This window comes from Pristiophorus japonicus, chromosome 4 (assembly GCF_044704955.1).
Source record: "Pristiophorus japonicus isolate sPriJap1 chromosome 4, sPriJap1.hap1, whole genome shotgun sequence".
In the NCBI taxonomy this organism is placed as follows: domain Eukaryota; kingdom Metazoa; phylum Chordata; class Chondrichthyes; family Pristiophoridae; genus Pristiophorus; species Pristiophorus japonicus.
Genome location: NC_091980.1, coordinates 198586800 through 198730974, shown reverse-complemented (window position 1 = coordinate 198730974; position 144175 = coordinate 198586800). Strand labels below are relative to the sequence as shown.

Genomic DNA, 144175 nt, shown 5'->3' with positions numbered 1-144175 from the left:
ACTTTTTATGTGGCACCTTGCCAAGTGCTTTCTGCAAGTCCAAATACACCACATCCACTGGTTCCCCTTTATCCACCCTGTTTGTTACATCCTCAAAGAATTCCAGCAAATTTGTCAAACATAACTTTCATTTCATAAAACCATGCTGACTGCCTGACTGAATTATGTTTTTCCAAATGTCCTGCTACTGCTTCTTTAATAATGGGCTCCCAACATTTTCCCAACCACAGATGTTAGGCTAACTGGTCTATAGTTTCCTGCTTTTTGACTACCTCCTTTTTTTAAATAGGGGCGTTATATTTGCAGTTTTCCAATCTGCTAGGACCTCCCCAGAATCCAGGGAATTTTGGTAAATTACAACCAATGCATCCACTATCCCTGCTGCTACTTCTCGTAAGACCCTAGGATGCAAGCCATCAGCTCCAGGGGATTTATCCGTCTTTAGTTCCATTATCTTACTGAGTACCACCTCCTTAGTGATTGTATTAATAGCCCTTGACTATCCACTGTTGGGATATTGTTTGTGTCCTCTACTGTAAAGACTGATACAAAATATTTGTTCAGAGTTTCTGTCATCTCCATGTTTCCCATTACTAATTCCCTGGACTCATCCTCTAAGCAACCAACATTTCCTTTTTATATACCTATAGAAACTCTTGCTATCTGTTTCTTTATTTCGTGCTTGTTTACTTTCAAAATCTATCTTCCCTTTCTTTATCATTTTTTTTGTCATTCTTTCCACAAAAAATGAGCCCTCAGCTCACCTGTGTAATAATTGGGCTCCATGGCCACTACATGACTGGGCCATTAACTCCAGAGTGAATGCATGCTTCCACTTCAATAATTGCATCTGTCTCTGTCCATATTCTACGGTTCTATTTGAGCTGTCCCAGTGACAATTTAAATGCCTTTAAAAATCCATTGACGTCGCCCCCATGATAATATCTATGTCCTCGCATGTAGTTCTCTAATCTTCCAAAAGATGGACCGCTTAAACATTTTCTGGGATGCCAGCTGTAGAATTCCCATTGCCACTGAGATCAGCCAAATACTTGCAAAGACAAGGGATCAAAATGGATTCTTTTTAGTCTTTTAATGTTTCGATATGACACCATACAGTGCAATTACCCACTGAGCCATTGGAGGGAGCCCCGGCTACTGATTTTTGGCTTAGAATACAAGCTGTAACCAAAGAATAAACAACATTGTGCTGCACATTTTAACAAGTTATTTGTACTGGAAGAGATTTGATTTTTGGATTCAGTTTTTCTACTTCATACGGGATTTCATCTGTAACTTGATGTCAACGTTTCATAACCTGTCTTTGCCTTCTCACCGTAAATGGAAAATTTCTGGATATTGAGGACTGAAGGTGGTTTATGATGCCCTCAGTGGTTGGATAGCCTGATGATACAGTCTAAGCTTGTACTTGAAGAATGGCTGCTTTCACAAAATATTGGAAGACTGCTAGTGCCCAGCAGGAATTGACAGCTTTGTGAAGCAAGGGAAAAACACAGATGGGTGGCATATTTTGTTTAGGCAGGGTAAGTTACTTTGGGGTAAAAAGCTAATTTACGCTTATATCGTGAATTTTTATACATAGATTAAGGATAGAGGTAAGGATTATACTGAATTCTCTGTGAAATCTGATCAGTTGTACATTCCCTTTTTTGTGTGAGTTACTACATGTTGAGAGTTGTGCATTCTGTGTCAGCCTTGGCTTAGTGGTATCCCTCTCGCCTGAGTCAGAAAGTCATGGGTTCAAATTCAACTCCCAAGACTGAGCACAATATCCAGTCGGATACCCCAGTGCACTACTGAGGGAGTGCTACACTGTTGGAAGTGCTGTCTGCCCTCTCAGATGGACATAATGGTCTGAAATTTGTGGTCCCGATAACGGTGGACTGGCAGCATTCACCGTCATTTTGACTTTGAAACTGACACGATTTTGCGCATGCTCAGCCTAATGCGGAAATCCTGAAGTTGCGGTCTAATTCACTGCTCGTCCACAGGCTGCGCTGTGCCCACCCTCGCCCCCAAACATAGCAGGCAATCAGTGTAATCTGTCAAATCATGGAAACTAATGAAAACTTTGGTTCTTTTGTGGTAATGCCACTGTTAAATAACCCACTAAAGGTTAGACCCAAAGGGATTAGGTATAACTGGGGTTTTAATAGCATATTAACTGCTAACAAGGCTATGAAAACCTAATTTTAATTTAGTGCAGTGTCAAATGTATCCATGTTGATAAAAATGTAAGTGTTTAAGAAACTTAAAAAAAAAGGTTTTAAGTTTGTTCATTATTTCAGGTTTTCCTTTAACCCATATGGGGGCTCCAATCTTTGTTATGCTCTAACTTTTCAACCAAGTTAGAATTTTAGGAGCTTGCCCACTTCCTGGTTCGCTGTCTGAGAATTCTGCATTTTGATTGGTTGCTTAGACAGTTATTGACGTCACAGCAGTTCTTCGCTGGGAATCCCCATTAATTTCAGTTGATTTCAATTATGTGTCGGAAAACCCAAATTCTCGAGAGATTGTGCGATCTTTGTGCAAAACTTACTTTGGGGCCAGGAGTGAATGCCTTTGCTTCACCGCTGACTTCAAATTCCAGCCTATTCGATCCCATGGCACTGTTTGAAGAAGAGCAGGGGAGTTCTGGTGTCCTGGCCAATATTTATCCCATGATCAACATCATTAAAACATTATCTGGTCATATGTCTCATTACTGTTTGTGTGCAAATTGACTGCCGTGTTAACGTACATTAAAACAGTGACCTACACTTCAAAAGAGGCGGGAGAGAGAAAACTGGGAACTATAGGCCAGTTAGTCTGACATCAGTCGCCGGGAAAATGCTGCAATTGTTGTTAAGGAAGTCGTAACAGGCTACTTAAAAAATCATATTAGGCAGAGTCAACATAGTTTGATGTAAGCTAAATCATGTTTGACAAATTTGTTAGAGGTTTTTGAGGATGTAACTTGCAGGGTAGATAAAGGGGAACCAGTTGATGTAGTATATTTGGATTTCCAAAAGGTATTCAATAACGTGCCACAAAAGGTTGTTAAGCAAGAAAAGGGCACATAGGATTAGGGGTAAGGTATTAGCATAGGTAAAGGATTGGTTAACAGACAGAAAACAGAGTAGGGATAAATGGATCATTTTTAGATTGGGAGGCTCTAACTCGTGGGATGCCACATTAGTGCTTGGGCCACAGCTATTTATAATCTATATTAACAAGTGCAATGTATCCAAGTTTGCTGATGATACAAAGAAAGGTGGAAAATTAAGATGCAAAGAGCCTGCAAAGGGATATAGATGGCTTAAGTGAGTGGGCAATAAGGTGGCAGATGAAGTATAATGTGGGGAAATGTGAGGTTATTCATTTTGGTAGGAAGAATAGAAAAACAATATTTTTTAAATGGTGAGAAACTATTAAATGTTGGTGTTCACAGAGATTTAGGTATCCTAGTACAAGAAACACAGCATGCAGGTACAGCACACAATTAGGAAGGCAAATGGCACGTTGGCCTTTATTGCTAGAGGGTTGGAGTACAAGAGTAAGGAAGTCTTGCTACAATTGTACAAGGCTCTGGTGAGACCACATCTGGAGTACTGTGCACAATTCTGGTCTCCTTATTTAAGCAAGGTTATACTTGCCTTAGAGGTGGTACAACGAAGGTTCACTAGATTGATCCCTGGGATGAGAGGTTTGTCCTATGAGGAGAGATTGAGTAGATTGGGCCTATACTCTATGGAGTTTAGAAGAATGAGAGGTGATCTCATTGAAACATAAGATTCTGAGGAGGATTGACAGGGTAGATGCTGAGAGATTATTTCCCCTGGCTGTAGAGTCCAGAACTAAGGGGCATCGTCTTAGGATAAGGGGCTGGCTTTTTTTAAGATTATGAGGAAGAATTTCTTCACTCAGAGGGTTGTGAATCTTTGGAATTCTTTGCCTCAAAGTGCTGCAGGTGCTAAGTCATTGAGTATATTCAGGGCTGAGAGATGGACTTTTGGATTCCAGAGGAATCAAGGGATATGGAGATAGGGCAGGAAAGTGGAATTGTGGTCAAAGATCAGCCATAAGAACATAAAAATTAGCAACAGGAGTAGGCCATCTAGCCCCTCGAGCCTGCTCCGCCATTCAACAAGATCATGGCTGATCTAGCCGTGGACTCAGCTCCACTTACCCGCCCGCTCCCCATAACCCTTAATTCCCTTATTGGTTAAAAATCTATCTATCTGTGATTTGAATACATTCAATGAGCTAGCCTCAACTGCTTCCTTGGGCAGAGAATTCCACAGATTCACAACCCTCTGGGAGAAGAAATTCCTTCTCAACTCGGTTTTAAATTGGCTCCCCCGTATTTTGAGGCTGTGCCCCCTAGTTCTAGTCTCCCCGACCAGTAGAAACAACCTCTCTGCCTTGATCTTGGCTATCCCTTTCATTATTTTAAATGTTTCTATAAGATCACCCCTCATCCTTCTGAACTCCAACGAGTAAAGACCCAGTCTACTCAATCTATCATAAGGTAACCCCCTCATCTCCAGAATCAGCCGAGTGAATCGTCTCTGTGCCCCCTCCAAAGCTAGTATATCCTTCCTTAAGTAAGGTGACCAAAACTGCACGCAGTACTCCAGGTGCGGCCTCACCAATACCCTGTACAGTTGCAGCAGGACCTCCCTGCTTTTGTACTCCATCCCTCTCGCAATGAAGGCCAACATTCCATTCGCCTTCCTGATTACCTGCTGCACCTGCCAACTAACTTTTTGGGATTCATGCACAAGGACCCCCAGGTCCCTCTGCACCGCAGCATGTTGTAATTTCTCCCCATTCAAATAATATTCCCTTTTACTATTTTTTTTCCCAAAGTGGATGACCTCACATTTTCAGACATTGTATTCCATCTGCCAAACCTTAGCCCATTCGCTTAACCTATCTAAATCTCTTTGCAGCCTCTCTGTGTCCTCTACACAACCCGTTTTTTCACTAATCTTTGTGTCATCTGCAAATTTTGTTACACTACACTCCGTCCCCTCTTCCAGGTCATCTATGTATATTGTAAACAGTTGTGGTCCCAGCACCGACCCCTGTGGCACACCACTAACCACCGATTTCCAACCCGAAAAGGACCCATTTATCCCGACTCTCTGCTTTCTGTTAGCCAGCCAATTCTCGATCCATGCTAATACATTTCCTCTGACTCCGCGTACCTTTATCTTCTGCAGTAACCTTTTGTGTTGGCACCTTATCGAATGCCTTTTGAAAATCTAAATGCACCACATCCATCGGTACACCTCAATCCACCATGCTCGTTATATCCTCAAAGAATTCCAGTAAATTAGTTAAACATGATTTCCCGTTCATGAATCCATGTTGCGTCTGCTTGATTGCACTATTCCTATCTAGATGTCCTGCTATTTTTTCATTAATGATAGCTTCAAGCATTTTCCCCACTACAGATGTTAAACTAACCGGCCTATAGTTACCTGCCTTTTGTCTGCCCCCTTTTTTAAACAGAGGCATTACATTAGCTGCTTTCCAATCCGCTGGTACCTCCCCAGAGTCCAGAGAATTTTGGTAGATTATAACGAATGCATCTGCTATAACTTCCGCCATCTCTTTTAATACCCTGGGTTGCATTTCATCAGGACCAGGTGACTTGTCTACCTTGAGTCAAATTAGCCTGTCCAGCACTACCCCTCTCGTGATCGTGATTGTCTCAAGGTACTCCCTTCCCACATTCCCGTGACCAGCAATTTTTGGCATAGTTTTTGTGTCTTCCACTGTGAAGACCGAAGCAAAATGTTTAAGGTCTCAGCCATTTCCCATTATTAAATCCCCCTTCTCATCTTCTAAGGGACCAACATTTACTTGCTATTGAGGGAGTGCAGCGAAGGTTCACCAGACTGATTCCCGGGATGGCGGGACTGACCTATCAAGAAAGACTGGATCAACTGGGCTTGTATTCACTGGAGTTCAGAAGAATGAGAGGGGACCTCATAGAAACGTTTAAAATTCTGACGGGGTTAGACAGGTTAGATGCAGGAAGAATGTTCCCAATGTTGGGGAAGTCCAGAACCAGGGGTCACAGTCTAAGGATAAGGGGTAAGCCATTTAGGACCGAGATGCGGAGGAACTTCTTCACCCAGAGAGTGGTGAACCTGTGGAATTCTCTACCACAGAAAGTTGTTGAGGCCAATTCACTAAATATATTCAAAAAGGAGTTAGATGAGGTCCTTACTGCTAGGGGGATCAAGGGGTATGGCGAGAAAGCAGGAATGGGGTACTGAAGTTGAATGTTCAGCCATGAACTCATTGAATGGCGGTGCAGGCTAGAAGGGCCGAATGGCCTACTCCTGCACCTATTTTCTATGTTTCTATGTTTCTATGTTTAGTCACTCTCTTCCGTTTTATATATCGGTAAAAGCTTTTACGATCTGTTTTTATGTTTTGCGCAATTTTACTTTCGTAATCTATCTTTCCTTTCTTTATCGCTTTCTTAGTCATTCTTTCCTGTCGTTTAAAATTTTCCCAATCTCCTAGTTTCCCACTAACCTTGGCCACCTTATACGCACTGGTTTTTAATTTGATACTCTCCTTTATTTCCTTGGTTATCCACGGCTGGTTATCCCTTCTCTTGCCGCCCTCCTTTTTCACTGGAATATATTTTTGTTGAGCACTATGAAAGAGCTCCTTAAAAGTCCTCCATTGTTCCTCAATTGTGCCACCGTTTAGTCTGTGTTCCCAGTCTACTTTAGCCAATTCTGCCCTCATCCCACTGTAGTCCCCTTTGTTTAAGCATAGTACGCTCGTTTGAGACACTACTTCCTCACCCTCAATCTGTATTACAAATTCAACCATACTGTGATCACTCATTTCGAGAGGATCTTTAACTAGGAGATCGTTTATTATTCCTGTCTCATTACACAGGACCAGATCTAAGATAGCTTGCTCCCTTGTAGGTTCTGTAACACACACTTCGAAGAAACAATCCCGTATGCATTCTATGAATTCCTCCTCAAGGCTACCCCGTACGATTTGATTTGACCAATCGATATGTAGGTTAAAATCCTCCATGATTACTGCCGTTCCTTCTACACATGCCTCCATTATTCCCTTGATTATTGTCCGCCCCACCGTGAAGTTATTATTTGGGGGCCTATAAACTACGCCCACCAGTGACTTTTTCCCCTTACTTTCTCTAATCTCCACCCACAATAATTCAACATTTTGTTCATTAGAGCCAATATCGTCTCTCACAATTGCTCTGATATCATCATTTATTAACAGAGCTACCCCACCTCCTTTCCCTTCTTGTCTATCTTTCCGAATCGTCAGATACCCCTGTATGTTTAATTCCCAGTCTTGGCCACCCTGCAGCCATGTTTCTGTAATGGCCACCAAATCATACCCATTTGTAATGATTTGTGCCGTCAACTCATTCACTTTATTTCGAATGCTGCCTGCGTTTAGGTAGAGTGTTTTAATACTAGTTTTTAAACCATGATTTTTAGTTTTGACCCCTCCTGCAGCCCCTTTATATTCATACATATTGTCCCTTCCTATCACTTTGTGGTTTACACTTACCCCAGTGCTACTCTGCTCTGTTGCCTCCTGCCTTTTGCATTCTTTCTTGGGGTCCTGTTCATCTGAGCTCTCACCCACTCTAACTAGCTCAGAGCTCTCTCCTGGGTTCCGAATACTCCTCGCATTGAGGCACCGAGCTTTCAGGTTTGCCTTTTTATTACACTTTGCCCCTTTAGAATTTTGCTGTACAGAAGCCCTTTTTGTTTTTTGCCTTGGGTTTCTCTGCCCTCCACTTTTACTCATCTCCTTTCTGTCTTTTGCTTCTGTCTCCATTTTGTTTCCATGCATTGGTTCTCATCCCCCTGCCATATTATTTTAACTCCTCCCCAACAGCACTAGCAAACACTCCCCCTCGGACATTGGTTCCGGTCCTGCCCAGGTGCAGACCGTCCGGTTTGTACTGGTCCCACCTCCCCCAGAACCGGTTCCAATGCCCCAGGAATTTGAATCCCTCCCTGCTGCACCACTGCTCAAGCCACGTATTCATCTGATCTATCCTGCGATTCCAACTCTGACTAGCATGTGGCACTGGTAGCAATCCAGAGATTGCTACTTTTGACTTCACTGAATTGCAGAGCAGGCTCAAGGGGCTGTATGGCCTATTTCTGCTCCTAATTCCTATGTTCTTATGTTAAAATTATTTCCTTGGTAAAACACTTTGGAACATCCTGAGGTTGTGAAAAGTGCTATATCAATGCAAATCCTTTCCTTTATCACTGCTAAGTTTAAAATGGTAATTATTTCAAAACTAACGTACATTTATGTAAAATTTACAGCATTGTTGTACACGCCTTCATAATCGCAAGTTATTGGTGTTCTCAGAAGATAGAAAAATATTATTGATATGTCAATTAAAATTGTCAAATATAGTTAATACCTGTAACTCAAGAATTTATATTCTTAAAATATTTTTTGGATTCTTTGGACAATTCCATTGTTTCGCATCTTAAAATCTGACTATGGGGTTAATGAGTTACTGTAACACGGTTTTCCCTATGTACGTACTATACTGTTACATTGGCCAATGCAGTTTTGCTGCTATTGAATATTTTTAATAATGCAATTAATATGGTTCACTATATTTCGAGCTATATGGGCTATCTGGTCCAAACAGTTCAGTTAATCTACCTTACAATTAATTGGTTGTGAGCAGCTCTTTGAGAAGTTTTAACATGAGGCTCTATATAAATGCAAGTATCGTTACGATAATTTATATTAGAATAAGCCTCCGTCCTTTCAGTTGGACGACAAAACTAATAAAGTAGAGCTTTTTTGCTTATTTGTCGATAGTCAAGATGAAGAAATGTTCTATTTCGAGCAGAATTGTATGGTAGATTAGAAATCACTTCTGTTTTTAGTGATTGGCGACATCTTCTATTGCACCTTCTACTGTACATGTGCAGTTTATTTCCCACTATCTGCAGGATAATATAGGAAATATAGTCCAGAACTTAGCAGGAACAATTTTTTCCCCATTAACCAAGCACATGGAACTAGACTTTCCACTTAGCTGGCTATCATCCCAAAAATGGGTGATGTTCCAGCTTTAACAATGTTTCAGCTTTCAGGAATGCTGTTAGATCGGCCATTTTTCTGATCGCTACTTTTGGCTTTTTTGGGGGGGGGGCGGCGATAGCTTAGCGATGTGAAATGGACTTCAGCAATGTGGAAGGCAAGGCGTCCCTAGCAACAGTCTTTCTGCGCATGCGTTTTTTTTTTGCAAAGGTTTCCTGCGATTTGGGAGGTCAGGAGTCATCTGGGCATGCGCAGAGGGAGAGGGAGGGAGAGAGAGACAGACAGACAGACAGAGAGAGGAGAGATTAATAATTATTAATTATATAAATATTATATAATATATATCAATCATAAATCATAAATATATCCAACCTGGAGCAAGAGTCAGCGAAAAGTGGCCAGGATGTGGAGGGGTGGAGGAGGGCAAAACCCTTCTCCGACGAGGCCCTCATCTAGGAGGTGCGCTCGCCGAGAGCCCAATTAACCCAGGATGGGCGTGGGAAACCTCCACCCCGGGCCTACCAAAAGATTTGGGGCAAGATCACTGATGTGGCCTCGTCAGCGTCCCATGAGGCAAGGGGATCAGACCAGTGCCACAAGCGCTGGAATAGCCTGGTTGCTTCGGCAAGAGTAAGTATTAAATAGATTTTAAATTGTAATGATCCACATAATATGTAAATCTCCCAGAAATGAAATTAAGCTGGTTATTCTTGCATATATTCCTTGCTAAGATCTGGACAGGGCTCGGAACCTGCGCCCTTTTTAAATCTAATTTTGGCACAGTTTCCTTTTGGGTTATGTTGGTGGATGGGGCACGACTGAGCAATGAGTGGTCCGGTCACCTTTACCCAGACTGCGTCAGTTTCTCCGGCTGCTGTCACTCACACAGTGAGACAGCCTGAACTGGGGGAGAGCTGCCCTGGCTCACTGTCTGCCCTGGGACATTTTTGGACATTAACTCCTGTCATTGCCGAGCTCACCAGCGGTCCTGATCCCCTACCCCCATCGCCCTCCCTGGGGGCCCTCATGGAGATTGTAGTCGAGATGTTTTGTATCAAGCATTAGATACTAAACACAATCTTATGAAATATTTTATCTGAACGTGGATGTTATAACCATGCATCAATTGTGGATACAAACCACATTAGCATATAACGTTGGGACCTGTTGTCTTTCCATGATAGTACCTAGTCAATTAGCTTATGCCATGCTCTTGTCACGCTTGCAGAGGAAGGTATCTAAGAATCGAAGTGAGCAGAGGTGCACCGGAGGAGGCCCTACTCAGCTCGTCCAACTCGGTGACCTTGAGGAAGGTTCAGCAGTACTTTTGGGCACCCACAGTCGCTCGGCCACCACCTGGTGGTGGTGCAGATCCCTCCCTTGCGTCACGTGAGTAATGTGTAAAGCAGTGTTAATTCAAAGTAATGTAACGGCATTTCATTATAATATACGAATGATGTCATGTTATGCATGCAGCTTCTGTGCTGCTTTAACATAAGAACATGAGAAATAAGAGCAGGAGCAGGCCATCTGGCCCCTCGAGCCTACTCCGCCATTTAATAAGATCATGGCTGACCTGATGTAGGGCTCAGCTCCACTTCCCTGCCCGCTATTCATAACCCTTCACTCCCTTATCATTCAGACATCTGTCTATCTCCGCTAAAATATAGTCACTGATCCAGCCTCAACAGCTCTCTGGGGCAGTGAATTCCACATATATGATGCATAAATATGTAATGTCTCTCGGTCACATTTATTGTAGTAGTGCTGCGGCTCCTACATATGCCAGCGCAGCGCAAGAATTATGTGCACGCTTCTGTTCTAATAAGCTCAATTGTGTTTTGCAGGTCGCCCAACTCAACAGGCGCGAAAGGTGTCGAGGAGGAGACCACTGAGCCGGAGGAGGAGATGGAAATCACTGAGGAGGATGCCCCTTGCATCCCGGTATCTGTTGTATCTGCGGCCACATCGTCGGCTTCGACAGAAGAAGTAGCGGGCCCAAGAGGCTTGCAGCAGGTGACCCCAAGGCATCCAATAATTTCCACGCTGACTCCACGGAGGTTGAGTCAGGGAGGTCGGCATGCGTTGCGACGGGCAGGTCTGAACCAGGACATGGCTGCAGGGAGTGCATCGACCTCAGTCGAAAGTTCCTCCAGGCATTTGGCGGGTTGACTGGGAACATTGCCACAATGTTCGCTCGCATATCAGAGGGTATGGAGCGCATGATTGTGGCAATGGGCCAACAGACTGCCACCATCCATGCCTTGCGGTGTGCGATAGTGTCTGGAGACAGCACGGCACTCCAAAGTGCCGTCGCACCAACCGCTAGCACAGATGCGAATCAGGAGGAAGAACTTCCTTCTGACTCGGAAGACGTTTTACCGAAACATCTTCTCCTCCTTCACCCACTGAGAGGATGCTGCCACCGTCACCAACCCCCCCCCCCCCCCCCACCCACAGCACCTGGCCTGAGGTTGTCTACTGCAAGTAATTCTAGTCCCATTACCCGATTACAATGGGGGGCTAAGATACGGGGGAGTATATTAGGATCTGGGAAGCGTAGCCGCAGGTGGGGGGGAGAGGGGGCTGCTGTGTTATTGCTATTGTTGTTTTTGTTGTTGTATTTTAAATTTGTTGGGGGTGTTATTTTTACAGTAACAAAATTGTTAAATTATTAAAATATTAATATTTTATTGCATTTTACAATTGTTGTGCAGTGTCTTCTAATAACATAAGGTAAAACATGAATACAATTGTTGGAAAACAAGGATGAAACGTAATGCAACTGCACTGTTGTCTTTCCGTAACTGTCACCAGTATAAGTTCATGCAAAGCGTTCATTTATGAGCTACTGACGCAAGAGTTTTGCAGTTACGTAACTCCCAGGGGCTTTTCCAGTCTTGTGGGGGAGGGTGGGGTGGGGGGCTGCATGGATGCATCGCCAGGCTGATTGTCCTCCCCGAAGTCCTCATCATCTTCCTCCTCCTCATATTCCTCTTGGCCTCTGTCCTGAAGTAGACTGGCAGCCCCATCTGGCAATTGTTGTCCTTTCCTTATAGCTAGATTATGCAACATGCAGCACACCACAATAAACTCAGCGACCTGGTCAGGGTGGTATTGCAGGCTGCCTGCTGAGTGGTCTAGGCATCTGAAGCACTGCTTCAGCAGTCCAATTGTCTTTTCAACGATGTTGCGTGTAGCTATATGGCTTTCATTGTAATGCTTCTCGGCTTCCGTCTGCGGATTACGCAGAGGGGTCATGAGCCAGCTGGCAAGGCCATATCCTTTATCCCCCAGCATCCAACCATAATCCTGTGGTTGACTGTTAAACAGGTCAGAGACAGTGCTCTCATGCAAGATTTGCGCATCATGGATACTGCCTGGAAAATTGGCATTTACTGCCATGATTATTTGGTTGTGGTCGACAACGAGCTGCACATTCAGGGAGTGAAATCCCTTTTGGTTACGAAACACCTCCGCATCCTGTAAAGGTGCTTTCAGGGCGATTTGCATATAGTCTATTGTTCCTGTACCTTGGGGAAGTTTGATATTCGCGAGAAACCCAAAGCTCTCTCAGTCTGTGCCTCCCTGGTCATAGAGAAGTTTATAAAGTCTATCCTGCGAGCGTAAAGAGCTTCAATCACCTGTCGAATGCAGCAATGTGTGGCATGCGAGAGGTACCACAAATGTCGCCAGCTGAAGCTTGAAAGGAGCTCGATCCATAGAAGGAAAGTGCCACAGTAACCTTTACTTCAATGGGCAATGCGGTCCTGATGGTGCTGGTAGGCTGCAGATCTCCCTTGATGAGTTGGCATATCTCACTGATGACCTCCTTTCAGAAGCGCAGCCTCCTAAGGCACGTGTTATCAAACAAGTTCAGGTATGATCGCTTATCCCTGTAACTGCGTCGGGTGTAAGGTTTCCTCCTCCGCAGCAGTCTGCCATCTCTTTGGGCACATAATGCTCTTCAATATACCTTCTCCCATCTTCAGTCTGCAGCATATGATTATTGGCCAATACTAGTAGAGAAATTACAGACCCCATCACTATAAATCGCTCTAAATGCCCTTTGATTTGTCCTCAGTACTAAAATGTGATTAGAAAATTGCCAAGAATCAATAAGGCCCTTAAAATCGCTCACAAATTAAATCTCATAAGCTCCAAGTTGAAGCAGCCTCTTCCAGTTCATCCGACATTCAAAATGATGTCCGTAGTGCCGAGTTCTGCTGAGTAGTGCCGACTGGCACCAGCTTTTCTCCAGCAATCTCAGTGAGTGATCAGCCCAGCGATTTGTGGGCATTGTGGCAAAAGTTGCGGTGGGCGATCATCTTGCCGATAGCAGATTTGTGTGTGCCGAAAGTTGGGCCGGCGATCAGTGGGTGATGTTCCACTTTCCACTTTTAAGCTAAGATGGGCGATAGCCTGCCTATTTGGGCGATAGATGGGCGATAGCCCGACGATCATCAATGGAAAGCCCATGAAAGGAAAAATGGGCAACAATCAACGCTGTTGATCTCTGACCACTTTCCATCTGATCTGTATTTCCAGCAGCTATGCCCATGCACAACAGGTGTCCAGGAGTGGTAGTCAGCAGTTCAAGAAGACTTTTTAAAATATAAAGAGCTAAAACACCATGTTGGAAGCAATCACGAGTGCTCCCTCTGTTACTATTTAAATTGGTCAGTTGCCGGCTAGACTTTATACCACAAATTCCGCTATTACCATATTTTGCATCAATCCTGGAAAAGTAACCCCATATCCTTGCCATAACAAAGAATATCTACTTCCACCTCCATGGCATTGTCTGCCTCTACCCCTACTTCAGCTTACCTGCTGCTGAAACCTTCATCCATCCTTTTGTTAGCTCCAGATTCAATTATTCGAATGATCTCCTGACATGCTCCACCCTCCATAAACTTGAGCTCACCCAAAACTCTGCTGGCTGTATTCTAACTCCCACCAAGTCCCGCTCACTCATTACCTCTGTGCTCACTGACCTACATCGGCTTCTGGTCCACCAAAACCTCAATTAAAAAAATTCACATGTTCATGTTCAAATCCCTCCATAGACTCGGGACTCCCCTTCTCTGTAACCACCTCCCAGCTCTACAACCATTCTCCGAGATCTCTGTGCTCCTACAATTCTAGCCTCTTGTGCAATCTCCATGCCTTTCACCCAACATCGGCAGCCATAGCTTCAGTTGTCTAAGCTCTAAGCGCTGGAATTCCCTCCATCTCTTCTCCTTTAATCCCCTAGTTAAAACTTACCTCTTTGACTTACTTGGCTTGGTGTAAATGTTTTGTCTGATTACACTCCTGTGAACACTCTTGAGACATTTTCTTATGTGAAAGGCACTATATAATTGCAAATCTTCAAATAGAGGAATGCCGGGCAGCGAGCACTTCGGGTGGACTATGCCCACCTGCATTACCCTGGCACCCACTTAAACCTGAAGAGGTGCACTTACCTGGATTAGCACAAGGAACTCTGTATGGATGCGCTCCAATTCACTTAGGACCCGATGACAGAGGTTTCTGCTGCAATCTGACCTGCATTCAAACTACAGCACAGACACAGAAGCTACCAAGGGCTGTGAAGGTCACTTCAGCTCTTACTTTTTGTGCCTCAGCTTTATTGCAGGCAGGCAGCATTGTTGACTCCTAGGAAGGACAGGGACCCTGCAATCCCTTCTGATACCCACCTCAGGCAGCACTTTCCACTTTGCCAGCCATGAAGAATTAGATGCTTGGCCATTTCATCATTTGCCTTTTAATGGCATATGGTGTTTCTAATTGGATTTCCTTGTTGCCTCATTCACTTCCCGCCTCTCTTGTTCTTCACCCTTACCGAAGGCTGACATCAAGGTCAATTTATTTTTGAACCTTTCTAAAAGCTCTAAGAACTTTTGCTTCTCTATGCAACTGCTTCCCTTTAAATGGCAGCTGACTGATAATCTGGTTTTCTTTCTTCACCTCCTGCTCAATTAAGCTAGCTCTCTATCTCAAACCTAAGGTGCACTTGGAGTTGTGAGTAATTATGCAAATGAATAGACCCAAGAAAAATGCATGATTTATTGTTCTACACATCTGGTTAGATTTGCATTAGCTGTTAACGATTCTGACTGAATTTTTCCAGGAGACAAAAACCTATCCCAGCATGTCGGACATTCACCTCTGCAGCCACTTTCTGTAATTAAGCCTTTGTGTTGTAGTTCTGCACTGATATCACCGTAACTTAAATTACTATAAAGGGTTTGGTTTGCAGTTATTTTAAGTCACGTGTGTTTTCTAGTGATGATACAAGCTGCACATTGTGTTGCTGTGGAAACGGCCAAATTCATGCTGAAGTCTCTCATATAAAAATATGCTGGAAAGATGTGAAGCTCCAAAGTTGCAGACCTGGTGCTGTGACTCCAGAAGTGCGGAGGTTGGGATTTCCACCTGCCCATTCATCCTCGCCTTGACATCGCCCCAAATCCTTAGGGCAAAGTTATTTAACCAATAGTGGTAGATGTCTGCACCAATAGCAGCACTACTGGACTGACCACTCATGGACTTGGTGGGATTTTGGAACAGCACTTTGTCACTTCATTGATGGAGGGGGCGAGGCAGGTATGACCAAACTTTTAAAACTGAGAAATCCTCTTCCATGCTGCTTCCTCGTTGTCTTATCACTATCCAAACTACAATCATAGTCTTTTGCAATTGCCATTTTGACATGTCATCGTGAGGCCCACCTACAGGCATACTTACTGCTGACTCTACAGTGGGCGGAATTGATGGGAGGCTGATCCCGCCAGTCCCAGTACCCAAAGTTTTGTCATCATAAGAACATAAGAACATAAGAAATAGGAGCAGGAGTAGGCCATTTGGTTTCTCGAGCCTGCGCCAACATTCAATAAGATCATGGCTGATCTGATTTTGGCCTCAACTCCACTTCCCTGCCCGTTCCCCATAACTCTTCACTCCACTATCGTTCAAAAATCTGTCTATCTTCACCTTAAATATATTCAATGACCCAGCCTCCACAGCTCTCTGAGTAGAGAATTGCAAAGATTCACGACCCTTAGAGAAGAAATTCCTCCTCATCTCCATTTTAAATGGGCAACCCCTTATTCTGAAACTATGCCCCCTAGTTCTGGATTCCCGCACAAAGGGAAACATCCTCTCTGCATCTACCCAGTCAAGCCCCCTCAGAATCTTATATGTCTCAATAAGATCACCTTTCATTCTTCTAAACTCCAATGAGTATAGGCCTGACCTGCTCAATCTTTCTTCATAATATAACCCCTTCATGTCAGGAACCAATCACCCCCCTAGTGACCATTCTCTGAACTGCCTCCAATTGAAAGTATATCCCTCCTTAAATAAGAAGACCAAAACTGTACGCAGTACTCACCAATGCCTTGTACAGTTGTAGCAGGACTTCCCTACTTTTATACTCTATCCCCCTTGCAATAAAGGCCAACATTCCATTTGCCTTCCTAATTACTTGCTGTACCTACATGCTAACTTTTTGTGTTTCATGTACAAGGACCTCCAGATTTCTCTGTACAGCAGCATCTTGTAGTCGCTTCATTTAAATAATAATTTGCTTTTTTATTCTTCTTACCAAAGTGGATAACCTCACATCTTCCCATATTATACTCCATCTGCCAAATCTTTGCTCACTCACTTAACCTATCTATATACCTTTGCAGATTCTTTGTGTCCTCTTCACAACTTGCTTTCCCACCTATCTTTGTATCATCAGCAAATTTGGCTACATTACCGTCAGTCCCTTCATCCAAGTCATTAATATAAATTGTAAATAATTGAGTCCCCAGCACTGATCCCTGTGGCACCCCACTAGTTACAGTTTGCCAACCTGAAAATGATCCATTTATCCCAACTCTCCGTTTTCTGTTAGTTAGCCAATCTGCTATCCATACTAATATATTACCCCCAACTCTGTGAATTCTTATCTTATGCAGTAACCTTTCATGTGGCATCTTATCAAATGCTTTCTGAAAATCCAAATACACTGCATCTACTGGTTCCCCTTTATCCACCCTGCTCGTTATATCCTCAAAGAACTCTAGCAAATTTGTCAAACATGATTTCCTTTTCATAAAACCATGCTGACTCTGCTTGATTGTTATGATTTTCTAAATGTCCTGCTACTACTTCCTTAATAATGGACTCCAGCATTTTCCCAATGACAGGTGTTAGGCTAATTGATCTATAGTTTTCTGCTTTCTGTCTCCCTCTCTTCTTGAATAGGGGTGTTACATTTGCGGTTTTCCAATCCGCTAGGACCTCTCCAGAATCCAGGGAATTTTGGTAGATTACAACCAATGCATCCACTATCTCTGCAGCCACTTCTTTTAAGACCATAAGATGCAGGCCATGAGGTCCAGGAGACTTGTTCACCTTTAGTCCCATTAGTTTGCTTAGTACTTTTTCTCTAGTGACAGTGATTGTTTTAAGTTCCCCCCCTCCCTATAACCTCTTGATGATCTGTTATTATGAGGATGCTTTTAGTGTCTTCTTCTGTGAAGAAGAATATTTGTTCAAAGTCTGCCATTTCCCTGTTTTCCATTATTAATTCCCCAATCTCATCCTCCAAGGACTTTAGCTACTCTCTGCCTTTTTATATATCTGTAGAAGCTCCTACTGTCTGTTTTTATATTTCTTGCAAGTTTACTTTCATAATCTATCTTCTCCCTCTTTATTATTTTTGTAGTTGTTCTTTGCTGGTTTCTAAAAATTTCCCAATCTTCTGGCCTACACTAATCTTCGCAACAATTGTATGCTTTTGTTTTCAATTTGATACCATCCTTAACTTCTTTAGTTACTAATGGATAGTTCATCCTTCTTGTAGGGTCTTTCTTTATCACTGGAATAAATCTTTCCTGAGAGTTATGAAATATCTCCTTAAATGTCTGCAATTGCTTATCTACTGTCTTAGCCTTTAATTTATTTTGCCAGTCTACTTTGGCCAATTCTGTCTTCATACCTTTATAATTGCTTTTATTTAAGTTCCGGACACTAGTTTGAGACCGAAGTTTCTCACCCCCAAACGGAATTTGAAATTCTAACATGCTCTGATCACTCTTCCCTAGAGGATCCTTTACTATGAGATCATTAATTAATCCTATCTCATTACATATTACAAGATCTAAAATAGCCTGATCCCTAGTTGGTCCCACAATGTATTATTCTAAGAAACCATCCCAAATACACTCTATGAACTCATCGTCAAGGCTACCTTTGCCAATTTAATTTGTCCAATCTATATGAAGATTAAAATCACCCACGATTATTACAATACCTTTCTTACAATCCCCCATTATTTCTTGATTTATACTCTGTCCTATAGTGTAGCTACTGTTTGGGGGCCTATAGACTACTCCCACCAGTGACTTCTTTCCCTTATTATTTCTTATCTCCACCCAAACTGATTCTACATCTTAATCTTCTGAGCCAACATCATTTCTCACTACTGCACTGACCTCATCCTTTATTAACAGAGCTACCCCACCTCTTTTTTCTTTCTGCCTAACCTTCCAAAATGTCAAATAACACTGAATATTCAGTTCCCAGCCTTGGCCACCTGGCAACCACGTCTCTGTAATGGCTATCAGATCATACCCAATTATTTCTATAGATCAGGGAGGGAGCTTGGCGGATAAAACATCCACCCTTTGATGGAATCCAGTTTTAGCATTCTGACACCTGGCTTGGCTGATGTCAACTAGCTCACCATACACAGAATTTCTCCTTCTGGTCTGTACAGCTCTTACCTATTAAGTCGTCAGGGAAGCAGCCAGGCTTCTTTTAAATCAATTTTTTTTTGAATAACGTCTAGCTGGGTATCTTTTTTCGGAACTTTTTTTAATGGGCTTGAAAATTCATTCTGTGCAATTATTATTTAAGGTGGTTCTGATGAAATGTTATCGACCTGAAACATTAACTCTGTTTCTCTCACCACAGATTCTGCCTGACCTGCTGAGTGTTTCCAGCATTTTCTGTTCTTTTTAAATGATCTAAGACGTACATCTAGCTTAAAGTTGGTCATCAGAGGGTCTAACTTCCTGTGTATGTCAGGTAAACCTCTAAACTCTTGTAACTTGATTCACTCTCCCTTTAAGGCACGGTGCACCCTTCTTGCTATTGTTTGATAACTTCCTGTAACTCATAAGCTGCTGCACCACTTCCTCTGCAAAGGATCAGTTTCTTGTCCCAGTAAGCTGAAGTAGGTTTTGTACAATCTCAAAGGCTGGTTTATTAAATGCACTCAATGTCCAGTCCCCATATAGACCAAAACTTATAATATAAGCTTCTGAAAAATAGATAATTTTAAAATCTAGTTCCTTTTTCTCACATCAGGTCTTCCTGAGGCACACACACTTACAGCTGTGAGCTGCTACAAGAGGCATATGTGAGAACAGCATAGGGATAACCCTCCCCATTCTATTAAATGCCTTGATGTGGGGGAAATGTCCGTTATCAGCGGGGTGCCTCCTCACATGATGCACCTTAGTTGAAGGTGGGAAATTAAATCCGCTTCCCATTGTGGGAAAAGACCCCTAGGTATCTTATTTTTTGAAAGAAGCAGATTCACAGGCCCCAATTTTAACGGGAGGGTGGGAAGGGTACAGGGAGCCCAGTAGTTGGCGACAACCCCGGGGAAAGTTGAGGCCCTGCCGATTTTAACAGCACGGCCTCATTTAAATAAAAATCTGTTGGCTCCTGCCACACACCCAGCTAGATTGACTGCCTGGCCGGTGGGCAAGAGTAGAAATTTAGTGGCTAGAGGCCGCAGCCAAAGACACGTGGGAATGGTCCCCTTAAGCCAGTGGAAGTAGCATTGTGCATGAGATTGGGGATTCCAGTGAGATCGGGGTGCGGGGGAGGTCCAAGCACACTTAGCGGGAGCACACCTCTTCCTGGCCAACAAGGAGTTCTAAAGAGAAGATCTTTAATATTAATTTGGCCTGTCAGCTCATCCCGCCTTGGATCTGCTGCCAGGCAGCTGACAACGCGGGACTCCTCCTGACGTTCAGTTCATTCTATGTTGCAGCGCAGATGAAGTCATCAAGCCGCAACTTTTGAATATTAATCAGGCCCCGCCCTTTGCAGGAGCCTCATTGATGGCCTGATGTGGAGTAGTACAAATTGAAATAGCCAGGAAGGCAGCGGCTTGGGGCCGGGAGAATTGAAATACTTTAACCTCTTCCAAGCACCATTCACGCTGGGGGCTTAAAATTGGCGTCATATAGTAGGTCTGCAATTTATTGCTACGTATCTCCTTTTCCAAGTTATGCTGTCCGCTTTATAATGTCACAGTTGTGCTATGAATGCTAACATTTCCAGGGGCTATTTTCATATCACATGGTGATTACATTACAATTACTGGAACTGTTTTTTTTTCCCTGTGATCTAATTTGAATATGTAAAGTGTGAGTATTCCAAACCCGTGTCACACAGTCATGTTGCCTCCAGCTGTATTGGAACCTATCCACAAAGAAATATTTCAAATGTATTCAGAGGCCAGTGCTGCTTACATTAATCGTGAGGGAAACCCATTAAAGAGATGTCATAGTTATACCGATGACAAATAACATTCTGCCCATTTCAATGCTACATCTAGTAGGATGGTTTCCAAATTATGGCCAGTGTTGTTGTGGTGCTTCAGAGAAGTAGAAGCTTAGTTGTTGGATTTTTCTATAAGCTGTGTCTGGCAGTGGTATACCTTTGTCTAAGAAACCAGAGGCTCTGCTATTTTTCCTCTGAGATTCCAATCATTCCAAGCACAGTGCATCGGTAGCTATTCAGATATGCAAATGAGGCACAATTTTTGCAATGGATTGCTACTTCCTGCCGACTTCCCAGCCATCTTGGTGGCTCAGCCTGGCCGAGCCAGCCTGCTGCCGCTCTCGGATAGCCACGCTGCTCGTTTTGCTGTGTTCCTGCCCGGGAGGGAAGATTGAGGCCACTATCTTTGTGCTGTGACCTTGACAGCTTAGGCCCAGCAGTCCTTGTCAGGAGTGCTTTGTTTCATATAAACATTCAAAATTCTGTTTAGCATTAACTTTTTGGTTTCCCAGAATTCAGGTTGACTACTGAAACTCCATTTTGAGGACACATTTAAGGCAATTTTTAGGACATTTTCCTTACAGGTGTAGATGGCTATACGCATACCATCTATAATGGCTGATCTGTGATTTTAACCTGAGTGTGTGGGGGAACAGTGGTATATTCCAGGCCAAATTTGCTGAGAACAGGGGACTGTACATTGGGAAACCTACCATAATTACAGCATTAATTCACTGTTGATTGGCACATATCGCCATAGGAAACCTGGAATAATCCAGTGTAAGATTATTAGGCAATGGTCACCTTCATGCTACTGGCAGTAGTATCCCTCTTGTTGATCTTGTCTGAAGATGTGAATGCCTTCCTAATGAAGCAAAACCATGAAGGCAGATCTCTAGGCATATATGAATATAGTAGTTGTGCCTTGGTTGATAGGCATGGCTGGTTGGATAGGGGTGGATATGGACATTCCACTGCTTGTAACCAGAACTGATCCATCCTCCAATCTCTCCTCCTCCCAAACAGGCAGTTTGGAAGAACTCTCTAAAAGAATGCCCGTCTTTAGAATTTTGATTGTTGAAATTGTAGCTTCCAGAAATGAAAACACTGAGGCCAAAAATATACCAAACATGCAAAGACCAGGGCAAAACCAAACCAGCAACAAATGTAAGCAAAATAATGCAGAAAGGAAAATGCCAAAAAACAGAACTCTAATAATCTAAACTTCAACAGCAAGCACTGCGAATTACCTTCTAAAACCACAAGCTATACAATCAGCTGTTTCAAATTAGTGTTGAGGGCATTATGCACATTTCCAGCAGGATCTCCAGAAATTAGTGGGAAATCTTAGGGCGAAGCCTGACCTTACTTATTCTAGACTGCGCTCCTGCCAAGGACTTTTGGAAGATCCACCCTAATGTTTTGTGTGGTGGCAAACATGCCATCCCTCCATTTCATCCCCAGTCAAATCCATTGATGTCCAGCTGAATACGACTATGAAAATTATCACCAGTACGCTTTTATCGACACCAACACCTTGGCTGCCCGTGCTTGCAAATATCGCACCACCACACCTATGCTGCGAATATGCAGTCTCCTGAGAGTACAACTGCTACACCAGCAAAGACATGCTGATTCAGGCCGACTTGAACAACCTACCACTAACCTGTCTCAAATCTAGAAGGCCATTCTGGACCATCGCTGAAGCCCATCAGCGATCTCCCCTCACCCTTGATGACCGATGGTGAAATGCTTGTTAGAACTGTGACATATAGAATGGATTCCTTATAGAGGACCCTACAGTACAACCTGAAGGATTAAATCTTCCACACAAACAGTGGACAACCATCAACCGTCTCAGAACTGGTCATGATAGATGCTGCCACCTTCTCCATAGATGGAAGGTTAAAGCATCCCCATCATGCAACTGTGAAGCTCCTAATCAGACCCTGGAGCAGAAGAAATTTGCAGGTAGCCTAAAAGTTACCCACATTGTTACACCAAAAGCTTTAGCCTAGATATCCAACTTAGATATTGACATTTGATTTGCTTTGCTACTACTATATGAAAGACGAAGATCCTCAGTCAAGATGGATTAGTTCAATTCATGCAAACTAGTTGACAATAATGCCAATCAGTTCATCGTGACCCACCAAAGCTATGCTTAAACTGTACAAATTGTGACTCTTCCCTGGTAGACTATATCTTGTTTTAGCCAGGCAGGTTGAAGGCCAGATTTGAATGATAGTTTAAAAGCCCCCAAATTCTCTCCGAAAGAGTGATAGACTGGAGTAAAGTATATTTTTTAAGATGCCATTTAATGTCTGATACTTTAAACAATTGAATCAATTTTAATTGTTACATCATGCTACAGATTACTTAACCATCACAAACGGGTCAAGTGTACAAAAACAAAAATATATATCATACAATTATATATATATACAATCACTAAAAAAGCACAACTAATTGCTTATTTTATAAAAAGTTACTTAACAGAGCCTTAAAGCTCTTTTGGCCTTTAAGGGGTGATTCAATGTGAATGGCTTCATACTGCATTTCATTTTACATAAAGATCTTGAGTAAAATTACTGCTAACAGCTTTATCTTTATCTACAGCGTGCTGATCTGATAATCTTAAATGTACATTTTACAGTAAGTATGAATATACAAGAGCCTCATGGTTGTCCAAATGCCAATCTAATTTACTGCCGCAATGCATACCCATTAGTAACATTAGCTAATATAGTTTGTAATACACACAGAGAAATTCGTTTATTGAGCCAATAGAATATATTTTGTGGCTGCTGTGTTGTTTATATTCAGAAACCAGGTACAGAGTTACAGTATTCAACTTATATACATGTTTCTTGGTTTTGTCGTAACACCCTGTGCTCTTACCTGAGTTGATGCAGGCAGATAAAAATCATAACATTTGTTTCCTGTCAAATCAAACTTTTCAGCAGTTTAGACTGATTCATAACATTGTTCCAGTTTTATGACCATTTAATTCTAAAAGCCAAGGACAATTCCTCAATAAGGCTCTGCATCAGGTTTGTGACTAGACTACAGGGTGCATTTGATTACATTGACATATATATTACAAACATTCATGGGCAATTTTAGACTAAAAAAAATAGTTTGTATGAGCTAGAAAAGGTTATGGATGACCACCAGAGTGATGTATAATATGCAGCAATTAAACAGTTGGTTATAGATTGTTCAGTATAATGAAACATTTTGTATATTCTGGTTCAAACTATTATTTATAGGGATTTATGGATAAAATATTTCAGCTATCGCAGAATTTGACATATTTGTCTATGTGCCACTGTACACTTACTGACAGAAAATGCTGGAAATCTCAGCGGGTCAGGCAGCATCTGTGGAGAGGAAGTAGAGTTAAAGTTTCGGGTCGATGACCCTTCACCAGAACTGGAGAGTGTTCGGAAAGAACAGATTCTTAACAAGCACTGAAAAGGGGAGGGGAAGAAAGAACAAAAGGGAAGGTCTGCGATAGGTTGGAAGACAGGAGAGATTAGAGAGACAAAAGAGATGATGGCCCAAATTCAAATGGTAATGCCAGGAGTTATAAAAACATTAGTCAAGATAGGGTGTGAATGGTGGGATAATGACCAGCTGCCATTAGAGACCAGGAGAAAAAAGAAACAGGCTCTGAGGAGGAGGGGGGGGGGGAGCCAAAGATTGGCAGTGGTTATGCTCTGAAATTGTTGAACTCGATGTTGAGTCCAGAAGGCTGTAAAGTGCCTAAATGAAAGATGAGGAGCTGTTCCTCGAGCTTGCGTTGAGCTTCGTTGGAACAGTGCAGGAGTCTGAGGACAGAGGTCAAAGTGAGAATGGAGTGGAGAATTAAAGTGACAGGTGACCGGAAGCTTGGGGTCACACTTGCAGACTGAATGGAGGTGCTCCGCAAAGTGGTCACCCAATCTACGCCTGGTCTCCCCAATATAGAGGAAACCACATCGTGAGCAGTGCATACAGTATACTAAATTGAAAGAAGTACAAGTAAATCACTGTTTCAACTGGAAGGACTATTTGGGGGCCTGGATAGTGGAAAGGGAGGAGGTAAAAGGGCAGGTGTTGCATCTCCAGCGTTTGCACGGAAAGGTGCCGAGGGAAGGGGAGGGGGTGCTGGGGCTGACTGTGGAATGGACCAGGGTGTCGCGGAGGGAGCGGTCCCTTTGAAATGCTGAGAAGGGAGGGGAGGGGAAGATGTGACAGATGCTGCCTGACCTGCTGAGATTTCTAGCATTTTGTGTTTTTATTCCAGATTCCAGCATCCGCAGTATACACATACTGAATTTAGTCCTCAAACTTGGTTATCAATTCAGTTCTGAATATGGCAATTTTATTTGTGTGTGTTGAGTGGCTATAAATACCAATAAAATATCAAAAGTGATTGCATATGTTGACCGAACTTCCCTCACAATAGCTGTGACATTCTTGGGGCTCGAACTGTGAAACTTCTGAGTAATCCTGAGTGACTCTCGGGTCATTGTGATTTATCTGATGATTTGATTACTGACTACACCAGTGAGTTTTATCAAGTTTAAGTAGGTAGCCCAAGAAAAATACAACTGATAGCTTTAGGTTGATAATTGGCTTTGTCACATAATGATATGACGACCCATTATATAAGAGGCTTAACACTTTTAAAGTTTTGGGGCTAGAATTTCCCCAAAGCCCGCCAGCGCCCGATTGCTGCCCAAAAAACCGTTAAGGCTGGGAAGATTATCGCCGGCAAAATCTTCCCGAAATAAAAAATCCGCCCAGCGAAAAATATGGGCCTTGCACCCCCAACTGGGTGAAAAAGTGCAACTTCGGCTAGATTGGGCGGTGCCGAAAGAAAATGGGTGATAAATTTTTTAAATCTATAAAAAAAAATTACCCCGAGGCTACGGGTTGGGCCCAACATGAGAAAAAGAATAAAAATAATTTTTCAAAAAACCTAACATTAAAAAAAAAATCAAAAAAAATTTCCAATACACTTTTAAATTAAATCAACCCAACAGATTTTGAAAATAAATAGTAAAAAAAACAATCACTTAGCTTTTTCTTGCAAACCTACTTACCTACTGCCCAGCTCCACTGATCCTCATGGGTGATTTGTTTAATTTTTTTTCATACTTACCTACAGGTCCCTGCTCAGCCAAAAATCGCGCGGGGCAATCTGTGGACGTTGCATGCCGGCGGTCCGTGCCCCAGCGGGACTTCGAAACCGCCGGTGTGCCTCGGCTGGGGAATTTTTCGCCGAGCCGGTTCTCGGCCAAAATGGCCAATACCGCTGAGAAACCAGGCAGTGAACCAGTGCAAATTCTAGCCCTATTCTCATATTTTCAGGTAACTTTCTGGATGTAAGTAAAAGGTATTTGTACATAGAGTGCCTTATCATGTCTCTCCTAACATCGCAAAACACTTCACACAGAACAAATTACTTTAAAATGCAGTTACTGTTGTTATGTAGAAGAGCATAATGTAAAAATAGTGGTCCAAAATATTCATTGGCTGGTCACTGTGATCAGTTCATTGCAGCAGGTGATAGAACTGCTTCAATACCTCTTAGAATATAGTTTTCAGATTATTTTATTGAAACGGACACTAGATTGATGTGCAACTTGATAGCATTGGTCACATCTTCCTCAAGTCAACAGTCTCTCACCTAGCACGGAATTATTAGAAGAACATATGCTGTCAATTCTTGCTGAATGGATTTTTTAAAATGTTTTTTTGTGGCAATTTTCCTTTTAGAACAACATTTAAAAAAAAATCTGTATCGACTTTACTGTCAAGAAATGTGGCTGTAATTCATTGTGTTTATTTAAAATAGCCACATGCACATTTAAAAAGGCTTTTCTGGCAAATCACATCTAATAATAAATTGGAGGTAATATTAGCTTTTGGCGATAGTATAAACGGGGCGATATCAGAAGGGCCGCCCATTATGCATCTCTCCCAATTTTCATAAAAAGGTGTACAACGGGCGGCAGATCTGTTATTGCCAGTTTTACACTAACTCAAAAATTTAAATTATCCCCATTGTGTGACCCTGCAAAATTGTTAATTTTTAGCTTTTTTTCAAAAGTAACCAAAGATGACTTTCAATCAAATGTCCATCGACTACCAATCTCAACCACCTGTTCAGAGGTGCACTTGATTTTTCATAAAGTTGGTGATTTTTATTAAGTGTCTAGTGTTTGTATTAATGCTTACTTCTACATTTTGTGATTTTAAAAAAACAGATATCAATTTTTCTTGGAGAAAACACAGGAAAATGCCCATCAATTTTCACCAAAAATCTTCACATTTTGTTAACATTCTCTGTTGACCCAAGTGTACTGTACACAAATACTTGGTATGAACAGTCTACATAATAATGTACATTTTATTCTTGTGATAATGATGTGTTTCTTGGTTCTATGATCATTTGCTTTCGGAATGAATCAAGTTGGTCTGTGAGAGATTTAATCTCTTGTTGTGCCTCTAATAACTTGGTCTGCAGATTTGTGTTTTCAATGTGCAGTTTTTCTTTCTCTTCTCGAATTAGATTTCTTTCCTAAATCAGTCAAAAGAACAGAAAAGTTATTACGTATAAACCTTCAGATGTTTGCTTTGTTAGATTTAATACATCATGGAGGGATAAGTCCCCTCAAAAACTCCTTTTGTGTTTTTAATGCCTCCATTGTATCTTGCTAATGATAATACTACAAATATAAACCTCGATTTAAAAAAAAATCAGGAAGCACTTTTTCCCACAAAGGATAGTGAAAATCTGGAACTCGCTCCCGCAAAAGGCTGTGAATGCTGGATCAATTGAAATTTTCAAGACTGAGATTGCTAGAGTTTTGTAAGTAAGGGTATCAATTAATATGGAACAAAGGTGGATCAATGGAATTGAAATACAGATCAGCCATAATCTAATTGAATGTCTCTCCAAATTTCTTCTCCACAAAATTGCAGTTAAGTGCCTTACAAGTGGAAATTTAAATATTAAGCAGAAAAGGACTATGGGCAACCCTGTTGGTTATGTTGTTTAATGCATGGACGAGTGCAAAACAGACCAAGAAGATCTCGGGTTTTATCCTCATCTGTCCTGAGGTGGTTGATTTCGTAGGGGCGTTAGAATTGGCATCAGTGCCCAAAGGAGAGGGAGGGTTCCCATGTATGCTTATATTCAGTGAATTCTGCTGGAAAGAGGGCATGTGTGAATTTTGGGTGAGCACAGGATTGCATTTATTTCTGGTCTGAATAGCCTGACATTGCTGGCTGTTAACTTACACACAAGTGAGATAGCTATTTGGCAGAGGTATGGAGTGTCATGTGTCATTGTCTGCAGGATTAGGTACTGGGATAGGAGAGGATGAGAAGAAAGATAAATGGGAAGAAAACAAAATTAGGCTAGAAAATAAAGATGTTAACACGGTGCGTAACTGAACCTGGCCCAGGAAAATTCCAGGTTGGATTCACAGTCTCTGTAGAGTTATCTGTGGCAATGGTGGGGAGCTGAGGTAATATCAGGAGACTGAAATTATTTTTAGCATCTATGTATTAGAGAGGGGAAAAATTGGTCATAGCTTCTGATCACTAACCAGCAACCCCTGATCTAAATCTCCACATGTGCTCTGAACATCTAGCAATTATTTGACATTAACTTTGTGATAACTCAAGGTGCTCGTCTGCAGCAAGCACGGCAAGTGGTCATAAGTAGATAGTGACCTTGGCTGAAGTGAAGCTATAACTGGGCACTTTGATGATTTACTTTCTAAAGCCCTTTATTAATCAGAAGCAAAGTACAAAATACTTAAATGTAAAAAAAAAAAGGGAGTATGTCACCATCTATTGCACTTAAAAGGGAAGAAAACCAGTGGGAAGGAAGAGGAATACTTGTTCGAAGTATTCCCTCATCATCTGTTCCCAGCTACTACTGTATTTTCCCAGTCAATTGACTCCCATGCTAGCTTGAAGTTGCCACTTCCTGGAGCTGCTCCAGTATACACTGCTTTCTCTGGGTTAGTGACATCACTAGAATGGCCAGGTGAAAGAGTTCCAACATGTCAAGTGCCTCCTGAAGTTAAAAAAAAAGTGTTTTAACTATAAAAATAGTTGAGGTTTATTTTTAACAATATATTTTTGAAAAACAATGGGAGGTACATTGAACAAAACATATTACCCAGCCTTTCCCGTGCCTTTTAAATGCCTATTACATGGCTCAACTGTGATTAATGCTCTAAGAAGAAATTGGGTTTGTACCTTTTCCAGTTGCAATATTCGATGCTCCTTACTAAAGTCATCACTTTTAGGTTTGTGAAAGGATGCCATATTTTCCCATTTTACACAGGGTCTTCTGCGAGCTGGAACAGGACTTGGGCACAATGGAAGTATATTTGGGGATAGCAGCGAGGTGTCTGGTGTCCTCATTCTTCCCATAGAAGTCGCTTGATTTCCTGAGGTATCCGTGTCTGAGCTAGCTGTATCAGTCTGTGAGGCCTTGTGCATTACAATAGGCTTCAATCTTACTGAAATCTTCTGGGCTGAGCCCCCCATTAGTACAATAGTGCGGTCCTTGCGATCAGAATGGTCATGCACTTCCTCATTGAAGTATGTAAATGGTCCGTCCTCATTTCCTGTAAAAATGTTAACATGAATGCTATAAGAAAACTTTAAATTCAGTGAATGAGATATAGGATGTTTGAACTGCAAGTGATTACTGCAAGCAAACCTTTATTATTCTCGCATGCATTGTTTCCAGGAGGTAAGTGACCTGGCTCGGTATCAGGTTTGGAAGAGAGAATGTAGGAATTACATAGATTGTACAGCACAGAAACAGGCCATTCGGCTCAACTGGTCCATGCCAGTTTTTATGCTCCATGCGAGCTTCCTCCCACCCCTCTTCAACTAACCCTATCAGCATAACCCTCTATTCCTTCCTCCTTCATGTGCTTATCTAGTTTCCCCTTAAATGCATCTATGCTATTCGCCTCAACTTCTCCTTATGGTAGGGAGTTCCACATTCTAATCACTATCTGGGTAAAGAAGTTTCTCCTGAATTCTCCATTGGATTTATTAGTGACTATCTTATATTTATGGCCCCTACATAAGAAATAGGAGCAGGAATAGGCCATTTGGTCCCTCAAGCCTGCTCGACCATTCAATGAGATCATGGCTGATCTTTTACCTCAACTCCACTTGCCTGCACCATATCCATATCTCATTATTCTCTTAATGTCTAAAAATCTATTGATCTCTGTCTTGACTATACTCAATGACTGAGCTTCCACAGCCCCCTGAGGTAGAGAATTCCAAAGATTCACAGCCCTCTGAGTAAAGACATTTCTCCTCATCTCAGTCCTAAATGGCTGACCCCTTATTCTGAGACTGTGACCTCTGGTTCTATAGTCCCCAGCCAAGAGAAACATCCTCCATGCAAAAGCAAAGACAGAAAGGAGATGAGGAAAAGTGGAGGGCAGAGAAACACAAGGCAAAGAACAAAAAGGGCCACTGTACAGCAAAATTCTAAAAAAACAAGCTTGAAGGCTTTGTGTCTTAATGCAAGGAGTATCCGCAATAAGGTGGATGAATTAATTGTGCAAATAGATGTTAACAAATATGATGTGATTGGGATTACAGAGACATGGCTCCAGGATGATCAGGGCTGGGAATTCAACATTCAGGGGTATTCAACATTCAGGAAGGATAGAATAAAAGGAAAAGGAGGTGGGGTAGCATTGCTGGTTAAAGAGGAGATTAATGCAATAGTTAGGAAAGACATTAGCTTGGATGATGTGGAATCTATATGGGTAGAGCTGCAGAACACCAAAGGGCAAAAAACATTAGTAGGAGTTGTGTACAGACCTCCAAACAGTAATAGGGATGTTTGGGAGGGCATCAAACAGGAAATTAGGGGTGCATGCAATAAAGGTGTAGCAGTTATAATGGGTGACTTTAATATGCACATAGATTGGGCTAGCCAAACTGGAAGCAATACAGTGGAGGAGGATTTCCTGGAGTGCATAAGGGATGGTTTTCTAGACCAATATGCCGAGGAACCAACTAGGGGGGAGGCCATCTTAGACTGGGTGTTGTATAATGAGAGAGGATTAATTAGCAATCTCATTGTGCGAGGCCCCTTGGGGAAGAGTGACCATAATATGGTGGAATTCTGCATTAGGATGGAGAATGAAACAGTAAATTCAGAGACCATGGTCCAGAACTTAAAGAAGGGTAACTTTGAAGGTATGAGGCGTGAATTGGCTAGGATAGATTGGCGATTGATACTTAGGGGGTTGACTGTGGATGGGCAATGGCAGACATTTAGAGACCGCATGGATGAATTACAACAATTGTACATTCCTGTCTGTCTGGCGTAAAAATAAAAAAGGGAAGGTGGCTCAACCGTGGCTATCTAGGGAAATCAGGGATAGTATTAAAGCCAAGGAAGTGGCACACAAATTGGCCAGAAATAGCAGCGAACCTGGGGACTGGGAGAAATTTAGAACTCAACAGAGGAGGACAAAGGGTTTGATTAGGGCAGGGAAAATGGAGTACGAGAAGAAGCTTGCAGTGAACATTAAGGCGGATTGCAAAAGTTTCGATAGGTATGTAAAGAGAAAAAGGTTAGTAAAGACAAACTTAGGTCTCCTGCAGTCAGAATCAGGGGAAGTCATAACGGGGAACAAAGAAATGGCAGACCAATTGAACAAGTACTTTGGTTCGGTATTCACTAAGGAGGATACAAACAACCTTCCAGATATAAAAGGGGTCAGAGGGTCTAGTAAGGAGGGGGAACTGAGGGAAATCTTTATTAGTCGGGAAATTGTGTTGGGGAAATTGATGGGATTGAAGGCCGATAAATCCCCAGGGCCTGATGGACTGCATCCCAGAGTACTTAAGGAGGTGGCCTTGGAAATAGCAGATGCATTGACAGTCATTTTCCAACATTCCATTGACTCTGGATCAGTTCCTATGGAGTGGAGGGTAGCCAATGTAACCCCACTTTTTAAAAAAGGAGGGAGAGAGAAAACAGGGAATTATAGACCGGTCAGCCTGACCTCAGTAGTGGGTAAAATGATGGAATCAATTATTAAGGATGTCATAGCAGTGCATCTGGAAAATGGTGACATGATAGGTCCAAGTCAGCATGGATTTGTGAAAGGGAAATCATGCTTGACAAATCTTCTGGAATTTTTTGAGGATGTTTCCAGTAAAGTGGACAAAGGAGAACCAGTTGATGTGGTATATTTGGATTTTCAGAAGGCTTTCGACAAGGTCCCACACAAGAGATTAATGTGCAAAGTTAAAGCACATGGGATTGGGGGTAGTGTGCTGACGTGGATTGAGAACTGGTTGTCAGACAGGAAGCAAAGAGTAGGAGTAAACGGGTACTTTTCAGAATGGCAGGCAGTGACTAGTGGGGTGCCGCAAGGTTCTGTGCTGGGGCCCCAGCTGTTTACATTGTACATTAATGATTTAGACGAGGGGATTAAATGCAGTATCTCCAAATTTGCGGATGACACTAAGTTGGGTGGCAGTGTGAGCTGCGAGGAGGATGCTATTAGGCTGCAGAGTGACTTGGATAGGTTAGGTGAGTGGGCAAATGCATGGCAGATGAAGTATAATGTGGATAAATGTGAGGTTATCCACTTTGGTGGTAAAAACAGAGAGACAGACTATTATCTGAATGGTGACAGATTAGGAAAAGGGAAGGTGCAACGAGACCTGGGTGTCATGGTACATCAGTCATTGAAGGTTAGCATGCAGGTACAGCAGGCGGTTAAGAAAGCAAATGGCATGTTGGCCTTCATAGCGAGGGGATTTGAATACAGGGGCAGGGAGGTGTTGCTACAGTTGTACAGGGCCTTGGTGAGGCCACACCTGGAGTATTGTGTACAGTTTTGGTCTCCTAACTTGAGGAAGGACATTCTTGCTATTGAGGGAGTGCAGCGAAGATTCACCAGACTGATTCCCGGGATGGCGGGACTGACCTATCAAGAAAGACTGGATCAACTGGGCTTGTATTCACTGGAGTTCAGAAGAATGAGAGGGGACCTCATGGAAACGTTTAAAATTCTGACGGGTTTAGACAGGTTAGATGCAGGAAGAATGTTCCCAATGTTGGGGAAGTCCAGAACCAGGGGTCACAGTCTGAGGATAAGGGGTAAGCCATTTAGGACCGAGATGAGGAGAAACTTCTTCACCCAGAGAGTGGTGAACCTGTGGAATTCTCTACCACAGAAAGTAGTTGAGGCCAATTCACTAAATATATTCAAAAGGGAGTTAGATGAAGTCCTTACTACTCGGGGGATCAAGGGTTATGGCGAGAAAGCAGGAAGGGGGTACTGAAGTTTCATGTTCAGCCATGAACTCATTGAATGGCGGTGCAGGCTAGAAGGGCTGAATGGCCTGCTCCTGCACCTATTTTCTATGTTTCTATGTTTCTATGTTACCCTGTCCAGCCCTGTAAGAATTATAAGTTTTAATTAGATCACCTCTCATTCTTCTAAACTCTAGAGAATATAGGCCTAGTCTACTCAATCTCTCCTCCATCCCAGGAATCAGTCAGGTGAACCTTCATTGCACCCCCTCTATGGCAATTATATGCTTCGTTAGGTAAGGAAACCAAAACTGTACACAATACTCCAGATGTAGTCTCACCAGGGCCTTATATAATTGCAATGAGACATTTTTACTCTTATACTCAAATCCTCTTGTAATAAAGGCCAACATACCATTTGCTTTCTTAATTGCTTGCTATACTTGTATGTTAACTTTCAGTGGTCCGTGTACAAGGACACCCAGGTCCCTCTGAACACCAACATTTCTCAACCGCTCACCATTTAAAAAATACTCTGCTTTTCTATTTTTCCTGCCAAAGTAGATAATTTCACATTTCTCCACAATATATTCCATTTGCCATGTTCTTGCCCACTCACTTAGCCTGTCTATATCCCCTTGAAGCCTCTTTGTATCCTCCTCACAACTTACATTCCCACCTAGCTTTGTATCATAAGCAAACTTGGATATATTACATTTGGTTACCTCATCCAAATCATTGATACGTGTTGTGAATAGCTTGGGCCCAAGCATCAATCCTTGCGGTACCCCACTAGTTACAACCTGCCAACCCAAAAATGACCCGTTTATTCCTACTCTGTTTTCTGTCTGTTAACCAATCCTCAATCCATGCTAGTATATTACCCCTAATCCCATGAGCTCTAATTTTGTTCAATAACCTGTGGTACCTTATCGAATGACTTCTGAAAACCAAGTGCGTCACATCCATTGGTTCCCCCTTATCTATTCTGGTAGTTACAACCTCAAAAATCTCTAACAGATTTGTCAAACACTATTTCCCTTTTATAAATCCATGTTGATTCTGCCCAATCTTATTTTTAAGTGCCCTGTTACAACGTCCTTAATAACAGATTCTAGCATTTTCCCTACTACTGATGTCAGGCTAACTGGTCTTTAGTTCCCCGTTTTCTCTCTCCCTCCTTCCTTAAATAGTGAGGTTACATTTGCTACCTTCCAATCCGCGGGAACCATTTTAGAATCTATGTAATTTTGGAAGATGACAACTAATGCATCTGTTATTTCTATAGCCACCTCTTTCAAAACCCTAGGATGTAGTCCATCAGGTCCAGGGGATTGATCGGCTTTCAGTCCCATTAATTTTTCCAGTACCGTTTTTTACTAATGCTAATTTCTTTCAGTTCCTTCAGTAAATATTGATGGCCCTAGTTTTGGTCTCCCCACAAGTGGAAACATCTTTTCTAGATATACCCTATCATGATCTTAAAGATCTCCATCAGGTCAACCGCAGCCGCCTTTTTTTTTGAGAAAATAGCCCCATCGGTTCGATCTTTCCTGATAGATTTAACCTCCCAGGTCTGGTATCATCCTTATGAATCTTTGTTGCATCTTCTCCAGTGCCTCTATATCCTTTTTATAATATGGAAACCAGAACTGTGCACCATACTCTAGGTGCAGTCTAACCAAAATTCTATACAAGTTTAACATAACTACTCTGCTTTTCAATTCTATTTCTCTTGTTTATTAACCTGTGTTACTACTTTTAATGATTTGTACATCTGTACCCCAAAATCCCTTTGCTACTCTACCCCATTTGGATTCTTACTTCCTGATGTAAATACTGAGGCAAAGTAACTACATATTTCTCCCATTTCACTGTCATTACCTGTGAGTTAACTTGTGTATCCCTCAGTGGCCCCTATCCTTATTCGCATTTTCCTTTTGTTTTTTATTTTGTTATTTATGAGACAAAATATTTTACTACTTATTTTTATATTCCGTGATAATTTACTTACGTAGTTCCTCTTTGCCTTCCTAATTAAAAAAAAAAAATCTTTCCTAACCACTCCCAGGCCAGGTATAATATAATTAGATACAGAGTGAAATGCTTTCTGCATTACCCCAACAATGTGTCTCAGCGCTGCCCCCCGAAAAAAAAATCTCTTAGAGAACTTTCTATTCCATCAGTATGATTTTTCTTTTCTATTTTCCTTTCTGCAGGACATTATGTGAACTCCCTACTCTTCTTTGAATAATGAAATGGAATCTTTAACATCCACATGAGCATGCAGACAGTTCCTCAGTTTAAAATCCCCACCTTGGACTAAAAGCCAACAAATCCCCTGGACTTGATGGCCTACATCTTAGGGTTTTAAAAGAGGTGGCTGCAAAGTGGATTCATTGGCTTTGATCTTCCAGAATTCCCTAGATTCTAGAATGGTTCCCGTGGATTAAAAAGTAGCGAATGTAACCCTGCTATTCAAGAAAGGAGAAAACGCAGGGAATGATAGGCCAGTTAGCCTGACATCAGTAGTAGGGAAAATGCTAGAATTATAAGGGAAGTGGTAACAGCACATGTAGAAAAATCATAATATGATTAGGTAGAGTCAACACAGTTTTATGAAAAGGAAATTGTGCCTGGAAATTCTAATAGAGTTTTTGAGGGTGTAACTAGCATGGTAAATTAAAGAGAGCCACTGGATGTAGTATATTTGGATTTTCAAAAGGCATTCAATAAGGTTCCACACAATATGTTGTTACACAAGATTAGGGCTCATGTGATTGGGGTAATATATTAGCATGGATTGAGGATTGGTTAACAAACAGACATTAGGAATAACCGTCTCATTTTCAGGTTGGCTGGTTGTAACTAGTGGGGTTGTGCAAGGATCAGTGCTTGGACCTCAGCTATTTGCAATCCATATCAATGTTTGAGTTGCGGAGGCCAAGTGTAATGTATCCAAGTTTGCTGATGATACAAAGTTAAGTGGGAAAGTAAGCTGTGAAGAAGAGGCAATTAGGTTGTAAAGGGATATAGCGAGTAGGCAATAAGTTGGCAGATGGAGTATAATGTGGGGAAACGTGAAATTATCCACTTTGGTGGAAAGAATAGAAAAACAAAATACTTTTTAAAAGATGAGACTGGTAAGTATTGGTATTCAAAAAGGATTTGAGTGTTCTTGTGCACAAATCACAAAAAGGTGACATGCAGGTACAGAAGGCAAATGGTATGTTGGCTTTTATTGCAAGGGGGTTGGAGTATAAGAGTAAGGAAGTCTTGCCACAATTATATAGAGACCACACTGGAGTACTGTGTACAGTTTTGGTCTCCTTACCTAAGGAAGGATATATTTGCCTTGGAGGCAGTGCAACAAAGGTTCACTAGCTTGATTCCTGGGATGAGAGGGTTGTCCTATGAGCAGAGATTGAGTAGATTGGGCCTATATTCTCTGGCATTTAGAAGAATGAGAGGTGATCTCATTGAAACATATAAAATTCTTAGAGAGCTTGAATGCTAGATGTTGAGAGGCTGTTTCCCCCAGCTGGAGAGTCTCGAAGTAGGGCCCATAGTCTCAGCATAAGGTTTCGGCCATTTAAGATTATGAGAAATTTCTTCATTCAGGGGTTGTGAATCTTTGGAATTCTCTACTCCAGAGACTGTGGATACTCAATCATTGAGTATATATTTGTTTTTTATTAATTCACGAGATATGGGGGTCGCTGACAAAGCCAGCATTTATTGCCCATCCCTAACTGTGCTTGAGAAGGTGGTGGTGAGCTGCCTTCTTGAGCTGCTGCCATCCGTGTAGTAAAGGTTCTCCCACAGTGCTGTTAGGAAGGGAGTTCCAGGATTTTGACCCAGCAAAGATGAAGGAAGGGCAATATATTTCCAAGTCAGGATGGTCAGGACTCTGGCCTGCTCTTGAAGCCACTGTATTTATGTGGCTGGTCCAGTTATGTTTCTGGTCAATGGTGATACCCAGGATGTTGATGGTGAGGGATTTGACAATGGTAATGCCATTGAATGTCAAAGGGACGAGGTTAAACTTTCTTTTGTTGGAGATGGTCATTTCCTGGCATTTGTGTGGCGTGAATGTTACTTGCCACTTATCAGCCCAAGCCAGAAAGTTGTCCAGGTCGTGTTGCACGCAGGCACGGATTGCTTCATTATTTGAGGAATTTTGAATGGAACTGACCATGGTGCGATCATCAGAGATCGATAGATTTTTGGACACTAAGGGAATCAAGGGATATGGAGATAGGGCAGGAAAGTGTAGTTGAGGTAGCAGATTAGCCATGATCTCATTGAATGGTGGAGCAGGCTCAAGGGGCAATATGGCCCCTATTTCTTATGGAAGTCATCACCCTCCATCAATGCAACATGTTCTCAGTACTGCACTGAAGTAACAGCCTAGATTCTGTAATATCTTCAAGTGATGTTTGAACTCACAATCTTCTGACTCAGAGGCCGAATCATACCAACTGAAACGATTTGACACTATAGGATAATTTTATGAAATCATGCTCTCTCTATGGAAACCAGAGTCGGGGGATGGGATGGTGGGGTGCAGAAGGAGGTGGAGAGTGGACATCTGCATTCCTGACGTGTGTTTCCAACGAGTGAAGCTCTGATCGAATTTAATTCCAGCTAATAGCTTAACCCATTCCTCCCCACTTAAGGAAATCTGGGATTGAAATTAGCTTGTGGTTTTGGATTAATCCTAGGGAGAGGACTAAATCCTCACAGATATCAGATCTGTCCACAGTTCTTTCACACCTCCATTTTGGAATGCAGAGCTTTCTTTAAAATGCTTTCTGCTACTAACTTCCCAACAATCTCAAGACAAATTCTACAAAAATCAATTGTATAAAATATGCAGGCTGAAAGTGTTATCTGTGGTGTATGTGTGGATTGTGGTGTAGATTTGCTTGCGCTGGCGCCTTCGCCCACCTGAGGAAAAGAGTGTTCGAAGACCAGGCCCTCAAATCAGCCACCAAGCTCATGGTCTACAGGGATGTAGTGATACCCGCCCTCCTGTACGGCTCAGAGACATGGACCATGTACAGTAGACACCTCAAATCGCTGGAGAAATACCATCAACGATGTCTCCATAAGATCCTGCAAATCCTCTGGGAGGACAGACGCACCAACGTTAGCGTCCTCGATCAGGCCAACATCCCCAGCATCGAAGCACTGACCACACTCGACCAGCTCCGTTGGGCAGGCCACATTGTTTGCATGCCGGATACAAGACTCCCAAAGCAACCGCTCTGCTTCAAACTCCTACACGGCAAGCGAGCCCAAGGTGGGCAGAGGAAACGTTTCAAGGACACCTTCAAAGCTTCCTTGATAAAATGGAACATCCCCACTGACACCTGGGAGTCTGTGGCCAAAGACTGCCCTAAGTGAAAGAAGTGCATCCGGGAGGCCGCTGAGCACCTCGAGTCTCGTCGCCGAGAACATACAGAAAACAAGCGCAGGTAGGCGTTAGACAAACCAGTCTCACCCACCCTTTCAACGATTGTCTGTCCCACCTGTGACAGACTGTGGTTCCCGTATTGGACTGTTCAGTCACCTAAGAACTCACGTTTAGAGTGGAAGCAAGTCTTCCTCGATTTCGAGAGACTGCCTATGATGATGATGATGATGAGATTTGATTAGTCAACAACTCCATTATCATTGCATCATGAGGCTACCAGGATGGTAGAAGGTAAACTAGATGCACCGTGATCTTTCTTCATGCAGCAATTCTTATTTTAAGAAGGTAGTTTCCAGGAATTGGTTGAGACAGAGGTCAAGATGCTGTCCTTTCACTTTTGATCACCACAGATGTGAGAAAAGTCTCTAATCTGTGACTTTGTTCCACCTCAAGCCAGTAACCCCACTGTTCACTGAACTACAACCTTGGGCAACAATTGAAGAGCTCAGGGATCTGGGACCCTATACATGGTAACACAGACTGATAGGAGATACTGCCGGGTTCCCAAAGTTGGCTGCAATGCTGTGGGGAAACATTAAGTGCATCTCCGAAGAAAGAGAGAAAATCAGAGTAGAAAAGACCACTGGCAACTGGTTTCAGAATGGCAGTGGCAGAGATCTAGGAGTAAGTTACCCACCAGGACTTCTTGGCTGGAGCTAGTTTGTGGCCTCTAAGAGCCAGGAAGGGTACAAAAACTATTACGGTTATGTACAGGTTGAATCTCCCTTATCCAGAACTCCGTTATCCGGAATCACCCCTCATCCAGAACCATTCCCGGCCACCAGGTGGCGCACATGCAGAACTCTGACTTGAACAAATTGAAGTCTTTCCTCTGCCGACTCCCGCAATCGCTGGCCTGACCCCACGTTCCACCACCCCCCCCCCCCCCACCCCATGATTTCTCTGCTGCACTCCCAGCCCCAAGCCAGCCTGATATCCTCTTGCTCTCGGTACCTGTACCATCCAATTTAACATGACCACTCCAGAAAAATCCCTTATCTAGTACAGGCCAGGTCCCGAGGGTTCCGGATAGGGGAGGTTCAACCTCTGTATTAGATTACGCTTAGACAATTTCAAAAGATAATATAAAATACGACAAAATAGAAAATAATTTTCAAAGAGTCATTTGCTTTTTTATCTGCTCTATAATACCCACTCATTAAAACCCTCTCACATATTTTTTGTAGGTGTTTAACAAAGGAAAGCACTTACACTCTGTCAAGTACCAGGATAATCAGTTCTCAAAGTTATGCATCTTTTATCCAAATCAATGTTAAATTTTAAAACCTCAATATATTCATGTTTAGACATGGTTAAAAAATGTTTTAAAGTTTAATAGTACAATGTTGTGGAAAGCATAACATTACCAATGTTGTGGCCTTTAGTTCCTGCAGGGTAGATTGCAGTGGGAGTTGAGCTTGACGTTGGACTGCTATCTGTGGTCTTGGGTCTATTTTTGCATTCCAGGACCACCAGGTCTTTACACTGTTTGTGACAGTTCATACCACAGTCTGCAAACAGAAAAGGAAGCTAATTGACATCAGCACAAACTCACAACAACATGAAGTTCAAAAAGGATGGGCATAGGGATGGAAATTTAACACTGTGTTTAAAAAGTTCTGGAATGCATGCAAGTGAAAGATTTACTCTAGTTGTAAGTTCCCACTCTTCCATGCTCACGTAATGGGAACCAACTGTTTGTTTGCAGAGGGCATTATGTTGCTTTGGACAACTACAACAACACATAGGTTTCTTCTACTTCTAGTATAGTAATAGTAATAATGTTGTCCCATAATGTGCTGTACAATTTTAGAATAAAGCCTTATATTTTTTGTTAATGATTTCAAATGATCTATTTGCTAATTTAAAGGCAATTCTACAATCTCAGCATCTACAAACTAGTAATCCTTGCACATACATACTTTTGGGTGTGATGTTGTATCTTTATTTTCTTAAAACTCATTCCTCATGCCCCCCCTGAACGTAGAAGTACTTGTAAAGTAAGCCACCTCTACAAAATGTTCTGAGAGCATTATTAGGATTTATTTTCTACACGTTAACTGCTAGCTGGCCTCTCCATTGACTTCTCGGCCTGGATAGTCTATTAACATTCCTCTAAGTGCATTAATGAAGGGTTCTACACAGTGGATTCACACAAGTTGGGAACTGATTTGAGACTGCATAATCAAATTTTAATTGTACGTTTTCAGACAACAGTGAAAGACTTTCATCCCATCAGTCTGGTCTGGCTTTCAGACTCCTAATACTGAGACTGTTCTAAAAATACTCCAATGATGAGCACACATTTTGATTTTTTTTTCTTCAATGAATCTTAAGCCATTCGGCTAAACATTTCCAGCATCTCTGTGATTAGCGTGAAGTCCATGCATTTTTTCTGGTCCAACCACCCAAATTGTTCCATCCAAATCCCTAGTTAGGGAATTGTTAACCTACATTGGCAAAGGAGGGCTGGTTCAAAGTATAACTGCAGCCTGGGATAATGGGCTACAGTTTCCCTAACCTGTTTGTCTGGTACCCTCACCCGAGGTGCGCCGTTTTTGTCTGCTTCAAAGCACGCCGAAAAAACACGTCGGTATTCTGGCCACTCCCGGCCTCTTTTCGGTCGTGGCGCAGTGTGGCCCAATGGATTGGGGGCGGAGCCAGGTCCTGGCGCTGAAAACAATGCCGGGACCTCTGCACATACGCGCTAGAGTCTGCGCGCATGTGCAGTAGCTCCTGGCAGGCCGAATCTGTCAGTACTGTTTGGGAGGGGCCCGAAGCACGCCGTCCCTGGCCGAATGGGCTCCCTCATCGGCGGCCCGCTGCGTTCACTAAGGTAGGGCTTCTATTTTTTTATTTGTTATTTACTGATTGATTTTGGTGCTTTAGGTGCAGGGTTCCTTCTATTTTTTTATTTGTTATTTATTGATTGCTTATTACTTTTTGTGCTTTGTTTGGTGCTTGGTGGTGCTTTAAATGAATTTACTTGCACCGATTCCTTAACTCTAGGTAAAGTTTTTCTGTGCGGACAGAAGTGGCAACATACGCTGGCCTAAGTTAGTTTGGAGCAACTATTTTCTGGCCAAACACCTAAAACAGGGGTAAGTGGCTGGGAATGCCCCTTTTGGAAAACAAAACTGAACTAAAAAAACAACCTAAAATCAGTTACACTGGTGCAAATTAAATGGTCAGAATTGCAACTAAAAAGATAGTCCAGAAAAATCAAGTTCCTCCAAAAAAAAGGAGCAACTCCTGGGGAAATGTGGGCCCTAATGAGTGGTACAAAACTTGCCCTTTCTAATCTAAAGATTGCTGTTCAACTCATAGGCCATCCTAACTTTGTTTTTTCAAGACCATTACAATAGTTCTTCATTTATAATTTCATTAATGAAACAGAAATCCTGTTTTTAAGGAGTCTGTTTATGTTTGGTTTGCCTGTAGTTAGTATTTACATTAAGTTGTTGGTTAACAGTTTACACATAATTTGTGTGGTTGCTTTGGATTTTGTGATGTTGCTGGCAATGTTGACTAAAAATTGTAGATTAGATTATGGTCACCAATTCATACTGTATGCTTTATTGAACAGATTTAAATATTCATACATACACAAGCTGTCAATACATTTTTAAGCAAAATGCATTTTTCTGAAGAAACGTCATCAGAAACAGTGATTTCTCAATTTGGATTATGTTGCTCAAACAAATTTAATAACTCTGTATATAGAACATCAAAAATAGTACTTGTATCAATGTCTGTAAATGTAATTCCATTAATCCAGCAATTTCACTGATCCATCTAAATTAGTTTGCCATGAGTATAATAAGATTACTAAGCTTCTTTGGAATAATTGAAACTTTAAAAACTGTCATTTACCTCTGCATCTGTATCCTTGTTTTATAACACCCCAGATCTGAAAAGAAATAAATGGATATTACATTACTTTTGAAAATATTACAATTTGAAGGAACTAAGTGCACTTAACCTTTTTTCAGAAAATTTAAGGCAAAAAAATGTTTAAAGAAAAAAAAAGTTTTCTTGGAATGTGGCCACAAGCATTTATTGCCCATCCATATTTGCCCTGAGGGCATTAAACATCAACCATATAGTGTGAGACTGGAGTCACTTGTAGGCCAGACAGGGTAGAGGCAGCAGCTTCCCTTCCCTGAAGGAGATCCAGTTGGGTTTGTACAATAATCTGGTAGCTCTCTTCATCATTTTTAGATGCTAGCCCACAAACTACCAGATGTATTCAATTCAATTTGCCACGGTGAGATGTTGAACTCACAACCCCAGGGTTTTGAGTCCAGCCCCATAACTATTAGGCTACTATAACCATTACTCAAATGAATAGACGAGCTACCTTCTCCAACTCTATCATTACTCTGCATTCACACATTTATGGCCCATTTCTCAAAAATCAGGAGTGGCAACTGTACATCTGAACCTGTGACATGTTACAAGCCAGGAGACTATAGATGAAATCCACTTACAAATCCAGCACAGTTGTCACAGAATGTAGGTTTCAGATACGTTGTCTCCTGGAAATTGTGGAGAAAGCCTAGGACTGACTTTGAGAAAATGGAGCTGGATCTCATGAAGTAGGCTGTAATTTCCTCTCTGCTTATTAGTCCTTCACTATAAAATGAGAATCTTTCATTAGTAAAGCCCATGCACAAATGTGGAATGACAAGAACATAAAAGGAGCTCTGTAAAAATTGTTCTGTTAAAAGTGGTAGTGGAGAGAGAATAGATTGTCATTTCAGTCTTTGTTATCCATTATTTAATGGAAATTTATAAATCATTTATTTTACAGTAATCACCGCACAATATATTTTCCATAACATTTGAAATCATTCAAAAGTGACAGCATTGCTGCTACAATACTGAATACAATGAAACAATGCTGCCATGGGCAAACCTGTAATTTAGCAACCATTTGTGGTCATATTCAGGAAGCACCCTGAAGTATGCTGATTTTGTTGGTTTATTCTAGCGAGGTATCCAAGTTATGTGCTTCATCTATCGCATTCTATTTGTTCCTTTCTGAGAGCAAAGGACTATTGATTACCTTTGCAACTTTGGCTTTCATGGCTGCAGTCACCACCAGCTTTGATGGCTGCTGTGTACTATAAATTAAGTATGCTAGTGCCTCTGGTGGCATGGAGTGCTACCTCAGGAGGTGTTTTTTTTAATCCCCCTGTGGTGATGAAGGTACAATGCCATCAGTAGCAAACATAAGTACAGTGAATGCTGCACCTTGATATGGCTTCCGGCCATGGGTGAATTTAGATTTCAGACTACCAATACAGGCCAGAAATGTAGTTTGTGCAATGTCAGCCTGCATATTTCTTCCCCAAAACTGGCAAAAGTCTGCAACCCAAAAATTTAGAATGCCTTTTCAAAAATTGCTCATGCAACGTAAATGGGTTATGTTCGAGGGCACCGGGAAGCACATTGTGGGAGCTGCTTCACATGGTAGTTCTGCATTATAAAGAGAGCATTAGAAAATCCCTTCAAATGCATTTCTGATGTCAATAATCTTTGCAGTGATGACTTATTTACTGGGTACGTCTTTAAAATCCATATTTAAAGATTTTGACTTGAATTTTAATGGGGAGGCAAGTGGGGGACACTCCGAAGCGATCGAATTTAAAGGCAGGACCTGATTTGCATGGGAATCCTCTGTTTCCACATGCAGTCAACCTGATTGAGAAGCTTGCTGGCTGTGGATGGGTAAGCCTGTGGTACTAGGCCGCAGACAGGAGGCAGGGAGGGAGCGTTGGGGGCTGATGGGTAGTCAGAGGAGTGGGTCGGGTTGCGAACGATCAGCGGCCAGAGGAGCACCGGGGAGGGGGTGGGGGGGGAGTTGGTTAGGGAATGATCGGCAGCCAGAGAAGCGGGGAAGTTCGGCAACAATTGGAAGGGCCGGGAGCGACTTATTATCCAGGGAGCCAGGAGCAGCACAAGGGCTGGAGGAGCGTGGGGTGGGGGCAGAAGGGGAGGGGGCGTGGTGGGGGGAGAGAAATCGGAGGCCTCGGGGGAGTGGCGTGTTTCTCTGATCGCGGGGGATGGGTTAGGCAGGGACGCTGGATCCAGGAGGTAAGTGTAAAGGCACATAGCTCCTGGATCTTGCAGTCCTCACCTAAATTTAGCTGGCGGGTTTCACAACACCTGCAAAATCCAACCAGCCACTGTTAAATTTAAAATGGAGATTAAACCTGAGGCACGCCAGCCCCATTATAATATTTAAATGGGAGACCCGCCTTTTGGGAGCAGGTTGGCTGCCCTGTCCAGCCTCTGTTAAAACCAGAAGTGGATAGGTGGGAGGCAGTTTCTGGTCAGGATTCAGACTATTAACTCTAACTTCCTACCTGACCAAAACCAACGTTCCCTACAAGCTGGGTGGCCATGTGGTCAAGTGTTAATGTTCGCTTCAGCCGGCAGGGTTAAATTTTTAAAACTGGTTAAATATGAGGCTGACTGTCTCATTATAATATTTAAATTGCGGACCCGTCTCCTGCACACTGGTTGGTTGCCCGTCCCGCCTCCGTAAATACCAGAAGTGGGCAGGTTGGAGTCGGAATTCAGATTTTTAACACTTTAACATCCCACCTGACTCCAACCTGTCCGTTTTTTGGGGTTAAAATCCCCCCCCTAATAAACGACGTGCATGTACAGAATATTCTGCTGGCAGTGGTCTATTTCACAATCTCTTTTCTCTAGTGTCGGGCATTACAATTACGAGCCTATGAATAATATGCTCTGCAAAATACTCTATCCTCATGTGTATAATGAGTTGGTTCATGTTAACTGATCACCTAGACCTTTGTTAATTTAGCATGTCTTTTTGTTGCTTTGCATATAAATTTGTTTATTTTTGTGAGGTTAGAATCTTCTGCAGCACAGTTGGTGAGATTGGTGAGTTGTGTCTATATAGGTGATTTATAACATACTTTTTTCCTAAAGAACCGAAGGAGGGGGAGGGTTGGAGAGGAGGACATTTTTTAAAGCAGTGGGTTGTTATGATTTGGATATGCAGATGCACTGCCTGAAAGGGTGCTGGAAGCAAGATTCATTGGGCTGGAATTTTCTGGAATGGGATATTGCGTGGCATGCCCTGTGATTGGATGTTTTTCCTCTACATTCAGCTCGAAAAATGTTTATGCCTCAAATTGCTGGAAGTGCAAGTTGATCACGGGGTATCTGGGACCTTGGTGAATGACGGAACTAATTGTCTGTCTCCTTAAACAACTAAATTTAAGAAAGAAACAGAGGAGCAACGGAAAAGGAAATAGGATGAATTAGAGGCAAATTAGGTACAGAAAGAGAAATAAAGAAAAAGAATGAAAAGATTGGACTAAGAGTGAAGAATTTTAAAAAAAATTAGAAAACCTCTAGGAACAATTTACTACCTGCAAGAGTGAAACTTCACAGTTTCAGTTGTTCCTTTTCTGGGTCTCTGAGGTTGAACACAAATCTCTTCATTAAAAGGGCCCTTGCGTCATGAAATATAGGGCTCAGGTTTCGGCCTGAGTTGCTCCCTATTTTTTTGGAGCAACTAGTTTAGAATGGAGCATCTTAGAAATTGCAATTCTCAGCATTTAGTTTGCTCCAGTTCTAGTGAGTTAGAATGGTTTCATTTTAGAACAGATTTTTTTTCCAAAAGGGGCGTGTCCAGCCACTTTCGCCTGTTTTTCAAGTTTAGGCAGCGAAAACTTACTCCAAACTAATTTAGAATGGAGTAAGTGTATATTTTTGTAGGCTCAGAAAAACCTTGCCTACATTTATAAATCAGGCGTAGGGAATGAGGGGCGGGGGGGGGGGGGGAGGGGGGTTTATAAACACTTCACTTTTACAAATAAAGAGCCATCATCAATAATAAATAATAAATACATCAATCAAAAAAAAATTTTTTTAAATCAATAAATAAAAAATTAAGTTTCTACTCACCGACTGCAGCACCGGGAGCCTTCCAACAGCATGCTGGGATGCCGCCCCCACCCCCCTCCCCCCAGTGTCTCTGTCTCTGCCTCTGTCAGTCTCGCTCTCTCTCTCTCTCTCTCTCTCTCTGTCAGTGTCTCTCTCTGTTTCTGACAGCGAGGGGTGCGGAGGTTGGGAAAGAGGGGAGAAGCAGGGGAAGAGGGGAGAAGCGGGGGGGGGGGAGAGGAGAGGGGCTGAACGAGGGGGGAGGGAAGGGGGCTGAACGAGGGGGGAGGGAAGGGGGCTGAACGAGGGGGGAGGCAGGGGGCTGAACGAGGAGGGAGGGAGGGGGGCTGAATGGGGGGGGAGGGAGGCTGAATGCCGCCGGGCTCCCAGGGGACTTCAGGCGGGGCCCGCCCCCAGCGAGATGCCGGGCGGGCGGGCGGGCCCCGCCGATGATGAGGTAAGATGTGTCAGGCCACTCAGCCCGGGAAAGGGACGATGCCCCTTTGGCCAGGGATAGGGTCATCGCCCGGAGACCGTATGTGCTGGGAGAGCCAGGAGCTACTGCGCATGAGTGCAACCTCCACTGTGCACGCGCGCAGCTGCCGGCACTGTTTTTGGTGCAGGGCTGTAGCTCCGCCCCCAGCAGTACCTGCTGCGCCATGCCGAGCTGGAAATGGGCCTACAGATATTGGAGAATCGCGAGATAAGTATTCGGCGCAATTTTTGTTCTACAAATCAGGCGGGCCTCTCCGATGTGCACCGTTCTAGCGGGGGTCTGAAACTTGAGCCCATAAACCCTAAATTTCCATGGTGAGTTTAATTCATATTTACAACACAAAAGGTTGATGGTGAGCTCCATTTTTTGCGAGGCTATTGATAGAGTGGCACAAACCATCCAGCAATTTGTGACAATTCACAACTCACGGCATATCTCTTCCTTGCCACAACTTGCTAGATATTTTTACACACCAATAACAGTGTGCGCCTTTACCTTGCTGTTATTTTGCCAGCAAATTCTGGCTCAATAGTAACTTCCAAAAGGAAATTGATGTATCGTTGAATTGGGAAAATTTACAGAGCTCTAGTGAAAGAGCGAGGGAGTGGGACTAATTGAATAGATCTTTCAAAGAGCCAGCACAGACATATTGAGCCCAATGACCTCCTTCTGTGCGGTAAGATTATGAGATGTGTGCTAAAATACATATAAACTAAATAAACTTCCAGCTGAGATATGACTGTAACACTCTTAAAGAGCTAAGCCTTTTGATCTATGATACGTATTTATAACATTTGATTCTGTTCTGATGCTTGCTGTCACATCATTGTAATATTTTATACTATTCTGAAATTGCTGTACCTACCAATCTTTGTCCATCACGCAGAAGGAAAATGGAAAACTGGCAGCAATCTTTTCAAATTCCTCTTGGGAAATGTAGCCATCCTGATCGTGGTCGTAATTTTTAAAGACAGACTGCATAGGGGAAGCAAAAGAATAAATACATCAGATAGTATAATAACGGAAGTGGGCAGTCATGAATAGTACGAGTAATTGTGTTCATGTAAATGTTAAAGGGTTCTGTTGTCCTGTAAAGGTGTTAGGAAAGCTTTCTCCTTCTGTTGATGATGTTATTTGTGTCACATACACCTCATCATGGCACTCAGCTCATGTCGACTCTGCCTCTATAGCAACAATTTCCCCTTGAACACTGGTGTGCTGGACCTTCGAGACACCTCAGAATGAATTAAAGCGACAAGGCTCTGTACATACATACCCAATTTACTTTTTATTATAATGTCCTGATGCTGTTTGTAATCCTTCTGACTTCACAGCTCCAGTGTGTAATTAGAAGGATTAGTGCCGTGAGGTTGGTGACTCCACTGATGACTCACGACTGATCCATGTCAGTATGTAATATGTGCGCACGTTCTCATATTCTTCTCTTGTAAAATGACCACTGAAGAAGTGTCAAAACTGTTTGCTGGGAATGCTGTAATGCCAATAGCCAGTGCAAACACAGAGCATTTCATGAAAACAAAATGTACCATAAATTCAGCTTTCAAACAACAAAATGTGGAACAGTGGCGAAAACCTGTGTTTAGTGACTGTCAGCAGTGTTATCAATTGATGCAGCAATCCACTGTGTCGCAGATGATTGTGACATGCTTTGCCATACCGGATTTTAGTGACTGACTTGTATAAAATAATTTAATGATTTCATACAGGATTTTATATATAAGTAGGGTTCATAGTAGTGATCATACAATACAAAACATATGTAGCGGCAGTGCTAGACTTGGCCAACTTAGGGATTTGTTTCTGCCAAATTTCAAATCAAAAATGCATTTTTGATCATTTCAGTAGAAAAAGGTACAGCTTATTTTACTAAGCAGACAATAGGTATAGAAGAAATGAACTGAATTCTGGGTTGACATCCTTATGTCTGGTGAGTGTGGGTGCCCTCTGCAAAGTATAATTTGTAGGAGTCTATAAATGCCTCCCGCCTTATAGGATTAGAAGGAGAGTTCACATCGTGGCCTGTCTCACTGTTAATCGGCCTCTGAATTCTTCCACTACTTCTCCAATGGAAGAGTGAAGATAAGATAAAAAATAAAATTGGAATTTCAAGTAAAGTTTCTGTAACCAGATGTTTAGAATTCATGGTCGGTCGTCTGATTTTCCTTCCATCGTGTTGGAAAACTTTGCTAATGCTCAGTGCTTTTTTTAGAATGGAAGCTCAGTCCCTGGGAACACTGGGGCATGCTTTCTATTTAACCTTATTAGAAATCTATACCTTTTTGAGAATAAATGCTTGTGAAGAAATATTGTGTTACTTAATGATGGATATGTGGTGTAGCTGTACTGTCCCTTTCGAATTTAAGTCAGTAATTACTGTGTTAAAACTATGAAAAGAGCCGAGTAACTAGGTATATGGCAGAGCATTGTAGTCGGGAAAAACTTACATCAACCATCCGCTGAACATGTTTACTGATGGTTTTGGGATCAGGCTTCGGTGATACTCCAGGGGCCCAATCTGCTACTACGGGAGGCTTGCAAGGAGTTGCTGGCTAAATGATACAATCATAAAGAGCTATAAGTTACTTTTAAATTGCAAGCCTTCCATGGGAAAAACATACATTTCAATTGTTGATGTGTTTGTTGGATACTTTAATCAGTTAGCTGTTCTGACAATCTGACACAATTTCAAACAAAATTTGTTTTTGCCATGATTAATTCAATGCTGATCTTGTGAAAGTTACTTGTGCCGCGTGTCACTGCTTGTTGAGTCTTCCCTGTTCCAAAATAATTATGACCTTCGATAACTCACAAAGGACATTTTCCTTTTTATGACAAGCGTTGTGTTTTAGTTGTTAAGTAATGAATACATTTGTGGTAAATTTATCTTGCAATAGTTTCCAATTTTATATTGAAATAAAATTATCCAGTATATGAAAAGAAATAGGAAAGAATTCTACACAGACACATGAATTAGAAAAGAAAAATCAGGATAGGGATAGGGCCACTAAAACATACAGATGATAAACTCACCGGTAATGACAGTGAAATTACAGAAATATTAAATAATGACTTTGCCTCAGTATTTATCAGGGAGATTATCACAGTGAACATAACAATAGAAGAAGAAATCAAGAAAGATATAAAGACATCTCAGATAGAAAGGTGTTGGGAATTAATAATCCATGCATATTAAAAAAAGTTAGGGAAGAGATAGAGAGGCACGATTACATATATATAAAAATTCATCAGAAAAGGAAATAGTGTCAGAGGACTGGCGAAAAGGTAATGTGATCCCTATATTTAAAAAGGGAGATAGAACAAGTCCGGGGAATTATAGATCAATTAGTTTAAAGTCAGTGGTAGGAAAGATAATGGAATCCTTACTCAAAGATTTAATAGAAAAACATCTAGAAACGAAAAATATAATAAAGAAAAGTCAGCATGGATTTCAAAACAGAAGGTCGTGCTTGACCAACCTTATTGAATTCTTTAAAGAAGTAGCAGAAAGATAGATAAGGTTAATATAGTAGATGCAATATATTTGGATTTTCAAAAGGCCTTCAATAAGGTACCGCATAGTAGACTCATGACCAATGTTCCCTTTAATTTTCAAATTCCCGTGCATGTGTGTTTTTTCCATTGTAAAGCTGGCAAGCAGCCTGCGCAGGTTGTCCATACAGCCACGCAGCTTAAAAGGAACATTGCTCATGGTTAAGGTCAGAATATGTGGTGTCAGGGGACAAAGAGCAGAATGGAGAGCAAGCTGGCTACAAAACAGAAAAATGGTGTTCACCATTTGTAAAAATGATTTGGGCTTGGGAATCGGAACTATCATTTCAAAATTTGTGATGACACCAAATTAGGAGGTGTAGTTAATACAGAGGACTGTGACAAAATAAAGGAAGACATTAATAAACTTGGAGAATGGGCGCGTAATTGACTAATGAACTTCAATATAGATAAGTGTGAAGTGGTACATTTTGGTAGGAAGAATAAGGAGCCCGCATACTACTTGGAAAATAAGTGTCTAAATGGGGTAGAAAAGTAGAGGGATCTGGAGGGTACAAATACACAAATCACTAAAAGGAGCAACGCAGATTAATAAGGCCATAAAAAAATCAAACAAAGCGCTGTGGTTAATTTCTAGAGGGGTAGAATTAAAAAGCAGAGAAACTATGTTAAACTTGTATAGAACCTTGCTAGACCACACTTGGCATATTGTGAACAGTTCTGGTCTTCATATTATAAAAAGAATATAGAGGTGCTGGAGAAGGTGCAAAAACGATTTACAAGAATGATACCAGAAATGGGAGGTTATACCTATCAGGAAAGATTGAACAAGCTAGAAAAGAGAAGGCTGAGGAATGACCTGAAAGAGGTCTTTAAAATTATGAAAGGTTGATAGGGTAGATGTAGAGAAGATTTTTCCATTTGTTGGAAGACCAAAACTAGCGGCCATAAATATAAGATGGTCACTAATAAATCCAATAGAGAATTCAGGAGAAACTCCTTTACCCAGAGAGTGGTTAGAATGTGGAAAGCGCTACCACAGGGAGGAGTTGCGGCGAATAGCATAGAGGCATTTAAGGGGAAGCTGATTAAATTCATGAGGGAGCAAGGAATAAAAAGGATATGTGACGAGGTTAGATGAAGAAGGGTGGGAGGAGGCTCGCGTGAAGCATAAATACCAGCATGGATCTGTTAGGCTGAATGACCTGTTTCCATTCTGTAAATACTTTGTTATACTATTTAATGTATTAATCATCCATCTAGGATTAGTTTATTTTGAATTTGGTGGAACTCAGAGTTGGGTCTCTGTGAAGTGTGAAACTACAGCACTACTAGATACATGCACATTATTCCATCAGACCGTCTACTCACAACAAGACTAGCAGGGAATACAGAAGTAACCCCATAACTGTGGATAGCTACCTATTGCAGACTCAATAGCCTCCAGAGATATTGATTTATCGCCTACCTCTTAACTAGATGGGCAAGCAGTGCATGAACACCATTTCTAGATCCCTTGCAAATATCAACACGTACCCCACACTAGGACACAAAGGATCAACCCCATCAGTAGACTTCCACTGGTTGTCTCCCACTACTCCGAGCTGTTTTTTAAAATTAAAAAAATCCCCAAACTACCTTTGCCACAATAATTATACTGCTGCACACCCAATAATTATGTCAATGGAGAGATTTCTATGAAGGTGGGTAAACAACTAACATAAATTATGCAGAAACATCTCTGCACATGGTTCATGTCATTTTGTTTTCAAGGAGACACATATACCCAAACAGGTAGTCAGTGAATTATCCTAATCTGGCTTAATTTGGATCATCCCCTGTTGTACAGAGGGCTAGGCATGTACTTCAGCAATATTTAAATCAGTAGACACATCTGAACTTGAAGCTATCTTGGGGTAATAACGGGCAATATCGTACCAGCACCCATTTTACATGTCTCCTGGAGATATGTATAGCAGACGGTTGACCCATTATTAACTGATTTACACAATCACCCAAAATCAAATTGAGCAACTCCAAATGTTATTGGATTCAAATATTTTGCAGCTATATCCAAAATGGCTCAGTTCAGGTCAATTTAGCTTCTCAATTGGGATTCGCATTGAACCTTGTATAATATTTCAAAATTCAGAGAAAAAATACAAATTAAGTTTGTTTGTGTCCTTGTTTTTAATTTAACTTTCAAATTGTATTAGAGTTTTTTGAATGAAAAAATTCCCAGATATGCAATAACTGCTTTCAGACTAAAATCATTTACTGACTTAGAGCATCTGATTTGAATATGATCAAATCTGATTGTCTTTAAAATATCTCCATCTGCACCTTCATGTAATATAACTGATCAAATGATAAGATGATCACAGCTATAATCAGCAGTAATGGGTGTCACAACATGGCATTTAATGTAAAATACCAACATCAAGTGATAGAAATGGCATGAGGAGACTTTCTTACTGGAACTTTATTGTTTCTCGGCTCACGTGCATATGAAAGCTCATAAATTTCATCTTCGGAGTAGTAGAGATCCAGGGAGAGCTGAAATAGTGCAGAGTATCAGTCACACAAAGTTTCAAACAAATGTTTTTGTTTTAACGCACTGCATTATATAAATGACTAATTTTCAACTGTGCCTTCTATTTTAAATTGAAAGACTCATTAATTCAGAAATGTTATACTCATGCATTTCAATTAATGATTTATTGATTAATCAAACTGCACCAAATGGCTTATGTTAGAATGATAGTTGAACCAATCACACTTCATTTAACTGCACCAAAAGCTCCTTTTAAAAGAACCCTGGTACAGAATATTTCAGAAGATCTCTATCTCTATCACGGCCAGACCTTTTGATTCTACTCCACTGTTCATCCCTCTCTCTTTTTGACTAGCTTACTAGGGTACGATTTCACAGGCACCTCGTCCCTTGCCCCAGTGAGCTTTTTTCATCTGGGCAGTGACAATGAGGGCCAATGGGATATCTGACTGCAGAGGACATCAGAGCCTATCCTGATTATGTCTCACCAGGTGTTCACTAACACAGTAGGGGATCAGGAGCAGATACCTTGACTGATATATACCTTGACTGATATATACCTTGATTGATATATACCTTGACTGATGTATAGCCTGACTGATGTATAGCCTGACTGATGTATAGCCTGACTGATCCATAAGCACTGTAGCTAATTGTAGTACCTCTACTGCTGCACCACTTAACATCAGCAAAAAATGAGATGAAGGTTAGACCTCTGAAGCATTGGAGTGGCTCCGCAGCATTTTTTTAAACATAGAAACACTGTGTTCAGCATGAAAATATTCCTAAAGGATCACTGGTAAGTACATCTTAAACAGATATAGCAAACAACAAATTATCCAGTACAAGCACTCAATGGGTTAGAAATTTGGTTCTTAGCGAAAACGGTATTTTTTCACCAAAATTACCGTTTTCGCTTCGCTATTGCTATCAGGCCGGAAATTCAACCTTTAATTTATGCAGTAGTAAAAATCGGCATTGCACAAGGATTCGCAGCGCAAACCGCGATCCTCACCAACTTTAGTCCGAGGCTGATACCGCTGCGAGTTGAGCGGAGGGCGGAAAAACACCTCAAAAAATAAATTGGAAAAAACAAAAAAAAATTTCAAAAAACATTTACAAGACACTTAGCGATCAAATCGCTGAAAAAGAATAAATAAAAAATGTAACTTACCTTTTTTGCAGGTCTTCATACTTAGCGCTGCTCCAAGGGCTGCAATACAGCTTTTTACATGTCAGTATTCTGAGTGCAAAATACAGGTGCGCTCAGAGCTACATTTTTGGGGAAAACGTAATTCCAGGTCTTGCACGGCGATGCTCCTCTCTCCAGCGGCGGTTTTCAAGTCCCCAGCAGTACTTGAAAACCGCTGCCGCAAAACATCACCGAAATTCCCGCCGACCAGTTAATCGCCAAATATGGTGAAATATCGGCAAGAATCCGGTTGCAAAGTCGGCGAATTTCTAGCCCATTAATAACTTTACTGGAAAACAAGTGCTTAATGCACACGTGCTGTGAAAAGTGTGGCTCTTCCCTAATTCATTGCTGCATGAAAGAGAACTGTCACTTTTCACATTATTTACCTTGTGCAATACCCTCCTAATACCCAAAGTCAGAGTGAGTGCGCATCTATCTCTTTACCTCACCGCTCCCCACCTCACCCCCTGCAGAGTATAAGAATATAAGAAATAGGAGCAGGAAAGCCATTCAGCCCTTCGAGCCTGCTCTGCTGTTCGATAAGATCATGGCTAATCTTCTACCTCAACTCCACCTTCCTGCACTATCCCCACATCCTTTCGTATCTCAAAATCTATCAATCTTTATCTTGAATATACTCAACGACTGAGCATCCACAGCTCTCTGGGGTAGAGAATTCCATAGATTCACCACCCTCTGAGTGAAGAAGTTTCTCCTCATCTCAGTCCTCATGGCCGACCCTTTATTCTGAGACTGTGACCACTGGTTCTACACTCCCCAGCCAGGAAAACAGCCTCTCAATATCTACCCTGTCAAGCACTTTAAGAATTGTATATGTTTCAATGAGACCACCTCTCATTCTTCTAAACTCTAGGGAATATAGGTCTAGTCCACTCAATCTCTCCACGTAGGACAGTCCCCCCATCCCAGGAATCAGTCACGTGAACCATAAGCAGGCAGCTAGGAGGTGCACAAATTTTGTTCTGGTAACAGCTCATGCTCCAATGCTCGCTTTCTCCCTGAGGAGGAGTGCCTGGGCTTTGTACAGCACTTTGTGGGAGAAGGAAAAGCTATTCAACAACACATCAATTTTAAAAGTGTGTCTATAAAACCAAGTATTGAATCATGTCAGACATTACATTGTGTAATAAATAGACAGGTATCATTGGAAAATGATAATATTCAAAATTTAATACACAGATACAATTTAACTGGTTGCCCAATCTGAAGCTGCTGGGCATTCGTGACTGATTAGGATTTTGATATATTATCTGTAACTGGATTCTATTTTACATGTCCTAATGGGCTGTCCAGAGGGTAATAATCCCTAATAAGGCCTTGCATTTGAAGAACACTATTTGAATTTGTGTGATTACATCTAATAACGGCAATGGAACAAGCTCCAGGCAAATTCTGCACTGTGAATAGGGAACCAGCTCTCTGCTCCCTTTCAAGCATAGAACTACCTGTAGGCAGCACTACAAATACAAATGGAGCCAGCTGGTTGAGGTGTGAGTGAACCTGCTGAAAACAATGCCTGCTGGGAATAGTGGAATCAGATTAACGCTCATCCATTTTAATTTAAATTCACCAATTGTGTTTTCAGAGTGCACCTTCTCAGAGTTCTGCTTAGTTTAATACTGTGGATAGAAACACAAAGGAAGTGGTGTGGTGAGGTCAAACGTATAAAGTGTATTTTATATCCTTATACCATTGTACTTCACAAGTTGTTCATTTTACTGTTAACCATGCACTTTAGATAAACCATAGAAGGAAAAGGTTGACAGCTTTTAAAGGATAAAGATGTTTGGCTAAACTTAAAAAACAATTAAGGAAAGACTTGTGTGTCATTTTTGTCAGAATGAAATCATGTGTACGTGACCTGCTGATGTGTTTTGATACAATTAATTTTGATGTGTTGATTTTAAACTTGTGAATAAAAAGGGTTGCCTGAAGATGGTACTTTCTAAAAGTTTCCCTTTGCACACTTCAGTGTAGAATTATCACCAGCACAAAGCATTTTATTAATAATGCCCATTGTTGCAGATCAAGAGTTTCTGAACTGGTTGGCTTGTGACCAGGTTGACCAGTCACAATATCGGTTAGTTATAATTTAGGCTAATGCCAGTAAAGCATCAATAGTCTAGTATCGGTCTCAGAATCTGTGCAAGACAAGACATTAGAAATAACAGATCTATACTTTGTTCTTGAGGATTAGAACTGACCGATTGATCCAAATATTAGGTTTCTCATCAAGGAATCTGTATTATTGGTGTCTTTTCTGTAACTTAGCTTCCATACTTTTTGAAGAAATACTTAGTATGGATCAACTTGTTTCACTCAATGATACATTGTGTACTTTGGCTATATTTTCATGCCATTTTTGAAAGCCCTTATGCCCCAGTGTTTAGAATGTCATTTTCTTGCCTCTACTAGTAGTGCGCCTTAGGATTGCTTAACCAGAGATGGGCCAAGACACTATCAGAGTAAAGGTAGACGTACTGTGAGCAAGTGCACCAGGTCTTTGTTTGCTTCCAGAGGAGGTGCAGTGTTCTGAAGCTGGACAAGCTCATTGATGTGATTGTAGAGAGTCTGCAGTTTGTGTACATTAATTTTGTTCTCTTCAACACAGTCTGGCAAGGCTTCATGTAGTGAGATAAGATCTTTCAGGTGGACGCCCAAAATAGGAATCTTGAAGTCTGTGCATTCGCTGTACACGCGTCGGTAGTTGTTGTAGTTTCCACTGGACGAAAGCAGCTCAGTCATTTCATTCATCACCTACATTTAAAAACCCAGAGTTACAGATACGTATTTTTGAACATTCTTACTGAAATGAAACATTTGTCTTAACCACACATTTTTCCTTTTGATAGCTGTGGGGGTACAAGTGTCCAATGAAAGCTTATGGTTAAAAACAGTGGGGTGGAAATCCAGCTTGGGCGCCAATACAAAATGGTCGGTAGCACATCAGCCGCCTGTGATTGTCCACCACCATTTTTGACCAGTTGTGGAAAGGCTTTGCTCTGTTTCATTGATTGTGGGACCGCTTAACTCTGCCTTTAGTCAGCTGTTTTTGGTGTTTAGCCCGCAGGAATCCTGTGTTGTAGCTTTACTAGGTTAGTGACTCAACCTATGCTTGGTGCTGTTTCTGGCAGACCTTTCTAAACTCCCCATGGAGTCAGGTCTTGCCTCCTGGCTTGATGGTGATGGAGGAGTAAGGAATGTGTCGAGCTATGAGGTTACAGATCGTGGTGGTATACAATTATGCTGTTACTGATAGCCCACAGTGCTTTCGCCAGCTTGCTCGCTGGTGGTTCTGCTCTTGATGACAGACATTGAAGTCTACCACATAGAGTACATTATGTGCCCTTGCTACCCTCAGTGCTTTTTCCAAGTAATATTCAACATGGAAGAGTACTGATTCATCAGTTCAGGTGGGGATGTGATAGGTGATAATCAGCAGAAGATTTTTTGTGCCTTGTTTGACTTGAAGGCTTTTGATTTTGTGGGGTCCTGAGTCAATGCTGAGGACATCCCAGGGCCAAGCACATGTGATTTAATACCACTGGGTCCCACCTATGCTGGCGGGACAGGACATGCCCAGGAATGATGATGGAGGAGCCTGGGATGTTGGATGATAGACTTGACTGAGTATGACTACAGAGTCAGGCTGTTGCTTAATTAGTCAATGCGATAGCTTTTACAACTTGGGCACCAGTTTGCAGATGTTGGTGGGGAGGACTTTGCAAGGTCGACTGGGCTGCGATAACCTGAGTCTTTTCCTGATCTGAATCCTGGATTGTTCGCACTAGGCACTGGCTATCTGTAGAAGAATCGTTACTTTTTTTTTGTTTTCTCGATTTTTATCTCTGGCTCTCATTTTCTTTACCAATGACTGATGAGGAATTATAATTGAATGTGTTTGTTATCAAGTGTGTTTCAGATCCCAAACCCGCAACCTCTACCACCTAGAAGGACAAGGGCGGCAGAGGCATGGCAACACCAAGTTCCCCTTAACATCACACACCATCCTGACTTGGAAATATGTCATCTTTCATTTATCATTGCTAGGTTAAAATCCTGGAACACCCTCCTTGACAGCACTATGGGAGTACCTTCACCACAAGGACTGCAGCAGTTCAAGAAGGTGGCTCACCACCACTTTCTCAAGGGCAATTACGGATGGTAAAAAACGTTGGCTTTGCCAGCGACACCTACATCCCAAGAACAAATAAAAAGAAAAATACTGCAGATGCTGGAAATCTGAAATAAAAACAGGAAATGCTGGAAACACTCAGCACGTCAGGCAGCATCTGCGGAGAGAGAAACTGTGGTGTATGTAGGCACCTTTAGTAATGACTCCACGAGGCAGGGTATGCTACTTAAACTGTGTAGACCTGTAGTCCTTTATTTGCAGCTCCTGAGTGACGACAACAAGCTGTGAGTTCCCTTTTATACTAGGTTACCTGCCGTGTGCAGGCAACCCCTAGGTTTCCAGTAGCAGCACCCTCTGGTGTACCAGTAAGGTGTATACAGTATAAGGGTACATTCAATGTGGCATAACAGTGTTACAGGCGTGCATACACAACAATACTCCCCCCTGAGCATTTTTCATATCCTTATTGTCATGACCAGGGGAGGTGATCAGTGGTGGGCTATGGGAGGTTGTGGTGAGGGTTGTGTGGTTGCCAGGTGTGAACCCTGTGCTTGAGGCTGGCCTCATATGTTTCCCCTCCCTCACACACAAACCAAGTGGGTGTCACTGTTGTGGGATCCCTCGGGGAGGTAGCCACAGCAGCAGTGGGGTGGTGGGCAGGGCCACAAGACTGGGTGGGCTCCTTGTCCACCAATTGGGATGAGGGTCAGGTCATTCCAGGGTTTGCCAGGGAAGCTGGAGGGTATTGGCTTCATGCTCCTGGTGTTGGCCCTGGTGGCCAGGGGCTGTAGGGCTGGTCTGGTGCAGGTTGCCATTGGTGGTGGCTGGGCTGCCCATTGACCACTGTCCCTGTAGTGGGTCTGCTCCCACTGCCTGTGTGTGTGTCCTGCAAGGGACATCACATTCGTTCCAAAGGTCTAGGCTACATGGTTAGGTAGCCTGCTGGACCTGGGGGTCTCCCACAGGGGGATTCCATTGGCATCAGCATGGTCCCTGTAGGACCCAATGCCCTTTGGCAGTGTCCTACCGGTATAAATGACACCGTGGCTCTGATCACACATAGTCAAGCCTGCATTATACAATCTAGCATTTGCATCACTTTTGGATGTCCTGGTTTCAACAGACATGGTTACATTAGGCATTTCACAATCTCTATCATTACTGTTAAGCACAATAAACTTGTTCTTAACCTTACTGACACCTGCATTCATATCATTAGTCACATTAGTTAAACCAGCATCACAATTCATTGTTACATTGCATATATTTTCATACTTGCACCCTTTAATCGCATCTTTAGCTTTAAAGTCCGTATACTCAAATAGTTGAAACTTCCCCTTTAAATTTCTTTGGTTACCGGTCTCCTTTAAGGGAGCCTTCAAATCCGATTGGCCGCTCGATGTCATGTGATGCTCCTCCATGCTCACTGGTGGCATGGCGGTGGCCATTTTGATTGCGTGTTTCTCCTTGTGCTGCTGGTGCTGCAGCCATTTCCTGGCTTTCCTGCAGGAGGGCTGTGGTGGTCTTTTCTTCCACAGGGCCACTTCGCCTGATGTGGAACTGGTTCATCCAATTCCTGCCCAGCAGCGTGGGACCATCGCTGGTTACAATCCACAGGGGGAGTTTGTTCAACATGCCGCCATGGGAGATCTAGACGTCTACACTGCCAACGATTCAGATTTTACCTTTGGTATAGGTGAGCAGTTTTGCTTGGACAGGAGACAGTTTTGGTCGAGTGGCAGGATTCATCCAAATTTTTTCAAAGGTCATTTGGCTCATCACAGACTGGCTCGCCCCTGTGTCGATCTCCATGGAGACTGGGACCCCATCGATGTCCATTTCCATCATCCACAGAGAACTTCCGGTGGAGCCAGGTAAAGATTCCATACTCTTCTTTCAGGGTTTGAGCAGTTTCATCTTCATCTGTGTCGGAGCCCCGGTGATCAGCCAACTCATCAGGGACGTGGTGAGTACAGCCTTTTCTGCACATTCTCTGAAGGTGCCCTTTCTCTTTGCATGCATAGTCTTTGTAGCGGCATTGGTGGGCCCTGTGGTTTCCTCCACAGCGCCATCCGGTTTGCCCCATGTGGCGGACTCGGGGCAGCATTTCTGCCTTTAGAAGTATCCATGTGGTGCACTGCACTCGCCGATTTCGAGTCCTGGGTCAGTATTCGCCTGGAGCCGCTGGCCGAAACTATGTAGGGCTGGCTCACTTGAACTGCTTTCTGCAGGCTGACCGTGATGTCAGCCGAGAGCAATTTGTGTAGGAGGCTTTCGTGGCCGATTCCGATGACAAATATGTCCCTTAGTGCTTCATTAAGGTGGTCACCAAAATCACACAGTGCAGCTAGTCTTCTTAAGTGTGCAGCATACTTGGCAATTTCTTGGCCCTCAGGTCGCCTGGCTGTGAGGATGCTTTCTTTCGGTTTTAGTTGTTCCTGTATGATTGTTACAAGTTGCTCATAGCTCTTGGTGGTTGTCTTCTCCGGGGCTAGTATGTCCCTGAGAGACCATAGATGGTGGGCCCACAACTGCTAAGCAAGATGGCCCTGCGTTTGTTCGGTAGAGTAGCCGGTGTGTCCCCGTCCAGGTCAGTGGTTATAAAGAAGTGTTCCAATCTTTCCAGAAAAGCGTCCCAATCTTCCCCCTCTGTAAATTGCTGAAGGTTCGTGACCTCGTATTCCCGTCGCCAGTTGTAGCCTATGTAGGCACCTTTAGTAATGACTCCACGAGGCAGGGTATGATACTTAAACTGTGTAGACCTTTGGTCCTTTATTTGCAGCTCCTGAGTGATGACAGCAAGCTGTGAGTTACCTTTTATACTGGGTTACCTGCCGTGTGCAGGCAACCCCTAGGTCTCCAGCAGCAGTACCGGTAAGTGTACCGGTAAGGTGTGTACAGTATAAGGGTACATTCAATGTCACATAACAGTGTTACAGACATCACACAGTAAACAGGCATGCATACACAACAGAAACAGAGTTAACGTTTTAGGTCGATGACCTTTCGTCAGTTCCGCGTTTCTGTTTCAGATCCCGTCGGCCTTCAGCCCACAACATAAGTTCACCTGAATAGTTAAAAATTCACGTTAAAAATTAACATTTAAGATCATACAATACAATATTTCTGGGGAGATATTAGAGTGAGGGAGCCCTTTCAGAAAATGCAGAACACTATTGAATAGAATCCCAATCAAGTTGTCTTTATTGTAAAGGCATAAGTTGAATGGGCTGAATGTCCTTTTCTGTTCTTCACCTTGTATCTTAATTTCCCAGTGCAAATATCAATTTGAAACTGAAAAAGATAGCATGAAGTTGATAATACTAAATCTTTAATAAGTTGTCATTTTTCAGAGGGTATATGATGTGGGGGAATTTTTACACCTTTTGCACTATAATTGCATAGGTACACAGGGGAAGAACATTTAACCTACTCATTTCACCTACTCATTGATGCCATATTTAGCACGTTTGTACTCTATATTGTAACCGGTCGGCAGCTAAACCCGAACATTCCTGTCATCACAAAATTATGCTCTATGTATTTATTTCCAACTGACTGACAGCTTCTAAGGTGTATACAGAACATGGGTAGGAACATGTAACTTCACTTATGTCAGAATGGGACTACTATGTTGTATCTGCCACGGATGTGAACCTGTTAATTACTAAGGGGCCAGAATATTTGCTGCATGTTTCCTCTTTTAGATAAAAAGTTGTTGGTCTCTTGGAATGATGCTGTTGTCAGCTGGGATGGTAGTAGGGGCTGCAAAAATTGGCCTTAATGTTCGTGAGCTAGGAAGGGGAAAATCAGCCGGAATTCCTATTCCTGACTCCTGCTGGAAGCTCTACATCTACGGGTATTTAGTGAAGACTTTGTTGCGCTTGGCGGTAATGCCTCCCACAGTTCATTAGCCTATAGTATACACTGTCTGGGCTCACACAAAGAATGGCCATAAGGTATCAGAGAGCACTTACTGCCCATGGAGCTATACCCAAGCATGAGTTGCAGCTTCAGGAGAAGGGGTTAGGGGAAGGAAATGTTGTTGCAGTCAGAATTGCAATGTTCAACAAATGTGAGTGTTACAAACAGCCTTGCAACATCACAAAATGATGTGAAGACCAGTCTGTATAACAGGTAGCAGACACTCAAGAAAAAACACCAACCTTATTAACTTCATGAGGGACACAGGCGCTTGTTTCTTTGAGTCTGGAGATCGAGCTGTGACACAAACCTCCAACCACTGCCATTAGTGTATTAAAGTTCTGCAGCTGCTGAAGTTTCTGTGGAGAAGGTAAGATGACAATGCATTCTAGATCAAACGAGAAGAATGGTATAGCAATGAATGATTCAGATCTACTGCACTGCAACCCATAATTAACACCTCCACTTGGATTCAAAACAGTAAAATATATAATCTATTGAAATACTTAAAGGTACATATTTTCCTGTGTGTGTGAAGTTAAAGAAAAATTCCCTTGCTAAGTTATAATTATGAACCAATGACTATTTAATCTTTTATCTTTTGTTGAAATCTTTGTTTGGACAGCGTTCTTCATGGTTTTACATTTTGTACTTGGTTCTCAAAGTTGCAGGAATTTCAGACAATGTGATCTGCCACTTTATTCTTAAGCTGCTAATAAATAATATTGAAGGGGAAGTCATGTTTGACAAATTTGCTGGAGGTCTTTGAGGATGTAACGAACAGGGTGGATAAAGGGGAACCTGTGGATGTGGTGTATTTGGACTTCCAGAAGGCATTTGACAAGGTGCCACATAAAAGGTTACTGCACAAGATAAAAGTTCACAGGGCTGGGGGTAATATATTAGCATGGATAGAGGATTGGCTAACTAACAGAAAACAGAGAGTCGAGATAAATGGATCATTCTCTGGTTGGCAACCAGTAACAAGTGGGGTGCCACAGGGATCAGTGCTGGGACCCCAACTATTTACAATCTATATTAACGACAGGGAAGAAGGGACTGAGTGGCCAAGTTTGCTGATGATACAAAGATGGGAGGAAAAGCAATGTGTGAGGACACAAAAAATCTGCAAAAGGATATAGACAGGCTAAGTGAGTGGGCAGATGGAGTATAATATTGGAAAGTGTGAGGTCATGCACTTTGGCAGAAAAAAAATCAAAGAGCAAGTTATTATTTAAATAGAGAAAGTGCTGCAGTACAGCAGGACCTGGTGGTACTTGTGCATGAAACATAAAAAGGATAGTATGCAGGTACAGCAAGTGATCAGGAAGGCCAATGGAATCTTGGCCTTTATTGCAAAGGGGATGGAGTATAAAAGCAGGGAAGTCTTGCTACAGCTATATAAGGTATTGGTGAGGCCACATCTAGAATACTGTGTACAGTTTTGGTTTCCATATTTACAAAAGGATATACTTGCTATGGAGGCAGTTCAGAGAAGGTTCACAAGGTTGATTCCGGGGATGAGGGGGTTGACTTATGAGGAAAGGTTGAGTAGGTTGGGCCTCTACTCATTGGAATTCAGAAGAATGAGAGGGGATCTTATCGAAACGTATAAGATTATGAGGGGGCTTGACAAGGTGGATGCAGAGAGGATGTTTCCACTAATGGGGAAGACGAGAACTAGAGGGCATAATCTTAGAATAAGGGGCTGCCCATTTAAAGCAGAGATGAGGAGAAATTTCTTCTCTCAGTGGGTTGTAAATCTGTGGAATTTGCTGCCTCAGAGAGCTGTGGAAGCTGGGACATTGAATAAATTTAAGACAGAAATAGACAGTTTCTTAAACGATAAGGGGACAAGAGGTTATGGGGAGCGGGCGGGGAAGTGGAGCTGAAGCCATGATCTTATTGAATGGCGGAGCAGGCTCGAGGGGCTGAATGACCTTCCCCTATTCCTATTTCTTATGTTCTTGTGTAATAACACTGCTGCTACAAGTGTAACTTTGGACCATTACAGTCTCTCAGAATATTTGATGATACAGCCAAAACATGGATAAGTCAAATTTTAATTGGATTTCTTTGGTTCATTCTTTCAATATCCATCCATCTATATAGGTGCAGCGTCGAAAATCTGGAGTTCCGGAATCCAAAATGTTCTGGAATCTGGACCGATTGGTGGCAGGGTCGTCTGGAATTGGTAAAATGTTCTGGAATACGGACCTGCTGATCCTGCCAACCTGGGGGCATCGCCGCTGCCTGACCATGGGCCTTGCCTCGCCGCCGCTCGCCTCACCTCTGGGCCTCGCCGCCGGCCTGCCCGAACAGCTCCTCTTCGGTGGGGCCCCGCCCGAACAGCTCCTGCACGGCGAGGCCTGCCCGAACAGCTCCTCTTCGGTGGGGCCCCGCCCGAACAGCTCCTGCACAGCAGGGCCCGCCCGAACAGCTCCTCAGCGACCTCCCCCCCCCCGGCCCCCTTTCTGACATTCCAAAATCCAGAAATTCCCAAAATTGGGCTCAGGTGTTTCCAGATTTGTGATGTCAGAAAGACGATCGATAGTCTGGAAAAGCCGAGGGTTCCGAATTCTCGATGCTGCACCTGTATATGGGGAACCAGTACAACAAACTGGACTTGTGATTTTATTTATCTCATGGACTACTGGGTTAATAAGGAGGAAGCATTGTATAATCACAAAATATTCTAAATATTTACTGTGACCGTAATGGTGCCCAGGCCACACACTAACTGCATATTTGGCAAGAGGCAGTAGTATCATCCATACCTGAGCCACACGAATAAACTTGGTGAAGACTTCAGCACGTAGCTGTGGTGTAGGTCTGCTGAGAACCATAAGCTGGACCCACTGTGAGATGCCATTACACAAAGCAACAGAGCGTTCCATTGTGGGATTGTCCTTTACACAGCCAGTCAACACATAATTCTGATAATCTGAAAACTGGATAAAGCAGAATCCAATTATATTCTGCTTATTATCAATTCATACTTGTCCCATCCTGCCGTTATACTGTAAAACAGCTTCTAATTGAAGTGCACAGTTGAAGTCACAATTATAGCTAACTGTTTGGCCATAGACCTTCCCACATGTGACAGGAAGATCTGTACAGCTCAACAATATAAAAACATGCAATAACTAAACTTTTTGAGCACTCCGCCAATCAACAATCAGAAAAATATTATACCCAGCATCATTGCCACTAACAGAAAACATGACCAGCCATGAGCAAAGTGTCACTGGCAATGCACCATGAACCATCTCTTAAGGTGCTACTGAAGGTACAAGTGATGCCTTGTATATTACAGCATTTCTAGGCTGCATGTCGAGGGACCATTGTAATATAATGCTGGGTGTCAGCCATGGCTCAGTGGTAACATTCGCGTTTGAGTCAGAAGGTTGTGGGTTCATGTCCTGCTCCAGAAACTTGTAAGCCCCATTCCAGAGCACATAATGTAGCTAAGCCGTCAGTGCAGTACTAAAGGACTGCACTGCCAGAGGTGTCGTCTTTCGAATGAGTTGTTAAACTCTCAGGCCCCTCAGGTGGATGTAAAAGGTCCCAGGGCACTGCTCAAAGAAGAGGTCTCCCAGTGTCCTGGCCACAATTTTCCCCTCATCAATACCAAAAAGAGATAATCTCGTCATTTATTCCTTTGTTGGTTGTGGGACCTTGCTGTGCACAATTTGGCTGCCGCATTTCCTACAGTACAACAGAGACTACATTTGAAAAATTACTTCATTGGCTGTCATTGCTTTGATTGATCTGAGAACATGAAAGGCACTATATAAATGCATGTTATTTATTACAAGAATGTATCCACACACCATTTTTAGTGTCACTGTAAAGCAGAAACATTAACCAGGGTCAATGGCAGATTGATTTGATCTCCAGACTCAGTTGTGGAATGCTTGGTTCATGATGGTTTCAGACCCAGCTTGCAGATTTCAGACCAGTGTAAACATGCTCCTCTGCAGTTCGGGTCCCAAAAGGCCAAAGTTCAGCAGGGCTCAGGAGGAGAAAAACGTAATAATGCCTCGAATTGTTCCCCAATCGGGTGTATTTTCTGGAGATAATGTGAAAAATATTTTTCATTGCTGTAAAATTACCCAACCTGTTTGTGCACATGTATTGTCACCATGGAAACATAAAGATGTCATCTGGCTAAGAAATCACTATGCACTCAGAAAGGATTTTGGAGTTGCCAATATGAACCGATTCTTGAAACCCGAAGTGAATTTGGGAGCGCTTCAGTTGAAGTTTGATTGATGGAGTATGAATGCACCGTAAATGGAGTGCACGGATCATTGTCTTCACACTTTAGCTAGTGTCAGCTTTGTCAGAATGTAATGATTTCCCACGCACCATCAATCATTTCAGTATCTATCACAATTTCTTACTTTGTAATTTCTTTGTAAGTGTGTGAGGCTTAAATGAGTAACCAAATGAAGAGCTCATCTTTTTTAGTATTGTAAAAGGGAGACATCATTTTATAATAGAGATCTGATCTGAGCACTTTTCCACCAGTGCACTTACTGAAATCCTGCGGAAGGACTTGAACTCGAGGTAGGTTAGGTGTTCGGCCAGCTCGCCTGGCTCCAAGTGATCAAATAGAAGGGAAACTTTTCGTTTTTTGCTACAGTTTGGTTTTATCCGCTGAGTGATTTTCCGTGACCAGTCATGTGCATTTCTGTCAGGTAAAGAAAAAGAGATCTAGTCGCTGCTTCAAAAAATGTTCACCGAACTAGGCAAGGTGGGTTATGTGATGGAGTCCCCTGTCACCTGTTCTGTATTTCTGAGAATCTGGTTTCATGACTGCACCTCTCCTGCTCGCCCCATATCTTAGATCGGTATCTCTTTCTGTTCCACTGAATTCTCTGTATTCTTGTCTGACCATCTGTGACTGTCTCCCCTTACTGTGTGTTGCTCCTCAAGTTTACCCATACCTGTCTGCTGATTTCATACTAGCTTCAAACCCTTAATGATTCACTGAATTGAGTAATCCCTGTTCCACCCATTCCAAAGCTAGGAAAGTCTCCTTGTGTTTCTGGCTGTTTCCTTATGATGCCATTTGAAACTGCAGTTCCCATTCCTATAGTAAACCACTGAGGTGAGTGCTGTAGGGCTGTAATTTTACAATCTTACATGGAATAGCAAGGGACACATGTTTTACAGGAAAGGAAAATCCCAGCCCTGCAACAGTCATAGACATATTTTGTTGGAGGATCATGAGGCTGTGTTTTAATAGTAAGAAGGCAGTCAGGAAATTAGAATCGAATTTCCCAGGTAAAGACTAGGCAGAGGGGATTCCCAACACAGTGTTTCACAGGACACTGAGCAGGCTCGAGGGGCCATATGGCCTACTCCTGCTCCTATTTCTTATGTTCTTAGAGAGGTAGTTTGAGATTGCAGAATCGATCATTCTGGTAGCCAACAATTTTCAGTACATTCATAATATTAAATAAGAGGTTACTTGATCTGAGTAATTGTGCCACAGACATTTGGAGTTTTTTGTTCTCTTAACTTCTATCTTTCCTAATAAAACATTGGAGAATAACTTAAACAAATTGTGTTAAATTTTTGTTGTTTTCCACATGATTTACAGCCAATTAACACTAATATGGGGCCTAGGTGAGACACTGGTTGAGCACAATATCATTTTACTTCTGGAATCTCAGTTACAATACGCACTGATGAGATGAAAGTTACCTCTCTCTGACAGCTCTAGATTCCTCTGTGAAATGATTTTGGACTGTCTTAACACAGTCACTTATAGGCATGGGCCCAAGGCACAAAACGGCTTAAAGTTCAGCAATATCAAAGAAGCCACAGGAGTGTCTGGTGCTGGGAAAGGGAAAAAAAATCCCCAGTGATGGGAGGGGTACTGTTCTGAGGATGGAGTTAAGTCACGTTGTTAGGGCAAATAGATTGATTTTTCTTTGCAACCAGGAGTCCTTTACTTTAATGTCGATGCTGTGTGCAAAAAAAAACATTTTTGCATTTCTCAACACTAACATCAATCTCCTTCCCCAACTGTATCCTAATTCTTCCACCCATTGATAGCTTTTGGCAGCTTATGGTTTGCAAAATCACCAATAGTCCAGAAACCACACAATGACCTCAGGAAGTTATAGGAGATCCTGGTGGTAATTTTAACCACAAAAAAAAACACAGGAGGGTTGGGATCAGGTCGGATGCTAAAATGTTAAAATATCTCAAACCTGACCCCTACCCCCCAATCTTCGATTTAACCAAGGCAGGATGGGGGTTGGGCAATCAACCTGCTCCCAGGATGCAGGTTGGTCATTTAAATATCATATTGAGGTTGCATGTCTCATATTTAGCCTATCTTCCAGGTTTAACTCCGCAGCTAAAGGGAGGCGGGGACTGCTTAGTGGAAAAGGCAAGTGCCTTTAAAGCACTACTTGTGGACCAATAGGAGCAGTGCTTCCTCCCAGTCCACCAAGCTTACCTTCTTCCCTGCCCGCCATTGGACCCCCCCCCCCCCACCAATCAGAAGACCTCTCGAGCTCCTGGGAGGGGGGGTCGGACCCTCCCACCCCATGATCAGATGCACTTTGCCCTACCCTCCGGTATTAGATACCCTCCACCCCCAGGGAGCGGTGACACCCACACCTCCCCTCAAAGATCCAGACCCCTCCACACTTCCACTAACCCAGCTGTAGGCTCCCTACCTGCTCCTGGCCTGTGGTCTCTTCTGGAGCGTTCCCTGCCCGACAGGGAGCCAAGCCTGTCAATCAGGCTGGATTACGGGCAGGGAACCTGCTGGAAAAAAAAGTTGCATGTTGTGGAGTCAAAACTGGGGTTTCCTGAACAAGACTCCTTCCCCCCACCCCCCACTTCTCTCAACCCCCGTCAGTCAAGATCAGGGCCTATTTCTGCACTAACACAATACATCTGTGACAGCCAGAATTTTGAAAGTACTATACACTAAGAAACTATTGCATGCATAGTCTGCAGGGGAAATCATCCCGTAACCTATTGGAGGAACACAAACATTTTGACAATGAATGACGGCGAACGGGTTGGATTGGTGTGGGGCATTAGATTGGCCAGTTTTCTGTTGACCCGTTGTCATTTCCAGCCGAATAACTGGTCATCCGAGCCATTACAAAATTATCTGCATGAACGTATTAGTGGATTTGTTCCAAAATTGTCTTAATTATTTTCTTCAAATCACAATTTAAAAAATGTCAGCATTTCTCTTCACTGATGTGTAAAGTCATTATTTCTTTAATAATGAACTTGATTACTGGAAAGTCATCTGCACATTACAAGCCATCATATTATTTTCCAGATGTATTGTATTATTAAATAAGCCATCAGTGTGACTGTATTGAATAATATCATTAAGTATGTGACAGTGCAGTACTGAGGGAGGGCAGCACTGTCGGAGGTGTCCTCTTTCAGGTGGGATATTAAACCAAGACCGCGTCTGCCCTCTAGGATGGATATAAAAGCTTCGAAGAAGAACATGGGAGTTTTTGATATTTATGTCATTGCTATTTGTGGGAGCTTGCTTTGTGCAAATTGGCAGCCACGCTTCCCTACATTACCACAGTGACTGCACTTCAGAAGTATTCATTTGTTTTGAAGCATTTTGAGATGTCCTGAGATCATGCAAGTTGCTATACAAATGCAAGTTCTTTCTTCCGAGAAAATATTGGGACAAATCATATGACCAAGTTTATTTTCAAACATGCAGTAACCTGTATGGTGTTATGCTCTGTAAAATTAGAACTCGTAGATTAGTGACTGTGTTTGAGAATATCGTGTTGCAATTTCCCCCCAATTTTCTCCCTTGCACTTCACCTCCATTCCTGAACACGCACTAGAAAACAAATGTAATAGTTCTGGTGCTAACTTGATAGGTTTGCTAATGGAATCATTTCTTATGGGAATGGAATGAAAATGTTTTTTTTCTTACATCCGTGAGGTGTCGATAAATCGGGAGTGGGACTCTTCACCATTCTCTCTCACCAGTTCCTGAAATTGTTCCATTGTTTCGGAAAGACTCTTGTCCATTTTAAACATAATCCAGAACTCTGTTATCCAATACCTGCAATAGAAACCATGTAATTATTAACTTTCAATGTAATAGAAGCAAATAATGCCTATATTTTATTAATTATATCAATGCATATATCAATGTGGCGAGACAGTTCTCTGATTCATCCCATTGACACACCTCTCACTAAAAACTATAAACTTATTTATAACAGAAAAAACTTTAAACAACCCCCTCTATAGTTATATTACAGGAACTAGTCTCAGGACAGTACCTACTGTTAGTGTGATACAGGGCTGACAGAAAAGGCTAATGCTGCCTGCTCCACACCACTCTCCTCCAGTTGAACTTTTTCAACTTGGCAGCATACTGGACTGCAGTAATACTGCAGTTGATGTGAAGTCCAAGCTGTGTGAGAGTATCTCCTGATGGTAGTCTCATACCTCTTGCATTTAGTGTGTTGGGGAGTCAGATGGCTGATCTGATCTTTGACAAAAAACGTATTGACCGTAATTTTCCATGGTGGTAAAGGACGCGACTGGTGACGGGTTGGGTGGGAAAGTTGTTATTTTTGGCAGCAGGTTGAGAACACGCTGGCATCTCGCTCCCACGTGTCTTTCCCTCAGGTGCATCTCTCACTGCCGAGCCACCCAACCGGCAGCAGCAGGGGACCTAATTGAAATGATTATCAGGTAGCATTACAGGCACTTAAGAGCCTTTTTACACATACTTTTTAAATTTTCCTGAATGGCCACGGGATCCACGCTGCTCGGGAACCACGTCTGTCAACCTGAGGTCGGAGTTCCATGGCCATTTCTCCAGCTGATTACAGCGTCAACTGTACAGTAAAAGCTCCCACCTGACAGATGATCACTTTCCTTAGGAATAAGCTATTGCTCAGTCCATTTCCAGCACGGAATCTGCAGGCTGCAAGTGTTTCCAGTAAAGTCTCCATCCAGTGCCACCTATTGGAAGAACTCTCTCACCCATTGACAGAATGCTTCTGTCATCTGTACTTCATCTGCCATCTATTCCATCAACATGGATGCCGCTTATACTGTCTCACCTTGGTCCTCAGAATAGGACCACAATCAGCCCAAACACCAGCAGGATCAACAACAGCACCGACCTTCTCTACAATCACCTGATTCTGCATAGGACATCAGCACCCGAGCACATTGCTGCTCGGGAACCCAGGGAGATTTAGTTAACATTATCCTGTACACCCATATGGCTGCCACATGATAAGTCAGGTTGGCATCACCCCACACCACCACCATAAAGCATCCCTACAATGCACAAGCCATTTATTTCACACTCATGACCATTGCGGGGATACCATTATGTCTCACCATTCACTGCAACTCACTAAGCCACATTCAAAGGGGCACACAAATATGTCCAAGATCGGAAAGTGTTGAAAATAAAGATTTTTATGTTTGACACGACATTAACAGAAACTTTACATAAACATTGCATAAAACACCCAAATGGTTACGCTTGTGTGTTGTGAGTTGGTATGATTGCACGAGGATGAGGGTGAGTGTGAGGGGTGGCTGGTGAAGTGGGGGTGTGATAATGTTGATAGAGAGGGATGGGTGGAGGTGCAAGGTATGTTGGTGTGAGCAAGGATATGCAGGAGGGTAGGGTAGGCAAAGTGATGGGGATGTGATGAGAGGCATAGCAGGATGCAGTTGAATGTGGCTTTGTACTAGCGTTTCCTGATCTTGAGATAATTGCAACATTTGCAGCACTGCACCCAGGTCCTCCTGACCACATGCCTGTTTGTGACCTCCTCTGCAATCTGTCACCAGGCTGTCTTGGTCTCCTAGGAAGGTCTCTTCCACCCATAGGAAGGGAAGAGGACCTCCCTGTGCATTCTGACTCCCTCCATAAGCATATAGAGGGAGTCATAAGAACATAAGAAATAGGAACATGCCCTACATAATTGCAGTAAGACATAGTTACTCTTATACTCAAATTCTCTTGTAATAAAGACCAACATATTATTTGTTTTCTTCATTGCTTGCTGTACCTGCATGTTAATTTTCAGTGATTTGTGTACAAGGACACCCAGGTCCCTCTGAGCACCAACATTTCCTAATCTCTCACCATTTAAAAAATACTCTGCTTTTCTATTTTTCCAACCAAAGTGGATAATTTCACATTTCTCCACAATATATTCCATTTGCTATGTTCTTGCCCACTCACTTAGCCTGTCTATATTCCTTGAAGCCTTTTTGTATCCTCCTCACAACTTACATTCCCACCTAGCTTTGTATCATCAGCAAACTTGGATATATTACATTTGGTCCATTCATCCAAATCATTGATATAGATTGTGAATAGCTGAGGCCCAAGCACCAATCCTTGCGGTACTCCTCTAGTTACAGCCAGCCAACCCGAAAATTACCCATTTATTCCTACTCTCTGTTTTCTGGTCCGTTAACCAATCCTCAATCCATGCTAGTATATTACCCCTAATCCCATGAGCCCTAATTTTGCTTAGTAAACTCTTGAATGCCTTCTGAAAATCCAAATACACCACATCCACTGGTTCCCCCTTATCTATTCTACTAGTTGCAACCTCAAAAAAACTAACAGATTTGTCAAACATGATTTCCCTTTCATAAATCTGTGTTGACTCTGCCCAATCTTCTTATTATTTTCTATGTGCCCTGTTACCACGTCCTTAATAATAGATTTTAGCATTTTTCCTACTACTGATGTCAGGCTAACTGGTCTGTAGTTCCCCGTTTTTTCTCTTCCTTCTTTCTTAAATAGCGTGGTTACATTTGTTGTCTTCCAAGCTGCGGGAACCTTTCTAGAATCAATGGAATTTTGGAAGATGACAACCAATGAATCCACTATTTCTATAACCACCTCTTTCAAAATCTTAGGATGTAGGCTATCAGATACAGGGGATTTATTGGCTTTCAGTCCCATTAATTTCTCCAGTACCATTTTTTTACTAATACTAATCTCTTTCAGTTCCTCATTCTCGCTAGACCCTGGGTTGAACACTATTTCCGACAAAGTTTTTGCATCTTCTTTCATGAAGACAGACACAAAACATTTATTTAATTTCTCTGCCATTTCCTTATTCCCCATTATAATTTCTCCTGCCTCAGCCTGTAAGGGACCCACATTTACTTTAGCTAATCTTTTCATTTTACATACCTATAGAAGCTTTTATAGTCTATTTTCTCTCACTAGTTTACTCTCATATTCTATATTCCCTTTCTTTATCAATTTCTTTATCCTCCTTTGCTGAAGTCTAGAATCCTCCCAATCCTCAGGCTTACTTCTCTTTTTGGCAACATTGTAAGCCTCTTCCTTTGATCTAATACTTTTTTTTAAACTTCTCTTGTTAGCCACGGTTGGACCACTTTTCCTGTGGGGTTTTTGTGCCTTAAAAGGAATGTATGTTTGTTGTAAATTATGTATCAATTCTTTAAGTACTATCCATTGCTTGTCTACCTTCATATCTTTTAATGTAGTTTCCCAATCTACCTGAGCCAACTCGCCCCTCATACCTACGTAGTTTGCTTTGTTTAGATTTAAGACTCTAGTTTTGGATTCACTAAATCATTTTCTAACTCAATATAAAATGCTATCATATTATGGTCACTTTTCCCTAAAGGACCCTTTACTACAAACATATTAATTAACCTTTTCTCATTGCACAATTAATCCTTACTGCCTGTCAGCATGCAGTTTATGTTTTTTTAAAAAACAACAATTATTTGTTCCTTCAAAGAGCTGGCACAAGCACAATGGGCTGAATGGCCTCTTTCTCTGCTGTAAATTCTATGATTCTATGACCTTATATGGGCTTAGCACTTGCAGCCTTCCTTACATGTGCCAGTTTAACTGGTCGGAGAGCCGCAAATTGATCAGATAAGTGCTTACGTCTATCTAACATTTTAGAAATTATTTATTGATCTGTTATTTGAATAATTAACACTACTTTGGACCATATAGTATAAAATATTTTTCAAGTAAACAGTAGGTTCAAACAAACAACTAAGTGTAGACTGCACAGGAAAAGAAGAGCTACTCTCATTTTCAATAAAGCATTTGCAAAACTAAACCACATTCTTTCAAACTGAGCCTAAAGCGAGATGTGCAGCTTCTGCAGGTAGTCACTTTGCTTTTTGTCTTTTCATAGATGTGGTTGCTATTTCCAGGAAAAGCCTCACCTTATAAAGTAACAGATCTTCAGACAGGTTGCAGCACAGTTTTGTTCTAAAGCATTCTGATATGTAGGTCACCATTAAGGAAAACAGTTCTCATATGAAGCGTCCAAGAATCACTATTTATATTCAGCAGGAGCATTACTGAGACTAGTATGAATGACTTCTTCTGTAAGACCACTGTGAATAAAATAAGCATTTATAGTTCACTATAGGCTGTATTGTCTCTTAACACACATCTCAAATATCATCTCATCACTGCCAAAGTTTCTCTAAAATGCAGTTTCAGTATCCAATGGTGAACATAATGGAGGCCATTATCTGCAATGTTAAGATGTATTTAAAAGCAATCCTTAAAAAAAAAACAGTATTTTACCAGGTCACAACTGTGGATTGGTCTGAAATCCATGTACCATTATCAGTTACACATGCTGATCAAAGAAAATGCCTTTCATGCTGGGTATGATTTATAAGAGCTAATGAGAGTGGTGGCATTCATTTACTTGTATGGCTGGTCAGTTTTGATTTGTCTTTAGAGAATTTAAAAAAAATTTGGCAGTGCAGTTGATGTCTCTTTGCCCTGTGTTGTTGGACAGGAAGTTGAGTAACAGGGCAATATTGCAATGTCTCATCTAGAATTAAGTAGAGCATTAGGGTGCAAATCATCTTCAGGCAGAATGCCAACAGATGTGAGCGCCAATGGCATCTCAAACTCCTTCACTATACACCTGAATTATTGAAATTTGTTTTTGAACACTATTTGAACAGTCACTCAAAATAAAGCTTGTTCACTACTAGCATTGGTAAACTTTGTTACTCACAAGCTAGTTTTTATGGCTTGAGCTAGAGACCTACCTGTAATTTTTTTGTTCAAGACCTATTACATTTCTAGGCCTCACTGGTGGGTTTTGTTGGCTATTTGATGGGTAAGAACATTGGCAAGTGTGGAATGAGCCCCACAGAACAGGCATGCCCCAGGTATGGATTGTGCCGATTTCAACTGGGCAATAGTGGGGTTGCTACAATTAATATTGTGTCCCTGGGCTAGAAAGGAGAAAGTCATCTGGGGTTTGTGCTTCTGGTCATGTGATCACTGTACTGCGTTCCCTGATTCAGCATGTGCATTTTTGGACACTGGATGTAACCAATAGGCCTGCTGATGTTCACTGCTCTGTGCAGGATTACAAATAAGCAATAGCTTATGCATAGTCGCAGGGAGATATTAGTGACTGTAGATTCTTACCCATCAAATGTTATGACCTTTGGAGTTGGATGCAGAAAGGTGGGACGACAAAGATTTGCTTGCAGTAGTGTATGACAGGCATGATATGACAATGTACAATTTTACAAAGTGATCAGTGATTTGACTAAATCACATCAAATTCTAATACCTAGAGCCAAAAACTGTATGGTTTTGTAACATTTGTCTTCTCAGACGGGTGAAAATGTCTGCACTGTGCGTTTATTTCCTTTGCAATCTGGAATGAGAGCAACAGGGCAAAAAAAAATCTTTGTTTTTAACTTGATGGGTGTCATGTGGTGTCACTCATACCGAGTACTTCACTATGAATAGGTGCATTGGTGCGTCCTTTTCAAGTATCTGGGAAGCTTTTCATCCCTCTACAAGCCTGCTGTTCCTTCTGTGGGATAACAGACTAATTATCATAATAGTTAATGTGTCTTCTGAAGTAGCTTACGTTGCCTAGGTTATTTTAAACACCGTCTCATTGATTAGAGTCTATTTTTGAACAAAGTTTCAATTGGACAGAGCACTAGAGAAACATTAAATTAGTGCTTGAATATTCTGTAGTGTTGGAAATGTTGTTTATCGGAAACAGTAAATATTTATAATACATATGCATTTGGCAAAGGCATGTTCGAATTCCTCTTCCTTCTTCTAGCACTCTCAGATAGTATTATTATAACAGCATAATTCTAATATTATTACGATTATAACACTGCGGGGTAGAAATTTCCCCCTCAACACCCCCCCCTCACCCGTTTCAATGATTTTTTTACCGCAGCTGTCACCTCATTATATGCATGATGAACTGGATGGAGACTACTTAAAAATATTTTCATGTGAGATCTTTACAGTCTACAAAGAGAGATGATTTTTATCCCATTGGTCTGGTAATTCAAATCAATGTCGCAGAGGTGGAAAGACTGTGTTGTAACCCACTGCATCATCCAATGTTACAATGAATACTGTTGACATCAGGGGAACTCAATTGGAGGAGTTTGTGGAGCTGAAAATATCAGGGAGCTAAACTGGAACTAGTAGAGAGACAGTCATCTACCGATGGGCCCAGCTTCATACCCTATTGTGTAAATATGATAAGGCCTTTGATAAGATACTGCATAATAGAATCCTGACTAAGATCAGAGCATGTGAAGTCAGGGGACAAATAGAACAATGGATAGCAAGCTGGCTTCAAAACAGAAAATAGGGTAGTTACTCAATCTGGCAAAAGGTGAGAAGTGGTGTTCCACAAGGATCAGTGCTGGATCACTGCTGTTCACCATTTACACAAACGATTTAGAATCGGGAATCAGAAGTCCGATTTCAAAATTTGAAGATTACATCAAATTGAGGGCGCGGGGTATAGTTAATGCTGAGGAAGATTGTGACAATACAAGAGACATTAATAATCTTGCAGAATGGGCATGTAATTGGCAGATGAACTTCAATGTAGATAAGTGTGGGGTGGTACATTTTGGTAGGAAGAATAAGGAGGCCACATACTCCTTGGAAAATAAGTATCGAAATAGGTTAAAAGGAACAGAGGGATCTTGGGGTATAGATACACAAATCACTAAAAAGTAGCGATGCAAGTTCACAAGACCATAAGAAAGCAAACAAAGCACTGCGTTAATTTTGAGAGGAAAATAATGGAAAAGCAGAGAAGTTATGTTAAACTTGTATAGAAGCTTGGTTAGACCACATATTGTGCACTGTTCTGGTCTCCATAGAGGCACTGGAGAAGGTACAAAAAAGATTTACAAAAATGATACTAGAACCGAGAGATTATACCCTATCAGGAAAGATTGAACAAGCTGGGGCTCTTTTCTCTCGAAAAGCGAAGGCTGAGGGGTGACCTAATAGAGGTGTTTAAGATTATGAAAGGGTTTAATAGGGTCGAGGTATGGAAGATGTTTCCACTTGTGAGGAGACCAAAACTAGGGCCACAAATATAAGATAGTCACTAATAAATTGAAGAGGGAATTCAGGAGAAACGTCTTTACCCAGAGAGAGGTTAGAATGTAGAACTCGCTACCACAAGGAGTAGATGAGGCAAATAGCACAGATACATTTGAGAAGCTAGATAAGTATACGAGATTTAATGGAATAGAACATCTAGGTTCATTAAGCTCTGGCGAACTAAAAAAAGAACAGAAAAGCACAGCAAACAAATTTCCTTAAAAAGATTTTTCATTTACAAGGCACATAAAGACTCCTTGAGATATCCAATATGGTAACGGTGGAACTGCAACATTTATACTGACCAGACCGTATTGCTTTGCGAGTGATAAGATTCTAAGATGATATATAACTGTTGCCTACGAGCAAATTACTGTTTGAGAATGAGGGGCTCTGATCTACCACATAAGTGTACAATGTGTGAAAAGTGTGCAAAATTATGGATGGAAATAAAAATTTCTTTATTGGTGCACACTGCATCAAGGGAAGATGAGTTTCACCAGGAGGGGATTAGGCACAGTTTGCTTTATTTGCTTGGCATGAATGCATAACTTCATTCAAAGTTTATTTATTTTACTTTATGTAATCCACAAAGAAAATCCTCTTCTCCATCAAGCACAGGAAAATTACACAAAATTGTTGAATATATGGACATGTAAATCTGCTTTTCGCCAACACGAAGGCAAAACTAATGAAATATTCAAAAGGAAACCTTAAACTAAACTAATAGCATTACTTCAATCTGGATGCACTAGTCCTGGTATATGAGTTACATTTGAAAGTGATATGAGTAAAACATATGCCGACTGTAATGAAATTGAACTTTCACTACCAAGTAAAGAGGTTATTCTTGTATTAAACATAATAACATAATAAATAAAGTAACCCAGGAATAGTTTGCTTTTATATTTAAGAAAGGGGGAATGAATATACCTTTAGCTTTTTATTTCACAACTGAAAAATAATTTTGACGTGTCATGAAAATAAAATTCATCTTATTCTGCTGCCCTGTCATCCTGTTTAACATGAATGGTTTACTGTCCAGATGTACTATTACACTCCAGTGGTGACGCCTGCTTTGCAGCTCAAGTGGTATTGCAGCAAAAGGATATAGTGTGATCAGCTTCTGCAGCAGTTCTGTGGACGACACGTTGAAGCGGTGCATGGTCAGAGTCACCTGCAGCAGGTAGCTGCTTCGACACAGGTTCCCGTCTGCATCTGTCAGAAGGGGCAAAGTTACAGAAGTTGGCACACCGGCTCGTTAATCTCTTCGCTCTCCCATTTTATTTATGCAAACACTCCTATTTGCCTGCAGTAATGATGTCTTTGAATTTAACCTCAATTATTTTGTTCATCATATTCAATACTCGTGCATTCTAATAATTTTATATGCAGACTATTTGGAGAAAGGCACGCTGTTCAGCTGGAAATACTTCATCGGCCGTGTTACAAAATCAGAGACAGTGAAATCAGTCAACGCCAGTAATGAGAAACAGACTGACGGCTTGGTTTTATACCGTTTAACGCTATTGGCCAATTTCACCCCCAGAAATACACACTGAAGTACAAGATTACACAGGACTGTGCCTTGTTTTGCCCCACTCTGTGCACAAAGTTTCTATTTGTATGTGACTTTGTGCTACATTTGCTTGGACTACCGTTTTGTTATTCAAGTTCATGACTGATCAAAGCTATTATGATCGTAAGGAATGTAGCTCACAGCTCAGAAAAGTCCAGTTTCCCATTATCAGAAAAATCAGTTGTGAACTCAATTCTGGAATTTTATTTATTTGGGGATAGGAGTTATTTTCTTGCATCTTTTAATATTTTTAAAATAATCGGCACAGAAAGTAACCTTGGTTTCATATTTGACCCTGAAATGAGCTCTCAACCACATATCCGCAGCATAACTAAGACCACCTATTTCCACCTCTGTAACATCGACCATCTCTGCCTCTGCCTCAGCTCATCCGCTGCTGAAGCCCTCATCCATGCCTTTGTTACATGCCTCTGCTCGCTGACCTACATTGGCTCCTGGTTAAGCAACGCCTCGATTTCAAAATTCTCATTTTTATTTTCAAATCCTATCATGGCCTCGCCCCATCCTAGCTCTGTAATCTCCTCCAACCCCACAACCCCCCCCCCCCCCCCCCAGAGATGTCTGCTCTCCTCTAATTCTGCCCTTCTGAGCATCCCTGATTATAATCGCTCAACCATTGGTGGCCGTGCCTTCTGTTGCCTAGGCCCCAAGCTCTGGAACTCCCTGCCTAAACCTCTCCGCCTCTCTAGCTCTCTTTCCTCCTTCAAGACGCTCCTTAAAACATAAGTATTTGACCAAGCTTTTGGTCACCTGCGCTAATTTCTACTTATGCGGCTCGGTGACAAATTTTTAGCGCATAATACTCCTGTGAAGCATCTTGGGACATTTCACCAAGTTAAAGGTGCTATATAAAAACAAGTTGTTGTTGTTGCAACATCACAGTAGATTCAAGGATCCAGGAGATGACACAGGATTTCATTGCCTTCAACTACTTTGACCCATCCTGAAAAGCTTCAATTTGCAGGTTAAAACAGGCCTGTTCGTGCTGGAACGAAAATACCACATCAAAGAACCAATCCAATTGAACAAAGTCTTGTCACATGTTAAATGCAAGAGTAGACCCACTGTCATTTAATTCTTCAAGAGTTTTACCTGTTCCCGTGCAGGACTTGTTAATAAACAAAGCAGCACACAGTCTGAATAATTATTGGGCAAACAAAGCTTCCATTGTTGTTTAAAAGCTGGAATACCAGTTGTATTGGTTATGCATCATGGCTGATCAACTGGCTTTAAAAGCAGCAGTCACATATATAAAACTGGGGCTGAGATTTTAAATGATATAAATACTTGTGTTAAGTTGCTAGTTATGTAGTGATTTTTACAGAACTTCTAATAATCTCCGAGAAAATGGTTAATTACGCTCCATTTAGTTTAAAGGTAATTTCTTGTGCTGAAATTATAAAGTTACAGTTTATTTATTCCAGTTGATGGGGATAGATGAAGAAAGATGGGAGGAATCTCATGTGGCGTATAAACACTGTGTTTTTATGTACTATAGAAACTGGTAACATTGGGATACAGACCAAACACAACTACTATGGAGAATCTATAAATTAAATTGGATGGAAGCATTTGATGGAGTGCAAAGCTTTTCAGCTTTACTTTTCATTTCCTTCCCCCACCATCTTTGATTGTACATTAATCTGCAGCAAAGTACACACACACACACACACACACACACACTCTGACGTTCTCACACTCACCATCATCATCATAGGCAGCCCCTCGGACTTGAGGAAGACTTGCTTCACTGATAGAATGAGTTCTTAGGTGGCTGTACAGTCTAATACGAGAACCACAGTCTCTGTGGGGAAGGGAAGGTTGGGTGGGGAGCCTGGTTTGCCGCATGCTCCTTCCACTGCCTGCGCTTGATTTTGGCATGCTCTCGGCGCCGATACTTGGGGAGCTCAGCGCCTTCCTGGATGCACTTCATCCACTTAGGGTAATCTTTGGCCAGGGCCTCCCAGGTGTCAGTGGGGATGTCGCACTTTATCAGGGAGGCTTTGAGAGTGTCCTTGTAACGTTTCCGCTGCCCACCTTTGGCTCGTTTGCCGTGGACGAGCGCTTACACACACGCGCGCGCACTCTGTTGGGTCACCAAATACATGAATAAATGGCAAAAATTCTGGTAACCCCCTAAAACACAATTCTTTATAGTCAACATCTATTGGGGAAGTTAAATATATCAAAAAAGAACAAGTAGAGATGCTTAAATGATGCCCTTCGTCAAGGTTAGTTATGGATGAGAGGTTTGGATATTTTCAGTATAGTATCATTCTAAAGAACATTAAAATAGCGAGAGTCTTGGCATTGCTGCATTCAGCTATATGCTTGACTTCAAGGCAGGCTAACAAGCCCAATCAAGGGAAATTCATATCGGAGGCCGGGATGGAGACAGCAGCGTTATCTGGACCTGTCACCGACATCACCCACCATGGACCCGTCGAGGTGAGCAGAATTGCAGCCCAAGAAACCAGATGCACAGAAAATTATTCCCTGGTTTTCAAACAGCTCTTACTTCATGAGTCCAGTCTAAAAGAAATGCCCCTTTTTCTGCACTGTGAAGCTGTGTTGCTCATCAGCACTGTCTGCCATTGTTTACAGCCGAAACAAAGGATGTGTCACATTCTGCAGTCGAACCTAATAAATAAGCCACCACAAGCGAGGCTGATCAGGTAATTCATAAGTGACAAAGTCCATTTCACAAATCTAGTTGATTTAAGTCACTGCTGATCAGCATTAACTCCATCTCTAACACTTTTGTGCTTTAAAATATAAAACTATAGGCCTAGAAATTTGGGTCGTTTGTGCCTCCCGTTGAACGACTTTTCGCCCGGTTGCAATGTTGCTAACAACACCCGCTAAATTCCGCGGGAGTGGCGGTAACCGGTAGCAGCCCGCTCCGCTGCGCCACTGATGACGACGTCATCACTGTGCGCAGTGCCCCATTTTCTCTCCGGAACAAGCTGGGCTGGGCGATGCCAGCGACTACTTCAGGGGTTGTGAATTGGGCTGCAGGCTGCTTGTGGGGCACTATTAATGGGGAGATGGCCGCCATGTTTTTAAAGCAAGTGGCGGTTTTCTTCGGCACCCCGTTGGTGCCTGCGCTTGCAGGGTCCGTGCCATGACTAGGCCATACCTAGAGTACTGTGTGCAGTTTTTGCCTCCATATTTAAGGAAGGATATATTTGCATTGGAGGCTGTTCAGAGAAGGTTCACTAGGTTGACTCCGGAGATGATGGGGTTGACTTATGAAGATAGGTTGAGAAGGTTGGGCCTGTACTCATTGGAGTTCAGAAGAATGAGAGGTGATCTTAACGAAACATATAAGATAATGAGGGGCTAGACAAGATGGATGCAGAGAGGATATTTCCACTCATAGGGGAAACTAAAACTAGGGGACATAGTCTCAGAATAAGGGGCCGCCCATTTAAAACTGAGATGAGGAGGAATTTCTTCTCTAAGAGGGTTGTAAATCTATGAAATTCTCTGCCACAGAGAGCTGTGGAGGCTGGGTCATTGAATATATTTAAGGTGGAGATAGACAGATTTTTGAACGATAAGGGAATAAAGGGTTATGGGGAGCGGACAGGGAAGTGGAGCTGAGTCCAAGATCAGATCAGCCATGATCTTACTGAATGGCGGAGCAGGCTCGAGAGGCCATATGGCCTACTCCTGCTCCTATTTCTTATGTTAAGTTCTTATGATCGTTCAGCCTGACACTCTGCTTCAGCGCCGGGCTATTGGCATGGCACCCCGCTCCCGGGTGGTCCAGGGAGGCCCATTTCTTAACTGCAGAGTTTGCAACTTGGGCCCTTCCCTTTAATGAAGGGAAGAGCCCCTCCTATGTGGCAGCGCTACCTGACCCAGTGCGGAGCACTGCGTCCTGCTCCCGACTCGTCCACCGTACTACCACCCAGAAATGAAATGGAGCGTGTTATTTTACACTCCACTTCCTTTCTGGGGCGGTAACCCGAATGTTTCGAGCGGTGTGGGACTTGCGCACCTGGGGCAGACTATCCCGTCTCCCGGATGTTACCGTCCCCATCCGGGCACAACGGAATTTCTCGGCCATAAAGTTTAAACTGTGAAAAGAATAGAAATTAGCTTTTTTTTAAAAAAAACTTATTTTTAAATTTTAGAAACTTGCTTTGTGATCTTGTCTACATATACTGCCTCTCGCCAATATTTCCACAGTCATTTCTCTATGTACGTGCTTTAACTATTGTAAGAAAAATGGTTTGAAGGGCACATGCGAATGCCTCAGTGTGTAACTAGACTTCCCAGTGTGGTACTGAACCATACAGACCAGGTATGTCTTGCGTTTCAACCGTGGTGCATGATGGACAATGGTAGGGTGATAATGGCCTTGGGGGTAATGATAATTAGTTGGGGTTGCCACTCCAATCAGCAAACTGGAAATTGGGACTTTGGATGAGGACAGAATCAGGCTTGGCTATAATTTCTCCTCCAACTTGAAGGATCTTGGACAAAAATCATTATATGATGTTAAAGCCATGGAAGGCTGCCACAGTTCATGAAACTGATGGGCCGGGAGCAGAATCTTGGCTGATTTTCCTATTCCTAACTCAAGGTTGCTAAAATGACTATCACACTGCATTTACAAGTTGTCATTCAGGGAGCTGAATTGCTTTCATATATTTACATTTTTAATGAAATATTTTAATCCAGAAAGGAATAAAACACGTTTTAGGCAGAAATGACCCAGTTACTTCCAACTGCAGCAAAGGCTTCTTCGACAGCACCTTCCAAACATAAGAAATAGGAGCAGGAGTCAGCCATTTGGCTCCTCGAGCCTGCTCCACCATTTAATAAGATCATGGCTGATCTGATCTTGGGCTCCATTCCACTTCCCTGTCGGCTCCCCATAACCATTCACTCCCTTATCGCGACATCTACCACCTAGAAGGACTTGGCCAGCAGGCGCATGGGAACAACACCACCTGCAAATTCCCCTCCAAGTCACAAACCATTCTGACTTGGAAATATATCGCTGTTCCTACATCGTCGCTGGGTCAAAATCCTGAAACTCCCTCCCTAACAGCACTGTGGCAGTACCTTCACCACACAGACTGCAGCGATTCATGAAGGCAGCTCACCACCACCTTCTCAAGGGCAAATAGGGATGGGCAATAAATGCTGGTCTTGCCAGTGACGGCCACATCCCATGAACAAATTCTAAAACGTGATTTAATGGTCTGTCACTACTGTGGATAGTTTTCAAAACATTTTTTAAATCTATGAAAATAGTCATTTGAACATTGTTAAATTTCCATGACGGAAGTACAACCTTTGAACACTGTGCTAAACAAATAAATCTGTGAGAATCAAGCCTCAAAACCAATTGTGTAAAGACCTTTTGCAAGTGATTTGTAGGTAGACTAAGATTTTTTTTAGACCGTGAACATCATTTACAGTTGAAATTAATTCTTAGACAAAATGTGTACAACACATGTACCAAATTGGATCAGTCCTAACAAAATGGTGAAAACTGGATCAAATGTGTTTTGAAAAGAAGAAACCAATTCACTCACAATTTTAAAACAATATTGGACGTATATCTTTGGGTTTACTCTGGTCTAATTTGTGGGATTAAGATTGCTATTTATGGAAGGTATATTTTTAAAGAGTGCTGCCAGAGTTAATGCTCACAATCACATCCTTGTTACAGTACATTAACTGCTCCAGTTGTCTTATAAACTGGTGCTTGAGGTAAGTGAGAAGTTTATGTTTGGATTGGTCTACGGCTGAAGCTGGAGTTGTATGGATTGTAGGGACATACATTGTATGCATAAGGATGAAAATACTAATGGATAGATTGGCATATTCTGGATTTGCAGTAATTAGTTGACAATCTAACTCAATGTACAAAGAAGTTGCAAAATTTAGTAATAACTACATGATCCATACTGCTGTGTATAAGATCAGATATCCAGGAAAGTGTTATAGAAGGTGCAACAAAAATATAAACCACAAACATAGAATTGCATCATTTCTGAATGTCATTTGAACTTTAAAGTGTTTTAGAACCTTGAAGCTGGATGCTGCATAGGTTTCATTCTATATAAAGGTATGAATAAGACTTCTTGTTTTGTCAAGGTTGTGCTGGCTGGGATTCTGGTTGCACACTCAATGGAGAATGAGAGTCAGTGGAAGTCTGAGTATCACAGCGTGGGAGTGAATTGGTTGTCACTGTTGCATAAGTGATGTCACGTGACTCATGCTAGGGCACTGAATTTCTATTTTTGCAGTGAGCCTGAAGAGCGGAGTACCTTGGATTTGATTAAAATTAACAGTTTTTTTTGTTTTTCTCATCTACTGTACTAGAGAATGAAGGAGAGAACATTTTTGCAAATCTGAGTTCTGTGAGCTGGGCTTCACTCTATAATTCAATGTTAAAGAACAGATTAATAACAATAAAAGTCATACAAGTTTCTCTCAAACCGTGAGAAGTATCCAAAAGTAGTAAGAAAAAAAAACCTTTATAGTGTAAGTGCATGATTATACTTGTCATGCTTCTGCTTTTAAAGATCAGCAATTTTGTTAATGCAAGTTGTCTGCACTTTATTGTAGTTGATGTGCAGTATCGTTTTGCTTCACCCTCGATAAGCATCTTTATATGTGCTGCTTAAGAATGTTCCTTTCTGATGGTTTCAACCCTCGCTTGCACCATTACATAGAATCTACAGCACAGTAACAGGCCATTAGGCCCAACTGGTCTATACCAGTGTTTATACTCCACACAAGCCTCCTCCCACTCGAATTACTTCTTCCCACCCTGCCCCCATATCCCTCTATTCCCTTTTCCCTCGTGTATGCATCAAGCCTGTCCTTAAATGCATGAATGTTTTGTGCTTCAACCACTCCATTTGTCAGTGAGTTCCACATTCCCACCACTCTCTCCTTTAATGTGTAAAGAAATTCCTCCTCAATTCTTTACTTGATCTATTATTAGCTACCTTATATTAATACCCCCTTGTTTTGGGCTCACCAACAAGTGGAAACAGTTTCTCCATATCCATCCTATTGAATGCCTTCATAATTTTAAAGGCCATTATCACGTCTCTTCGGTTTTCTCTTTTCCACAGAAAAGAGCCCCAGTTGGCTTAATCCTTCCTGATTATTGTATCCTCTCAATTCTGCTAATATCATTGTAGCATCAGCAGGTTGGAGCCTTTGAGAGAGCAGCATGGAGCATACCACTGCAAGGTATAGCGCGTACTGGAGAGCGACGGCTGTGAAGAGGGTGACTGGATTGGACGTCACCAAGGTCCAGGTCGCTGATTGGAGCATGGGCAGGTACAGCTGGAGTGGAGAGGTTGGGGCGCAGGAGCAGCGACTGATCGTGGAGCGATGTGATCGGGGCCCAGGAGAGGCATGAGTTCGGGGCCCAGAAGAGGCAAGGGGCCAGGGGCAGCACAGGCCAGCCTACACTGCGATATGTGTGCGCACTAGGTCCGTGCAGCAGAGCTGGTCTCCAATCGTCATTGTTAATCCTTGCCACTGGCCCAAGACCTAACTCTGTCAAGCCCGTGTGGTGGCTGGTATGCAACGGGCACTACATGTTAAAAAAAATCCACACACAAGCATCTTCCACCCTTCAATATGTAGTTCTGGACCTGGAATATTAGGTTCTTCATTGAAACACCTGTGAACTCATTCCTTTTTGGCGTGGAAGCAAGTCATCCTCAATACGAGGGACCGCCTATGATGATGAAATATTTTCTGCACCTTCTCCAGTGCCTCTGTATTGCTTTTATAATATGGAGACCAGAACTGCACACTGTACTCCAAGCGTGGTCTAACCAAGGTTCTATATAAATTTAACATTATCTCCCTGCTTTTATTCTATTCCTCTAGAAATAAACACCAGTATTTTATTTGCACTCTTTATGGCCTTATCAACTTGTGTTGCTACATTTAGTGATTTATGTATCTGTCTTCCCAAATCCCTTTGCTCCTCTACTCCATTTAGTTTCTTACTTTCCAAGTAATGGGCCCAAGTTTGCCCCCCTGCTTAGAACGGCGCACCTCTGTGAGATGCGGCGACTTTGTAGAAGAAAAACCGCGCCTAAAACTTAGAGGAATTCTTCCTGCTCCTCAGGACATCTTCGACCTTGGCGTAGTGCAGCACATCCAATGGGGGGCGGTGCCAGGTCCCGGGAACAGTGCTGGACTTCTGCACATACGTGCTAGAGTGTGCGCGCATGTGCAGTAGCTCCTCGCCCCCACAATCTCTGCAGGCTGTGTGGGAGGGGCAAATGGTATGTTGGCCTTCATAACTAGGGGATTTGAGTATAGGAGCAGGGAGGTCTTACTGCAGTTGTACAGGGCCTTAGTGAGGTCTCACCTGGAATATATTCATGGAGGAGTTAGATATGGCCCTTACGGCTAAAGGGATCAAGGGGTATGGAGAGAAAGCAGGAAAGGGGTACTGAGGTTATGATCAGCCATGATCTTATTGAATAGTGGTGCAGGCTCGAAGGGCCGAATGGCCTACTCCTGCACCTATTTTCTATGTTTCTATGAAGCACGCCGCCCCTAGCCCTGGCCGAATGGGCTCCCTCATCGGCGGCCCTCTGCCTTATCCAGCCACATGGTTGTAATAAGGGTTAAGGATCAGGGCTTAGGCATTTAAGTGGGAAGTGTTTATAGACTCAATAATGGTGTCTTTTGAAAAAAATCCAGACAGGAAAGTCATGCCCCTAAGGGCCAGGCTTCCGGTGGTTAAAGAGGATGAGGTAAATGGCAGGAATTTATGTAATCCAACCATTTTTCGAATGTCTTGTTTGTCAGTTAAGCTGTGGATAATTGAGCCCGAGCAAAGAAAAAGAATTGCCTTAAAGAAAGCGTTGGTGCAAATATGAAGAAACGCAAGTTGGGGCTGATTTAGTCCGCTTGTAACTATTATTAGGCCCAGTTGGCTTGATGGTGAGAAACAACTATTTTTTTTTATGTCGTTTTGGTTGAATGCACATGCGGCAGTAAATAAGATAGTTAAGGCCCCAAGGCAGAGGCATGTTGTTAAGATTAGTTGATTGACTTGTATTAGCGGGTGTAAATGAATTAATAGGAAGATGCCAGCGACAACCATGGTGGAGTGAAGTAGGACAGAGACTGGCGTGGGGCATTCTATGGCTGCCTTACCTGTAAACCACCTGTGATCAGACCCCAGTAATCAGCCAACTCCCCCCAGATCGGACATGCCTCCCTCCACCCTTCCCGATGTCAGCTCCCCTCCCGATAGTGGGCGCCAGCTGTGGCCTGGAGCCACAGGCCTACCCACCCGACAGCCAGGGGAGGTGTGTCGGAGGCCAAAATCGGTCAAAGAACCCGGCATGGCCAGGGATGTGGAGGCCCTGCCTACCCACCCCGTCCGCTCACAGGCCTCCCTGCCTCCCCGTCCAATCGGTAGCTACCACCCCCTGCCCCAGGTCTCCCAATTGACAACATCCCCCCAATGTTTCTAATCGCCGACCAGGGCTGATGCTCCCTTCCCAGTACTGGGGACCAAACCCAAGAGTCCCAGGCTGCAGTCTCCTGCCACTGGTGGTTCCTCCCACCCACCAGCCGGATTGTCCATTTGGCCGGCAGCTGGGCAGGAGACGGTATAGACTCTGTGCAACAGTACCCAACTGCTCGTGTTTTTCTGCAGTAAAACTTTGCTGAAGGTCGGACTTCTATTTTTTATTTGTTTATTTATTTATTGATTGATTGATTATGTGGTCCTAAATTCTTGTTTGATTTACATTCAAGTTTACTCTTCATCTGCTTTCAAAAGGAATTCTGTAAAATAGTTTGGCTGAAACTCTTATTTACAGGACTTGCTATAATGTATTTGCTAGTTTACCAATCCATTTTTAATCTAGTTGTTTAGTGCTTTGTAAGTCTTGGTGCTAGCTGCAGGTCCTCTCAACTTCCTTGTATTTTTTTATTTGTTATTGAATGCTTATTTTTGTGATTTGTTTAGTGCTTGGTGCTTTAAATGTATTTGTGCTTCGTTAATGTTGTTGTGAAGATGTTTAGTGCTTTGCAAGGTCCTCTCACTTCCCTTCCCCCCCACTCCCATCTCTGGCTACCTGCGCTGATTTCTTAGCTCACTGCAAGGTTTTTCTGTGTGGACACAAGTGGCCACATATGCTGGCCTAAGTTAGTTTGGAGTAACTTTTAGCTGTCTAAACTTGCTTAAATGGCCAAAACAGTCGTAAGTGGCTGGGAATGCCCCCTTTTTGAAAAAACAAAACAAAACTAAAGAAAAACCTCACTTAAAATGGAGCAAATTAAATGGGCAGAATTGCGATTTTTAAAGATACTCCCAAAAAATCTAGGTGCTCAAAAAAAATAGGAGCAACTCCTGGGCAAACTTGGGCCCATAAAGTGGCCTTCTTATTTTCCCTACCAATGAACCATCTCACAATCTGCTATATCAAATTTAATTTGCCATATATCTGCCCACTCTGCAAATCTGTTTATGTGTTCCTGTATTTTAGTGCAGTAATCCACATTATTATCCATAGGCCCCAATTTGGTATAATCTACAAATTTCAACATCAACCTCCAATTCTTGAATCCAAGTCATTTATGTAGATGGTATGCTGTGCTCCCAGCATGGATCCATGCAGGACAGTCTGAGAAACTTCCCTTAACTCTTACCCTCTGCTTTCTGTTTTGTAGATACCTTTCAGTCTATTCTGCTACCTGGCTCCTGACTCCACATGCCCTGATCTTTATCACAAGTCTACTGTGTGGCTCTTTATAGAAGGCCTCCTGAAAGTCCTTGTATATCACATCCGCTGTATTGACCTTGTCTACTCTTTAAATGAGCCCTGCAGTAGATACCCGACCAGCAAACTGGACAGATGCGGATAGGATTACTCTCTGACTGCTTTCCTACAGGGGTAGAGTGCTGGTCAAAAACTGACTGGTGGCTGAACAGTCCCTTTGATCCCTCCCCCTCAATCTATCGCCAAGATCCAGAGGAAGCTCATTGACTTCTTCTGGAACAAAAGGGGGTACTGCATCTCTGCTGTGATTCTGTGTCTTCTGCTTAGGCAGGGCAGTCAGGCGATGGTGTGCATTCACACCCAGAGTGCGACTTTTCACCTTCAAATCCTGAAGACATACCCGCACGTGGAAGTTCCTCAAAGTGGCATGTGCTGGCGACGTTTTCCTTCCGCCAGAACGTGTGTACAAGTGGTATTCCTGGAGTACTGTGTCCAACTTTGGTTTCCATTCTCGAGCAAGGATATCAAGGCTGTGCAGAAAAAGGCAACCAAACTGATTCCTAATTTAATGAATCTGTGTTATAAAAAAAAAAGTTGGAAGTGTCTGGGATTGTTTAATCTAGAGAAAAGACGACTTTGGGGAGACATTATAGAAATTCAAAATTCTTAAGGGAATAGATAAATTGAACCCCATAATGTGTTTGATCTGGACTGGAGGCCATAGACACAAGCTTTTAAAGAGGGAAGGTGCACAGACAGTTTAGAGTTAATTACAGTATGCAAAGGGTGATTAACTTGTGGAATGGATTGTCCAGGGAGGCAATGGAGACAGATAGTGTGTAAAAAAAAAATGAATTGAGAATTAGAAAGATATTTGGTGTGATTGAGAGGTATTAATTTGGGGGACTGGGCAGATGGAATACAGAATCTTTCTGGTCCAATTGTTTATATGTGAATTTTCAGTTATCATAAATGGTGTTTATGGCTGTTATTTCCCTTAAGACACTCAAGCAAACTACTTACTGCAGGTTCTAGCCCAAGATAAATGTTCTAAGATCTGAACAAACTTAGGGCTCAATTTTCCATATTGTCGATTTTTGACACAGTTGTAGAGTTACGGCGATTTTTTTTTTTTTAAGTGGCCAACTGCACCCAAAAAAAGTTCAAATTCCGCCGGAATAAACGTTCATTTTGGAGCTGCGCACATAGACAAGCTCTATGGTGGAGATTAAGGTCTGCGCCGAAAATCTGAGGTTGCCAGGGTAATGAGGGACACACTGAAGGGCTGAGGCTGGAAAGTGAAACATACACAAGACAAAAGCAATTGTAGAGCCCCAGTGTCGCTGCTATCCCAGGTCGAATGGCCCCCTGGTGCCAGTGCCACTCCTATCCCTGCCGAAAGCGCCCCCCCCCACCCACCGGTGCCGCTGCTATCCCGGGCTGAATGGCCCCCATCCCCGCCACGCTGCTGCTATCCTGGGCTGTGGAACTCGATCTTCTGTGCTGATTTTCTTAAGTTAGGTAAGGTTTTTCAGAACGGTGTACTGCGCTGTTTTTGAAACAATCGTAGTTGCCCAAACTCGCTTAAATGGCCAGAAATGGCACGGCTGGCACTCGGCTCCCCCAGTGACGTCAAAAAATCGGGAACAAAATAATCATCCATAACTAGTTTACAATGGCACAGAATGTTTGGCGAAACTTTGGAGATTTTAGTTTGCTCCCAAAAAAAACAACGGACGCCAAAAAAACAGCTCAGAATGGTGGCGAAAATTGAGCCTTTAAAATGTAACTTAAAAGTATAGGCTTGGCTCAGTAGGTGGGACTATCACCTCTACGTCAGAATGCTGAGGGTTCAAGCCCCACCTCAGAGACTTGAGCACATAATCTAGGCTAACACTCCAGTGTAGTCCTGAGAGTGCTGCACTGTCACAAGTGCCAACTTTTGGATGAGACATTGAACTTTCGTAAGTATGGATTCCCTGACCTGCAAATGTTGATTTGAATCTCTTCTCTGACTTGCATACAACTAAACCCTACCAGCAACTATTCACAATCAACCATTTTTACTCGTACCTGTAGTTGTTATAGTTTAGGCTTTTTTCCAACACTTTTAACTGGTGTTCACAAAAAAAGGATATGCTGATAGGATTAGATGAAGAGTGGTGGGAGGAGGCTTGTGTGGAGCATAAGCATCAGCATTGACCAGTTGGGCCGAATGGCCTGTTTCTGTCCTGTAGACTCCCTAACTCAATGTAAAAAGGGCAGCTTTCATAAGTAGTGCAAGGAAATGAATTTCCACTGGGGTTCTCCTGCTGGTTCACTGTAACTACTATTTTACAACAGTGTACTGCCGTGATGCAAGATATGGGCCATCGGGTTGTTTGTGTGTGAGTCACAGTACCCGGCTATGTTAGGTAGCAGTTTTCAGTGTGTTTATGCACAGGTGGTTGAGAGACCTTTATTGTCATGGAATGGGAAGGGAAATAGTTCCCAGTCCCATATTACAGCAATTAACATCCACGGGGAAATATGAGGAGAATTTTAATCAATGATTGCTTCCAGTCTGGGTGTGGCTTTCAACCAGGCATAAATGCAGCTGTTTCTGGAAACCATATTTTGTGTACTTTGTTTTTGTTAAAGTATGATAATTTTTATTTCCAGTAAAAGAAAATAAACGTTGACAGGTTCAAAAATGCAATACGGGCCAGAAATTAATGTTGACAATAAAAGTGGACGATATTCATATTGATATTCATCTATTCTTTTAATTCTGTTACCCTATTTATTTTTACTTTACCCTATAAAGTTGTATTGAAGTCTATACAACTACCTTTCTGTTCACATTTTAAGTATTTATCACCCTCCGTGAAGTGATTTTTTGGGGGCTTGAAAGGTAATATTACAGTAGGCTTCAAAATGCCTGAAATGCATAAAGGAAAATTTCAACACCAAAACTTTGTTAGGGACAAGCTCCTGAATCTCCCCAGAAAAGCAATCTCGCGTTTTCAGCACCCACATGACCATTTAGGAATTTCTAGATTCACCATTGCAGAAAAATGCTCTTTAATGTACTTCAGGATTCTCCCCCCTCCCCACCCTCGCTATAATAAATGTGCTCAAATGTAGTTCCCACCAGATACACCGATCTTGCTTTTCCCGAATCTGCCTATATCGGCAAATGCCACTAACAATTTGCCATCACCATAGGCATCAATTACAAAGGCACTGTTTAATCCATATTAAGGATGTTGGTTATTTTGGCCAGTTGAGGCAGCCCAAAACATTTCCTGGTTTTCCCTATTTATCGTCACAAATTAAAATAAACACATTAGAAACTTTTCAGTGACAAAGGTGAGAGGTCGGACTCGGACCATTCAATTCACCCTCTGACTGTAATCAGAACAGGTTACTCCAGACCCCGACCCATTGACCTCTTCTGATTTTTGTCCTGAACCCCGACACTGACTTGTTGACCTCCCCGGCCCTTGTTCCGGACCCCAAACCCGCGCTTCCACACAGGTTTGACTGCAGCATCCACTGCATATAGCCAGCAAATGGTGTTGACATCAAAGTGCCCGCTATAAGTGGTGATAACTGTATTGGGTCTAGCTGTGGCACCAGCTCCCCTTGTATCATCACTTTGTGTGCAGCTCCTCATCTTTATGTATTATAAGTCCTAAAAGCTGTTAGCTTTTCTGAAGCTATTGGCCAGTTTTTAACCGGTTTCTCGGTTAGCTTGCATTTTTTTTTAATTCACTCATGGAATGTGGCTATTACTGGCAAGGCCAGCATTTATTGCCTTCAAGAAGGTAGTGGTGAGCCGCCACCTTGAACTGCTGCAGTTGATGTGGTGAAGGTACTCCCACAGTACTATTAGGGAGAGAGTTCCAGGATTTTGACACTGCAATGATGAAGGAGCGGTGATATATTTCCGTTTCAGGATGGTGTGTGACTTGGAGGGAAACTTGGAGTAGTAGTGAGCTACCAACTACAGACAAGGCAATCTGATCAGTATATCTGTCTCTTGAGGCCACTTGTTGAAGACACTTTGTCTGCCTGTTGGTTGATAAACATCCTGGAGCAATTGAAAGAGCAATTTAGAATTATTGTGCATAAAAGCTTATTTTCCAATTTGCCATTTTAAAACTTCGGTCCACTGGGCCATCAAGTGGGGCTGCCAGGCTGCCTGTTGGTGGCCCGGCCGAACCCGGGGGCATAATTGTTGGCCCGACCTGGAAGTCGGCCGACAAAAACAAACATGCTGAATGTGGCAGTGGGCCCTCGCCTTTAATTGCCGCCACGCAGCCAAGTCCCACACACAGACAACAAGGTTCACCGACAGAAAAAGTTGTCGGTGGCACCACGCGGCGGATCAAAGATTTTTCACGCTGAATTTGGCTGGAGGTGTGGGAGATTGGCGGTGCGCGCTTTGATTATGCACTTAGGACTGATCGGTAGCAGCAGGGCAGAAGTGAGAAACGCTGGAAAATCCACCACGGTGAATTTCACTAGCGGCGGCCATTCGATCGCAAATCGACTCCGCTGCTTGGCCGCCGCTTTCTGGCGGTAAGAGGCCTTTTCGGGAGGCTGATTTTCGACCCTTCAAGTCCTGTAGTAATCAGGGAAAGCAGTCGAGAAAAAGAATTGCTTTTCAAAATGTTGCTAACTGATTAGTGGTGGTGTCTGATTGTAAGAATGTTTTCTTTGATCTGAGCACTGGCTAGGAATCATCTATATTTGGCATAATGCTTTTATCATCAGCTTTAACCAGCTGATCAGAATAGAATCATAGAAACTTACAGCACATTCGGTCCATCGTGACCATGTCGAAATGATGTTGTACATCCTGTGGATCTAATATAAATAAGAAACTAGCGGATGTACCCAATTCTTCATCCTCCATGTGCAATTAATCTGAATATATATTGTAACGTTTGTGCTGATCAAGGTGTTATTGCTGGGGCGTGGATCTCTTCCCATTTTGGCACCCAGTCTCAGCACCAAGTTAACATAGTCCTGGTATTCAATAAAGGAATGACAGCACTGGGGAACATGGCTGTGAATAACCACTGATGCTACTATTATTGAGCACAGGTACTGTGTATGGCATCTCTGCTTCAGGTTAGATTCTCTCTTGACTCTTTGGCACTGACCCTTGCTGAGCTATAGTTGCCATTATTAATTTGTACCCGTTGACAATAAGTGGGAGCAACTGGAGTCAGGGAGCATCGCACGCACACACCCTATCGCCCACACTGTTCCCCTGTGAGGGCAGTTAATACGCCACACGGTATTAATTCTGGGACTTTCTGGTCCATGTGGCTCAGTTATTCTTCAGAGTCAACTGGAGGGAGTCTTCCTGGAATTGGGCTAATGGTTGTTTAAGTAGAGTTGAATGCCATATTTGAAAAGTTAGGAGATTTTCTTTTGGACAGAGGGATGTGAGGGAGTGAATTCAGAAATACATTTTCCATGAAGTAAGAGTACATTAGCAAAATATAACATTGTTCCAAGTCGAGGAAGCTGGTGGGAAATGCAGAAAAGTAAAAACAATAAATATCCTCTTGCTCTTTTTTTACTTGCAAGCAAAAAAACACTGATGGCAAACTCCCACGTGATGAGCTAATATGTTGGTTATTGTCTTGCATTGCTGTGGACGATGTAAAAAAAATAGTTGCTATTAGGAAAAAACTGGAATGTTCCATTAGTGGCACAAGCACTCCATATGGTCCAGGGTCACTTTTAATAAAATGATGTCTATTCAAAACCACTTGTCTAATTCTATTAAACAGCAAAGCTCATAATTTGGTGCAGTGAACGGAAATGCAAATGTAGTCATTTCCCCCTTGAAATTTCAATTTCAGTTTTTGTTGTGCTGAATAACATTCTCTGTAGTGGTGTAGGCCACAGCATGTTACTTGAATGGCTGCTTTTTATTACCATGGTAACCTTTACCAATTGCCAATTTTATCCCCCTCCCATCATTCAGATGAAACTTCCAGCTGGCTCATGTGCTAAATATTGGTGTGGAACTTTCAGTCCAGCAATAACCACAAGAAGTCTCCCAAATCTTTTCACGTTCAGGAAAACTGTGCCTTGGTGTAGTACAACCGAGGCTGCTGCTGAAAATTCAAAAGGACAGCAATTGTGTAAAGCACTTTACATCCACAAGTATTGTAGTCACACAAAAAGCAAGTTGCCACGACAACTAAAACTATTGTCAACGTGCCACTTAGGATGCATTTTGTTCAGGATTAAATCTGAAAGTGTATGCTAGTTTACATTTATAGACCACAGAATATGAAGGTAGTTATCTCATCAGTGCTACTGACAATCGATGTGCAGATAAAATTGTTTTTGAACACCATTTAGGAACACATCAGTGCTATCAGTATAATGACTGGACAGTGAATGTTTTTCAGGTACCGAGACATAAGTCGTACGTTTTATAATGGGAATTTCTATGTGACTGTAAGATAAGATTTTAAAATACAAGCATATTGCAAATAATTTTTATGTCTTAGTTATATAACATCAACGTGAACAATGCTTGATTGTCACCATTTTTTTTATATCAATTTCAGATCACATCCAAATGTACTTTAAATTTAAGTCTTGGTGTTATAGAAGCTGCTCTGCAATCCACGGGTTTTAAGTTTGTGGCCTTTTTCCCCCTTTCCATTTTCTTTCCTCACTCCTTCCTCTCCTGAATGGAGTTCAGGATTATGGGGAGCAGACAGGGAAGTGGAGTTGAGGCCAAGAACAGATCAGTCATGATCATATTGAATGGCAGAGCAGACTCGAGAGGCCAAATGGCCTACTCCTGCTCCTATTTCTTATGTTCTTATGAAGGTGCTGACATAATGAGGGTATGCTTCCCTGTGTGCCAACAGCACCTTGCCCAGGTGGCGAGCCTTCACGAACGAGGCTGGACAGTGAATGTTGCCTGGCTATTTAACTACTCAGGATCTTACCTAATTCTGTTGAGGCAGTTAGACTTTCCATGACCTTATACATTCTTTCTCACACGTTTTTAAAGATTGAAATTGTGCTGAGTATTATTTGGAGTGTACTGATTAACATACTCGTGCAAAGTTCCTACATATGGTATTTTAATTGTCAGTGGCCTATTGAAAACAAACAACTTCATTAAAATAGCACACGTAGGAGTGCCTTATCCATGCATTTAAAGCACCACTCATCAGAATTTAAACCCTCTAGGTTCTAGATGTCCCCTTAAATTCTTGACTATTTTTCTAGCTTGCTCAATGTTCCCCACACTGGAAATCATTTGTGTCAGCAGCTGTTTCCTTTCACTCCTAGCATTTACCCATGAAAACATTTTTCAAATCATTTCAAAATAGGGCAGGAGTTGCTAATATTGGGAAACTTTGACACAGCTAGGCTGGGCTAATCTGTAAGGTTTGTATTTCAGATCCTCATAAGATCGAGAAATTGCTTCATCTTTGGCTGCAAATTTAACATAGAATTATCATTCGATAAAAATGTTTACCCAGAAAAGCAATTTGCGATAAAGGTAAAATGTTTTGGGGGGAAATCTTTGTTGATGTTCATGCCATCAACTTTTCTTTCTAATCAGAGAAGCAATACATACCTATATAATACTTTGTGAAGTCACAGTATAATTTTGTTCCATAGCAATAGCAGAGCGTAGGTTTTGCACATTAGGTTGTTGGCACAGTTATGCAAAAAGGTTAGGAGCCATAAGTCTCGAGGAAGCTTGATAGTTGTTGTGTCCTTACACACTATAAATTCACACGAGGCACATTCTGCAGACAAGGTCACTCTGTGACCCTAACCTTTATTCACAGGACCAAGAAGTCATGACCCTGCGTGGGACCTCCCTTTTTATACCTGGATGACCAGGTGAGGAGTGTCTCCCACAAGTTCACCCCCTGTGGTCAAGGTGTGCATTTCTTAGGTGTATACAGTATGCAGTGTTGTTACATGAAGGTTACATACATGACAATAGTGTCCCTTGGTTTGGCCAGATCAGGGAGAAGCAAGGGCTTGTCTGCATAGGAGACTTACAGCATTGGATTGTTGCCCTTTGTGGGGTTTTAAAGGCCTCTATTGGCTCATGGGAGTGCTCAGAGTTGCAGTGGCAATTTGCAAATGTTTGTGTGTTGGGTGCGGGGAGATGTTCGAGTTGTGTAGACTTATAGGAAAGAGTTCAACATTGCCTGGCACTTCATTGAATGCCAGGCAAAGTGCATACATCACCCATTCCAACTGGTATTTGCTACACAAGCGTTTCACATTTGTTATGGGGAAGGCTACATTTTGCCATGGGGGATGGATGCAACATTTTGTGGCAAAGACAGATGTGTAAGCTTACAGGTTGCCAGAGGGCTCATTCTCCAAGAAGCAGGCCAAATAAGGCCTGGGTTTGCAGCAATTGCAAATCTGGTCCTATTCTCTGATCCCTTGGACTGCTATCCAGATGACTGAATGTACCACATGTATAGCAGTGAACCTTTCTAACCGCAGTTTCAACTGTCACCTCCCAGGGAGGGGTGGACATTTGTGGGGTTTGGTAGATCCTATGTATTATCTTGAGCTGGCTGGGTTTGAACACTAGAAATCATGTGTGTGGGGGCCGAGGTGAAATGGAAACCATTGGTCCTCTGCAGAACGGGGCCCTGCCCAGGATTTAAATGGTCTACATGGGCCCCATCAGTGTTCCGCCCGAGCACGGTGAGGAGTGCTAGCTTTGGGCCACAGGAGGCCGGCACCGGGAACCCGAAGGAACAGTGCTTGGCAGTCAGGTACGTTCTTAAGATGGGTGAGAGGGAGAGGGAAGCCCGGGGCAGGGAAGGCCCAAGGTTTCCTTATGGAGTCTGGAGGAATATTCCTATTCCTCTTGGCCCACAAGGAAAGCAAAAAATTGAAAAACAATTAAATTTTCTGTGCCTCTTCTGGCCCCGAATCCATTTACTGAATGTTTTACTAGCATTTCCGGCACTGGGCAGGACTGCCATGACTTCTAGTTAAAATTGCATCATCGGACCCCCATGTTAATATATTCATGAGCTCCCAGCCTGACTGTGACAGGCGCCTCAGCCATCTACACAAACTACACGCTTTAAATGGCAGCGGGCAGGAGCACATCAGAAACGCAGCAGTAAGTACTCTACCACTATTTTAACCACCAACTCGCCCCATTCCAATCGGGCAAGCAGTGTTAAAATTGGGGCTCTAGGTTCAGTGACTGATACACCTCACTCAGTAACCCAGTTGTTTTTCTGCTTACAAATACAATGTTCCCAGTTTTTCTATACACGTGCTTCTGGACTATTTGGGTGCACTTTGCCTTTTGAACTGTCTCGAAATGAATTATCCAATACTGTTTGTTTATATTCTTCCATGATTTTAATATTTAGAAATATACAATAAAAAATGCTCAAAGGTGGTTCCACTTGTTCTTTTGAGGAATCATACATTATTTCCCTCCAAAAAGTCCAAAATGACAGTAGCATAACTGTCAACAATAAATATTATTTTGGCTATTTGCAGCACTGTGATGTAGCCTATTGCCTGCCTGTCCTCTAAAATGTGATGAGTGGAGCTGAAGAATTAATCGTGCATAAAATATGGCGTCCTGGGGACTGCACAGGAATGGATACACATGGACAGGGAGATGTAGAAATTAGTTTTAGTTTCTGAATGGAAAAAGTTGGCCTAACCAAAAATAGCACAAACTGAGTCTATGCACTGTCTTCTATTGTATGTTTTTCTTGGTTGTTTAATGTACTTTTATTACATGTGATTACATTTTAGCTGAGAGGACATTTGTTTAAATTTCTGTGTATAATCTAACAATAAGTGTACCTTGATGATTCTGAACCTGCTCTTCTGTAACTGGGACTAACCACATATTCTGTCAAATAAACCACTAAAATGCGAATAAATAGCTGCTGTCTGTGACCAGAACATCTTACCCACTAAAGTTACTGTTGTACAAACAGAATGTGCTTTTGAACTAAAACGAGAGCCCAACTTTAGCGTTGAAGGCCTGAAGGATTGTGTATTAAATTGTATGGTTTGCACTCGTGTTCGAAACAAAGATAGTCACAGCATTCTGATGGCCAAAATGTATGTCATCATCAACTCGGTTGTTAAAGTTCAGAGTGTGCGTGATGTAGGTCCCTTCTGTCAAACCTTATTGATCACTCCTCTCAAAGAGCTAGATATTTCAAAGCAAAGTACGCTACTCAGAAGCCTCATTTGGAGATGTGACATTTCGGCTCTGCATGTGTTAGACCAGCTAGTGCATTATCCCCACAAATCGGTAGCAATTGCAGCCTGTGTACGTCTCAACTTCCAAAGGCGGCTTAACCCCAGGACTTCTGAGGGTAGCTCTGATGTGTAGAAACACAGCAGGAAAGCGTTCCTCTTAAACCCTGTCATGTGTTTATCAGGCAGGCATTTTGTTTTTCCTTAACCCTTTGCCCTTATCAAATAAAGCACTTCAAAGTCTAGTTCCCTGATAATTCAAGTGACAGAGGAGGTCGAGTTTAAATTTTAGGTTTTACTCACATTCAAGCTGCTTTGCTTTCATTGATAAGTTCCACCAGCTTTTGGCTAAGTTGCAAGACAATACACTGCATGGCATCAGAATGATTGGAGGTGGTTGGAGGCCGGCCAGGCTGAGAATTCATTCTGTACTGAACACCTTGCGTAGCCACTCTAATACTTGACCAACTGCAGAGTGACACATGGCCACGGAAGAGTCCTTAGTTCAAAATGTTCAGTCCAAACTGGTAGAGAATGGGAGTGGCGTGGGGGCAGCAGAAAATAACTCAAAAGGGCAGACAATTAGGAAAGTCTTAAATTTTGATTCATTTCAGCGAAAAATCTCTCAAACAGATTAAAGCACAGAATTACAATGCATGCAGGTATGAATATATAACTGAATTGTTTTTTCTTACAGACTAGTGAGATTTTAAATGCCCCCACTGATTAAATTTTAATGAGTTTGAGGCCTAGAAATTGGTCCATACAGCACCCATTTTTCAGGTGTTACTCGGACTACTAAGGCCCCAATATGGCAGAAAGGCCCTTTGCATATGTATTTGAGACTTTGCTGAGATTGTGCACAGATAGAGAAACATTCATTTTGCAAGCACTTGGAGGTCAGCATAGAGGCCAATGGCAGCGTTTCCCATCTAGTCTTTGTCAATGTCTCCTGACTAAAACTGCCGGGCGGGATTTAAGTTTCCACACTGAGGCTGCCCCAGAATGCATGAAGCTTGTGCAAGGGGCTGAAGATGACTTGTGTCTTCGAAATGTTTAGCTGGAGGAAATTGCAACCCATCCTGGGCTGGACATTGAACAAGAAGTCTGACAGCATATACCATTGGAGGGCTCGAAAGGGAGAGAAAGAGAGAGAGAGAGAGAGAGAGAGAGAGAGAGAGAGAGAGAGAGAGAGAGAGAAAGAAAGAGAGAGATGGTGGAGAGGTAGAGCTGGGTATAAACCAGTTTCCCATTACTGCTCTTCACAAACTGCCTGCAAATCACAGCTAACCATCTTGCAGTAGAATTGTGGAACTGCTCCTGTGAAAAACAATCTTGCACATCTGCAAAATACTAGTGATAGAAGTATTTATCTTTCTATCTTAGATTAAAATGTGTAACAATGAAACTGCAACTATAGAAATTAGCTACACCGAGAACATGCAAGCTACACAAAGGAAGATAGTGCTGTAGTAGGGCTCTGTGGTGTATAATGATTCAGTCTGACTTCAGTAGCACAAACTGAAGGTAAAAGGAAGAAAATGCATAAAAGTTCTTGGGAGATGTCTTAGTCCCAATGGTTTATGACACCATTTGTCCCCATTAAGATCTCTCCCTCCTTCTATGTGTCATGGGGAAGCTCATATATGCGGCACAGTGAGCATAGTTGTAAAGTTTAGGTGAAGTGGTCTGAGATAAAAATAATTAATGATCAACCTTGTAAGTGTCCAACATCATCTGATGTCCAGCACTATGCTTCCTTTGAAAGGTATTGCTCACTAATTTAAATCTTTCACGAAATTGCATTTGAGTTTTAAATATGTGAAGTACGAAAACAGTTTTAAAAACAAAGTTCAAACATTTTGAGAAGGATTACACTGCCTTTATCCGCTGCTCTCATGCCAGTACAAAGCAGTTTCAGATGTGCATCATCTCAAGAGTCAAAACCTAATCCAGTTCCTCAGCACCCTTAAGTCAGGAGATATGAAACCTGCTCAAGTAGATGGTCTCACAACACTGGGGTGGGGGGTGAAATTCAACAGGTGGTAACACTAAACAGCCGTTATTGTATGGGCTGCCTGTTAAATGTCCTACGTGATATTCAGCTCTACTGAAGTCAATGGAACTAGCTATTGGGCGGGGGTTACAACAGGTGGTGGGGGGGGGGGGGGAAGGGAGAGTACAAGGGCATGGGGTACAATGGGGGGGGGGGGAGTACAACTGGGGGTACAATGGGGAGGGGTGAGAGTACAAGGGTGGGGGGGAGTGAGAGTACAAGGACAGGGGGGTACAAGGACGGGGGGGTACAATGGGGGGGTGAGAGTACAAGGGCGGGGGAGTACAACGGGGGAGGAGGTGAGAGTACAAGGAGGGGGAGTATAATGGGGAGGTACAATGGGGGTGTTGAGAGTACAAGGGCGGGGGGGTACAACGGGGAGGTACAATGGGGGGGGTGAGAGTACAAGGAGGGGGAGGGAGTACAAGGGGGAGGTACAATGGGGGGTTGAGAGTACAATGGGTGGGGGGAGGAGTTCGGGGGGAGGTGGTGGGTACAACAGGCAGCTGAAGGGGTACTGCCTGTTTTGTGATACCGCTCAGTACAAATTTCTAGCCTTTGGTCTTCCCACCAGGTGCAATATAGTTCCGGGCTGGTATAAAGTCACATTTTAAAGATGTTCAGGCAGACTTTTAATGTTTTAAATTTAGTATAGAATCTTTTTTACGCTCTCACAGCTGTCTGCCCAGGGAAGCTCTGGCCCTACATTCAAGCACGCAGACACAGAGCTCCTTTGTCACCAAGCTCATTATGAGGTGCAACAGGCAGCGTAATTCTGGTCATCCAGTTGTGCATCGCACTCCACAACTCACCCATCGCACATCACAAGTCACCCATCTTCACCACCTAATTGGATTTTTTTTAACCTTATGGCCACCTTTCTGTGCACTGAATCCACGTGAAGCAGTAGAAGCTGTTACATGTACAAGAAACTGGTCTTCAAGAAATAGCTGGTTGGGAAAGCATTGCTTATTAAAAGGCTTTGAAGTTTAAATTTTAATTTGTTACTTTCTGCAAGTTTATAAAATCAGTAGTATGCATAATATTAAAAAGTATCAAATTCAGGATTATACTGACAAAAAGTACTTAGTTAATGGACTGATACTACACACTTAAACATTTTAGATTTAGAACAACAATTTTAGTCCATCTCATTCAGACATTTTGATATTTTAAACTAGATGCAAGGCAGTGTATGACAACACCTCTGATTTATTTTCCACTTCATCGACAAGAGGTGAGTGACCTCCTCTCAGCTTTTTCATTAAACACTCCAGCTCACTGTATAGAATAACTAAGGGGCGGTGTCCTCCCACTCTGTGGAATAGGCTGAGGGGCATTCTGATTGTGCAGCTTCAATTGCTGGCTTACTCGGAACTCGGAGGTGGCATCTGAACAGAGAGTTGGGCACTTAGTTCCTTCCTTTGAGGGTGTTTTCCTTTCAATTTTTGTCTCTTGTTTCTCAAAGCCATGCTGCAAGGGACCAGTGGCCAAGCTTATGTCAATACTATTCTGGCCGGTTACAGGAAGTTATGTAAAAAGGATGTTCAGGGATAGCTCTCTCTCCAGGTTGTGCCTCCTCCCTTCGAGTAATGTGCCTGCACTTGGTGTTTTCACACAACAGCATCATTGACACAGGTAACTCAGCCATGTCAGCACTAGAATATGTGATCCACGCTTGCTGTGGGAATTAGAATCTGTTCCTCACCACAATACGATTAGACCGATTCTGACAATTGATTCAAATCAGTTTGTAGCAACTGTTTCTAAAATTCGTCTCTAATAATCAGTGAGTTTATCAAATAAGGCCTACATTCATGCTTCAACCAATGCCAGCAGGAAAAGGTTAATTGAACCCCAGGTCATTGGCAGTCAGTGACACTAGTGGATTAAAGAACAGACAGTAAATATCTGCACATTATTGGAAGTGAGTTACCAATTTATGTAGTGGTTCTTGAAATTCCTATGAGCACATTTCTATTCATGCTTTAGTCTGCTATTTGAATGGAGATGTTAATCCATTTATTTTGCAAGCTTTTAGCATAGCATCATTTCAATGCTATTGTGTGTGTGTGTATATTATATACATTTAATTACTTTCTGAAGTCATGTCCTTACATAACTATTTACATCCTTCATTTTTATTGGCCCTGAAATTGTGGCCTCTCCGGGTGTGTATCAGTTTTGGCGCGCAAAGCGAATGCGCTCAAATCCGGCACTTGCAAACTGTCAGAATTTATTTTGACAGTTCCAACGCATCCCTGGGAGAAGGGCTTTCGCAGGTGAAGATTTGGGCTATTTGCCCAACTCTTGTCCTGCGAATGTCCTTAAAACTCTTACACCTGATAAAAAGCAGGCGATCAGCGTAAGAGTTTTAAAAGATAGAAAAATAGAAAAGATAGAAAAATAAAATTTTATCAATAATTTTTAATATTAAAAATCATGTCCATTCAGGTGAGTTTATTTTTACCCCTATTAAAAGAATTTTTTTTTAATTAAAAAAAATTTATATTTGTCTAAAACATTTAATTAAATTCAATTTCAATTCATTTTAAAGATGGGAAGTGTTTTTCTTATTTATTTTAAATGTTTGAGTTTTTGAGGGTATCCCCATTCATAGAAATTGTGATCTCCGTACAAACGGAACTCACCATTACTGTGAATGAGGATATGCCTGGGTGACCAACAGGAAGAGCAGTGGAAGGAAGGTAGTGCAGGGGTCCGCTGCAGTCATCCCCCTGCAAAACAGATACACCGCTTCGGGTACTGTTGAGGGGGATGACTCATCAGGGGAGAACAGCAGCAGCCAAGTTCATGGCACTGTGGGTAGCTCTGCTGCACAGGAGGGCAGGAAAAAGAGTGGGAGAGCTATAGTGGTAGGGGATTCAGTTGTAAGGGGAATAGACAGGCATTTCTGCAGCCGCAATCGAGACTCCAGGATGGTATGTTGCCTCCCTGGTGCAAGGGTCAAGGATGTCTCGGAGCGGCTGCAGGACATTTTGAAGGGGGAGGGTGAACAGCCAGTTGTTGTGGTGCATATAGATACCAACGATATAGGTAAAAAAATGGGATGAGGTCCTACAAGACGAACTTAGGGAGCTCGGAGCTAAATTAAAAAGTAGGACCTCAAAGGTAGTAATCTCAGGATTGCTACCAGTGCCACATGCTAGTCAGAGTAGCAATAGCAGGATAGCTCAGATGAATACATGGCTTGAGGAGTGGTGCAGAAGGGAGGGATTCAAATTCCTGGGACATTGGAACCGGTTCTGGGGGAGGTGGGACCAGTACAAACCGGACGGTCTGCACCTGGGCAGGATCGGAACCAATGTTCTCGGGGGAGTGTTCACTAATGCTGTTGGGGAGGGGTTAAACTAATATGGCAGGGGGATGGGAACCTATGCAGGGAAACAGAGGGAAGTAGAATGGGAGCAAAAGCAAAAGATACAAAGAAGAAAAGTAAAAGTGGAGGGCAGAGAAACCCAAGGCAAAAAGCAAAAAGGGCCACATTAGAGCAAAATTCTAAAAGGGCAAAGTGTGTTAAAAAGACAAGCCTGAAAGCTCTGTGCTTCAATGCGAGGAGTATTCGTAATAAGGTGGACGAATTAACTGCGCGGGCAGCAATTAACGAATATGATATAATTGGCATCATGGAGACATGGCTCCAGGGTGACCAAGGCTGGGAACTCAACATGTAGGGGTATTCAACATTCAGGAAGGATAGACAGAAAGGAAAAGGAGGTGGGATGGCGTTGCTGGTTAAAGAGGAAATTAATACAATAGTAAGGAAGGACATTAGCTTGGATGATGTGGAATCAGTATGGGTGGAACTACGGAATACCAAAGGGCAGAAAACGCGAGTGGGAGTTGTGTACAGACCACAAAACAGTAGTAGTGAGTTTGAGGATGGCATCAAACAAGAAATTAGGGATGCGTGCAATAAAGGTTCAGCAGTTATCATGGGCGACTTTAATCTACATATAGATTGGGCTAACCAAATTGGTAGCAATGCGGTGGAGGAGGATTTCCTGGAGCGTATTAGGGATAGTTTTCTAGACCAATATGTCGAGGAACCAACTAGAGGGCTGGCCATCTTAGACTGGGTGATGTGTAATGAGAAAGGACTAAGTAGCAATCTTGTTGAGCACGACCACTTGGGGAAGAGGGTCCATAATATGGTAGAATTCTTTATTAAGATGGAGAGTGACACAATTAATTCAGAGACTTGAGTCCTGAACTTAAGGAAAGGTAACTTCGATGGTATGAGACGTGAATTGGCTGGAATAGACTGGCGAATGATACTTAAAGGGTTGACGGTGTATAGGCAATGGCAAACATTTAAAGATCACATGGATGAACTTCAACAATTGTACATCCCTGTCTGGAGTAAAAATAAAATGGGGAAGGTGTCTCAACTGTGGCTAACAAGGGAAATTAAGGATAGTGTTAGATCCAAGGAAGAGATATATAAATTGACCAGAAAAAGCAGCAAACCTGAGGATTGGGAGAAATTTAGAATTGAGCAGAGGACAAAGGGTTTAATTAAGAGGGGGAAAAGAGAGTTTGAGAGGAAGTTTGCAGGAAACATAAAAAAATTGACTGCAAAAGCTTCTATAGATATGTGAAGAGAAAAAGATTAGTGAAAACAAACGTATGGTCCCTTGCAGTCAGATTCAGGTGAATTTATAATGAGGAACAATGAAATGGTAGACCAGTTGAGCAAATACTTTGGTTCTGTCTTCACGAAGGAAGGCACAAATAACCTTCCGGAAATACTAGGGGACAGAGGGTCTAGTGAGAAGGAGGAACTGAAGGAAATCCTTATTAGGCGTGAAATTGATGGGATTGAAGGCCGATAAATCCCCAGGACCTGATGGTCTGCATCCCAGAGCACATAAGGAAATAATGGATGCATTAGTGATCATTTTCCAACGGTCTGTCGACTCTGGATCAGTTCCTATGGACTGGAGGATAGCGAATGTAACCCCACTTTTTAAAAAAGGAGGGAGAGAGAAAACAGGTAATTATAGACCAGTTAGCCTGACATCAGTAGTGGGGAAAATATTGGAATCAATTATTAAAGATGAAATAGCAGCGCATTTGGAAAGCAGTGACAGGATCGATCCAAGTCAGCATGGATTTACGAAAGGGAATCATGCTTGACAAATCTTCTAGAATTTTTTGAGGATGTAACTAGTAGAGTGGACAAGGGAGAACCAGTGAATGTGGTGTATTTGGATTTTGAAAAGGCTTTTGACAAGGTCCCACACAATGTAAAATTAAAGCACATTGTATTGGGGGTAATGTACTGATGTGGAGAACTGGTTGGCAGAAAGGAAGCAGAGAGTCGGGATAAACGGGTCCTTTTCAGAATGGCAGGCAGTGACTAGTGTGGTGCCGCAGGGCTCAGTGCTGGGACCCCAGCTATTTACAATATGCATTAATGATTTAGATGAAGGAATTGAGTGTAATATCTCCAAGTTTGCGGATGACACTAAGCTGGGTGGCGGTATGAGCTGTGAGGAGGATGCTAAGAGGCTGCAGGGTGACTTGGACAGGTTAGGTGAGTAGGCAAATGTATGGCAGATGCAGTATAATGTGGATGAATGTGAGGTTATCCACTTTGGGGGCAAAAACACGAAGGCAGAATATTATCTGAATGGTGGCAGATTAGGAAAAGGGGAGGTGCAACGAGACCTGGGTGTCATGGTATATCAGTCATTGGTGTATGAAAGTTGCCATGCAGGTACACCAGGCGGTGAAAAAGGCAAATGTTATGTTGCTCTTCATAGCTAGGGGATTTGAGTATAGGGGCAGGGAGGTCTTACTGCAGTTGTACAGTTGAGGCCTCACCTGGAATATTGTGTTCAGTTTTGGTCTCCTAATCTGAGGAAGGACGTTCTTGTTATTGAGGGAGTGCAGTGAAGGTTCACCAGACTGATTCCCGGGATGGTAGGACTGACATATGAGGAGAGACTGGATCGACTGCGTCTGTATTCACTGGAGTTTAGAAGGATGAGAGGGGATCTCATAACAACATATCAAATTCTGACGGGACTGGACAGGTTAGATGCTGGAAGAATGTGCCCGATGTTGGGGAAGTCCAGAACAAGGGGACACATTCTAAGGATAAGGCGTAAGCCATTTAGGATTGAGATGAGGAGAAACTTCTTCACTCAGAGAGTTGTTAACCTGTGGAATTCCCTAACGCAGAGAGTTGTCGGTGCCAGTTCATTGGATATATTCAAGAGGGAGTTAGATATGACCTTTACAGCTAAAGGGATCAAGGGGTATGGAGAGAAAGCAGGAAAGGGGTATTGAGGTGAATGATCAGCCATGATCTTATTGAATGGTGGTGCAGGCTCGAAGGGCCAAATGGCCTACTCCTGCACCTATGTTCTATGTTTCTATGTTCATTGGTTGATGCGGTCCATGTGATCCCAGGATACACATACACTCCTGGAATACATGGACCTCTGCGCTGGACTGCGCATCAAGGTCTTATGGTGCAAGTGTTCATTCCTCCGGGACCACCAGGTACTTTCATAAATATTTTTGTGGTTGGAGGTGTCCGCCCGTGGGAAACCTCCGACCGCAATTTCAGGGCCATTATGTTCATATGATGAGACCTCTACAAGTGAAGTTTTAATCCAGGCACTCAGCTTCAGACAAGCATGAGGTTTACATGAGGGGGTGCTTTTGCTACCACTAGGAATGCTGGGATAGTGCTGCCTCCATTTTGTTTTTTTGCTTTCTCTTGTTCTCCAGGAAATGAAAATATGAAGAAATATCACCACTAGGCATGCTAAGAGAAGAAAGGTTATACTAATGCCATTCTGACTATACTTTGATTCACATGAGGTGCAACTTGCTCATTGTCGTGGTTATGTTTTTGGCACAAATTAGTACCTTAGGCATATGACAAAAGCAAAACATTGCGAATTCTGTAAATCTGAAATGAAAACAGAAAATCAGGCAGCATCTGTGGAGAGAGAAAGAAAGTAAATGTTTCAGGTCAATGACCTTTCATTTAGAACTTTCAACAACAACAACTTGTATTTATATGGCGCCTTTAATGTAGTAATATGTCCCAAGACGCTTCACAGGAGTCTTAAAAAACAAGAATTTGACACCGAGCCACATCAGAAGAAATTGCGGCAGATGGGGGTTGTGGTGCTGAAGGAGATTAGAGAGAGAGAGAGGGAGGGAGGGAGGGACGAGGCCATGGAGGGATTTATAAACAAGGATGAGAATTTTGAAATCGAGGCATTGCTTAACCAGGAGCCAATGTAGGTCAGTGAGTACAAGGGTGATGGGTGAATGGGATTTGGTGCGAATTATGACATGGGCAGCCACATTTTGGATGACCTCAAGTTCACGTAGGATAGAATGTGGGAGGCCAGCCAGGAGTGCATTGGAGTAGTCAAGTCTAGAGGTAACAAAGGCATGAATGAGGGTTTCAGCAGAGATGCGTTGAGGCAGGGGCGGAGATGGGCAATGTTACGGAGGTGGAAATAGACGGTTTTAGTTATTCCGCGGATATGTGGTCGGAAGCTCATTTCTGGGTCAAATATGACACCAAGGTTACAAACATCTGGTTCAGCCTCAGATAGATGCTAGGGAGAGGGATGGCATCAGTGGCTAAGGAACGCAGTTTGTAGTGGAGACCAAAGACAATGGCTTTGGTCTTCCCAATATTTAATTGGAGAAAATTTCTGCTTATCCAGTACTGGTGTCGGACAAAAAGTCTGACAATTTAGAGGTCATGGAGGGTTCGAGAGAAGTGGTTGTGGGGTAAGAACATAAGAACATAAGAAATAGGAACAGGAGGCGGCCATACGGCCCCTCGAGCCTGCTCCACCATTCAATAAGATCATGGCTGATCTGTTTATGGATTCAGCTCCACTTCCCTGCCCGCTCCCCATAACTCCTTATCCCTTATCCCCAAGAAACAGTCTATTTCTGTCTTAAATTTATTCAATGTCCCAGCTTCCACAGCTCTCTGAAGCAGCAAATTCCACAGATTTACAACCCTCCGAGAAGAAATTTCTTCTCAACTCTGTTTTAAATGGGCAGCCCCTTATTCTAAGATCATGCCCTCTAGTTCTAGTCTCCCCCATCAGTGGAAACATCCTCTCTGCATTCACCTTGTCAAGCCACCTCATAATCTTATACGTTTCGATAAGATCACCTCTCATTCTTCTGAATTCCAATGAGTAGAGGCCCAACCTACTCAACCTTTCCTCATAGGTCAACACCCTCATCTCTGAAATCAACCTAGTGAACCTTCTCTGAACTGCCTCCAAAGTAAGTGTATCCTTTTGTAAATATGGAAACCAAAACTGCACACAGTATTCCAGGTGTGGCCTCACCAATACCTTATATAGCTGTAGTAAGACTTCCCTACTTTTATACTCCATCCCCTTTGCAATAAAAGCCAAGACACCATTGGCCTTCCTGATCACTTGCTGTACCTGCATAATATCCTTGTGTGTTTCATGCACATGTACCCTCAGGTCCCGCTGTACTGCAGCACTTTCTCTACTTAAATAATAACTTGCTCTTTGATTTTTTTTCTGCCAAAGTGCATGACCTCACACTTTCCAACATTATACTCCATCTGACAAATTTTTGCCCACTCACTTAGCCTGTCTATGTCCTTTTGCAGATTTTGTGTGTCCTCCTCACACATTGCTTTTCCTCTCATCTTTGTATCATCAGCAAACTTGGCTACGTTACACTCAGTCCCTTCTTCCAAGTCGTTAATATAGATTGTAAATAGTTGGGGTCCCAGCATTGATCCCTGCAGCATCCCACTAGTTACTGGTTTCCAAACAAAGAATGAACCATTTATCCCGACTCTTGTTCTCTGTTAGCCAATCCTCTATCCATGTTAATATGTTATCCCCAACCCCGTGAACTTTTATCTTGTGCAGTAACCTTTTATGTGGCACCTTGTCAAATGCCTTCTGGAAGTCCAAATACACCACATCCACTGGTTCCCCTTTATTCACTCTGTTCGTTACATCCTCAAAGAACTCCAGCAAATTTTTCAAACATGACTTCCCCTTCATAAATGCATGCTGACTCTGCCTGACTGAATTTTGCTTTTCCAAATGTCCTGCTACTGCTTCTGTAACAATGGTCTTCAACATTTTCCCAACCACAGATGTTAGGCTAACTGGTCTATAATTTCCTGCTTTTTGTCTGCTTCCTTTTTTAAATAGTGGTGTTACATTTGCAGTTTTCCAATCTGCTGGGACCTCCCCAGAATCCAGGGAATTTTGGTAAATTATAACCAATGCATCCACAATCCCTGCCGCTACTTCTCTTAAGACCCTTGGATGCAAGCCATCAGGTCCAGGGGATTTATCTGCCTTTAGTCCCATTATCTTACTGAGTACCATCTCCTTAGAGATTGTGATTGTGTTAAATTCCTCCCCCCCATAGCCCCTTGACTATCCACTGTCGGAATATTGTTAGTGTCCTCTACCGTAAAGAATGATACAAAATATTTGTTCAGAGTTTCTGCCATCTCCATGTTCCCCATTACTAATTCCCCGGTCTCGTCCTCCAAGGGACCAATATTTACTTTAGCCACTCTTTTCCTTTTTACCTATAGAAACTGTTGCTATCTGTTTTTATATTTTGCGTTAGTTTACATTCATTGTCCATCTTCCCTTTCTTAATCATTTTTTTAGTCGTTCTTTGCTGGCTTTTAAAAGCTTCCCAGTCTTCTGTCCTCCCACTCGTTTTGGCCACTTTGTATGCCCTTGTTTTTAATTGGATACCGTCCTTTATTTCTTTAGTTAGCCACGGATGGTTATCTTTTCTCTTACACCCTTTCCCCTACACTGGAATATATTTTTCTTGAGAGCTGTGAAATATTTTCTTAAATATACACCACTGTTCATCACGGTAGAGCTGGGTGTCATTAACATACATGGAAACTGATGCCATATTTTCGAATGATGTTGCCAGGGCGCAGCATATAGATGAGAAATAGGAGGGGGCCAAGGATAGATCTTGGGGGACACCAGATGTAACGATGCGGGAGTGAAAAGAGAAGCCATTGCAGGTGATTTTCTGGCTCCAATTAGATAGATAAGAATGGAACCAGGCGAGTGCAGTCCCACCCAGCTGGACGATGGTGGAGAGGCGCTGGAGGAGGGTGGAGTGGTCAACCATGTCAAAGGTTGCAGACAGGTCGAGAAGGACGAGGAGGGATAGTTTACATTTGTCCAAGTCAAAAAGAATGTCGTTTGTGACTTTGATGAAAGTTGTTTCAGTACTGTGGCAGGGGTGGAAACCGGATTGAAGGGATTCAAACATGGAGTTCTGGGAAAGACGGTCACGGATTTGGGAGGTGACAACACGTTCAAGGAGAGGAAAGGTAGGTTGGAGATAGGGCGGTAGCGTGCAAGCACAGTGGGGTCAAGGGTTTTTTTTTGAGGAGAGGGGTGATGACGGCAGATTTGAAGAAGAGGGGACAATACCTGAGGAGAGAGAACAGCTAACAATGTTGGCTAACATGGGAGCCAGTTGGGTGGTCAGCAGTTTAGTGGGAAAAGTTCAAGAGAGCAGAAAATGGGTCTCATGGACAAGATGAGCGTGGAGAAGTCAAGTGGGGAGATCAGAGAGAAACCGGTAAAAGATGAGAGTTCACGGCTAGGTCAGGGGGGCACCTTAGAGGAAGTTTGGCCCAGTGGGCTAGGGAAAGGAAGGGAAGTGGCAGAGGCAGCTGATCAGATGGTCTTAATATTTGAGACAAAGAGGTCCATGAGTTCCTCGCATTTGTTGTTGGAGGCGAGTGTGGTGGAGACAGGGGAGGGGAGTTTAAGACCGTTAGCAGATTGCCTACCACTATTCTCTACTGCTAAGTGATAATTTTATGGATTCTGAACCTTCTAATGCCATTCTATAACCCACTGACACCATTCTATAATGGTTTAACTGTCAGCGGTGATAAAAGTAGTGTTAATCCAGAAAAGTTGTGATTGCCATTGGGGGTGCAGCCATGTTAACTATCTCGGTGGAGTGGCGTGAAAGTCCCAGTAAATGATGCCGTGACATAAATAATGGCATAAGTCGCATATGCCATAGTTTCCTGTAACTCTGTACCATAATAATGGCGTATGCCGCAGTGGTGGTGGTATTATGGTGCAAATTTTCAGGACAATCCGAGCAATTATTTTTAATTCCTTGCACATTATAAATGTGCTATAATTATTTTAAATATAAATATATTGTCTTCTAATTAAATTTTTTGTTGGAGAGAGCAGAAGTTAAACAGCCTTATCGAGGCTGGGGAGAGTAGTACGGGGAGAAATTGGCTAACCCCTGAATAGGGGTGTGTGGATCGTGGTACGCTATTAACCTGCGGCTGTTCATTGTGTTGCAGGCACTACGATAAAGTTGTGCTGCCTGCTGCTTTGCATGATTGCTGCATGCAGCCAGCACTACCTGTGCCATTCAATAGCTGCATGCATCAGCAGGGGGCCCAATATTGCGAGTGACTAGTGCTACTTAAAGACAGCCTGCACCGATAAAGGTTTCCTGACAGGTCTTGATGGAAGAGGTGGCAAGGAGACACATCCTATATACATCATGGGGATAGGGGGTGGCAGGAGGCCCATCAAATGGATGCTCAGGAGGCAGTGGGAACAAGTAGCAGTGGGGGTCAATGCTAGGAGTGTTGTTCCTAGAATCAGACTGCAGGGAAGAAGTTTAACAATCAGACACGAGTTATCAAGGTGAGCCAATTAATCTTCCAATAGCACATCCTACCAACTGCACCACTTGCCTCATCCACTGCTTTATTCATCACACCTGCTTCACCCACCTACCAACACCTCCCTCACCCTCACAAACTTAGCACTGTTGCAAGCCTTGCACCCACCACACTCAGCTCACACACACTGGCAACTATTCAACCATGACAACTACATCACCCAAACATATTGCACAACACGCACTAACAAACTTTGTTTTTCTTGCAGGAGAAGGTGGCACATAACCGCAGGAAGAGGAGGACAAGTGTGCCTGCATGTTTTAAACCCATGGAGCAGATGGTGCTGTCCATCATGGGAAGGGGCATCACTGAGGCCATGGCCACTGGTGTTGTTGAAGCGATCGATGTCACAGCTTTAATTGCAGCACACTCAGACTCCATGAAAGGTTTGAATTCTGCAGTGAAGCTCAGACTGCTGCCCTCATGAATCTGGATACCACTGTTCAAAGTGACTTCTCGGGCCTCACAGCAGTCCGTCAATCTGTTTTCCAACAGCTGAGTAGGATAGCTGAGGTGCCGCCCCAGGACAGTGGCATTGGCTCCATGGAGCACGAGTCTGCTGTCCTCTCTCAGAATGATAGTTTTCATTGTCCCGCCAATGCCCTTGCCTGTCAGCCATCCAGCCCAGACTGCTGCAGCCCAGTCCGAAATAGTGCAATCTGAAGCAGGTCCTTCTAGGCCCAGAGCTGCTCGAGGTCACCCTCCAAGGCCATCTGCAGTCTCCTCAATTGTAGTTCAGCAGCCTTCCACAACCCATACTGCAGCAACTGGGGAAGCAACTCTTAGGAGCACTTGGAGAGTCAAAAGGCACATGCAAGACAAGCACCAAGGAAATGCAAAAGCTTTATTTTCACACACTGGTTTATTTTTGTATGAATTATGTCATGATTTCATTTATAAATTTGGATTGGAATGTGCATCTCCTGGTGGTTTTTATTTTTGTGTAGTTGGAAAGAGGACGTTGTGATGGTCAGTGATAGAGGAAAGGGAAGGAGCGTTGGAATATTGGTGAATGGGGAGTTATGGTTGAGGTTAATTATTTCATCAGAGAGAGTCTGGGCAGAAAGGGGCCGTCTGCGTTGTAGCCTCCCTTCCTCTTCCCCCATTTCCTGCTCCATCACCTCCTTCTGCTCCTCAGCTTCTCACCCGATAGGTGGTGGCAAGGGCTGGTCTCTCATAAAGGGGAGGTTGTGCAGAATACTACCACAAATCTCGATACCTGCTAAGCTGAGTACTGCAAAGCTCTTCCAGAGCAGTCCAGGCAGCGGAAGCATTGCTTGAGGATGCGTGCTCTATAATTGTTCCTTTTGGTAGCATGGTTCTCATTGTAGGTCTGCTGTGCATGTGCGTGGGGGTTCTGGACTGGAGTCATGTGCCATGGCCTCAGTGGATAACCCTTGTCACACAGTAGGCACACTTTGTCTTGCCGTGAAAATTCAAATACAGCTGCCACAGAGGACTGCCGCAGAATGAAGGAATCATGACTACTGCCAAGATAACGGGCATTCATCTGCATGACGCATGGTTGTACACCAGAGTCACATTGAGGGAGTGGAATCCCTGTCAGTTCATGAAAATGGCAGAGTTGACATGAGGTGCACTCAAGGCAATGTGCATGCAGTCAATGGCACCCTGTACCATGGGAAAGCCTGCAATCCATGTTCACTCCCCCGCTTCTCTCTAGCAAGAGGGAATGAGATGAAGCTGTCTCTCTTTGTATAGAGAGCCTCAATGACCTCCATTCTGTAGCAGTGTACCGCAATCTGCAGATGCTGCTATTATATCCAGCAGCAGCCTGGAAGGAGCCAGATGCATAAAAGTTAAGAGCCACAGTCACGTTGACTGCCACAGACAATGCGATTCTTGTCCTGCTTTGAGTTGTGGTTTGCAGCAGTTAGCAGATTCCAGTCATGCTTACTTTAGTGAAGTAAAGACATCTCATGTATTGGTCGTCATTGAAGTTGAGGTAAGAGAATTGCTCCCTAAAGGCCCTCGGTGGATATGGCCTACTGCTGAGAACCTTTCTCCCCCTCCTCCTTCCTCTTTTAACAGCTTGTCCTGCTTTGTGTGGCCTCTCTTCTTCCTCCCAGTCGTGCTCAAATTGAAAAGGATTTGCAACAACCAGAAGAAATAATCCAGCAACTAAGCTGTAAGTAGTGCATGATCCTTTTAAGTAGCGCTGGTGGGGGGTCCTTCATGCCTTTTAACATTGTGTTCAGCTGTGCAAGGTTAAAACAGGGCATAAGTTGGAGTGTGGCATTCGAAAATGGCAACACTGGCATCAAGTCAGTGTTGCACAGTGATTGACATCATAATCTGCCTGGTCTGCATGTTGCCAGTGGATGTTAGGTGCATGCAGACAAACCCCTTTACTACAATGGCATGCTGCGCGCTTCCCGTCAGAAGTGTGCGCACATATCTCAGATGCCATTGTCGAACGTTAGGAGGCCATGTTGTGCCTAAAAAAAAAAAGAGTGCTACACAGCCCAATTTCTTGTATGTTTGTCCTTTAGAGATACCAGGTATCTATTTAATAGTTTGCCGGCATCTTCAACATTTCTGTTGGGAAATTTGTCCACATGCCCATTCTCAATCCTGCTGGGTTACACGAATGCCAGATGTGATCAGAAGGCTTGTCAGAGAATCTGTAACCCAACACCTGCACTCCATTATAATAAAGGTATTGCACAGTAGTTGGCTCTGGTCCAGATATTTTGAGATGGCCAGGGGAGAAAATAATCAACAAATCTCACTCACTATGGTTTAGTGGTTGTTAACAGTACAATCATTACTTTAGAAATGTTATCATTTCTGCTGGGAAGAACTGCAGCTTCAAAAAGAACGACAAGATTAAACCTTAAGCTTTGTAATATTGGAGCAAGAGGGTGGAGTTCTTTGCTTGTCCGTGATAATTAAAACAATATGACTCAAGATAATGTAAAACCTAAACAAATCTGTTTTGACATTTATCACAGTCTCTGCCTTGATTATTTCTTGTCATGGTAAATATTAATTAGACTCATCAGTTCAATAATGAAAGTAAAATAGTTGATTGAATGATATGGTTATGGTTGTGTCCCCTGTTGTCAGAAAAAGACGACTGGCACTTATATGTTGACAGACCTGTTGTGTCTCTCTCGCATTCTCTGTTTTAATTTCATACTTGCAGCATTTACATCTATTTTCTTTTTATCTGAGTATGCCATTTGTTTTATATTAAATATAAATTTAAAATGTTTTTTTTTAAAAACATTCTAACTTGAATTTATGGGAACCGATCAAGAAGCAATTCAAGCCAGAATTAGAGAGCCAACTTGTAAAGATATTTAAAAATGTTTTACAAAGTGCTGGATACTGAAGCACTGGAGAAAGTGCAGAAAAAATTTACAAGGATGTCACCAAAATTGAGAGGGTGCAACTGTCAGGAAAGATTGAGCAGACTGGGGAAAAGAAGACAAACAGATGTAAGGTCATTGGCAAAAGAACCAGAAGGGAGCTGAGGATTTTTTTAAAGCAGTAAGTTATGAAAGGAAGGCATTGTCTGAAAGCGTGGTGGAAGCAGATGCAGTAATACCTTTCAAAGGGGAATTGGATAAATACTTGAAGGGGAAAAATTTGCAGGGTTATGGGGAAAGAGCAGAAGAGTGGGACTAATTGGATAGCTCTTTCAAAGAGTCAGCACAGGCATGCTGGGCCGAATGGCCTCCTTTGGTGCTGTCTCATTCTAGGATTCTATGAGAGACCTGGTAGAAGTCTTCAAAATGATTAAAGCATTCAATCGGGTGGATGTGGGGAAATTGTTTCCACTCGTGGGCTAGTCCAGAATTTAACTTAAAAAAAATATTTGTTCATGGGGTGTGAGCATTGCTGGAAAGGCCAGTAGTTATTGCCCATCCCTAATTGCCCTTGAGAAGGTAGTGGTGAGCCGCCTTCTTGAACAGATACCATTGATACATTTAAGAGGAGACTTGATGCATACATGAGGGAAAACAGAATATTGGAATACAAGGGCAGAGTGGGAAGAGGTAATTTAATAGGAGGTGTCTCGTATGGGGTATAGACACCAGCATAGACCAGTTGGGCTGAATGCCTGTTTCTGTGCTGTAGATTCTATGTAATATAACATCTTTTATGACCTCATGAAGTCCCAAAATGCTTTATAGCCAATAAAGTACTTTTGAAGTGTTCTAATGTAGGAAACATGACAACTAATTTGTGCACAGTAAGGTCCCACAAACAGCAATTTGATAGTGACCAGATTATGTGTTTTAGTGGTGTTGGTTGAGGGATAAATATTGGCCAGGTTTTAAACAAAATAAATGTTGTGTATTGACAAAAGAAAATCTATGCAGCTAATCTCAGTGAAGATACAGGGGCTGAAATTCAGCCTCCCAAAAAGGCCTCTTACCGCCAGAAAGCAGCGGCCAAGCGGCGGAGTCCAGTGGTTGCCGATTTACGATTGAATGACCGCTGCTAGTGAAATTCAACTTGGTGGATTTTCCAGCTGTCCCCACTTCTGCCCTGCTGCTGCCGACCGGTCCTAAGTGCGTCATCAAAGGGCGCACCTCCGATCTCCCACACCTCCAGACAAATTCAGCTTCAAAAACGCACGAGCAGTGCCCCCACCAGCTTTTTCTGTTGGTGAACCTTGTTGGCTGTGTGTGGGACTTGGCTGCACAGCAGCCATTAAAGGCCATGGTTTTTTTTGCTGATCGATTTCCAGATCGGCCGGCCAAATATGCCCCCGGGTTCGGCCAGGCCACCAACAGGCAGCCTGGCATTCCCTCTTGGGCGCCAGGCCGCTGGCCCAGACAAAACCCTCCCTGGTGGCCCAGTGGACCTAACTAAAGTGTTCGCAGAGCTCACAGCGGCTCTCCCCTTTAAGTGAAGGGGAGAGACGTGGTGACGCACATGCATCATGATGTCATCATCGCTCCGCTGATGATTGACAGCGGCAGTGACTGTCCCGCCTCTACTTCCGCCCCCATTATGACCGACTTCCGGTCCGCTTCAAAAAAAATGACAAGGTGCTGAATTTTGAGAAAGAGGCGACCTCATCTGACGCGGAGGTGAAAACACTTCAAAAATGGTAGGTGCACCAGGTTTCGAGCGGACCTGAATTTCGGCCCCACAATATTCTCAACTGATGATCAATTCTTAAAGAAAAATTAACCAGTGGAACTGGTAGTGAACAGGTTCAATGCTGGCACGCTGATGCACAAAATCTATATGCCAACAATAATATAGGCAGCAAGACCTGCTGCTCTCAGTATCAAAGTACATTTTTGGGTTAAGACGGCCACAGCATAAAAACATACTTTATATCAAAAATAAGATTTGAAGAATTAAAGAGGTGTTGAATATAAACATTGGAGTTAAGTCCTTCTGTTTAATTTTAGTGAAAGAGTTGGTGTGAAGTGCAATTGTATACTCAGCTTCGATAAGATTCTTAGATTCTTCTCTGAGGGTTGTAAATCTATGGAATTCTCAGTCCCAGAGAGCTGTGGAGGCTGGGTCATTGAATATATTTAAGGCGGAGATAGACAGATTTTTGAGTGATAAGGGAATAAAGGGCTATGGGGAGTGGGCAGGGAGGTGGAGCTGAGTCCATAATCAGATCAGCCATGATCTTATTAAATGGCGGAGCAGGCTCGAGGGGCCAAATGGCCCACTCCTGCTCCTAGTTCTTATGTTTATAAAAACTATCTTAGATAAAATTATTGAAAGGTGACATTTTACCGCTTCAGGTAGGTAAAATGCACTTCATGGCTAAGTTATGAATTGAGAAATTAGATGGCTGAGCGTGACTGCACAATAGACTCACTACAAGGGATTTAGATGATATCATAAAACACAAGGATAATGCTTGTGCAGTTTATAACTGTTGCCTTAACCCAGCCCAGTTATTAGATTTTAAAGCATCTGGTGAAAGCCAAGAAGACAAGCTATTTTATAGAGCCAGTACAGGCAAGATGGGCTGGGTTAAGGCAACAGTTATAAACTGCACAAGTATCATCCTTGTGTTTTATGATATCATCTAAACCCCTTGTAGTGAGTCTATTGTGCAGTCACGCTCAGCCTGTACTGGCTCTATAAAAGAGCTTGTCACTTAGTCTGATTCCCCTATACTTTCAGCATACCTTTCTCAATTTTATTGCAATGGTTAAAAAAAATCTCATTGAAAACAAGTCTAATTTTTAAGTTTGTTATTCCATCATACTCAATAAGTCGGTATTAATGAGCTCCAAGAAATAATACCAGTAAAAGTTTTGTCCCCCCCCCACCACTCTTTAAAACATCAGTGTCCATGTTCTCCAAGCTCTCTGCGTGTGCAACAGATAGCATGTCAAGAGATATAGTTTAGCTGCCTCCACCCTGCCTTGCAGGCAAGTTTTGTTTTTTGTGGTTGCAATCTGCTCAACTGACGGTCTCTAAAGCCCTGAACTCTGCTCCTCGGCCATAGGATATCAGTCCTCCCAACCACTGCAAGCCTGAGGCATCATCTCTCCTTTCCTGTACTCCCCCCACCATTCCAAAAGACCATCTATTGCTGAAGTGGAAGATCTCGTGCAGTCATGTTGATATGCTACCTCTCTCTCTCTCTCTCTCACCCTGTTTTCCCTTTCCTCCCCATTTATGTGAACAATAATGTTCACAGGACTTTTCACTTTTGCAACTGCCTTTTTTTCCAGTAAACCTCTTAGTTAAAGTAAAGTAAAGGAATAGAACAAATATTGCAGTGCCTGGATCAGTACTTACTGATTTTATATTTCTTTACTAATTTTTCTCTCCTTTTCTGAAGGTGTTGACTGATGGTGGGATATAAGTGCCATAATCCTTTGGTACCTCAGTCAAACACCCAGGGGTGGAAATTCGTTATCGGCCACTTTGAGGCTGTGACACCTCCTCGTCGCTAACTTTAATCAAATCCCTCCATGGCCTCACCCCTCCCTATCTCTGCAATCTCCTCCAGCCCCACAACGCCCCCCCTCCTCCCCCAGAGATGTCTGCTCCTCTCATTCTGCCCTCCTGAGCATCCCTGATTATAATCGCTCAACCATTGGTGGCCAAGCCTTCTGTTGTCTCGGCCCCAAGCTCTGGAACTCTCTGCCTAAACCTCTCCGCCTCTCTTTCCTCCTTCAAGACACTCCTTACCTCTTTGACCTAGCTTTTGGTCACCTGTGCTAATTTCTACTTATGCGGGCGGTATCTAACGTCTCAAAGCACGATATTCAGTTGTTTCGCTCCAAGAGGAGAGTGGAGTGCTAAGCGAAGTGTTCCACACTCCTCTTTGGGTGCTAACGGAGCGGTAGTGCAGGAGGCCTACTCAATTTTCTGGTGCTAGGATGCCGGCATCCTGGCACTTGAAGAAGGAAAAAAAAATCTTTTGGAAAATTTCAATGACCTATACTTCCCCACTGCTGCCACAAATAAATAGAAGGTAAAAAAAAAATTAAATTTCACCATTTACCTTGCTCTCCGGACAATACTGCCCTGGGATCATTGATGTACCAACTGCTTTCCCTGTCGGAAGAAGCGGCAGGTGCTATGGCAGGCGAAAGCAGTCAAGTTCCCGACCGCGGTGCTATAGGGGCGTCGCACGCTTGGTGACGTCACCACGTGGGTGGCGCTAGAATGCGCAGCGCTACAATGCGTAGCGCTACCTCTTAGCGCCACCCCACCCCTCCATTGAATTTTTCAGGAAGCAAGGACAATGTGCAGCTCGGGCGGTAGGTGTTTAGCGGTCCCTTAGCGCCAATGAAGGTGCTAAACAACCGAATTTTGGCCACCCATTCTTCATGTGTGAGCCTCAACAGTGAGCGTTGATGGGTTATGTATCAGCCTTGGCTCATGGGTAGCATTCTCACCTCTTGACAGAAGGCCATGAGTTCAAGCCCTGTACCAGAGGTTCAAGCATATCATTTAGGCTGACACTTCCGTTCATTACTGAGTGAGTGCTGCACTGTTCGAGGTGTCATCTCTCAGATCAGATGCCAAACTGAGGTCCTGACTGCCCTCTTAGGTGAACGTAAAAAATACCATAGTACTATTCGAAGAAGAGCAGGGGAGTTCTCCTCGGCCAATATTTATCCCTCGACCAACAGCAACATAAAAAAAAACAGATTATCTGGTTATTATCTTATCGCTGTTTGTTGGGCTTTGCTTTGCACAAATTTGTTGCTACGTTTCCTACATTACAACTTTGATTGCACTTTTTTTTGGCTATGAACCGTTTTCAGATGTCCTGAGGTCATGAAAAGTAAGAACATAAACATAAGAGATAGGAACAGGAGTAGGCCATACGGCTCCTCGAGCCTGCTCCACCATTCAATAAGATCATGGCTGATCTGATCATGGACTCAGCTCCATTTCCCCGCCCACTCCCCATAACCCCTTATCTCCTTATTGCTCAAGAAACTGTCTATTTCTGTCTTAAATTTATTCAATGTCCCAACTTCCACAGCTCTCCGAGGCAGCAAATTCCACAGATTTACTACCCTCAGAGAAGAAATTACTCCTCATCTCTGTTTTAAATGGACGGCCCCTTATTCTAAGATCATGCCCTCTAGTTCTAGTCTCCCCCATCAGTGGAAACATCCTCTCTGCATCCACCTTGTCAAGCCCCCTCATAATCTTATACGTTTCGATAAGATCACCTCTCATTCTTCTGAACTCCAATGAGTAGATGCCGAACCTACTCAACCTTTCCTCATAAGTCAACCCTCTCATCCCTGGAATCAATCTAGTGAACCTTCTCTGAACTGCCTCCAAAGCAAATATATCCTTTTGTAAATATGGAAACCAAAACTGCACGCAGTATTCCAGGTGTGGCCTCACCAATACCTTATATAGCTGTAGCAAGACTTCCCCGCTTTTATACTCCATCCACTTTGCAATAAAGGCCAAGATACCATTGGCTTTCCTGATCACTTGCTGTACCTGCAAACTATCCTTTTGTGTTTTATGCACAAGTGCAAGTTCTTTCTTCCTTTTTTATTTGAGGATATTACAGGCAAGCCTGATCCTGTCATTGCAGCATATCCACACCTATGCACTTTGCTCTAGGGGTCACTGTATAGACATTGGTTGATTTCCGATCACCCCTCCAGCCAAGCATGTTGAAGCCAATGGTAGTGTTGTCATTGCCAATCCAGCTGAGATCAACTAACTACACAGACCAGAGATTTAATGCGGGATGTAGATTTTTTTGTTGTTGTAATTATTCCCATACTGCGAAACTTTCCATAACGTAGATAATGTTATTATGGTCAGTGTGAAAAGGCAGACGCCTCCTACTGATCTGGTTATTGCCACACAACAAAAGATAGACAAAGCAGCAAACTTCACTTTGTAATTTCCTTTGAAATGAAGCCTTGAATTATTAACGGATATATGAATTCATATTCACAATAGACCCCTTACATCACTGTGCACCCTGCAAGAATATAGCGAATAAATAGCCCTTCAGAATATCTACTTGTTTTGATAGATGAGAAAATTGATCTTAAACAGACCCATTTAAAATACTCAAAAATGATGTCACACTGCAATCTTATCATGCACTGGCTCAAGCAGGCTGCTTAAAACTGTGTTCAGATTAATTTATGGTTAAGAGCCAACAGTACAATGGCAACATCGGAACATCGGGAGTAGCCCATTCAGCCCCTCAAGCCTGCTCTGTCATTCAATTAGATCACGCCCGATTCGCACCTCAACTCCATTTTCCCGCATTTGCTCCATATCCCTTGACACCCTTACCTAGCGAGAAAGAAAAGCCATAGTTGCAATGCCCATTCCCAGTCCTGTACAGCATGCAGGAACACATAGAGAAGTGTGCCAGAAGTAAAGATTAGTCACTGGGCTTCACTTGTGGTGCTCATTCCAAAGGACAAGACAACACGGTGTGTCAAAAACAAAGCTTTAGCATGCTATTGACTTCTTTGATTCTGTCATGGTATTTAAATAGTTTAAAAAAACAACTTTACTCACAAAAATCATATCCCAGTTTAATGTGATACAGTTGCTAGATATTTATATACTTGATGCATGAGAGAGGGGCTAATCCATTCAATTCAAATACAAGCATCTTGTTGGATTACGGTTTTGATTGGCAGCTGGATTACATGAAATCACCAGATAAAACCAATAACTGAAGTAAATAGAGGCAGATTCTCGGTTTATTTCCTGGACATAATATGAAAATACTTAGCTATATAGACAAGCAAAAACACTTTGAGAAACAAGGAGCTTGAGCTTAGCTACAAGAGTCTTCTGAAAGACAAATGACAAATAATATCTACAGTAAACAAGATTAAAGAAAACCCCCAAAATGTAACACAGTTTTGCATGGATTACCAGAGATTAAATGACCTGACCTGCCTCGCACAGAGGAGATCCTTGTGAAGCTGTGGACACGAGGAGGGTTATTTTAACTTAACTCGCCAAGCAGGAACCCATGGGATCAGGTAGAACACCGGTTTTACACCTCATCTAATATTACTCTCCACTGACTTCAATAGAGAATAAAATCGGGCAGAGTGTAAAATCTGCATTTCATCCGATCTCATCAGTGTCCCAACAGGCGGGTTAGGTTAAAATTGCTCCCAAGGTATTTGTGGTCATCCCTTTTGGAATGAGAAGTGCACCAGCCACATTCCAGCATTTGGTGCATTCCTTTCTAATCGGGTGTGTGATTGTGCGATGGCATATATAGATGGGAACTGGGATATAAACACCTCTTCCACATCAAAGATGTGCTGACCCAAATACAGAAGACAGGGCTAAAGGTAAATGTGGAAAAATGATATGGGGGTAAGGCTGAGCTACTACACCACAGATACCGTGCGCGTGGGAAAACTCATAGACTGGACAGGGCTAAAATACCCAAATTTAAGTATTCATATGAATAAGGCTATTAGCGGAGCCGCAAATCTGCATCCTGAGTGGATATAATCCAGAAACTGTCTCTGAAGCAGGTGGACAAACTGTGAGGGCACCTTTTAACAAACTGAGCACCACTCTGCAGAGACCCTGTTCTTGCCAGTGCAGATTACAGTCAGAAGTGTGCAGTCCCATTGACGTGTCTAACAGGGTATTGGATAAGTGAGCTGTAAGAGATAACTGTATTGTCACAGTCCTTTGGAAACGACTCATGCAGGGGGAGAAATCTGGGAGGGAAAAATTGTACTGTTTCCAGTTTCTGAGTTAGTCCCAAATACAAATAAGCAAATTTAGACAACTGGAACTGGGTCATGTTGTAGAACTATTAAAAGAAATTCTGCAATATAAATGGGGCATTAGTAAACCCTGTAACTGCATCTTCTTTCTGTCAGTCAACGCTATTATAACCCTGATCTTGCATCACAATTCTATTTAAAACCTAACTAATGATATTGATGGGTTGAAGAATAACAATGGCTGGGATTGTATTTAGGTTTGCAATATACTCTTGGAGTCTGAAGGATGATAAATTTCTTGTAATTTATAGCGAGTAACACAATCCCAGCCATTCATTTTTCTCTGGGTATCAGTCCAAAGACACATTTTGTGCAGTGACAAGCTTATTGAAAGAAGGCTGGATCAAGGGAAATTGTACATTACTGAGAACTAGTAGCAAATGATCGTGCAATCGACCAATTGCAGTTGAAGAAGAAATGACAGTCGCAGTTGGCTGAAATAGCACAAGAGCAACCGAACCGAAGGAGGCATTGGAAAAGGCTGGTTTTTCCAAAGAAGGCTGCCATCACAAACATAGTTTAGAGAAAGCAATCTAGAAGGCAGTCATAGCTTCCAATCAGCCGTGCAGCAATACGTACAAAGTGATTGACATACCGCAGCTAGAAAGCCTGCTATTTGCCAATATTACATCCTGAAGATACTTTGAAAATGGCATTGAAAAGTATTGGCTCCTTAAAAGTGGTTCGCAACAGGTATCTTTATTGTATAAATGGCATGACAACCAGATCAGCCATAATCTCATTGAATGGCAGAACAGGTTCAAGGGGCTAAATGGCCTAATCCTGTTCCTATGTTCCTAACCCGATACTAGCCAGGAACTTGAACATGATGGCTACTTCAGAAATGTGGTTTTGTTTTCTGTACGCTGTCATTCTGTTACTGAAATAGTCTTAGTTAGATAGAAATAGATGGTAAATGGATCTTTTATTAACAGACAACCAGTACAAGGAAATACTATGTTATGTTGAACAGTAATGATATTAATGCAGTTCTACATCTTGATGTGTAAGTATAAATGCATTCATCAAGTAGCGAAATAATGTATTTGCATAACGGCAAGAGGATTATTATGTTGTGTGTGTAAAGTTAATGGAAATTCTTCATTAAACTGGGAGGTTTATAATGAGGGTTAAATAAAATATGTTTTCTTTAACTTTACATGCAGAGCAAAACAAGTGTACCAAGAGAAAGGATTGATATAGTGAGTGGCTTGAAATAACATAATTAATGACAGTGAGGTTTTATTATCTATCTCCCCGCAGGGCTGCCCTGTTGTAATCTGCAGTGCTAATATTAACTGTTCACAAAGGCACAATATCCATTTGGGATTAGTTATAAACCCTGGAGTTATAATCCAAACTCCACACGGAAGTTGGTACCTCTGTTTTCTGTAACTGATGATACTGCAGGTATTATCCTGAGGCACCCAAAGAGAGTATTGTCATGTAAGAGAACATTCAAATACCTGGGAGAGAATGTATTTAACTCATGATGTGGCTTTCAAACACAACTAACTGGTCAACAATGCCTGAAACTATTAATGCCATCCTGCAATGTTCTCACAAAAGATTTGATGCTTAATATTCATCAAACCGTAGCTGGTAGGAATGTACTGGTTTATGATTCCCTGCAGAAAAGCTATGGACAAGGCGTTTTGCTAATTACGTATGTATATATTTTTTCTATTGCTAATCAATTTAGGGATAGCCCATTATTAACCCTGACAGGAAGTTGCCTAAATTGACAGAGCTGTACAAAATAAATGTGAAAGGTGCACTCTGTGAGCTAGTCATAGCGAATACTGTGTTTTCTCAAAGTACCGGCACACACTGGCTTCTGACTGATCGACCTCTTTCCCCAATTTAGGTGTGTACAAACATAAAGACAGACACGTGAGAATTCATTTCTGAACAGCATCAGTTCTCATCCACTTCCATCAAATGTGGCAGAATTCTGTCACCATACAAAACATTTCTCTCGCAGAGCTCAGGCAAGATAAATTGTTGGAGCTCATCAGTCTCATGAGCACTCAATTACAACTCTTCATATCGGAAATAATTCTGTAGAACATAGCACAGAAGGAATAACTACAAGCAATCTTTCTATAGTATTCTCTAAAAAGATGAAATAACTGAGTTTGATTACTTTATGGCTTTAAAGATTTCTTTTTAAATTCCAGTTTCTGTCCTTATATAGAATTATACAATGATTTTTAATAATACATCCATACAATTAAATATTTCCAAGATTACACTTAAAAAAAAAGCCCATGTTATGCAGTCATACTCTGTATTCTGTGTTACCTGGTTGTGATAGCTTTAGATCATCTACAATAAAACAGTATCTCAAAATGATATTATAACATAGCTTATGGCATTTTATAAATGTTTTTATAGTGTGCTGTAAAAATTATTAATAAACATTGTGAGGGGCAGCTTATTCAGATAAGTGGAATTAAACCTTCTAAAATGCATTTATAGTTCTAAAATCAGAAAATAAAAAGAAATAAAAAAACAACTGCTTACAAAATGATGAAATAATTATTAAATGAAAGATCGTTGCTACAAGCTGTTGTCGAAAGAAAAGACCCATTGATAAGGCTCCCATCTACAAAGAACAATGTGCTCTACATAAATGAAAGTAAATCTTACCAAAGGACTGAATGCAGGTTTCGAGTAGGTCATCCAAGCTGGCCCCTTTAGCGAGCTGTCCCAGGGACATCATTACATTCACCCGAGTGATCTGAGCAAGGTTTAGGCTGGATACACCGTAGCTTCTCTGCCTAGGAGCAGTGACAACTTTAAGGTTTGTGCATTCTTGCTGGGGTTTCCTAGAAGATGAAACAGTAGCAGTTGGAGAAGTGTCAGATTGCTCAGCTGAATCTCACATGAGTATACCATCAGGGCAGAGCACAGAGGATAAAAGCAAAACCCCCTCGAGCTGGACTGGTAGGAGCCATCACCCATTGGCAACTGGAGCAAATAACACACATTGTGGGGGCTGCATTTCATATGCAAATTTAAACACGAGAGAAAAAAAAAGTTCATTGTAGCCTGTGAACACAGGCATGTTGTTTCAAACCAAGTGGCCATGGAAGACACAGAAAGCTATGTGTGAAACCCACAGTGCACATACTTATACAGCAGAGAAGAGACCCTATGTACTGTATGATTTGCATAAAATGATTGCTAAATTTGATGTTTTAAAAACATAGACCTTTGGTATGAACAATAATGGCATGGAGCTGAATTTACAGCCCATATGCTAATTGTATAATTTATTAATTATAATTGCCAACAATGAAGATGTAAATATTTTTGTTCCAATAGTTTGAATGAATTGTTCATGTTATGTTGACTGTTGATGTGCTACAGATAGGAGCTAAGTTTTTAAGGTAAAATTTAGGTAACTCACATTCCTGCATAATGTGCCAGAGATGCACTGTTCAAATGTTACATTTAAAAATGAAGATACCTTATTTTCTACAAATTATTTAAAGCATTTTAAGATGCAGAACCTGAATATGATTGGCACCATCCTAACACTGAAGAAATTCAAACATTTTCAGAAAATATATTTCACATCAACAGCTGAGATTTTATTTATAAAATTATTATTTACAGTTCTAACTTTTTTACAACCTTTCAGAGGTTGAGATTAGAAACTTTACCCATTGCTTGGATGCAAAGCTTATTCAATAGCCCGATAATTGGAAATGTAGCCCTCTGAGAGGTGGTTTAATTGCTAAATCCTAAACTTAAATACACAGACATTGACTATACTTGTTTCATTCACTTTCCTGATGTGGTTGAATGATGGGGACTTAACTGAAGTTTTAGACTGAACTAATCTGGGGGCTAAATTCAACTAGGTCGGGACACAAAACAGACGGGAGCGCTTTTGCCGCCAGCCATACGCTCCACCAGATTCCACTAACTTCAATGGAACTGAATATCAGACAAGATGTTCAACAGGCGGCAGATGCGATACCGTCCATTTTGCACCCCTGCCTAAGCCGAATTTTACCAGTTAAATTTAATAAGCTTCAAATTTTATGATTAGATTCACTTCCCCTTTAAAATCTGTAATATCATACACAGATACACCAAGGAATATAATGTTCCTTGATTTACTTGTAATGACATTTTTGTATCTCACAATTAGCTAATGCCATTTTGGAAGTTGGTGCCTATGGCGATAGCCTCAGCATTAAAGGCACTATGTATTAAAATCAATAAATGCTGCTTTATAGTCCTCTTCCCTTTATCTCTGCTTGTCGTTGACATTATATCTAGAATGTTATAGTTCCTGTCCTGCATACTGTAGCATTTCTGTACTACCTTTAAAAAAACACACAGCAACATTCAAAAGAAGTAAACAACAAATAAAAACATAAAATGCTGGAAGCACTCAGCAGGTCAGGCAGCATGTGTGGAGAGAAGCAGTATTAACGTTTCAGCTCGATGGCCCTTCATTATTTCTGACAATAGGGTCATCGACCTAAAACGTTAACCCAATGTATCTTTCTCCATGAATACTACCTGACCTGCTGAGTGTTTCCAGTATTTTATGTTTTCATTTCAGATTTCCAGCCTCTGTAGCATTCTGCTTTTTGTTTAAAAGTAAGTAATGTTTTCGGTTAAACATTTCTTACATAGTGATTTAGTGGGGAGGGGTTTAATTTGCAGGGAAGATAGTCAACATTGACTCATTTCAATACTGAGCTTATCACTCCGGCTGGCGAAGGTCTGTGCAGGCCCGTGATGTGAAAACTGCATTATGAGGGGGAGCTCAGCCTGCTTGCAGCCAGAGCAAATGGTGATTAGCATTACCGAGGTGGTCTTTAGTAGACCACGGATCGGGGCAGTGGGGGGGTGGGTGGGTTCTTCTCTCCTACAAAAGGCAGCAGCAAAGCCTCATTTGTGATACATCACTGTTGCTGAAGCTAGGGTTGCCAACTCTGATTGGACGCATTTCTGGAGGTATCATTACATGATCCTGGCGCCTTCAACCGCCCCGCCCCCATACTCCCACCATTGGCCACCTGACGTGGCCATTGTCATGGCACATCGCCTTCCCACGCCAATTGGAAAGTGAACAGACGGTTCATTACCCAATTGGTGGCTCTTGACTATCAGTCAAACAGCCTATTTTTACCATCTCCAATATGTTTTAACTAATAAATGAAAGTATTAAAGAAAATGAAAAGAAACGTTTTTTTTAAATGACACAAGAATTTTTCTCCAGGGTTTCTGGGAGCAGTGTCCTGGAGATGAATCTTAAATTGCTGGAGACTCCAGGACAATTCTGGAGGGTTGGCCACTCTAGTTGAAAATGGGGGTCATTTTTGGGCCTGCAAAGTCCCATTTTTTTGTTCTGTTGATCGAACATCAGGAGCAGTACTGAACACAGAAGCCTGCATTAAGTGCCAGTGTCTTTTACATTGATGAGTACTTATCCCTCATTGCTGATTCATTTAAATCAGCACGCAATAGTTTTTGTGCTGAAGTGGGGGAGTGAGAGAAGCGGTAGATAAGAAAATATTAATGTGTGGAATAAAAAAAGAGTGAATAAAACAGGTCCAACAAGTCTGTTTCAATCACAGCCGTACCATATCCTGGACCTTACCCAAATTATTTAATTTCATGAAGCTTCTGCCAGTTTGTTCCTGCTCTACAAAGCTAACCAACCCTCAAGAGATTAGTTTAACCTACTTTAATCATTTATGATGAATTGGTTTCAATGGCAGGATATTTGAAAGGTCCCCATAACTTCTTAACCCAGTGCATCAGAGAGCTATAAGAGACAAAGTTTATCTTGATTTGGTGTTTGTAATTGACCCAGGAAATGGAAGTTAGATCACTGTTGGGGGAACCACAGAATGGTAAAGATTAACATGATCTGGGAGATAGATACTAAAGACCAGGAGCTATGTATATAATTTTAAAATGGCTAAATTTGCTGAAATGAGGGAACAACTTAAACAAATAGATTATGGGTGGTTTTAAAATTCTCATCCTTGCTTTCAAATCCCTCCATGGCCTCACTCCTCCTGATCCTTGTGACCTCCTTCAGCCCTACAACCCTCTGAGATCTCTGCTCTCCTCCAATTCTGGCCTCTTGCGCATCCCCGATTCAAGGTAAACCCTGATAATGGATTAGAAACTGGTTAAAGAATAGGAAACAAATACTCATTGAAGGAGTTATGTCATAGTTGGGGATGGTGTATAGAGTGAGGCACCTCAGTGCTGGGATCAATACTGTTTCTAATTTACACAAATGACCCGGATTCAGAAATGTCATGAAAAGTGATCATACTTGCAGCTGATCCCAAACTAGTGGGGGCAGTGTAATTGGAAGAAGCAGCTTAAACAATGCAGAATGAAGAAGACAAGATATGTAAATGGGCTAATCAATGCCGGATGAAATTTAATACAGATAAATGTAAAGTGCTGCACATAGGAAGGAAAAGTAGATGATGTGCATATTACGTTAAATTAAACTGTGGAGGTAGAAAAAGGGACACAGGTTCAAACTGGAGAAGGGCACTTTTAGGATCAATATCAGGAAGTTCTTCTTTGTACAATGAGTGATCAACATGAGGAATAAACTTCCAGCTACAGTAGTGGAGGCAAAAACCCTGGAATAATTTAAAAGCAATTGGATGCTACAATCTGGTGACATTAAAATTTTTCTGGTTAGATGAATCAAGATGGACCGAGTGGCTTTCCTCATCCATAATTATCTTGTTCTTGTACAGGATTCAAGCATTGCTATATTTATATATACTTATCTTTGTTATGTTCCGTCTCAATCAGAACCAGATGCCAGATTTTTTTTTTTTTAAAAGGGGTTAAGTGATGCAGCAGTAATTACTTTTACCTAGAGTCTGTCCACAGATCTGCTACTCTAGTAAGGCTATTGTTCATTTTGTAATGTTATTTTGTAATGTAATTCTATGCTAGCAGTCCAAGTGAAATAGTTGCTTATGTCTACATTATCTATGTCTCCATATTTAAGCTCCAGTGAAAACAATTTCACTGCTGAGTCTTCATAACATAAAATGCTTTTACATTGTTAGAGTGCTGTTGATTATGGTAAAGGTGTTGCTCAATAAACAACCCGGCCTCCATAAAGTCAGAAACCCAACACTTCTCACATCTCCCAACCTACTGTCACATCAACAGTCATGCATTGTTGATCTGCCCATTAATAAATGATTAGTTTGGTTAATAATATGATCACACTCAAATCCTTTTCCCCTTTTCTGCTTTTTTAGTGGGACCAAAACAGTACCCACTTTTTATTACATGTACCTTTTGTGTTCTCTATTCCAAAAGGGAAATATCTTACATTTATCCATATTAAAAACTAAATATGATTCCTTAGCTCATCTACTTAATTGGTCCAAATCCCCTTTGAATGCTTTAAAAAATATATATTAGTCACATGGTGATAAAAGTACCCTCCTCCAGATCCTTTGTAAATGGTGTGAACACACCGTTGCAAAATTCATCACTGTTCCCAACAACAAACTTATTCCACTGATCATAACCTCTGAAATCACTCCTACAATTTTAGTTTCTGTCAATTTCACTTTGGATACTCCTAGGATTAAAACGAAGAATTAAAGTTCCAGTGGGAGCTGCACTGGTGGAGCTCTTTTACCTGCAGGCATTAAACAGAAGGGAGGAATATTGCTGGGGAAAAACAAAAATATTGGCCTAATTTTAAGCGATTATACATTAAAGGTGCAGCTCACACTTGTCTTTCACATTGTTTGCAGAAGTCTGCTCAAGCGCCACTTCTGACACATTAGTGAAAACAAACTTGGAACATCTGCACTCTTGCAAAATTAAAATCAATAGTTAAGAAGGTGAAGATTCCAAGTATCCACCATACACATCATTCCCATCATTGCCAGGAAAAGTGAAACTGTTAAACAAGTTTAACATGTTTTTTAGAAATGAAGGTGGAACTCTGATTACAACATTAAAATGATTGCTGTAATATGCTAACCTAATAACATAATCCAGATCAATCAGTACTTCCTAATACTGAGACACACCAAAAATAAACATTGATCGTTAAGGTTCTGGAACATCTGTGCAATAGTTTCAATTGACATAAGTTTACAAAAATCAGAAAGTTGTGATAGCCGAGTTATGAAGCAAATGGTTGCAGGAAATTTTTGTTTGAAATTAGAATTAAAGGCAGTTAGTTTTTTTGTAAGTATTTCAGGGTAAAAGACTCAGGGTAGGGCTGAAACAGTTATTAAAAATAAGGTCAGTCTTCAGTTTTTGAGTGATCTGCAACTCCCCACTCTCGACCCCAAACCCATAGTCTCGGTATCTGAAAATGATACATTTCCACAAGTCTCCGTTTGGTGTGCGAGAGGGGAAGCTGTTACAAGTCATTTGCAATTTGCCTCTTCCAAAATCAATATAATGTTCCATATATTCGAAAGATTGCTCTAATAGCACTGAAAGCTTCCCCTTGTCCATGCGGAGATTAGACTGTGGGCACAACTCACTAATACAGATACACTTTTCAGCGGTGGAGTGGATTAAATAATCAATAGAATATATTGAATATAAAATACTTCGTACAATTTACATTTTACAAACCTTAAAATATCAAGATATATTAGAACTCTCTGCCCCCCAAAAGCTGTTGAGACTAGGCTAATTGAACACTTAAAAACTGAGATTGATGGGTTGGTGGTTAGAGTTGATACCATTTTGAATGGCGGAGCAAGTTTGAGGGGTTGAATGGTTTACTCCTATGTTCCCATGCAAGATGTAAAGTCATAAGCTACAATTAATGAACTAAAATAAGAAAAGGTCCACAACAAAAATATTCTTGCAGAAGAAAAAACGCAGACTGACATTACTTTACTGGATTGTCTTTCTGCTGCTCTAATCAACTGGTCAGTAACAAAGTGCTTAAGCTCTAAGAAAACTAGCTACAAGATTGTAAGATAAGAAGTTACTGAGACGCGAAGTACAAACAAACTTTGACTCACTGCATTTCTTTGATTCTGCCTAATGTCCCCACACTGTCTGTAGGCTGACAGGCTGCATTTTGCTGGTATCTCATCGCTCGTACAACACCACAGACAGTAAAATGACAGCGCTCAGCTCATGCTTCTTGAGCAACAACTGTTCCCTCTCGCACGCCTGCTGTTAAAAAGTGTCTTCAAAAGGAAATGTATTTTAAGAGCGATGCAAATTTCCGACCGGTGAATTGAGATCTTATCATCCCGCAGCGAGGAGGTAGCTGCCTGTCTGAAGGGGCAGAAGCGTTTGCCAAACATTGTAAGATCTGCCCTTACCTAACCTTGTTATGCAAATCAGCCTGTTTTATGAGACAAACATACCTTCAACAAGCTCAAACAAGCAGAGGTACCTGTAATAGTATGGACTGAAGTTCCTATCACACACGTGACGTGTTTCCAATTATAATGATCAGTGAAGCTGAGCTCTTCAACAAATATCGGTATTTTGTAGATGTTCGTTTAATGGTTGTTTTTCATAGACTCTGACAATATTTTTAAAGCATGTGGCCTACGATAAAGTCACAAATGACATTTAGTAAAGAAACATTATAGGAGCTGAACGTTTAGTACGTATGGTTGAAACTAGTTGTAGCCTTGCGATAAATTGGTGAGATTTCAATAGAAATAACATGCAGCTCTTTCGGTTATGTAAGGTATCTAGGCTTTTGATTTAACGTTTATAGTCAAAATTATACCATTTTGATAGTGAAATACAAAGTTGTATTTTCATTTTTAAAAAGCCATTCGTTTTCTACAGCAATTTCGTTTGTTCCTGTTTACACCTTAGTCTAATCCAGACTGATTCAAATTGTTACATTAATCACTTTGTATAGTTGTGAAAGTTGCTAGCATAATTCATCATCATCATCATAGACAGTTCCTCGGAATGGAGGAAGATTTGCTTCCACTCTTAGCATGAGTTCTTAGGTGGCTGAACAGTCCAATACGAGAACCACAGTCCCTTTCACAGGTGGGACAAATAGTCTTTGAGAGAAGGGGTGGGCGGGACTGGTTTGCCGCACGCCCTTTCCGTTGCCTGCGCTTGATTTCTGCATGCTCTCGGCAATGAAACTCGAGGAGCTCAGCGCCCTCCCGGATGCACTTCCTCCACTTAGGGCGGTCTTTGGCCAAGGACTCCCAGGTGTCAGTGGGGGATGTCGGACTTTATCAGGGAGGCTTTGAGGGTGTCCCTGCAACGTTTACGCTGCCCCCCTTTGGCTCGTTTGCCGTGAAGGAGTTCCGATTAGAGCGCTTGCTTTGGGAGTCTTGTGTCTGCCATGCGAACGATGTGGCCTGCCCAGTGGAGCTGATCAAGTGTGGCCAGTGCTTCAATGCTGGGGTGCTGGCCTGGACCAGGTCGCTAACGCTGGTACGTCGGTCCTCCCAGGAGATTTGTAGGATCTTGCGGAGACATCTTTGGTGGTATTTCTCCAGCAACTTGAAGTGTCTGCTGTATATGGTCCATGTTTCTGAGCCTTACAGGAGGGCTGCTATTACTACAGCCCTGTAGACAATGAGCTTGGTGATAGTTTGGAGGGCCTGGTCTTTAAACACTCTCTTCCTCAGGCAGCCAAAGGCTGCACTGGCGCACTGGAGGCGGTGTTGGATCTCGTCATCAATGCCTGCTCTTGTTGATAGGAGGCTCCCGAGATAAGGGAAGTGGTCCACGTTGTCCAGGGCCGCATCGTGGATCTTGATGACTTGGGGCAGTGCTGTGCTACGAGGACAGACTGGTGGAGGATCTTTGTCTTACTGATCTTTAGTGTAAGGCCTATGTTTTCGTATGCCTCAGTAAATACGTCAACTATGTCGTGGAGTTCAGCCTCTGTGTGTGCGCAATCGCAGGCGTCGTCCGCGTACTGGAGCTCGACGACAGAGGTTGGGGTGGTCTTGGATCTGGCCTGGAGACGGCGAAGGTTGCACAGGTTCCCACTGGTTCTGTAGTTTAGTTTCACTCCAGCGGGAAACTTGTCGATTGTGAGGTGGAGCATGGAGCGAGGAAGATTGAGAAGAGGGGCCCCAAATGCACACAATTGAGTAAAAATTTGCTTGTGTCCAAAAGGAACATGCAGGGGGAGCCTGAATAGATAAACCCAAGCTGCACCTAATATTGGACCTCGGGCCTCATTGGCCTCGAGCTGGCGACCTGCGGACACCTAATGGATGTTCCATGGCAGCTCGCTGGAGAGAGGCCTCAAAGATTGGGTCGCTGCGTCATTGATAAGCGACCATCAGGTAAGTCCTTAATGGGAACTGGGAAAGGAGGGCAACCACGAGGCGGGTGACCAGGAATAAGGTTAGCGGGGGGGGGCTAATGGGAAGGAGAGTGGTGGCAATGACCGGGGGGGGGAGGGGTAGGGAATCGAGGCCATGATTAGAGAGGAGCAAGTGATGGCCGGCAACAGTCCTCAGTTTTTGTGTCAGGAAGAGCACACTTGCTCCTCCCAGCTTCACATTCAGCTAAGTAGTTTTAACAAACCTACCTGTTTGTTGTTGGTCTGCAGCGGTACCTTGAAGGATCACCTGTAGACCTGGTTTTCTTCAGTGCCGGTTGCCTCGAGGCAATATGCAAAGGGAATGGATGCTCAAACAGGCATTAGGCCGCTTATTTTCATATGCAAGGGGAATAATGACTGTTTCAGGTGCAGGCATAGGATGGCATTTTTTTGCCTGTACCAATATGGTGGTCGTCGCACTTTTGGCTCGGATTGAGTGTGCACTTCCTGCCCACCATATTGGAGGCTTAGGTGCCCATTTTTAATGCCTAAAAATAGGGTGTGGCCCCATTGAATTTCTAGGCCGATGTCATAGCAGACACTTTGAATACTTAAGAATAAAGTCTATAAGGAGAAAAGTTCCATCAAAGCCGCTCTTTCCATTGACCATATATAGCCTATCTGGTCTATTTAATTTCCTGAGCAATAGTTCTATATAAACATTCCCTAATCTCCAAAAGCAATCAAGAAAACTCAAGAATCCTCATCCATCTCCACATCTCCACTATTTATTTTTAACCTGTTGTTCTCCACAGACCATCTTCCTTGATCTCCTGCCTGACAGGAACCAACATGTCCCATCAACTTTTTAATTTTGGTTCAATTTCATTCCAAATCTAAAATGTATGCCATTCCTTTTTGAAGGAGTTAATGAACACAGCATCAACTACTTTTCTTGGGATCCAATAATTTGTAGAGGAGGAAATATTTTCCTTTAGTCTTTACTTTCCTTTGAGTGTTCATTTTAAACCTCTGTCCTCAGAGTCTAATACTTAAGTTGTCCTGTCACTACGGGCCTCAGAGAGGTATTTGTGAAGTGTGATGTGCAGGTGGCAGACTGGACTTATACTGCCCACTGTGCATTCTTCCAGCTAGCACTGCAGGTCAATAACAAAGATATATGTGCTTGGAAGCATGGGCAAAGCTCCAATTCCCAGATAGCTAATTTTTGATAGGGGACCTACGTGGGTACCTTTGCTTTCTCAGAACATTCGAACATTTCTGTTCAAAGTTTCTGAATTTCATGAGATCATACAAAAATCCACAGTGAGATAAGGCCACTGAGCTGATCAGGATGCTCTATCAGAGTCCATGTATGATTATTCTATTATGAACTTCCTTCCTACATTAGCTCTTGATCCCTTACTTTAGGGACCAGTAATTTCCTTCCTCAACTTCCAGTGGGAAAAGAAAAATATCAGTGTTGTTAAATATCCCTGTGACCCATGAACCCAACTCGCAACACATGTCAATCGAGTTCCTTTTTCTGTGGCAGTTTATTCAACATGCTAAATAACCTGTGGGAAAATATCTAACCGTGCTTGGGTTTGTGAATGTTGTGCTTTGCCGTTCAGTTCCATAATCATTGTCCGTGATAAATAGCTTGTATACTTCCACCTCTTCTATAACTTTAACTAACTATTTTAAAGACTTGTATTATGTCTCCCCTTAATCTTTTCTTTAATAAAAAATAAGTTTAGTCACTTGAACCTTTCTTTATAACTTTGTTCTCTAACCTCTGGAATCACTTTAGTCAATCTTCTCTGAATTCCTCTTAATGCATCTATATCCTTCTTGAGGTAGGGTGACCAATACTGCCCACCATACACCAATTTTGGTCTTGCAATGCCAGTATAATTTGTTTTAACATGTAGTCCAATGTCTCCAGATGAATCCCTGTATTGGATCTGTCTTATTAATAACTGCCTAACACTGACCAGATGCTTTCAGTGTATGACCAATGATCAATCTCAAATCATTTTCCTTTTTGGCCTCTGCCAACAGAGACCCTTTCAACAACAACAACTTGCATTTATATAGTTCCTTTAACATCTAAAAAAAAAATCACAAAAGTACATCAGAGGCATAATCAAATCATCTTACATAACTTTAACATTACCCGTTCCATATGCATTGCACTACATTAATGCACCTGCCATATTTCATCCCATAATTAATCCCAGTATCACGGAAGATAGACCATGACCTTTATACTAATTAGTCGCCCATATTGATGAGGGGGAACTAAACAAGCCATTGGGCAAAGTTTTACATAACCTACAATGGAAAGTGCAATTGGTCAATGTGTAAAACAGGTGAACGATCCAATCCTGTTCGTTTCCCTTTGGGTGGGTTAGGTTAAAATGACTTCTAATGTGTCAGCAATGAATCTGAGACTAGCACAGGTACCCTGTTTCATACCATTCACAAATATCGTAAGAATAATAGAGGTCACAGAACAAAAGACTGTAAGAGAAGAGATAACCATTCATGGCTAACTAAGGAAAAAAGGGATGGTATCAAATAGAAAACAAGGGCATACAATGTGGCCAAGACTAGTGGGAGGCCAGAGGATTGGGAAACTTTTAAAAGCCAGCAAAGAACAATTAAAAAAATGATGAAGAGAGGGAAGATAGATTATGAAAGCAAACTAGCATGAAATATAAAAACAGATAGTAAGAATTTCTACAGGTACATAAAAAGGAAAAGTGTGGCTAAAGTAAATGTTGGTCCACTAGAGGATGAGACTGGGGAATTAATAATGGAGAACAGGGAAATGGCAGAGACATTGAACAAATATTTTGTATCCGTCTTCATGGTAGAAGAAACTAAAAACATCCCAATAGTGGATAATCAAGGGGCTATAGGGAGGGAGGAACTTAATACAATCACTATCACTAATGAAGTAGTACTAGCTAAAATAATGGGACTAAAGGCAGACAAGTCCCCTGGACCTGATGGCTTACATCCTTGGGTCATAACAGAAGTGGCTGCAGAGATAGTGGATGCATTGGTTATAATCTACCAAAATTCCCTGGATTCTGGAAGAGGTCCCAGCGGATTGGAAAACCGCAAATGTAATGTCCCTATTTAAAAAAGGAGGCAGACAAAAAGCTGAGTCAGCATGGTTTTATGAAAGGGAAATCATGTTTGACAAATTTGCTGGATTTCTTTGAGGATGTAACAAGCCGGTGGATAAGGGGGAACCAATGGATGTGGTGCATTTGGATTTCCAGAAGGCATTCGATAAGGTGCCACATAAGAGGTTACTGCACAAGATAAAAGCTCACTGGATTGGGGTAATATATTAGCATGGATAGAGGATTGGCTAGCTAACAGAAAACAGAGAGTCAGGATAAATGGGTCATTTTCCAGTTGGCAAATAGTGACTAGTGCAGGGATCGTTGCTGGGTACTCAAACTATTTACAATCTAGATAATGAGGGGGCTCGACAAGCTGGATGCAGAGAGGATATTTCCACTCATAGGGGAAACTAAAATTCGGGGACATAGTTTCAGAATAAGAGGACACCCATTTAAAACTGAGATGAGGCGGAATTTCTTTTCTCAGATGTATTGTGTTCCTAACACAGATGAGGCTGCACACAGGGAGGTTAAAGTAACAGTGACCTCAGTCTTTAATAAGACACTCCACAGTGAGGAACAGGCCTTAGGGGCCGGCTTATACAGTGCTCCAAAGGGATGCTGAGATCCCTTGGGACTTCAGGGGATGAGCTCCCTGGTGGCGGAACATGGGAGTGCATGCTTTACAGATACACAACATCACTTACCCCCAAAGTCAAAGTGAAAACTATTTACAAGGTGAGGCGGTCGGGAGCCTTTCTTTCCCTGGTGGACCGCCTCGGTACAAATGTCTGTTCTGGTGTGTTGGCTGTGCCCTCGCTGGGCTGGCGTGTTGTTGGCCCTGCAGGGCTGCTTGGTGAGCCTGGCCTTGCTGGGCTGTTGGGCATGATGGGTTCGATTTCCTGGTCCGGCATGGTGTCGTTGATCCTTTGGGTGTGTGTTGTGGGCTCAAAAAAGATGGTGTCTGCTGTGGGTTGTTCAGGGCAGTCTGTGAACCGCAGCCTCGTTTGGTCCAGGTGCTTTCTGCAAATTTGTCCATTGTCTAGTTTGACTACAAACACCCTATTCCCTTCTTTAGCTATCAGCGTGCCCACAATCCACTTGGGACCATGTCCATAGTTTAGCACATACACAGGGTCATTCAGATCAATTTCCCGTGACACAGTGGCGCGACCATCGTTTACATTTTGTTGCTGCCGCCTGCTCTCTACCTGATCATGCAGGTTGGGGTGAACCAGCGAGAGTCTGGTTTTAAGTGTCCTTTTCATGAGTAGCTCAGCCAGGGGCACCCCTGTGAGTGAGTGGGGTCTCGTGCGGTAGCTGAGCAGTACTCGGGACAGGCGGGTTTGGAGTGAGCCTTCTGTGACTCGTTTAAGGCTCTGTTTGATGGTTTGTACTGCCCGCTCTGCCTGCCCATTGGAGGCTGGTTTAAACGGGGCTGCCTGAATGGACAGCTCGTCCTTTCACCGCTGGAACGGCTTGATTGGCTCTTGCATTTCAACGGGGATGCTGGCCCAGCTCCCATGCAGTACACAGTTTTTTACTAGGGACAGCAGAGGATCTTGGCTGATCCAAGTCTGTCATGTATGTAACCTCTATGTAACACCACTGTAATACTGTATATACTTAAGCAATGCACACCTTGACCTCAGGGGGTGAACATGGTCCCACGCAGGGTCATCACTTCTTGGTCCTGTGAATAAAGGTCCATAGAATGTGCCTCGTGTGGGTTTTGTGCCATTGAGTAAGGATATTACATTGGCGACGAGAAACGGGAATCAACGACCCACGAGAATGGCCACAGTTAGCACAGAGGAACGGTACTGTGTTGGTGAGGACTGGGACGATTTCATTGAGAGGTTCCAGCAAAGCTTTGTCACGAAAGAATGGCTGGGAGATGCAGTGGCCAACAAGCGAAGGGCCCATCTGCTGACCAGCTGCGGACCTAAGACTTACGTGCTCATGAAGGACCTACTAGCACCCGAAAAGCCGGTGGACAAAACCTTTGAAGAGCTCAGCAAACTAATCGGTGAGCACCTCAAACCGGCAAGCAGTATACACATGGCCCAACACAGATTCTATACCCACCGACGTCGTGCCTGACTTCATTGCGGATCTCCGGCGTTTGGCCAGCCTCTGTAAGTTCACAGATGCCTGCAGGGGGGAGATGTTAAAGGACTTCTTTATTGAGGGCATCGGTCATGCGGGGATTTCCCGAAAGTTAATTGAGACCAAGGACTTGACTTTGGAAGCGGCGTCGTTGAAGGCTCAGACTTTCATGGCAGGGGAGGAGGAAACCAAAATAATATAAGCACGCAATTCTGCCTCCAACGCAGCGGGGGATCAGGGAGTCAATATCATAAACGCAACTCAGAGCCCCGCAGGCAGGCAAAGGCAGTTCAACACACCCCAGGCAGCAATAGACCCCAGAGTAGGTTTTCAACAGAGACAATGGCAGGCTGAACGGACATTTATGCCATCACAGTGGACAATGCGGTCCGAGATGGGGCCATTGGCACCCACTAACAGGGTACTCAAGGGCAGTCAAAGGGACAATCAGCGAGGAATGCCGGGTCATAGCTCCTTTGTTCACAACAATGGGAATCTCAGCTCATGCTGGAGGTGTAGGGGCAAACACTCTGCCAGGACTTGCAGGTTTCAACAATTTGTCTGCAGAAATTGCAACCTCAGTGGCCATTTAGCTCGAATGTGCAGGAAGCCTGTAACCAGGCAAATTTACGAGGCGGATGGACCAGAAGAGGGGTCTGTGAGGCAGGATGACTCTTGGGGCAAATCAATGGACGCTGAAGTTCAGCGGGTTCATGTGGCAAACATTCACAGCTCATGTACCAAAACGCCACCAATGATGATGAAGGTTTTATTAAACGGCATCTCTGTACGCATGGAGCTGGACACGGAGGCCAGCCAGTCACTCATGAGCGTTCACCAATTTGAAAAGTTATGGCCACTCAAATCCAGTAGACCCAAACTAGAATGCATTGAGACACAATTACGGACGTATACCAAAAAAATCATTCCAGTACTAGGCAGTGCAATGTTGGCGGTCACACACAATGGATCAGTGAACCGGCTGCCGCTCTGGATTGTCCCAGGCAATGGTCCTGCACTGTTGGGAAGGAGCTGGTTAGCTGAGATGAACTGGAAATGGGGGGATGTGCACGCAATGTCATCTGTGGAGCGAAGTTCGTGCTCACAAGTCCTACAACAATTTGAGTCACTATTCCAACCTGGCGTTGGGACGTTCAAAGGTACCAAATTAGTGGTACGCATCACCCCGGACGCCAGACCAGTGCACCACAAAGCCAGAGTGGTGCCGTATGTGATGCGGGAGAAAATTGAGAGCGAATTGGACCGTTTGCTGAGAGAGGGCATCATCTCACCCATTGAATTCAGCGACTGGGCGAGCCCCATCGTTCCCGTCTTCAAAGTGGATGGTTCTGTCAGGATCTGTGGCGACTACAAGGCCACTATCAATCGGGTGTCCCTACAAGACCAATACCTGCTCCCGAGAGCGGAGGATCTTTTCGCCACGCTGGCAGGCAGGAAGTTGTTTACTAAGTTGGATTTCACTTCAGCCGACGAATCTAAACTACTGACCACAATCACTACGCACAAGGGACTGTTCGTTTACATCAGGTGCCTGTTTGGCATTCGATCAGTGGCTGCGATTTTTCAAAGAAACATGGAAAGCCAGCTTGAATCCATTCCCCCGGAACAATCGTATTTCAGGACGACATCCTCATCACGGGTCGTGACACCGAGGAACACCTCCACAACCTGGAGGAGGTGCTACGCCGACTGGACCGGGTAGGCCTGCGACTCAAGAAGTCTAAATGTGTGTTTTTGGCTCCTGAGGTTGAATTCCTGGGCAGGAGGGTTGCTGCAGATGGGATTCGGCCTACCGAATCCAAAATAGAGGCGATTTGATGAGCGCCCAGGCCCGGCAACACATCGGAGTTGCTTTCATTTCTGGGACTCTTGAACTATTTCGGGAAATTTCTGCCGAACTTGAGCACGTTGTTGGAGCTGCTTCACGTGCTCCTGCATAAGGGTTCTGATTGGTTTTGGGGTGACTGTCAAGAACGGGCGCGGAACCTACTTTGTTCAAATAAGTTATTGACCCTGTACGACCCCTGTAAGAAATTGGTTCCGACATGTGATGCATCATCCTATGGGGTTGGGTGCGTGTTGCAGCAGAGTAATGCTGAGGGCCAACTACAACCTGTGGCTTATGCTTCCAGGTCGCGCTCTCAAGCAGAACGGGGATATAGGATAGTTGAGAAGGAGGTACTCGCATGTGTCTATGGTGTAAAAAAAATGCATCAGTACCTTTTTAGCAGGAGGTT

The 144175-nt window shown here is 42.5% G+C and overlaps 1 protein-coding gene and 1 pseudogene across 1 annotated transcript; both read right to left on the bottom strand.

Moving 5' to 3' along the window:
* Positions 1-27016: 27016 nt before the first annotated feature.
* On the bottom strand, positions 27017-134490 carry LOC139262284 (RAS guanyl-releasing protein 1-like). Its single transcript, XM_070877437.1, has 17 exons — positions 134417-134490; positions 128043-128221; positions 78820-78925; positions 74512-74574; positions 70229-70360; positions 66817-66970; positions 65052-65225; positions 62517-62633; positions 56697-56972; positions 52921-53001; positions 49380-49484; positions 47780-47889; positions 42983-43127; positions 42366-42402; positions 39860-40003; positions 28954-29327; positions 27017-27259 (listed from the first exon to the last, which is right to left on the bottom strand). Exons 1-17 carry the CDS (start codon positions 134488-134490, stop codon positions 27089-27091), a joined length of 2442 nt encoding a protein of 813 aa, XP_070733538.1. The 3' UTR covers positions 27017-27088.
* LOC139261931 (NADH-ubiquinone oxidoreductase chain 5-like) lies at positions 87913-114741 on the bottom strand (annotated as a pseudogene).
* Positions 134491-144175: the final 9685 nt, after the last annotated feature.

Coding starts and splice junctions, on each gene's coding strand:
- LOC139262284 (XM_070877437.1), bottom strand. CDS start 134,490: ATGAGATACCAGCAAAATGCAGCCTGTCAGCCTACAGACAGTGTGGGG. Junction 74,575..78,819: donor CTGCAGAAGCTGATCACACT/ATATCCTTTTGC, acceptor ATGGTGACCTAC/ATATCAGAATGCTTTAGAAC. Junction 40,004..42,365: donor ACAAGGATACAGATGCAGAG/GTAAATGACAGT, acceptor TTCTGTTTGCAG/ACTGTGGTATGAACTGTCAC.